At 43.7% G+C, this 144,179-nt stretch overlaps 1 protein-coding gene and 1 pseudogene across 1 annotated transcript; both read left to right on the plus strand.

Moving 5' to 3' along the window:
- The first annotated feature begins 28,421 nt into the window (after window positions 1-28,421).
- On the plus strand, window positions 28,422-112,489 carry LOC105715513 (SLAM family member 5-like). Its single transcript, XM_064370461.1, has 9 exons — window positions 28,422-28,466; window positions 29,986-30,061; window positions 30,259-30,350; window positions 63,729-63,795; window positions 80,056-80,448; window positions 82,255-82,551; window positions 84,098-84,244; window positions 84,440-84,531; window positions 112,379-112,489. The coding sequence occupies exons 1-9, from the start codon at window positions 28,422-28,424 to the stop codon at window positions 112,469-112,471; spliced, it is 1,302 nt and encodes a 433-aa protein (XP_064226531.1). The 3' UTR covers window positions 112,472-112,489.
- LOC105715546 (large ribosomal subunit protein uL13-like) lies at window positions 95,556-96,167 on the plus strand (annotated as a pseudogene).
- Window positions 112,490-144,179: the final 31,690 nt, after the last annotated feature.

The following is a 144,179-nucleotide window of genomic DNA, read 5'->3' on the forward strand; positions in this document are numbered from 1 at the left end:
GACTAAGGTTTCGGCCCATCACGGGAGGGCTTGGTACTCTGAAGGCGCTGGTCAGCGTGGAAGCGAGGCTGGTGGGCGCGTGTCCTCGGGAGGAAGGTCACAGGCATCCTCCCACAAGGGAGGTGTTTGCAGCCCGGGTCACGGAGTCTCGAGGTGTTCCTGAATGTGGGGAAACAGTCCCTCAACCTGACCGTCTGGGAGTCTGTGTCCAGAAGAGCCCTTGTTATTTGGAAGATACTCTCTTATTAATGGGGAGTATCTTGGTTTACTGCTTTATAGATCATTGTCAACATAATTTTGTCACCATAAATATATCACTGGGAGTCTGTTACTAAATAGTATAAGAATTCAGTTTTTAAACCTGAAGTACTGAGGATAAGACTGTAGACTTTGAGGTTCTTCCCATGACGGGTAAAGGGTTTGGTGGGAAATTAGGTTACATATCTGAAAAATTAAGTTCAAAAGATGTGGCCAAGGGAACTACCGAGGGGTCAGGAATCAGGAAGCTGATGTTTATCAGGATGGGGAGAGGGGCTGGAAGAAGGTCAGGCGCAAGATAACGGCAGCAAACGCTTACTGAACGTTACTAATGAGATGACAATTATTGTCTCCATTTTAAACATGTGAGGAAACTGAAGCTTAGAGAAGTTACATATCTTGATTAGGGTCAAACAGCTAATATTTGGCAACGCTGGGACCTGAACCTGGTTTTCCGGGTGCCAGTGTCCGGTCACTTTCCCTAATGCCAAATGGCCTCTCAGAAACCCAACACCTCTAAGTGCTTCCCTGCTTTCCTCAAACCCAGGAACTGCTCGTCTTTTGGGCAATTCTGAGCGCAGCCACTAAGTGGCGACATTGTCCAACTATGGCTCAGCTCTGTCTCTCCTGGGAAGAACGGGGGAGGGAGGGAGTAGGAGTTGCCCTGTTGTGTGTTGCGCTGTGTGTGAGGCTTTCTTTTATCTATTTAGATCCTCCCAGCAACCCTGCAGAGGAGGTATTAACCCATTTCTCAGATGAGGCCATTGAGGAGCTGCTGGATGACAGAGCTTAGCGGCAGAAGCAGGAATGGAATCAATGTCCTGCTGGATCCCACGTCCTGCCTTCAAGCATGCTGGGCTCCCAAAGCTAAACTCATTTTATGCCGTCAAATTTTAGTCTGGTAGGGAGGTAGAAGGGGGAACTCCCTTAAGCTTGGGTTTGGACGGCCTAGTGAAGAAGATGGGTGGGTGAGGAGTAACCGTGACTTTCCTTTTGTTACTGGAGGGAAGAATTAAGTTTTAAGGTGGAAGTTAAATACTGTTCAAAATTACTCTGGTGTTGGGACAACTGGATTTTGACACGCAGAAGAATGAAAATGGACCTTTGTCTCACACCATGTGCAAAAACCAACTCAAAATCAATTAAAGACTTAAATATAAGAAATGAAATAATAAAACTAGTAGAAGAAAACAAAAGCAAAAAGAAATAAATAGGATTATATGAAACTAAACGGCGTCTGCTCAGCCATGGAAACAATAGAGTGAATAAAGAAACAATCTACAGAATGGGAGAAAATATTTGCAAACCATGCATCTGATAAGGGATTACCCAAAATATATAAGGAACTCAAACAACCCAATAATAAGAAAACAAAGAATCCGATTAAAAAATAGGCAAAGGATCTGCGAATAGACATTTCTCAGAGGAAAACATATGAATGGCCAATGAATACATGAAAAAATACTCAAAGTCCCTAATCAGCAGGGAAATGCAAATCAACGCCAGTGAGATATCACCCCACAGCTATTAGAATGATAGTTATCAAAAAGATGAAAGATAGCAAGTGTTGGTGAGGATGTGGAAAAACAGAACCCGAGTACGCTCTTGGTGGGGATGTAAATTAGTACAGCCATTATGGAAAACAGCACGGAGGTTCCTCAGAAAATTAAAAACAGAACTACCATATGATCCAGCAATCCCACTTCTGGGTATATGTCCAAAGGAAATGAAATTAGCACGTTGATAAGATATCTGCACTTCCCTGTTTATTGCAGCACTATTCACAACAGCCAAGATAGGGAATCCACCTAAGGTGCGTCAGCTGATGAACGGATGTAGAAAACGTAGTCTATAAACACTGTGGAGTACTATTTAGCCACTAGAAAGAAGGAAGTTCTGTCATTTATCACAACGTGGATGAACTCGGAGGACATGATGTTAAGTGAAATAAGCCAGCATAGAAAGAAAAATACCTCATGACCTCACTTATTTATGAAATCTAAAAAGTCGAAGTCATAGAAGTCGACAGTAGAATGGTGATTACCAGAGGCAGGGGAATGGGAGCAGATGCTGGGCAAAGGGTACACAATTTCAGTTAGATCAGAAGAATAAGCCCAAGAGATCTACTATAAAACATGGTGACGATGGCTAATAGTAACACACTGTCTTCTTGGAAATTTACAAGAAAGTAGATTTTAAGTGTTCTCATCATACAAAAAAAGGTAAGTACGTGAGGTAATGTATGTTAATTAGTTAGATGTAGCCATCTACAATGTCCATGTATTTATAAACATGTTGTATACAATATTTATACATGAGTTTGTCAATTAAATAAAAAATAACATTTTAAAAATAGAAAAATAAATAACTCTTATGAAACCCTTAGAGTTTCTCCTGCTTTAGAAGAGACTGTGTTTTCTTCCTGATGAAATGGCTGTCTGGTGTTGAGGGGCCATGCTATGTGAAAAATGTGTCCTTCACGTTTAAACGTTAGATCCATCCACAGACAGTGTGTGCTGGAGCCAGCTGGAACCCACTTGTGAGCTGGTTTTGTGCATCTCCTCCCAAATCCATATTCACAATCAACATGTTGGTAGCTGGAAGTCAGCCAAAGTGGGGTATTTATACCACAGAAATTGGCAAATGCTTGAAACCAGGGCTCTTTGCTCCTTGAGAGCTGGCGTTTAAACAGATACCAGCATACCATGGGCACCCAGAAATGTGGGTGGGAACAGAGAGATGGACCAAGGGAGTCATGGATTTACAAATCCCAAATCATTTCACTCCAAGGCTTTAGGTATTTGAATGAAGTCAATTCTACTGGGGTAGAATTGCTACACAACTTTTTTTTTTTTTTTTTTTTTGAGACAGAGTCTCACTCCGTCACCAGGCACCAGGCTGGAGTGCAGTGGCGCGACCTCGGCTCACTGCAACCTCTGCCTCCCGGGTTCAAGCAATTCTCCTGCCTCAGCCTCCTGAGTAGCTGGGACTACAGGCATGCGCCACCACGCGCAGCTAATTTTTTTTGTATTTTTAGTAGAGACGGGGTTTCACCATGTTGGCCAGGATGGTCTCGATCTCTTGACCTCGTGATCCCCCCAATTCAGCTGCCCAAAGTGCTGGGATTACAGGCGTGAGCCACCGTGCCTGGCCTGCTGTACAATTTAAATTGTTACTTTTCTTTCTCATTTTTCTTCGCTGATGGTAAAAAACTGCATTTCAGAAGTTCAACCTGCACCTGAGGCACCTCCCCTGAAAAGCAAGATGGCTGATGCTGGAGTGTGTCCTGAGCTGGAGCCCTGCTGGCTGCTAACGAGGTGGGCACTCATGGAACAACAGCACACAGCTGACTGCTCAGGGCTGCCTGAGGACGTTTATAGGAGAGGAGCTCTCCTTTATTTTTCGACAGAACATGTGGCTTGGGCTCTTGTAGGCCGAGGTGTCTGTCAGAACGGGAGGAGCTGGCTGAGGTTGTGCTCTCTGTGAAGCCACCTTGGGGCTCAGTGACAGCAGCAGATGGTGACTGGATAGGAAGTGAAATCTCCTCCAGTGCCAGAGGCTCAGGTGTGCTCAGTAAATACGTGCTGCATGACAAGCAGTTCAGACTGCCTCCTGGAGCTTAGATGGAAGCTGCTTGTCTTGCTCCTGTGTGTTCCTGACACCCCCAGGATATTCACAGGCAGGGTTGGGACTGGGGTGGGCAGCACGACCCCCTCTCTTGGGTGCCTGCCCTGCACCAGCGTGAGCCTCAGGGTTATGGGCTGAATTGTGTCCCCGCAGAATTCAACTGGGGATGGAAGTCCTAAGCACAGTACCTCCAAATGTGACTGTATTTGAGATGGGACCTTTAAAGATGTGATGAAGGTAAACTGAGGTTCTAATCCAATACACCTGCTGTCCTTATAAAAACAAGAGCTTGGGTGTTGGGCAGGTGCACGTGAAGACCAGGCTAAGACACAAGGAGGAGATGGAGGCCTCCGAAGAAACCCAGTCTGCCGGCACTTTCCCCTTGTTCTTCTAGACTCCAGAACTGTGAGAAAATTAGCATATGTCGTGAAGCTTCCCAGTGTATGTTCTTTGCCATGGCAGCCTGAGCTGAGCTGACTAATATACTGAGAGTGAGGGCCTCCCCACCTCACCTGTTCACGGGGCCTGGTCCTGCATCAGCACGGGGAGGGCAGAGCCAGGGCACCTGGTTACATCACAGATGATTGACAACTTGCTATGAGCTCTGGGAGAGCCCAGAGCCCCTAATTCATCTGGGGCAGGTCGGGGCCAGCTACCCAGGGCCATGTGATCTGCATGTGAAAGGGGCAGCAGACATTTGATAGGGGATGGCAGGGAAGAGTCTTAGGGACTGGGTGCAGGTAGGCAGGCTGAAGGCTGATGGAGGAGCCTTCTGTGGCCCATAAAAGATGGGCTGACCCCCATAAATGGGGAGTTGTTTCCCCAGTGAATAGCTCCTGCTGGGCTCTCCCTCCCCTCTGTGCCACATTAGGAAGGGTGTAAAGGTGTGGGCTCATTCTGGGGGCTGCAAGTGGAATCTCCCAAGACCACATGCATCCCTAGGTGGGTGGGGAACCTAAGTCCTGAGTCTCTAGTGGGTTGAAGGTTGTGTTGGATGACGTGGTCTGTCTTCTCTTGCCGTATAAGACAGATGCTGGGAAATGAGGAACCAGGAACTGAAAGTTAACTCTCATGATAAAGGAAGGCTTCTATCTTGTGATAAAGAAAGGCGCTGTCTGCTATGGTTGGGTGTGAATGTCACCAACACACTGAGGCAGGGCAGCAGCCCTGGGTGGGAGCTGGGCCCCAGCATAGGCCTGAGCCTTGTCTCCCAGGCTGTGAAAACAGCTGACGTTGCTCAGGCCAGCACCTGTGCAGGGCTGGACTGGGCATGAGGTAGCACAGGTCTGTTTGTGACTCACAAGGTGCAGAAGGAGGTGGCTGCAGTGGGTCCCGGGCCGCCTTGGGGCCCAGAGGCTCTGGAGATGCAGTCACAGGCCTTGGTTCTTCTGCCTGGGGGTGGTGTGAGGGAGGTGAGATGCTGCCTGGGACAGGACTGGCCTCTTTCTCCCTTGGTTTAGCTTCTCAAGGTCTGAAGCCATCATAGCATGGGAGACCCACTTCACTGAGAGAGGACTTGGATTTGGAAAGACCTCCCGGGTTTGGGAGGCCAGGGACCTGGTCCTAGGCCTGGCTCTGCCAGTTACTGACTTTCTGCACCTTGGGTTTACCAGTTCATCTCTTTGCAACCTCAGTTTCCTCATCTGTCAAATGAGAAGGTGATCATAATGATGCCTCATGCCCCTCACAGGTGATGTGCCGCCATGTGTCCATGGGTCAGATCCTTCCCATTCTTACCCCATGGAGCTTGGCCCAGGGCAGGCTCCTGTCTCATTGCCATGGGCACAGGGGCCCAGTTAAGTGACCTGGGAACAGGACCTTCCATCATCTACCTTTGAGATCCCCTCCCCATCAGAATAGTTAGTTTCAGGCTACCCAGACTCACAAAGTGGAGAAAGTCTCCAATTGTCTCATGCAAAACAGTGACGCTTTCTCTTTTGATATTATATCAAATAAATAAAATATACTAGTAGATTATATTACAAATATTTTTTAAACCTTACAAACAAAAGTAAATAAATAAAACTACAATGAAATGTGATCCATCCATGGGTTCCTCTGTGGCTCTCCTGAGATCATGCACATATGCAACGTTTTTTCTCTGCTCAGTCAGTACTGTGTCACCCGATGGAGTGTTCCCATCGCCCCTGCTGCTCAGCCTCACATCGATCTCTTGTGGTGGTCCGTGTGTGTAAGGTGCAGCTCTGAGCCCCGGCCACAGAGGACGGTCACCACCTCTTTAAAAATGAGTTCTGTTTCAAGATCCTGGAGCCCTTCTCTGAAGAGGCCAGAGTTGTCCTGGCTCTTCTGGTCAACCTCTGGCTGTGAGCTTGGAAATGTGGTGTTAGGATTGGAGAATGGACACAGAGAGCATGGGGTCGGGGAGGAAAGAGCCTGCCCAAATGGCCTCAGTGTGACCCCACGGCTGGAGCCCATGACAGACGCAGGCCCTGGGTGTGCTCCTAAGGGGGGACATTCTTCAGTGTTTGTTAATGATGAACAGTTCCTGCCTTTGGGTCACTTCCCCACTAATTTCCATGTCTTCTGAACTCTTGTGCTGCGTTACCAACCATTGGTGGTCGTGAAGGCCCCTCACACTCAGCCCCCTCAGACTAACCCTCCCCTTTCTCCCTAGAATTGCTAAAGGCCCCACACCCTCCCATCTTGAGAACTGAATGTCCTTCTTGCCTTTACCCTCATAACCAATCCACTGCCCGTTGATCCTGGAGCAGCAACGTCTCTTTCTCTATCCTGTCACCTCTGCCTCCATCACTGCCCTCACTCAGTCCCTCATCTCTTGCCTGAATTGTTACAGCATCTTCTCTCTGGCCTTATGGCTCAAGTATCTCCCAAAAAGTCAGGCTGCACTTATCAAGTCACCTAAAGCATCCTCTGATCCTGCCTAACCCCTGTTCAAACAAAGTCAGCAATTTCCGGTTATCCAGAGAATGTGTTTTAGATGCTTCAGCCTGGCATTTGGTATAATTTACAGCCTGGCTACTCAGAGTGTGGTCCTCAGATCAATGACATCGGCATCATTCAGGACCTTGTAATAAATGCAGAATCTTAGCTCCCCTTCAGACTTAGGAAATCAGAATGTACTTTTTTGGAAAATTGCCAAGTGAATTATATACACGTTCAAGTTTGATAAGTGCTGCCTTACAGTTTGATTTCTTCTTTTTTATTTTTAATTTAATTTAATTTTAAAATTTTTATTATACTTTAAGTTCCAGGGTACATGTGCAGAATGTGCAGATTTGTTACATAGGTATACACGTGCCTTGGTGGTTTGCTGCATCCATCCCCCTGTCATCTACATTAGGTATTTCTCCTAATGCTATCCCTTCCCAATTGCCCTGTACCCTGCTATCCCTCCCCTAGCCCCCCAACCCCTAACAGTCCCCAGTGTGTGATGTTCCCCTTCCTGTGTCCGTGTGTTCTCATTGTTCAGCACCCACTTATGAGTAAGAACATGGAGGCTTAGAAGTCCAAGGTCAATGCGTTGCATGGAGTGAGAGCCTTCTTGCTGGTGGGGATCCTGTATCACGTCCTGAGGTGGCGCAGGCTATCACATGGCGATTCTCGCTGCAGCAGCATCACTTGGCGAAGGACTTGCTATGAGAGTAAAGGCAGGAAGGACATCCGGCTATGAAGCTGGGAGGATGCGGGGGCTTGCGATACCCCAGGAAGGAAGGAGAACCTTAGTCTAAGGGGCCTGGGTGAGCGCGCTAGTGTACTTGCTCAAGTCTCTCCTCCTCTTGTAAAGCCATCAGTTCCACTCCCAGGATCATCCATTAACCCATTAACCTGTCATAAAAGAAAAACTTTAGACAAATTACATTTAACAGAATTTAACTGAGCAAAGAACCGTTGAGAATTAGGTAGCCTCCAGAAGCAGAATAAGTTCAGAGCAATCCCTGAGCTGCCAGATGGTTGATTAATATTTATGGACCAAAAAAGGAAAGTGACAGACAGAGACTGGAAGTAAGGTACAGAAACAACTTGATTGGTTAAGCTGTAACCTATCCTGTTCAAATAAGCGAACTCCCTCCACAACTGCTCCCAGACTTCTTATCCATTAAGTTGTGGAGCGAACTCCCTCCACAACTGCTCCCAAATTTCATATCATTAAGTTGTAAACCTCACATCAATTTGCTCAAAGGTCAGTTCATCCAAAACCAATTTGTTGAAAGACAGTTTACCAGAGAATCCATTTCACGAATGAGCAAATCACTGAATGACCAATTTGCTGAATTTATAAAATGTTTATTTCTATCAATTATTGATAAAGTTTGGAATGATTTGAATCAGATATGTTATAAGGACCGTTGGGAAGAAAAGGTTCTGGCTTCAGATTTCTTTCCTGAAAGTCATTCGCTCCTCCTCTCCCCATCATTCTACTCCTCTCTCTGCCTCTCAATCCCCCACTTTCAGGAATTAGCAACTCTAGCTTCTTATAAACTGACCCAACTTGTCTTTCTTTCTCTTAGCAGGGAGTCGGGTAGAGAAAAATTAGACATTGCTTAAGGCAGTCTTAGGAAGAAACAATGAAAATCTGTTAACTAAAATGACACAGAAATCTTTAAAATCAGTTTAAACCATCGTATACAATATGAATTGCTTTAAGCCCTATTCATAGTTAAAAGAAAGAAGTTTCTGATAAATGGATGGCTTTGATAATTTTGATGACTTGATCATTCACTCAGTTGGCACCTGGCACATTGGCTCACTTGTGTCCCATAGCGCCTCTAAAACAGGCATGTCAGACAAAAGTCCTTGCTCCATAACTGTCAGGGATATCTGACTTTTAAGCAGAGGTATGGATTCTATTTTTGTGGTAACAACTTGCAATAGTTCATTAGCAATACTGCAGTAAATGCTCGCTATGGTATGCTTCCAGTCTAAACCACCCAGTCTCCCTGGCATCAGTGGCAGGGGAAAATGGCCTACTGGAGCTGCAGCGATGGCAGCCACTCCTTCCTTCTGGGAATTCGGTCTTCTTAGGCAGTCTTCAGCCTGCTGCACTGGCCAGCAGGGATTCCAAGCCAGTGGGTTTTAGTTTGTGGGGTGCTGTGGGAGCGAGACTGCTTGGCTGCCTAACATTAGTCCCCTTCCAAGGGAAGTGAATGGATCTCCTGCCTCCCCAGAGTTCCCAGAGCTGGAGTACACAAACACTCCCGTGTCTCAGTGCCGGCTTGAGTCGCCACCCACCGAGCAGCCACCGTGAATCAGCACAGCTCTGTGCTTGGGACCCAAGGCCCTAGTAGAGTGGGCACATGAGGATCCCCTTGCAAGGATCCATGGGAAAAGCTTGGTTTTCCGGGAGGTGTAGTACAATCCCTCACCGCCTCTCTTGGCTGGGGTAGGGAGCTCCTCTTTCCCCTTGCAGCTCCCAGGTTGGCCGTCACTCCACCCTGATTTTCCTCACTCTTTGTGGGTCATGCCAACTACCCAGTCAGTCCCAATGAAAGAACCTTCGTACCTCGATTGAAGATGCAGGATTCACTCACCATTTTCATCATTCTCAGTGGGAGCCACAGAACAGAGCTGTTTCTATTTGGCCATTTTGGCTGGTCTCAGGGTCTTATATTTTCCTAATCAATGAGCTGCCTTTTAACACAATAAAATTCAGAAGGCTGAGAATTCAACCTACTTTGAAATCCAGCAACCCATAGGACCATAATATCTAATTTTTGACTATAGGAAATAAGAAATTATTTTATGATAAGCATAGAAAGTCCTTGGTTTTTAAAACATTTCTTAAACTGAAAAATTTTAACCTTGAATTTGTCTTCAGCAGAATGGAATACTGTATAAATCTCATATTCACTATGCCTCCTCCCCGCTAATTTTTAATAACAGTAACCACTTCAATCTGGAAGCATCTTATCTTTAACAGGTATTTTGTTCCAAGTGACTACAGGTGAGAATTTAAGTACATTTACAATTGAGTGCCGTAAACTACCACAGTCTCATAGTACAAGAGTAACGTTTGTAACTGCCTCAGATTCCTTTTATTACAAAATATAACTTTTAAATAAGTTAAATAAAAATATAAGATCCACCCAGGTCAGAAAGAATTTCATATTACATTTTTCTTTACAGTCTATTGCCCGCAACTAATTTTATATCGCTTTGCGTTAATCAAAGGTTTTGTTAGGACAACCACATTGTCCTTAGCTACTCTACAAACAAAAAGGTGTACTAAAGGATACATTTTATATATTTTTTGTTGTAGAAAACTAGCCTGTTACATGGCAAGAATGATGCCATCTTGAAGCAAAACCATTGGGATGACTGACGTTTGACTCCTGCATCTGCAGCAAGGTCTTTAAACACTGTCCACAGCAGAGATAACCCCTCATAAATAAACAGTGCCTACAGACCCTCATGAAGATGTCTATCTAACCAAAAAGCTTGCCATAGAAAGTATATTAGTGCGAGGAAGGTGCAGGAATTCATCGTCTTGCAGCTGCCTGAGACATCACTTCTGTTTGTAACTCCCTATTCAATGTTTTTTTTTTCCTTTCGTTTTTTTGTTGTTTTTTCTTTAAGAAAGCAGATTTGTCAGCCTCTTTCTTAAACCTCTGAGCTCTCTGGGCCTTTGGGGGTAGGTTTACCATGACTGCTCACCACAGAATATTTGGTAGGGCTGAAAAAACAAACTCAAGCCAGAGATCCCAGAAATGCCTTCCACAGCCACACTGCAGAATTGGGCTGTGGGGAGAGCTGCTGCCTGTGCCAAAGACTGGAAACTGCAAGGTCAGGAGCCGCTGGTCACGACCATGCCATTACTCCTTGCATTCCATGCCCCAAAAGACATACCTAGCACCTTGCCTCAACCCCCATGTTACTCAGTTTTAATGAAAATCTTGTGTACGGGAAATGACTCAGTTGAAATACATCTGGAAAATGCAGTTTCGAGCTTTTCATCCTCTGCAGCACAGGAAGGCACCTGGTATGTTTTGAGTCTGTGTACTTGCTCAAATCTCAAGTCAAATTGTAGTCTCCAATGTTGGTGGTGGGGCCTGTGACAGGCAATTGAATCCTGGGAGAAGATATTACCTTTACTGCTGTTCTGGGTATTGTGAGTGAGTTATTGCGAGATCTGATTTTTTGAAAGTGTGTAGGACCTCTCCGCTCTCCCTCTTCCTTTTGCTCTGGCCATGTGGTGTGTGCCTGCTTCCCCTTCACCTTCTGTGTTGACTGTAAGTTTCCTGAGGTCTCCCCAGCCATACTTCCTGCAGAGCCTGTGAAACTGTGACCTAATTAAACCTCTCTGCCTTATTAATTACCCAGTCTCAGGTATTTCTTTGTAGGATTGTGAGAATGGACTAATACAGCATCCTAGATCACGAGCGTAATGGGTGTTGGATGAGCCCGTTCAGGACATCTGCCAATTTGTCCTCAGAAGTATACTTGAGCTTGGGTTGACCCCTCTCCAGAGTTTTACACAACGAAGTCCACCATTATTCTGTAAATGTCCATCTTTACTGTCTCATTGTCATCCACTTCCTTTCCCTCCCATACTAACCATTCTCACCTGCACCCACACCTGCTGTCTGGGCTCTGTTCTGCCATGGTTTTCAGGAAAAAAACCCTGTGGATTTTAGAAGGTGCTCAGTCATTGACTTTGCTGCAAATCTGGGTCTATCTCAAGGAGACATCATATCTCGTTGGCCACACACTATCTTCCCCTCTTAGCCGTCACTTTCATATTTGCCTCCTTCCACAACCTGAGTTCTGCCTGATAAGGGACTACCCTCCGGTCTGCGATGCTATCTGGGCTTGGTGATTTAGTCCACCTTCACTAATTAGTTCTCTAAGTGAGCAGCCTGGCCAGACTTTTCAGCTCCTCCAGGCTTCCCCTTGGAACTCTGGTGAGTGAGTTTATTAGTCTGTCCTCACACTGCTACGAAGAAATACCCGAGACTGGGTAATCTATAACGGAAATAGGTTTAATTGACTCAGAGCTCCACGTTGCTGAGAAGGCCTCAGGAAACTTACAATCATGGCAGAAATCAAAGGAGAACCAGGCACCTTCTTCACAGGGTGGCAGAATGGAGTGAGTGCAAGCAGGGAAAATGCCAGATGCTTATAAAACCATCAGATCTCATGAGACTCACTTACCATTACAAGAAAAACATTGAGGAAACTGCCTCTATGATTCAGTTACCTCCACCTGTTCATGTCCTTGATACATGGGGAGTATGGGGATTACAATTTGAGACAGGTTTTGGATAGAGACAGAACAAAACCGTATCAGTGAAACTTTTCTACCTCAGTGAGCACGGGAGGACCAGAGATGGAGGGAAAAAGAACTGAAAAAGTGATAACAAAAATGTGTATTTCAGTAATTTTTCTTAAGCCCAAGTAAATCAGTTGAAATGACTCCAACATTTCCCATGAAATAAAGCACACATTTATTACCAGGTAGTATACATGATAATTGCTTCTGCTTCTACTACCTATGAGAGAAGAATAATCCATCGTTTTTTGTGCCAAGTGCACAAACAGAAAGGAAACATGGACACTGCAATATAGTGTGATAAGAGGGAGTGAAGAACAGTAAAAAAGCATCTCCCATGGACTTTCTCTTTAAGTGTAATATATTTGGTTTATATATCTGGGTGCTCTAGTATTGGGTGTATATATTTACAATTGTTATGTGCTCTTTTTTGAATCCTTTATTATTATATAATGATCCTATTTGCCTTTTTTTTTTTTTTTAAGACAGAATTGATTTCTGTGTTCCAGGTAGGATCTCAGTTCATTGAAACCTCTGCCTCCTGGGTTCAATCAGTTCTCATCCCTCACCCTCCAGAGTAGCTGGAATTACAGACATGTGCCACCACTTCTTGCTAATTTTTATATTTTTAATAGAGATGCGGTTTTTCCATGTTGGCCAGGTGGTCTCCAACTCCTGGCCTCAAGTTTTCTGTCTGCCTTGACCTCCCAAAGTGCTGGAATTATAGGTGTGAATCACCACAGCACCTGGCCCATCTCTTTATTTTCAGTCTGCGTGTGTCTTTACAGCTGAAGTATTTTTCTTGTAGGCAACAGATCATTGGGTCTCTTTTAAAAAAAATACCCATTCAGCCACTCTATGTCTTTTGATTGGAGGTTTGGTTTATTTTCATTCAATGTCATTATTTCATAAGTAAGGGTGTACTTCTGCCTTTCTGTTATTTGTTTTCTGGTCTTTTTTTTCTCCCTTCTCTCTTTCAGTAAAGGTGATTTTCTCTAGTGATATATTTTAATTTTTTTGCTTTTTTTTGTGTAGCATAGTATGTTTTTAGATTTAAGGTACTATGAGGCCTGCAAATACTATTTTATAACCCATTATTTTAAACTGGTGACAACAACACTAATTACATAAACAAAAAAGCAAAAAGAAAAGTAATAAATTTTAACTTCATCTCTTTGCTTTTTAACTTTCTGCTGTTTCTATCTTATTGTAATGTCTATGTCTTGAAAAGTTATAGTTATTTTTTATCAGTTCATCTTTTTGTCTTTTAACTTAAAATATGTGTAGTTTACATACCACAATTACAGTGTTATATTGTGTTTTTCTACGTACTTAATACCACGCGTGAGTTTTGTACCTGTAGATAATTTTTCATTGCTCACTAATGTCCTTTTCTTTCAGATTGAAAAACTCCCTTTAGCATTTCTTGTAAGACAGGTCTGGTGTTGATGAAATCCCTCAGCTTTTATTCCTCTGGGAAAATCTTTATATCTTCTTCATGTTTGAAGGAGTTCTTTGAAGGACTTCTTTTTTGTGTAAAACCTGCTTGGTGTTCTTTAACCTTCTTGTACTTGAATATTGACATCTTTTACTAGGTTTGAAAAAGTCTCTGTTATTACCCCTTTGAATAAACTTTCTACCCCATCTCTGTCTTTACCTCCTCTTTAAGGCCAATAACTCTTAGATTTGCCCTTTTGAGGCTATTTTCTAGATCCAGGTATGCTTCATTCTTTTTTATTCTTTTTTATTCTTTTGTCTCCTGTGACTGTGCATTTTTAAATTGTCATTGAGTACATTAATTCTTTTGTTTAATCAATTCTGCTGTTAAGAGTCTTTGACACATTCTCAATATGCCAATTGCATTTTTCAACTCTAGAATTTATGCTTGATTCTTTATGGTTATTTCAATCTCTTTGTTAAATTTATCTCATAGGAATCTGAATTCCTTCTATGTTATCTTGAGTTTCTTTCAGTTTCCTCAAAATAACTATTTTGAATTCTCTGTCAGGTCACATATCTGTCTCTCTGGGATTTGCCCTTGGTGCATTATTTAGTTCATTTGGTGAGGTCATGATTTCCTGAATCGTCTTGATGCTTGTGGATGTTCGTCAGTGTTTGGGCATTGTAGAGTTAGGTATTTATTGTGTTCTCCACAGTCTGGGCTGCTTTATACCCATTCTTCTTAGGAAGGATTTCCAGGTATTCAAAAAGACATGGATTTTGCAATATAAAATTTTGGTTACTGCAATTGTATCTACATTAGAGGGTACCCCAAGCTTAGTAACCCTGTAGTTTGTAAAAGTACTGCCTTGGTGATACTGGACAACATCTGGAAGAATTCTCCAGATTACCGGGCAGAGACTCTTTGCCACCATGCCTGGCTATTTTTTTTTTTTTTTTAAAGAGATGAGGTTTTGCCATGTTTCCCAGGCCGGTCTCAAATTTTTGGGCTCAAGCAACTCTCCCACCTTGGCCTCCCAGAGTTTTGGGATTATAGGCATGAGGCACCACACCTGGCTTGAGCTTGTCTTGGATAAGAAGTGGCCGGAAGTTTGGGAGACTGTAATGAGGAGGTGTAAAGTGTGGTAATAGTCAGATATATCCTCAAAGGGCCTGCTATTGAATATTTTGTGGAGAAATTGTGACCTGGATACAAGAGAAAAGTACATAAGTCTTGAAAACCTGTCTATCCTAAACTATGTGAATATGATTAAATGATTGTCAACCTCTAGAGTGGTTCAGGGGAGGCAGAGTGAGAGAGAGGTTTCAGTTAAGGTTAACTTTTATGATATTTACAAAGAAACCATTCCATTCTTGTGAATTGTGTGTATTTTTCCTTCAATTACATTCTATTTGGTTGTAAGTAAAGTATTATATATTTTGATATATTGTTCTTTAATTCTGCACATTTAATTAAATTCTTCTATATAAATGTTATATACTACAATACTATTAATGTTTATATTAAGTTGGAATTAGTACAATCTAGATGGTTATTAATTGTCAATTGAATCACCATGACAACCTTGTAGAAAATAACGGCAAAATATTTCAAAGAAGACAAGGAGATTAAATGGTAACATGGAAAATAATTGTTGAACACAAAGAAGGTAGCAATGGAGAAATAAAGAAACAAAAAACACATAAAATATACAGATAATATATAGGAAAATGGTGGATGTAAATCTTATCGATAGTTACATAAAAGGTAAATGAATTAAACATTCCAATAAAGACCGATAGATTGTTAGAACAGATAAAATGAAAAGATGCATTTATATGATGCCTACTGAAATACAGATAGATGGAAATGAGAGGATGGAAAAAGATATGCCATTAAGCAATAACCAAGACAGCTGGAGTGACTTTAATAATATTATTCAAAAAAGAACATGATTAAAAATGGTTATTAGAGGCAAATCAGTATATTGTATAATAATAATAATATCAGGCCAGGTGTGGTGGCTCATGCCTATAATCTCAGCACTTTGAGAGGCTGAGGCAGGCAGATCATGAGGCCAGGAGTTCAAGACCAGCCTGGCAAACATAGTGAAACCCTGTCTCTACTGAAAATACAAAAATTAGCCAGGCATGGTGGTATGTGCCTGTAGTCTCAGCTACCTGGGAGGCTGAGGCAGGAGAATTGCTTGAATCCAGAAGGTGGAGGTTGCAGTGAGCACTGAGGCAGGCAGATCATGAGGCCAGGAGTTCAAGTTCAGCCTGGCAAACATAGTGAAACCCTATCTCTACTGAAAATACAAAAATTAGCCAGGCATGGTGGTACGTGCCTGTAGTCTCAGCTACCTGGGAGGCTAAGGCAGGAGAATTGCTTGAATCCGGAAGGTGGAGGTTGCAGTGAGCCAAGATCATGCCACTGCATTCAACAGAGTGAGACGTCGTCTCAAATAATAATGATAGTAATAATAATGGGGTCAATCCATCAAGAAGATATAATAATTATAGACATATATGCAGCTAGCAACAGAGACCTAAAGTATGAAGCAAAAATGGATATAATGGAAATTACAAATAGACAATTCGACAATATTAGTTGGAGACTTTAATATTAAAATTTCTATAATGGAAAGAAAATCTAGATAGTTGTTCATCAAGTAAATAGAAGACAATAGAACACTAAAAACTAATTAGACCTGACACACACGTATTGAACGTCTTCTAACTATTGAGCAGATTACAAATTCTTCTCAAGTGTTTATGAAACATACTTTGGAAAAGACAATATATTAGGTCATAAAGCAAGCTTCGATTAACTTAATAAGCATGAAGTTACACAGAGTATGTTTTCTGAAGCCAAAAGAATGAAATTAGAAATCTACAGCAGCAGCAGACTTGGAAAAATCACAAATCTGGGAAAGACAGAAACGCACTCTTCAACAACCAAAGTATTCAAGACTATATCACAATGGAATTAGAAAATACCTCAAGATAAAAATTCTAAAAACACAACACACCAAAACTTAATGTGATATGTTGAAAGCATTAAATAGAGGCAAATTTATAGCTTTAAATACCCATGTTAAAATAGAAAGATCTCAAATCAGTAACATAACTTGGAGACTTAAGAAACTAGAAAAAGAACAGAAAATCCAATCCAAAGTAAATAGAAGAAAAAAATAAGAAAGATCAAGTATTCAATTGTATGATTAGACCATGTTTTGTTTATCCGTTTATTGGTTGATAAAACTTTCCGTTGTTTTCTCTTCTTGACTGTTATAAATAATCCCGTGTGTTTCTATGAACGTGTTAACAATTTTGTTGGTTGTTTAACTTGGTGTGGAATTTCTGGGTTACATGGTACCTCTATTATTATCATTTTGAGGAACTTCCAAACTGTTTTCCAATGTGGCTGAACCATTTTACATTCCCTCCAGCAATAAATGATGATTTATTATTATTATTTTTTTGAGAAAATAAGAGTCTTGCTCTGTTGCCAGGCTGGAGTGCAGCGGCTTCATCTTGGCTCACTGCAACCTCCACCTCCCAGGTTCGAGAGATTCTCCTGCCTCAGCCTCTTGAATAGCAGGGATTACAGGTGTCTGCCACCATGCCCAGCTAATTTTTGCATTTTTAGTAGAGACGGGGTTTCACCATGTTGGCCAGGATGGTTTAGATCTCCTGACCTTGTGATCTGCCTGCCTAGGCCTCTCAAAGTGATGAGATTACAGGCGTGAGACACCATGTCTATGGTCCATTTAAAAAAAAATTATAATCATCCTAGTGGGAATGAAGTGGTGTCTTATTTCAGATTTGATTTTTTTTCTCTAATGATTCACGCTGAAGCATATATTTTTATCATTTTATTGGCCATTTATATAAGTCCTTTGATGTCTACTCAAATCTTTGGTCGTTAAACAAATTAAATTCTTTGTCTTTTTACTGTCGAGGTATAAATGTTCTTTATATTTTCTTTCATGTGTATGGTAAAATGGGCAAATATTTTGTCCCATTATCTGGGTCATCATTCACTTTCTTGATGATGTTCTTCGATGTGCAAAAGTTTTTAATTTTGTTGAAGTTCAACTTACCTTTTTTTTTCATTAATTATTTGTGTTTTAAGTGTCTTACTTCACAGATCATTGTCTAATAAATGAATATTTTTACCTACCTTAAAGAGCTCTTAGTTTTAGCTCTTATAACTAAGTCTTTCATGCATTTTGAGTTAATTTTTGTTTATGATATGCGCTAAAGATTTGACTTCATTCTTTTGCATATATATATTCAATTTTCCCAACACTATTCTTTGACACTATTCAATGCTATTCTTTTCTCCATTAAATTGTCTTAGCATCCTTGTTGAAAATCAATTGTTTATTGATGTGTGGGTGTATTATCAAACTTTCTATTTTATTCCAGGTATCTATCATTATGTCAGTACTACATTGTCTGGATCACTTCAGTGTTGTAGTAAGTTTTGAAACTGTGAAGTGTGAGTCTTTCATATTTGTTTCTAGTTTTTAGAACTTTTGGCTATTCCTATGGCACTACCATAATAATTTCAGGACTAGTTCGTCAATTCCAAAATCCAGCTGGACTTTGGTGGGGATTGCATTGAGTTTGTAGATGAGTTTGAAAAATATTGTCATCTTAACAATCTTAAATTTTGTCATTCATAAATATAGCGTGTTTTTTTCATTTAAGTCCTCTTTAATTTATTTCTACAATATTCTGCATTTTTTGGTTCACTTGTTTTGCACTTCTCTTGTTAGTTTATTCCTGAGAACTTTTCCATTTTGATTCTATTGTAATGGAATTGTTTCTTAATTCATCTTTTGATTGCTCATTGTGAGTATATAAACTATACCGGTTTTCTTACATGTTTATCTTGTGTTTTGTAACCATGTTGAACTTGTTTATGAGCTCTAATAGTTTCTTGTAAATTCTTTTGAATTTTCTATATATGAGATCATGTCATTTTAAAGAGATAGTTTTAATTCTTCCTTTCAAATATGGGCACCTTCTAACTGTTTTTCTTACTTAATCGTTCTGGCTAGAACCTACAGTACAATTTTGAATACAAATGTTACAAACACACACCCGTGTCTTGTTTTGAATTTAGGGGGAAAGCTTTCCATGATTAATCTTTATGTATGATGTTAGCTGCGCATTTTATATAAATGTCCTTTATCAGATTGAAGAAATTCTTCTCACTTCCTACTTACTCAGTTGTTTTTCATCATGAAAAGGTGTTGAATTTTGTCAAATACTTCTTTGCCTTTACTGCAGTAATCATATATTCTCCCCTCCCTTTTATCTATTCATATCTTCTATTAAATTGATTGATTTTTGCATGTGGAATCATTCTGTATGCTTGGTAAAATCCCACTTGGTTGTGCTGCATAATCCTTTTTATATGTTGGTGAATTCAGTTTTCTAATATTTTGTTGAGAATTTTTGCATGTATAATCATAAGAGATATTAGCCTATCATTTACTCTTTATATCTTTGGTTTTGGTATCAGTGTAATTCTAACTTTATAGAATGAGTTGCAAATATCACTTTCTACCCTATTTTCTGGAAGAATTTGTGAAGAACTGGCCTTGTGTTTTGATTACTAATTCATTCTCTTAATTGTTATAGGTTTATCTAAATTTTCTATTTCTTCTTGAGTCAGTTTTCATAGTTCGTGTCTTTCTAAAAATTTTCCTAACTAGTTTATCTAATTCTCATCATACAATTGTTCTTAGTATCTCTTCAAAATATTTTTTATTTCTAGAGAACATAATACCTTTATTTATAGATTCCTTATTGGTTTAATATCCATTTAATTTCAATCGTATACAAAACTTTAATTCTACACAGCTGTGTTCCCCTATCTTTGTACTGCTGTTCTCATCTAAATCATATCTTTTACCTTGTGTACCCATTAACATACACACTTTTGTGTTAGGTAAGCTTACTTTAGGTGAGTTAGGAGAAAAAGCTATTATAAATAAATAAAAACTTCCTATTGTTGTTTATATTTATCTACTTAATTACCTGTGCTGGTGCTCTTTATTTGTTCATATAGATTTTTATTCACTCTCTGGTGCCTTTCATTTCAGACAGAATGACCCCCTTTGCATTTGTTATATTGCAGGTCTGCTAGTGACAAAAATTCTCTGTTTTTGTTTCTCTGGGCATGTCTTAATTTCTCCTTGATTTATAAAGGATAGTTTTATAGGACAACAAATTCTTACTTGTAAGATTTTTTTCTGAACATTTTGCACGTATCATCACAGAGCCTGTTGGCATTCATGGAATTAGCTGTTAATCTTATTGGGGATCCCTTGAATAAACAGCATCACTTTTCTACTTAAACATTGAAGATTCTCTGCTTGACTTTGACTTTTGCTCGTCTCATTGTGATATGCCTAGTTTTGGATGTTTGTGAGTTAATCCTACTTGAAGTTCATTGAATTTTTTGGTCGAGTATTTTAGTGTTTCTTTTTAAAATAAAATTCGAGAATAAGGAGATGGAGTTGAGGATGTCCCACTCATATCCTCCCAAAGCAACAATAATTTGGCAGCCTTCCATAGACAAAAGTACAATTTTGAGTGCATTGGAATCCAGGCCAGATGGAGCAAAACCTTAGGAGAGCCCAAGACTGAAGAGGGTGTTTTGAGAGGGTGTGTTTTACACCCTGGTAGCAGGCTCACTGTACAAGTTCCTGGATACAGATCTGGAAACAACACCATCCCCCAGTAAATCTGGATACAGTTATGATTGGCTTTGGTCCTGTCACTAGAACTATCTGTCAAGGGACCTGAGAGGAGTCCCACCCATGCTTTGGATAACAGTCCTGTTGACCTTGGTCTTTGAAGCAGTTCTATAACTTGGCTTCAGCCCCTTCTGTCTTCACCCCCCTGTGAATATTGATTTCATTCTAAAACACAGTTCATGCTTGTCTAGTTTTGGGCCAAGAGCATTCCTGCCCACCCAGAGACCTACTGGAAGATATGTTTGTCTACGGCCCTGTTGGTACATCTTCCAACCTTAGTCTGATTGCAGATTCTGAAGCAGCCCTGTGACCCAGCTTTATCCCTGCTCATCCATTGTCCAGTGGCAGTCTGGCCCAACCAGGAACCTGGTAGAAGGCATGCCTGTCTAGTCCTCCAGAGGTCAGCTTGCAAATTGTGAACTTGTAAGCAGCCCTTAGACTGTGGCTGAGAGTGTTGGAGGGCTGCTTTCACCCTCCATCACTCTGTCGCAGTGTAAGGCTAATCCTGTCAGTCCAACGACCCATTCAGTTATCCAGTAGGAGCCCTCTGTAGCCCTGTGGCCAAGATCCTAGAGGAAGTCCAATCTACCCAAAGATCAGACAGAATCCATACCCACTTGAGCCCCTGGTAATAGTCCCACCAAATATGGACCGTATTTGGACCTAGTTGAAGCCACATAACTTGCCTTTAACCCCACAGAGTTTAGACCCCAGAAGCAATCCTATAAGCCTGGGGACCCAAGGGGAGAAGGTCCTTGTCTTCCAAAACCAGTTTGTAAAGAATGGAAGATGTGTTTGCTTCTTCCAGTGCACCAACACAAATGCCAGGGACATGGACGATAGTATATCAGACTACCCAGAAGTCTCTACTTATCTCCTATCTGGCACTTGGTGATACACACATTCTGCTGTTGCCTTCCTCTAATTCACCAAAACATTACCAGCATTGGGCAGTTGTGTGTAATTAACTTACTGAAATTCCTGTGGTTGCGGTTTTTGCCCACGTACGTGTTGATGCCTTAGCACAGACTGGCTGGGATGTCAAAACTGAGGTTAGAGGTCTGGATTTTCAAAACGTCCCTGGTGTTTCCAGCATGGAATGTTCATTTGCTGCCCTTCTCCAGGGTTCCTGGCTTCCAGCCACAGGGCTGGTTTCCTCTCTGGAGGCTTGTCTTTTGCATTCTCCTTCCTTACAAATAGTGTTCATCACCAAGCACTTCTCAAAGAAGTTGATTCTGGAGAGCTGTAGACATGGGGCGAGGTGCATACGAGGCTTCATTCCCATTGTCCTGAGGGTGACCAGCAGATGAGCTGCCCAGATTTAGATTCCACATCAGAAGGAGTGTCTAACTCTAGAACTCATGGACTGCCTTTTGCAGTAACTTCCTCATTACCACAGAGTAGTGAGAATCAAGCCAATCTTGAATATCGCCTCTCGTGGACCTGCAGAGCAGTTCTGGGTGAGAGCAGAGTGCGCTCGAGTTGACGTGCTTGGGGCCACATCGTGGGATGGGAGAGTGGCTGTGATGGTGGTGATGAGTCATGAGCTTATGGTCAGGAGTCCAGACCCTGCCCCTTGATTAGCTGTGTGACCTTTCACAGGTCACATAATCCCTCTGGGGTTTGGGTTTCACCGTCATTAAGTGGGTTTAATACCCAGAAACCTGACTACCTTGAGATGGTCATGGGGTCAGGCCTGCAGCTCCAGCCTTGGGGTATTCTGTTTGGGCAGCCACCAGGGAAGACTACTTGAGGGGAAGGAGATGGTGCCTTGGGGTTAAGAAGTGGTGCCTTTCAAAACATTTCCCCAAGTGTTCTTCCTTGATTATGAAAGTACAGCATGAGCAGGTCATATTTTGAGGAAAGAGAAACAAGACCTTTAGGATTTTAAGACACTTCCTGTGGGGTACCTTCCTTTGGGGAGTATGAGTGTAGGGATGTCACTGTATAGATGTTGGGTGCAGTGTGGGAGCTCATTGTTGGGGAGGGCAGGTGGCCCCAGGTTCTGGGTCTGTGAGGTGGCTGCCCTGGGAAGATGTCGAGATTCACTTGGGGTGGTTGGCAAAATATTACAGAAAATATTAAAGATATATTATAGAAAGTTATTGATTAGTCTCAAACCTTTTGGAAGACCAAAAGGTTTTACTGGGTCAGGCCCAAGGGGGCCAGTCCATTAAGTTAGGGAGAGATAGAGATGATCAAAGGCCTTACCCCACACCCATGTCTCCACTCTGTTTATTAATGTTAATTTTGTGCTGGGTGGCCTCTCCAGGGAAGATCAAGTTAGTAGCATTTACTCTGAGCCCTGAAACCTAAAGCTTTTGTCAGCCGTAAAACCATTCTCTTAACCATGCTAACCATTCACAAGTGTGTTAACTTAGACCCCTGTTATAAATAAAACCTTGACTGTCTCACCCCAGTCTCTCTCTCATCCCCTCCTCCTTGGGGCAGTCTTGAGCCCTGTGAATGGCTTTAACTTGGATAGGGTAGGTCACTTTGGTTGACAATCACCCTCATTTAGTGTGGATTTGTAAACAGGGAGCCTGGTTCAGAGAAGGTGCAACTGCCAATCACAGTAGTGTCCTAGCACTCACTGCAATTAGGAAGGTGGAAATTTGTCTGGCTTCTGTCCAAGTGGCAAGATCCATCAGGAGCAGCCTCTACTTAGTGGGTATCACTGGTCTCCATTCCCCAACCAGCACATTACTCCAGGACAGGCTAGACTGCACTCCTCCTGGTTGAGACTCAAAGAACCCTGAAACATCAGCATCCTGTGGGTACATAAAGGAAGGGGGTGGAGCTAGGAGAAGGAGAGCGTGCACTTCTACCTTTTCTGCTACTGACAAGTGGTCACCATGTCTGGGGACCTGCTGGGATGTGGCCTTTGTGCCCTGACTTGTTTAGAGGGCTCTGGCAGCACAGCCTCATCTGGCTCTCCTCAGCAACCTTTTGTGGGCTGGTTCAGGTGTCTGTGCTGTGCCCCAGGATACTCTGTGGGTGAGCATAGGCCTCCTCTTTAACTGGGTGTCAGAAGAGTGTGAGATGTGGGAGGAGGAACTGTGGAGGAGCTGGAGGTGATAGGAGGAGGCTGGTGGCTGCACACTTGCTGCCTCTTCTGGATGACGCTAGGCAGAACTGGACAGGGCACTGGCCCACTGACATGGTTTGGATGTTTGCCCCCTCAAAATCTCATGTGGAAATGTGATTCCCATTGTTGATGGAGGAACTGGTGAAAGGTGATTGGATCATGGGGACAGGTTCCTCACAAATGGTTTAGCATCATTCCCTTGGTGCTAGGTGGTTTCTTGCTCAGTTAGTTCAAGGGAGAGCTGAGCTGATTGTTTAAAAGTGTGTGGCACCTCCCCCTATCTCTTGCTCTGGCCATATGACACATTGGCTCCTGTTTGCCTTCCATGATGACAGTGAGATTCCTGAGGCTCCCATGAGGAGCACAATTAAATACCTTTTCTTTATAAATTACCTAGCCTTAGGTATTTCTTTATAGCAATGCAGAATGGGACTGATGTGGATCCCAAAGGCCTGTAGCCCTGGTGCTAAGGGGTGCTGATACTGGGGTGGGGCCAAGTCCCTTGAGGGAGCTGATGGGAGAGAGTGAAGCCTTGGCCCAGAGGAGGGGCCTGGTGAACTGAGTTAGTGAATAACTGGAAACAGAGATATTTGAAACACTTCCACATCAAGGGTTGGCGTGAGTTATTCTGTTTCCATTGAGAGCCAGGGATGAGTATAAGGACAGCAGCAAGGTACTGGCTGGAAATGGTGAGAAATTTACACATTAGAGAGGACACTGGGCACCATGCAACTTAGTAGTAAACCCAGATGGATCTGAGCTGCTTAAAGGAGGAGATGGTTCTTCCTTCAAGATTAAGGGTATTCTGTGGCAGTTTCCCTGTCAGAGTCACCACCTGTGGGGGTCTGCCTGAAGACCCTGACTTAATGTCAGATGAATAAAGTACACTGATACACAGATATTATGCTTTGCCAGTTCAGCTGAGGGTCCATGGCCACTTATAGACTCCCTGGAGAGTGCTGTAAACAGTTGCAACTGCTGGCCCTCACTAGCCAGTGAGACTTCCATTTATTTAGTAAAGTTTAATTGACAAAGGCTTGAGTCAACACCACTAGAGATTAAAGATTAAAGGACAGGCTCCAATGACCAAAGCAAACACCATTAGTGGGTAATATCCCTGGTCGACCTCTTCCTGAGAGGACCATCCAACTCAAAGATTAGTTTTAAGACCGCACGAGTAAACAAGTTATTCAGATAAGCTCCCTCACATACCCTAGCTATTGCTTTTCTTATTAACTAAATGTAAAGGAGATAAGGCTGCCTTCAGCTGAAACTTCTAATAAAACTATGCAAACTTCTTGGCCTTTCAAGAAGGTTTGTGACTATATTTTATAACTTTCTCTACTACTTTTGCCACCACGCTGAGTGAATTCCCACATCTCCCCAGGTCTAGATTGGTCCCATCCTGGTCCCCAGGAAGGACAGAGGTCTCTGGGTTCATTGTGGCAGTACCTGGTGGACAAGGAAGGGGTCAAGAGAAGGAAGAGCTGAGGCAGCTGTGCCCATTGGTCAGGGCTCTGTGGGAGACAGTGACTGAGGGAGACTGACCAGGGGCCTCATGGGTACTGCATAGAAAAGTGCTCTCTTGGTGGCAGGGACACAGTGCCACCAAACAGTCTATCTGCTCCCCCACAATTTCAGCCCCTGGCAGTTAGCAGGGTCTCCTGACTAGTTCTGTCTAGAAAATATGAAGAGATTATATTACTTCTGGATGGTGCAGTGACCACCCCACGGGTTCCTCTCTTGTCTCCTCCCTTCCTTACCATGAGGTCTGAGCAGGCTGTGAGGATATGGAGCTCCTACAAGGTGTGGATCCCTGACCCACAAGTGACATGACCCTTCCCTCATTATTCTTTGTGGGACATGTAATGTAAGTAATACACTAACTCTGCTTGTTCTAAGTCCCTGATTTTTGTAATTGTTGCCACAGGACAACCTGTCTAATTCACTTCTCATCCTATCCTGCCCTATACTAGCCTGAATAGTTTCCTTCCTAGAAGGAAAGCAACCTTCATCTTTGCCTTAGTTATGTATTGTTGTGTGAGCTGTTAACCTAGAACTCAGTTCCTTAACACAACATGGGGCATTGCTTCACGGTTTATAAAGGTCAGGATCCACATGAGGTACAGCTGGGTCCTATCACTCAGGTTCACAGAGACTGGAATGAAGGTGTTAGCTGAGGCTGCCCCCAGCTCCCTGCCATGTGGGCCTCTCCACAGAGCAGCTCACAACGTGGTAGCTGGCTTCATCAGCCTGAAGAGGAGTCAGTGATGGAGACAGAGGGTGTGAGCCAGACAGAAGGGACACTCCATCACTTTTGCTGCATTTGCAAGTAATCAGTGCCGCCCATACTCCAGGGGCAGATATTACACAGGGCTGTGCACACAATGGGGAGGCATCCTTGGGAGCCACGTTAGAAGCTGCCTCCTGCAGTTATGCACTTAGCATACGTCAGAAAATGTGCTAGGTGCTTTTGATCTAGGATCTCATTTGATCCTTACTGTCACTATGGGGCAGGTAAGAAATCTGAAGATCAGGGGGTTCAGGAACCTGTTCAAGATCACACTCCACTAGAACCAGGACTTGATTCCAGAATTGCTTCAAATCCACTATACTAGGCAGCCCTTGCAGAATCAAGGGAGGATTTGGATGGATTTCGGTCACTGTGAACCAAAGTTCTGTGTTTCTCTCATTTGTTCCTGATGAGGAAATACTCACATTTCCTGTCTCCATGCCCTAGGTGTCTGCAGCACTGAAACCTACACTTCTGAAGCACATGACTCTGCCTTGGAGGATTCTAGAAAACCCAATCATCTGAAGGGGATCCAAGGACGTTCTGTCTTGTTTAATGTGACTGAGAAACTCAGAATAGATGTAGGAGCCAAGCCAGTGGAGGTTGCATGGGGTTTGGGCACTCCGTCGACTCATACACTGATGCTGGAAGTCCACAGAAGGGCCGACTCTCCAACCTGGTTGAGCCTCCAGGACAAGTTCAAGCAGAGGGTCTGTGTGCCCAGCATGTGGTCTCTGAGGATTGAGAACCTGGCCCCTAAAGACAGTGGGCAGTATGTGGCAGTGATCTACTTAACTGAGGGACAACTATCTGGCCAGGTTTTCTACCTCACTGTCTGTGGTGAGTGACACCCCTCCCCCATCCTCTGGTTTCCCTGAGTTTTTTGTCTCTAGAGAGTCACCTAGGCCTCACGCAGGATTCCATTCAGACACCAGCTTTCAGACTCAAATTTCTCCACCAAAAATAAGGCACATGAGGTCCCCAGAGATAGACAGCAGAGCTGAGAGTCACACCAGAGAATAAAGCTCTTTCAGTGTTTTGGGAGAGGAAATGGACATTTGACGAAATAGCAGTTTTTTTTTTTTTAAATAACATTGACTATCCCATATATGATTAATGTGACTTTATTTGTATAGTAGTTCTTTTTTAATCACTGATGTAAATTCCCAAAAATTATTGGCTGAAAGCAAGACAAATTTATTATCTCACTGTGCTGTAGGCCAGAGGTCTGACACAGTCTCTATGAGCTAAAATGAAGATGGTGGCAGGGCTGTGTTCTTTTCGAGGGCTCCAGGGAAGAGCCTGTTCTTTTTCCTTTTTCACCTGCTAGTGGCTGCCGGCATCCCGTGGCTCCTGGCCATCATCCTGTATCTTCTAACAGAACACTGATGTTATTGTTCTACTAGGAGTGTCAGAATAATCTCCCTATTTTAGGTCAGCTGATTAGCAACCTTAATTCTATCTGTGACCTTAATTCCCCCTGCCCCACAGCCTCACCTATTCCCAGGTTACCAGGACTGGGTCCTAGACATTTTAGAGGCCACTGTTCTGCCTACCACAGTTGGGAATCCCTGTGAATAGAGTCCTCCCAGTTCGCTCTCTTCTCACTCAGCCCCAGCCTGAGGTCAGCCTGTCACATAAGCCACCACAAATCCACATCTCACAGGCTTTATAGGTGTAGGGGAAAGTTTAAACAGCAATACATCTTAGGAAAGTCATTTACCAGCTTGTTCTTTCCCTAAAGCTCCTCTCTGCACAGGGAAATGTCCTGCCATGGAGAGCGTGGCTTATGCATCTTTAGGTCCCATGTGATTTCCCAGGCTGGCCTATGAGTCCGACTTTTTTTTTCTGTCTGCACCACAGGTTTAGTGGCACTTTCTAAGCACACTCAGAGTCATTGTTCCCAGTGCAGTCCCAGGCATGGCCTCAGCGGGAGACGTGGGGGAAGGACATTGGTCCAGTACAAGCCCATCTTCCCAAGACTTGTCTTCTTCTTGAATATATACCTCAATTTCCTGAATATACAGTGACCTAGGAATGGGGAGTCTAGCCTTTATTTTCTTTGGGAAGTTTTTAAGCTTGTTGAATCTAGGAAACCCAAATGAAGCTGAACACAGTGAATTCCCTACTTATTTCATTTGCTCAGTATTTAGCTTTGGCAAATTGTGTTTCATCTATAGAATACACCCACTTTCCTTATAGGGCACATGCTGTGGCTGCAATGAGAAAATAATGAGGAAGTGAGATGTGCAATGTTCTCCACGCATGTGAGATTCCCCTCTTTTGTCTCCTTCTGCCCCAGAGCCTGTGCGTCACCCTGAGATCCTGGCCAAGTCACTGTCTACCACACCAGGCCTGTGTAACATCACTCTGGAGTGTAGGGCTCCAGGGGCCACGCAGGACCTGAATGTGACTTGGGAGAGCAAGGGCCTCTTCAGAGAGCTGGAGCAGATAGACACACCAGGACCAGCCCCAATCCCTGGACACTGGCTGTCAGCCTGCCCCTGAGCCAGTGGAACAGCAGTCTCATCTGTGTGGTCAGCAATCAGATGGCTCAGAAACCTGCAATCTTAGACCCTAGGAAAGTCTGTGCCGCAAGTGAGTGGTGAGTGTAGCCTACAAGATAGGAGGGGCTGCCCGAGCTCAGGTAGCACTGGAATCTGAGTGTTCTGGGATCTCTTCTTCACCATGAGCATTATCGCCACCTTCTACCTGCTCACCACACACAGTAGTGTGGGTCACCACCACCTTACTTCTGCATTTAATCATCTCTCCTATCCATACTCTCCTTGACACACCCCCACCACGTCTCCGGCGATTCAGACAGCAGCCTTCCAGGAGCTCTCCCACCCCATCCATCCTCCACTGAACATCCAGAGTGGCTTTGGGAAAAGTGGGTAGAATTAGGTTGTTTTCTGTGTCATCCATGGGATCTGGCCTCCAGTTACTTCCCCATGGAATTCAGGGGATGCTCCTCTTCTCATGTTTCCGGCCTCACCTACGCACTTGACACCAAAGTGCTTTCTTGTATTTCCCAAAACATGTCCTGCTTCTTGTAAGCTTCTCAGCTTTTGAACATGCTGTTTCTTACTCCAACAGCCCTCCCTCACCTAGTGTCAACACTTCCCTTTTTATTCCTTTCCAAGCATTCCTTTCTTTCATGGACACTTTATGGGCACAAGACAGATGCAACCATACAGGGTCCCTCACTTACTAGCATTCTAAAATTGGTTAAAACACTGCCATTGCTGCCTGGAAGTTTTTAATCAAGGGAATTTAAATTTGCATTGCACAGTGCCCTGAAAATGATGTATCTGGTTCTGCCCTCAGGCCCCACCTCCTTAGGGAGCTGTCCATGGCCCCCAACACTGAGCAGTAATGATGTGTTTATGTAATTGTCTGCCCTGTAGACTGCAACATCTTGATGTTTTCCTTTAATCCCTGTGACAAGCACAGCTCATGGTAACACTTGCTCACAATCAGTGTTCACTGAATGAATGAATGACCTGTTACCCTGTGTGCAGCCTGGTCCTCTCCAACTCTTCCTCCAGGAGCTGCTGGGGTATCTGATGTGTCAGCATCACTTTAAACCACCTGTCACCTCCTCCTGTGAACCCCATCCTGGAGTGTTAAGCACTTAGCGTGACCACAAGGCCCTCTGGGCACAGACACCTGCCTCAGTCTGACTCCCTTTGCCACAGCTTCTGCCTGCCTTGTCCCACTTCTGCTGCAGTGGTGTGCCGGCAACTCCCAGCGCTGATGTCTTGACATAGCCATTTCTTTCCTGGAATGCCCCACCCTGAAGATCTGAGAAATACCTACTCCACCCTCAAGCCTCACTTTAGCCAGCACCTCCTCTGGGAGGCCCTCCCTGAAGACTTTGTACAAGGTAGAAACCCCTATTGCAGCTGTGATCTCTCGGCCTGGCAGTTGGTATTTTCTGTCCTCCTTCGTGTGTACTGGGCTTCTGTGGCAATTGTCTTGTTCATCTCAGCACCCCTGGCACCAAGCAGCAGCTCCTCACCGGTTGAATGAATGGAACTGCCATTCTCCTCCCTCTCCAGCTTCTACGCCAGGCTCCTTCCCACTTATCCTCCTGCTTTCTCCCTCTGTCTCTCCTTTGGCAATTGGTGTCTCAAATTATCTCCTCTCTCTCCCCATGTGACAGGAACAAGTTCACACAAACAGGACATAGCTGGACTGCTGCCAGGCATCCTAGTTGGTCCTGGGAACTGAGCTGTATGTTTTGAAGACATACCAGAAGAAGAGGAAGAGGAAGAGGAAAAAGAAGAAGAAGGAAGAGGAAGAGGAGGAGGAAATAAAAAGGGGTAAGTTGCATTTCTCCTGACATGCCCAGACACCTCCCCTCCCTCACTAGAACCTCAGCTTCCTTCTTCTGAATTTTGCTCCCAGGGAGTGGACTCTGCTGAGGGGATGATGGGTGTGGTCTTGGCCTTGGGGTTCATGGCAGTGGGGAGGGCTACATGTTTCTAAGACATAGATTCGAGCTTTGATTTTGTCTCAGGTGGAGGATTTCAGAAGAACCATGGGGTTGATGATGGTGGCATCCCCTTTGAGAAGCTCAGCCAGCAAGTGTCTCAGAAGGGCAAGGACAAGGTGAGTGCCGGGGCACTGGCCACCCAGGGAACTCCCAGGTCTCTCTGCCCAGCTTTGGGCTTCCAATTCCAGAACCTGTCATTTCTGGTCCAACTGCCTATTTATCTATATCTGGACAATCAACAGTATTGACTAAGAAAATTTACATCTGGGTGTGATGTAGTGCTGGGCACTTTAGAGGAATTCATAAGCAGTGCATGGCAGTGGGGACTGGTTCTGTGGGCCCCTGCAGATCTATTCTTTCCTTCAGCTGATCTAACAACCCTCTGCGTTGTATTTCAGAGCATTGGTGAACAATATCTGGAAAAAAAGGAATCTCTCACTACTATCTACAGTGAGGTCTGTTATCCAGACCAGACCATGGAGATCATTTGATTGGAGGAAGCAGGAGGCTCTGGGACTCCCAGGACACCTGCACTCTGAGCCTAAATCCTGCAGACCCCTGCCTTTCCCAGCTCTGGTTCAGTTCCAGTTTCCTCTTGTGTGTGTCACTCTGACCTCATAGCTACATTTCTAGAGAGTACACATGGCCTGGTTGTACTCTGTGACACTTCCCCAAGCTGCCCTTATACTTGGCCAAGGGCTGTTCTCCATCACTGAGATGGCTCCTGACCCCTGTCCTTCATAAGCCTTCCCAAGAGGAGCCTGTTTGATTGAGCAGGTGTCAAGTTCCCACCACATATGCCATGTCACTGGTGTGTGTACTTTTGAGGACACAAGCCCAGACATGGGGACTGTGCAGAGCTGTTGACTATGCTGCAGAGGAGGGTGGTAGGACCTGGCTTCTGGATGCTGAGTTGGAGGATATCATTGTTGGGTACCAGCCCCAACCCTGTTTGTGGATGCCCTGAGCCCTGGAGGTGGTGAGGGATTGAAGAAGGAAATAAAGACAAAGACAGAGAAAGAGTTCAAAGAGCGGGTCCAGGGGGCCAATGTAAGGTGCAAGGACCATGTTGGCCCCAAGTTCTGGTTTCTACAGGTTTTTATTAGGTGCACACACTCATTATTTGAGGAGTGGAAAGCAGAGGGGTGTTATCAGGGGAGGCCTTGAAACTATTGTGGGACAAGATAGCCATGGGGAGAAGCATGCGTCATTAGAATACAATGAAACAGGTGGTTCTTCTAAGAGAAGCTAATCTAGTACCCCAGGTTTTACCACTGATCGTTATCGACATGCAGCTGCATGGGTACAGCGGGTAGGGAGCCGCCAGATCTGACCACACACAATGCGTCAAGGGCCTTTTATCTTTCAATCTCTGTGGACATAGGGCAAGCGAGATTACCCATATTCTAAGAACATAGGCAGAGCAGGAGGCGCTCCACTATCTCTGTCCTCAAGGCCTTCCTGCCTTGCCAGCTGCCATCTTCAAAGACCCTCCCGGAGCTGGTGAGCAGAGGTTGCTGACCTTTCCCGGGTGCTTACACCAGAGCAGACCCTTGTGCAGACCCCATCTTGAAAAGGAGTTCACGGGACCAAGGCAGTGTTTTCCTGCCTTGCAACCACACCATGGATGTGCCATGGTTAATTGGGCGCTCTCAGATGGTCTAACTTTAAGTCTCCCATTACCACTTTTGCTCGTGCTTTTACAAGCTACAAGCTGTTCTCTTTTTGTGCTGTGCTTCTCATTTGCTATTGTTTATTTCAGAGTGTAAACTTCAGTGTACCACGAACTCTATAAGGTAATAAGCAAATCAAACTTATATTTGTTTAGACAGCATATGTCTGCCCCTTGTCATCTGGGCCCATATATCATTAGTTGATAGGAACCCACAAAGGAAAAGGCTGAGGCTTCCTTTGCAGATTTTGTGTAGGGCTCCTTTGGGGGTATCAGGCAGTGTGTGTGTGCATGCAGGTTGGGGATATTGTCTAGTGCACTTTATACAACTGAACCAAAGCCCCCTTTCCTAACACCTGTGCTAATCTGAACCTAGTTTTCAGCCTTAGTGAGTTTTATTGATGATCCTGTCTCTGTGTCATGTGTGTGTTTGCATCTTAGTTTTTAACAAAAAAATTAAAAATAGAAAATAGCTTATAGAAAAGGATATAAAGAAGGAAAAACATTTTATATAGCTGCATGATGTTTTCATTTTAAGCTGTTATTATAAAAGAATAAGCAATTAAAAGTTTATAAATAAAAAACTTGCAGTAAGCTAATGTTAATTTATTACTGAAGAAAGAAAAATACTTTAAAATAAATTGAGTGCAGCCTTAGTATACAATGTTTATAAAGCCTATAATAGTGTGCAGTAATGCTCTAGGACTTCACATGTGCTCATCACTCGCCCACTTCCCAGAGCAACTTCCAGTCCTGCAAGCTCCATTCATGGTAAGTGCTTTATACAGGTGTACCATATTTCATTTTTATACCGTATTTTTGTTGGACCTGTTCCATATGTAGACACATTTAGATACACAGATGTTTGCGATTGTGTTACAGTTGCCTATTGTATTCAGTACAGTAGCATGCCCTACAGGTTGGTAGCCCAGGAGCAATAGGCTATATCATACAACCTGGGTGCAATACAGCTAAAACAACAAATCTCTAAGGGGATGGAATATATAGTTAACTTCTATTCAAGTGAAAAATCATCATGAAACAATTTCTGGAAAGACATACATTACAAAATTGATTTATATGTGTGTACAAACCTCAAAAAACATCCAGAAGATATTGTGAAATGGATGTATCTTCTCCTTCAAGGGCTTAAGGACCAAGTCTTATTGCAGTGGACTCCTTCAAATTATTCATGAATAGAGAGTTTTTGTGCTAACAAATGTTTTAAAACTTGGCAGAAGATAGAAAGCTTTTATTTGTGATTTAGGAATCTTGACAGAGCACAAAAAGTTGAATAAAGTCCCATCCCATGGTCAAGGCTGCGTGAGCAGCTCTCACTTCTCTTCTTCTGCTGTGAGACCTTGATGGTCGTCTCAGGGGCTAGGGATGGTCGTCATCTGCTTTCAGAAGGTGATTGCGGCTAATACAACTCCCTGTCCTCCTCACATTTATTCAGTATAGATTTAATAACAGAAGTTCTAAGTCAACATGCTTGTGGATAATTAACATGGTTAAAGAATGGTTTTAGGAATGATAAAAGGTCTTGGTTGGGGAGGGGCCCAGAGTAAACACCATTAATGGGTAATCCCCTTTGACCTCCCCCTGAGAGGACCATCCAGCACAAAGTTTACATGAGTAAACAGAGTAGAGACAAAGGGATGGGGGTAAACAGACTTAACTGGGGAAGCTTTTATTGTCCCCATCTTTTACCCTATGACTTAAAGTTCTAACGTAATGAACTGGCTGCCTTCAGCGCATTCCATTACAACCTTTTGGCTTTCCAAATGGTTTAAGACTACAATCTTCTAACTTTCCATAATATTTCCCTAATATGTTGCCAGCCACCCCAAGTGGATACCAGCACTGCTGGAAACTTTTTCCAGATGACCTCAACTCCCAGATTCCCCAGGATCCCAAGGAGCAGAAGGCCTTCTGCCTGCATCATCCATAGTAATGGGAATAAGAGCAGAGTTCCAGTCCCTGTTGGGTCAGACAAGGAGCAGAGAGAGAGGCCGCTGAGTGACTGGGTCCTGGGACTACCACACTCCCTGCAGGGGGCTGGCTCAGTGCTAGGCACTCTGCTCCACCTGATACAGTTTGGGGCTGAGAATAAGCCTATGTGATCTTGCCAAAGAGAGTTTTCTAGACTGTAAGAATGTGTGTCAGAAGTGAATTCACACTGTAGTCCTGCCAACTCCTGCACTTATTACACCTCCACCAACTGGCTGTCTCTGTGTAACAAAGGTTCCATTTCATGTTTATAGGACTCTGACTATAGAGAGCTGTCCTCTAACGTCATGAGTAAAGTGCTCAGCCCTCTACCTTCCTCTGCTGATGCTGGCTTCCCTTTTGAGGTCACTCATTACAAACAGGATTTTATGTCCACTCAAAGGCACTTTAAGAGGGATTCAGAGTAGAGCAGGAATAAACATTAACCCTGACATACTGATTCTGTTTCTTTCTTTCTTTTTTTTTTTTTTTTTTTTTTTTTTTTGGAGAAGGAAAAGAAAGAGGGAGAGAGAATGGGAGTATTGCTTTCTTGCCCAGGCTAGAATGCAATTTAGTAATGGGTATTGAAAACCTCTTGTATACTGATAATTATACTTAATGATGTAGTCAGGAAGGAATAAGGGAAGAAGATGACAAACAAACAGCCAACCAATATTTCATTTAAACCTATGAAATGCTATGCGATTACTGAGGAGTGATTTACTTCCAATTATATAGTCACCTTTGGAATAGGTGTGAGGTGGTAATGTATGTTTTGTGTATTTGAAGTGGAGAGTTCTATAAATGTTTATTAAGTTTACTTGTTCCGGGTCTGAGTTCAAGTTCTGAATATCCTTGTTAATTTTCTATCTCGTTGATCTATAGAATCGTTAGCTCTTCTTGTTGCATTGATCCTTTTGCCATTATGTAATGTCATTCCTCGCCTCTTTTGATCTTTGTTGCTTTAAAGTCTACTTTATCAGAGGCGAGAATTGCATCTCCTGCTTTTTGTTTATTAGTTTATTTTTACTCTCTGTTTGATTGGTAAATCTTCCTCCTTCTCTCTGAGTCTTTGTGTATTGTTGCATGTAAGATGGGCCCGGATGCAGCATACCGATGGGTTTTGGCTTTTTATCCAATTAAAATATATGTAAGTTTAATACCGGCGTTTGATGCTAGCTGGCTGTTTTGCCCATTAGCTGATGTAAATTTTTTATTGTGTTAAAGTTCTTTGCTTTTTGACATATTTTTGGAAAGGCTGATATTGGTTGTTCCTTTATATGTATAGCGCTTCTTTCAGAAGCTCTTGTAAAGCAGGCCTGGTGGTGGTGAACTCTCTAAGTACTTGTTTGTTCGCAAAAGATTTAATTTTTCCTTCGCTCATAAAGCTTAGTTTGGCTGGATAGGAAATTCTGGGTTGAAAGTTCTTTTCTTTAAGGATATTAAATATTGGTCCCCACTCTTTTCTGGCTTGTAGGGTTTCTGCTGAGAGATCTGCTGTAAGTCTGATAGGTTTCCCTTTATGGGTAACCTGACCTTTCTCTCTGGCTGCCCTTAGTATTTTCTCCTTCATTTCAACCCTAATAAATCTGGCGATTATGTGCCTTGGGGTTGGTCTTCTTGAAGAATATCTTTGTGGTGTTCTCTGTATTACCTGGAGTTGAATATTACCCTGCCTTGCCAGGTTGGGAAAGTTTTCCTGAATGATATCCTGAAGAGTATTTTCCAACTTGGATTCATTCTCTTCATCACATTCAGGTACACCTATCAAACGTAAATTAGGTCTTTTCACATAGTCCCATATTTCCTGGAGACTTTGCTCATTCCTTTTCATCCTTTTTTCTGCATTCTTGTCTTCTCGTTTCATTTCACTGAGCTGGTCCTCGACTTCTGATATCCTTCCTTCTGCTTGATCAATTCGACTGTTTAAACTTGTGCATGCTTCGCGAAGTTCTCGTGTTGTGTTTTTCAGCTCCATCAATTCACTTATATTCTTCTCTAAATTGTCCATTCTCGTTAACATTTCGTCAAACCTTTTTTCAAGGTTCTTAGTTTCTTTGCATTGGGTTAGAACAAGTTCTTTTAATTCACAGAAGTTTCTTATCACCCACGTTTTGAAACCTGCTTCTGTTATTGGAACACACGTGTAATCTATTAAGCCTTGTTCCGTTACTGATGAGGAATTGCAATCCCCTGTAGAGGGAGAGGCATTCTGATTTTGAGTATTCTCTACCTTTTTACGCTGGTTTCTTCCCTTCATTATATATTTGTCCGTCTGTCGTCTTTATAATTACCGACTTTCTAACTGGGTCTCTGACGTCCAACTTGTTGATTCCCTGCGCCGAAATCTGAGCAATCCACCGAGCTGGCCAAAACAGCGGTGTTAAGATTGATGGTGCTTTTCTGCCCGGGTATCTCCGGACTCTGCACCAAGAACTGGCGTGCTAAGGCACCAGCAAAACCGCCACGCTGGCCACAAGAGTCGCCCTGGCAACCCGTGGAGCTCCTCCACTGGGAATCTCCTGGTCCGTGAGCAACTAATATTCGTCTGAAAGTGTGGCGTCCTCTCGTTCTTTGCGCTTTCACTGGGAGGTACGTGCCCGAGCTGCTAATCATCAGCCATCTTGGATCTCTCTCCCTGTTTCTTTCTTAAAAGCCCTGATTTCTTCCAGCCCTTCTCCGTAATTTCCTAGGTAACATGCCAACTTTTACTGTCTCTGTCTTCCTACGTGTTATTGTCCCAGGAGCTGGGAAGGTTAGATATCACATTTCCTGGGAATGGTGAGCAACACCTCACCCTACCCTCAATCTTCTGGGAAAAGGGTGTCCCCAGAACTAGAGCACTGTCCTTGCTAGAGAATTTATTGAGTTCAACACACTTCCCCTAAGGTCCGAGGTGGCAGTTTTCTGGTCCACGTGGTTGCTGATCATACACATGAGGCTGGCATTGTGCTAGCTCAGGGGCAGGCTCACAGCCAGGGTCCTGGGGTTGGGGGCTGGTCCTGGTGTCCCCCTCTGGCCTAACTCTCTATGGAGGATCTGGCTTTTCCAGGTCACATTCAGGTCCTCTGTGGCCCTTGGAGCCCTGCCCTCCTGGGCAAATTTTCAACAGTCTGGTGTGATGGACTATGACTTGGTCAGGACCTGCAGAAGGGACACAGGTTCTGGGGTAGAAAGGGACAGAGGAATTAATGCATTTGTGGAGCACGCTCCTCATCCATTATCTCAATACTTTCAGAGCACCTGCTGGGCAGGCAGGGCATTTTGCACCCAGAGAAACAGCCTTGGGGAAGTGAAACACTTTTCCCAAAGTCATACACTGAGAAAGTGCCACAGAACCCCAGATTTAGAGAAGAGATGACAGCCAACGTTTCTCAGCTTCTCCTACCACCCATACTACCTCCTCTTGTCCTGCACACATGCCATCTGATCCTTCACAACTGTCATAGCACTTGGAAGATAAATTCAAACCTCTAGGGAAAATACCTGCCACATACAGAATTTACAAAGGAGTTTCTGAAAACTGGTGTTAAGATCAGTAAGCTGTCACCTATACCACAGACATGAAAAGGTTAGGATTTGGAGATATGGTGAAAGGCAATCTTTTTTTTTTTTTTTTTGAGATGGAGTTTCGCTCTTTTTGCCCAGGCTGGAGTGCGATGGCACGATCTCGGCTCACCGCAACCTCCACCTTCTGGGTTCAAGCAATTCTCCTGCCTCGGCCTCCCGGGTAGCTGGGATTACAGGCATGTACTTCCACACCCAGCTATTTTTGTATTTTTAGTGGAGACGGAGTTTCTCCATGTTGGTCAGGTTGGTCTCAAACTCCCAGCCTCAGGTGACCCACCTGCCTGAGCCTCCCAAAGTTCTGGGATTACAAGCATGAGCCACCGCGCTCTCTCTCTTTTTGGAGAGAGCTATATGGCGAGTCCACTTCCCACCTCGTGGGTGCCCACCCTTTCCCTTGATGTTGGTGAGTGAGGGTTCAATGACACCACTCAGAGAGCTTGATACTTCTCCTCCTTCTTGGGATGTGCTGAATGAGTGTCTGATCCATACCTGAGAAAACCAAAGAGGAAGGTGCTGCTGAAACAGCCTATGATGCCAGAGTATTGGCTGCCAGTAGAGAAGAAATTGCATTGCCATTGATGAGCATATTTTTCATCATCAAAATGGAAGTACTTTAAAAAAAAACTTTGTTGACAGCTGGGAGGAGTAATAGAACCCCAACAGAGAGATTGTGTGGAAATGGACCAGCCATGTACCAGGAGTAAAAGAAATACAGAAACGCCCACGCAAGAGTATGTTACCTATGACAGAGTGGGTGACAGGTCCCTAGCATTAGAGAGAAGAGGCATCCAAAGAACCTATGAAAATGCTTCATGAGAGAAAGAATCATGCTAATCACTACTGAATCCAGAAGATCAACTGCTTGATGACCACAATGAAACAAGCCAAAGAAGGCTCCTCCTGACTCCTCAGCTCCATATCTTTTCTTCTCCTCTCTCCCTCCCCATCTCCATGGAATGAGTAAGGGATTTTCCCTGTATCAATTTATTAATAAAATACTGCTTTTGCCCATTTTGGAAGTCAAAGATGAACACTGAGCTCTGCATTCTCTGTGGGGTTTTAGCCTCTGCCTGGAGAAGTGTCTGCCTTCCCCAAATGTTTTGGAGGTTTGTGGGCAGTGAGAATTACAAAGACAGAAAGGACACTTTGGAAACTCCCAGACAAGAAGGCTCTTGAACTGATGCAGGAAGCCCCTCTTAATGCTCTGACAATATAATATGCTCAATAAAAATGTTGTCTGGGGTTGGGCATGGTGGCTCACCCCTGTAATCTCAGCACTTTGGGAGGCCGAGGTAGGCAGGTCACCTGAGGTCAGGAGTTCAAGACCAGCCTGGCCAACATGGTGGAACCCTGTTTCTACAAAACTACAAAAATTAGCTGGGCACTATGGTGGGTGCCTATAATCCCAGCTACTTAGAAGGCTAAGACGGAAGAATCACTTGAACCCGGGAGGCAGAGGTTGCAGTGACCCAAGATTGTGCCATTGCACTTCAGCCTGGGTGACAGTTTCAAAAAAAAAAAGTTTGTAACAAAACTCTAGTTACAGAAACAAGAGGGAACTCTGTGCTAAAGAGGTGAACAGAATTTGAAGTTCTGGTGGGCCATGGAACCAGATGTATGCCTTAGAGGGCCATGTTAAATATCCCTACAATGGGATGATACCTGGGCTGTGCTTGTGCTTGCAGGAAAGGTTCAGAAAGGCAAATGAGGAACTGGGGCGAAAATCTGATGGAACGGTTTCTGTCTTCTGGCCTGGGAAATCAGCTTAGGGGGCTGACACCCGCACTGGAATGTGCATGGGTGTGGGTGTGAATTCTTATCACAAGCTGGAACCATGAGTCCAGAAATTATCTTAAAAACAGGTGAAGCCTCAGTGCCCTAGCAGAGGAAACACTGAACCAACCCATGGAGAGATTTTGTCAACTCAAGGAACATATGTGGGCCCTTACAGAGAAAAATTACTGCAGAGTATGTGATCACAGTAAAAAAATCACCAGCATTTTAGGAAATGTACATCCCAGAGAGTCAGCAGAGGTCACACAAGGAAACCCACAATCTGGGAACCACAGTTAACAGAAAAACATGCAAGAAACCTTCAGAAAACCATGTTTGAAGTCTTCAGAGACATGAAGGAAGTAATCAAGCCTATAACACAAAACCAAAACATTCTGATGGAAGAACAGATAGGAGAGAAAGAGAAGGTTGTTGAGCAAAGAAATGGATTTTAAGATATTGGTAAATCTAAAACATTTGTGATGGTAAATCTACGTACATGATTGGATAATATTTCAGACACCTGCAGGCCTGCTCTCTAGGGAAGTGACTGTGTGTGAGTAAATCCAGAGAGTCATGGGGTTCGAGCCTGTGCCTGTCGGGAGTGGACCTATGTTGACTGAGGATCTTACTAAGGGCAACAGGGGGATCATGTGCCTCCAGGGCCTGAGGTAGGAGGTGCTCCAGCCCCAGTGGTGGAAGCAGGAGGCTTCATTAGCCCCAGACACCTACTATAGACATAAGCTGCCTGGTTTCCCCAACGATCTTTAATCTTTTCTTATACACATCATTTTCTTGGAAGCATCAACTGTGTTCTTTTTCTCCTCCAAATACATGAATGGGTCTAACTCTCTCAGATCCTCAACTGACACTGGCTTTGCCTGTGATAGGGGCATTTCTCCACCTAAACCTAATGTATAACAGCTTGTGCACACACCATAGATACAGATTGTATAGTAGCCAGAAATAGAAAAGACAGACCATTTGCAAAGGAATGATGACAAACTGATAGCCCAGCAGTAACTTATATTGTATGATATTCTCAATGATTTGTAGAAAATAATTGTCAGCTTTGAATTATATATCTCAGTAAACTGTCTTCAAAAATGAGGGCAAAACAAAGATATTTCCAGTCAAACTAAAACTGAGAACATTTACCACCAACAGACAATTACTAAAGTTCTATTCTGTGAAGAAGAAAAATGGTCTAGAAGGAAAAGTTGAAAACAAAAAGAATGGTGAGAATAGAAAGTGGTAATCAGGGAGGATCCTCGAGCACTGGTTGAATAAAAACAAGTTATAATTGTTGCAGCAAAAAATAGAGGAGAAATATTGGGTAACGCTAACATTTTTGATAAGAAGAAAATTAGAAGAGTCAAAGTGCTCTAAGTTCCTTTTCAGTTTCTGGAAGTGGGTGGAGATACTGATTTAGACTTTGAATTAGGTATGTGTGTTAATATATTGTCAAATCCTAAATGAAGAGAAATGCAGTGTATAACTTCTACAAAAGCAGAGGAGTAAATAAAGTAAAAGTTTAAACTTAACTACATAAAGGAAAGTAGAAAAGACAAATAGAAAAAACAGAAAAATAGAAAGGTGGAATAAGATGAGAGAAATAATGCCACATGCATCCGTAATCACAGTACTTCAAGTGGAAAAACATCTCACTGATTAGACAATGCACATGAACAGATCGAACGGAAAACTCAATCCAGCTATTTATTTAGGGAAATTTAGAGTTTACAAGAGACATTTTTGGGAAGAAAAGCAATCACACAACAATTCTAAATATATCAGCAATGCATAAAAATCCCTTCAACAACAAGCTCTCAGACTATGTAATGCAAAACACACAGAATTGCAAGAAGAAAAAGACAGATCTGTTTTCATAATCGGAGATCTTAGTACAAGTCTCTTAGTAATTGTAAAAGCACACAGACAATAATTAGGAAAGAGAGAAGATTTGAGCAATTGACTGATTTGATTTAACAGATAGATACCAAACCTAACACCAATAAATAGAGAATGCATGGTATTTTCAAGTACACATGGAAAATTTTTGAAACTTAACAACATACTAAATCAAAAGCAAATTTTAATAAATATTAAATATTATCATTATTTTCCAAATTCAATGTTGGTAGTACAGAATTCAATAGACAATAATGATATGACTATTTTTTAATGTCACAAAGCAATTTTTCTAAATAATAAAAAAGGTATGTGTATAAATGTGTGAGTTATAGCTAAAATAGTATTTAAAAATTGTATTAGAAGACAAAAAGGTCTACAAATCAATGAGCAAACTGTCTACTTCATCATATTAGAAAAAAATAAACTTGGAGAAAATAAAAGAAATCAAATATAGGAATAAAAGAAAAAAGTAATTTAAGTGAAATAAAGATACAAGCAGACATGGTCAACAAAACCAAATGCTGGCTTGTTAAGAAGACAAAACATTAGACAAAAACCTAGCAAGAATGACCACAAAGAAGAAAGAGAAGGTCTATAAACAATACAATTTAGAAACAAGAAAACAGAACACAGCAATACAGGCAGCAGAGATTACAAAAAAAAAAAAAAAAAGCTAATACTATCAATAACTTAGGCTAAAGTGTTAACCTGAACACTTTAGTGGATAATTTTCTAGAAAAATATAACCTACTAATACAATCCCAAGAAGAAATATAAACCACAAATTACTATTATGTTAAAAAAATTTCTACCCAAAAAAGAACAAGACCAAGGCGGACCCAAAAAGTTTTAGAAGTAAGTTAATTCAATTCATTTAACAGTTTTTTACTTGAACATCTATGAGGATAGAGGTAACTTACATCAAATGATTTCCCTTGTATTTTCCTGGTCACACAGGAAGATTACATTTTCCCCAGACTCTCCTGCAGTTTGGTGCACAAGGCTCTCTGTCCTGCAGCCTGGGGGATGGAACAACCCTGTCTCAAAAAAATAAAATGAAAGAAAGGAAAGAAAGGAAGGAAGGAAGGGAAGAAGGAAGGAAGGAGGGAGGGAGAGAGGAAGGAAGGGGATGGAAGGAGGGAGGGAGGGTGGAAGGAAGGAGGGAAGAAAAGGAAAGAAGGAAGAAAAAAGTAAGGAAGGGAGGAAGGGGGAAGGAAGGAAGGGAGGAAGGCAGGGAGGGAGGGAGGAAAGGAGGGAGTGAGGGAAGAAAGGAAGGAAGAGATCACTCAGGCTTTAGTGTAGAGAATGCTGCACAGGGGTTCCAAATTAGTTGACTATTGCTACTCTTGAAAGGTATGAGAGACAATGGGTTGAACTCGAGTAGTTGCAGCAGAGATGGAAGAAAGTGGATGTATTTAAGAGATTTTAAAATGGAGAAGTCTTGCTGATGACTTGGTGGTGGGGTTGAGGGAGAAGAAGATGTCAAGGATGACAGTGTGGAGGGAGCATCCTCCGCTGAGGCAGGAGATACTCAAGGAAGAACAGGCCAAGGTGTATTATCTTGGATATCTTGGATACAATCAGTGTGAGATGCTTTGCAGATATCAAAAAGGAGCTGTTAAGCAGAATGTTGGATTTAAGAATTAAGAACTCAAAGGTGTCTGGACCTAGAGCCTGAAGAAATCTGGGCTGGAGATACAAATTTGAAAGTTATTTGTATATGAATGAACAATTTAATAAATGGTGTTGAATTAGGGAAGAATTTATAACCGTATATCAGTTAGAACTTATGCCAACATATATTTCTTATCTATTGTTGAGCATCTGAATCCCTTAGAGAGGAATTTCCAAAGAACCCTGCTCAGGCTTCATCTCAATATCCGGTAAGAATTTATGGACCAGGCACAATGGCTCACATCTGTAATCCCAGCACGTCAGGAGGCTGAGGTGGGAGAATTGCTTGACTCCAAGAGTTCAAGATCAGCTTGAGCAAGGTAGCAAGACCTCAATTCTACAAAATTAAAAAAAACAAAAAAATTAGTGAAGCATGGTGGCACTTCCCTGTAGTCCCAGCTGCTTAGGAGGCTGAGATGGGAGGATTGCTTGAACTCAGGAGTTCGAGGCTGCAGGGAGCTAAGATTGTGCCACTGCACTCCAGCCTGGGTGATAGAGCAAGACCTGGTCCTAAAACAAATAAACAAGCCGGGTGCAGTGGCTCAAGCCTGTAATCCCAGCACTTTGGGAGGCTGAGGTGGGTGGATCACGAGGTCAAAAGATCGAGACCATCCTGGTCAACATGGTGAAACCCTGTCTCTACTAAAAATACAAAAAATTAGCTGAGCATGGTGGTGCGTGCCTGTAATCCCAGCTACTCAGGAGGCTGAGGCAGGAGAATTGCCTGAACCCAGGAGGCGGAGGTTGCGGTGAGCCGAGATCACGCCATTGCACTCCAGCCTGGGTAACAAGAGCGAAACTCCGTCTCAAAAAAACAAAAAACAAAAAACAAATAAACAAACAAAAAACAAAAGCAAGAAAGAAACAAAGAAAAATATAGAATTCCTGGGAGTGGGGCAAATGAATGTGTGTCTTGACTGCATCACTGATTAGAAACAACTAGAATATATATTTACATAAAAAAGAGAAGAATAAATATGGTGGAAGTAATTGGGTAATATTTTTATAGTCATGAGTGAAAAATAGTTTTTTTTTTTTTTTTTGAGACAGCGTTTCGCTCTTGTTACCCAGGCTGGAGTGCAATGGCGCGATCTCGGCTCACTGCAACCTCTGCCTCCTGGGTTCAGGCAATTCTCCTGCCTCAGCCTCCTGAGTAGCTGGGATTACAGGCACGCACCACCGTGCCTAGCTAATTTTTTGTATTTTTAGTAGAGGCGGGGTTTCACCATGTTGACCAGGATGATCTCGATCTCTTGACCTCGTGATCCACCCGCCTCGGCCTCCCAAAGTGCTGGGATTAAAGGCGTGAGCCACCGCGCCCGGCGAAAAATAGTTTTTTAAAGCTCATCTGCAAAGCCGGAAGTAATAAAGATGAGAGTTTGATCGATATAACCCACAGAAAAATTAGTTTCTTACCGGACAAGATTGTTAGAAAAAAAGTTAAAAGGAAAAAGCAAACAAATCAAAAATGCAAACGTTTGGCACATTCATGATGGCAGCTTACTTCTCTAACTGTTGAGGGACAGAGCTGTGTGCTCCAATTTCCCCACTCTTACTGAAAGTAGAGGCTATTAATGTGGTTGGATTACAGCATGGACTTTCCAGCTGCTGCAGTTTACTTGCGGGTTCTAAGAAAAACATTGGGTTTGGCCATTTTTCTCTTATTCTCGGTGCTCTGTATGCTGTGACCCATATACGCAGGTCCTGAACTCCAGGTTTGTTCTTCAGAAGAAGGGCCTCATAGACATTAAGTATATTGAATTGAATATGTTGGGATAGAATGAAAGAATGGCTAATTTTAAATTAACTAAAATTAAACATTCAGTTTTTTATTCATGGTAGTCACATTTTGAATATACAGTTGGCTGGTGGTTACCTTATTGGAAAGCACAAATATAGGATGTTTGTATCACGATTGAAAATACTGTTGAACAGTTCTGTGTTAGGTTATGTTACTGGGTGACTTTTTTTCTGTTTTTATTTTTTTCTTTAAAAATGTTTTGGTTTCTTTAGTTTGTGGTAGAAAACAATCTGAGAGTCAGAAAGATCTAAAAGTTGCTTGATCACGTTCTTTGCCCACTTTTCAATAGGGTTGTTTCTTTGTTTGTTTGTAAATTTGTTTAAGTTCCTTATAGATGCTGGATATTAGACCTTTGTCAGGTGCATCGTTTGCAAAATTTTTCTCCCATTCTGTAGGTTGTCTGTTTATTCTGTTATTAGTTTCTTTTGCTGTTCAGAAGCTCTTTAGTATAATTAGATCCCATTTGTCAATTTTTGTTTTGTTTCAATTGCTTTTGGTGTCTTTGTCATAAAATCTTTGTCCGTGCCTATGTCCTGAATGGTATTGCCTAGGTTGTCTTCTAGGGTTTTTATAGTTTTGGGTTTTACATTTAAGTCTTTGATTGATCCTGAATTAATTTTTGTATATGGTAAAAGGAGGGGGTCCTGTTTTGGTATTCTGCATTTGAGCTAGCCTGTTTTCCCAGCACCATTTACTGAATATGGAGTCCTTTCTCCATTGCTTGTTTTTGTCAGGGTTGTTGAAGATCAGATAGCTGTAGGTGTGCAGTCTTATTTCTGGGTTCTCTATTCTCTTCCAATGGTCTATTTGTCTGTTCTTGCACCAGTACCATGCTATTTTGGTTACTGTAGCCCTGTAGTGTATTTTGAAGTAGGGTAGCATGATGCCTCCAGCTTACTTCTTTTTGTTTAGGACTGCCTTAGCTATTCAAGGTCCTTTTTGCTTCTTTAAAATCAAAGTGAACAAAAAGGCTGCTTGAGGTTGGCTATATCCTCAGTTATAAAACTCACTCGAATTGTGGAGTCTCTCCCTCTCTGTTTTGAAAGTTAGGAATAATATAACATACCTTATATAGTGTTTATAGTGGGCATTTAAAAATGTTTACTAGGATTATTTCTTCAATGGACCAATAAATGCTGATGTCCCCAAGGCCAGTACTAATATAATTTGTAAAGATCTATTTATTTTAAAGGTTGAAGTAAAATTTTTTAAACATAAAAGGAGTAATATTTTAAAAAGTATTGGTAGCTATTTTTCTTTTTGGCTCTTCTGAATTTATTGAAAATACGTGGTCTTTACCTAGTAGGCTTGAGGCAGACATGTGCCTCGGGGAGGCTAGGATTTGACATAGAAGAAATGGAAGAAGAACAGAAATGTTCAGCTTCTGTCAGGAAAGATAGAAAAACAGGATGTTGCAGCAAGTCGAAGTGTGAGATGGAGAGTAAGATGAAGCGGAAGTTTTGCCCAGGATTTTGTCAGCACGTTGTCAGCAGCCGCCCCTATTTCTGAAACTGCCCCTATTTTTGTTAGGAACGGCCTCTTTCTGCTTCTGTGCCGCAGCTTACTGCTTACTAACTGGAAAACCTTCAGAGAAACTGCCTCGTTGTCTAAAACCTGCTGTGTTGTCTAAAGTTCTGAGTTACTTCCCCTTCCCCTTCACCTATAAAAACTGTGTACTTTTCTTAGCCAGGGTCCAGACTTTTGGGTGTGACCCATTCTGGGCCCATCGGCGTAATAAACTGTGTTCCTCCGATCCCTCGAGTGCCACTTGGGTTTCTTGTCAGGTAAAATTTTCCAGAACAAAGAAAGAAGAAGAACACGAAAGAATGAAGAAAGAAAGAAAGGAGAGAGAGAAAGAGGAAAGAAAGAAAGAGAGAGAAAGAAGGAGAGAGAGAGAGAGAAAGAGAGAGAAAGAAGGAGAGAGAGAGAGAGAAACATCTGTGTTGAGCCGAGTGCCTCCTGGTGCAATGAGGAATCTGAGGAAGAGGCAGCAGCAGTAGTAGAAGCCAGCTGAGGTGCACGCAGCCCTGCAAGGCTGAGTCCGTGTCTGAACTGGGGAGGGCAGGGTGGGAGGTTTGTGAAATTGACAGTAGTGTGGGCTGCCACTTTCCACAGATGATGAGCTGGGAAGCGTGGGTAAGTGCTCTCTCAGGTAAGTTGACTTGAACCTGATACTGCCCGCTGTCTTCAGGGGTCAGGTTCTCAATCCTCATGGATGACATGCTGGGCACATGGACCCTCTGCTTGAAAGTATCCTGAAGGCTGAACCAGGTTGGACAGTTGGTCCCCCTGGGGACTTGCAGCATGACGATGTAGTCTGACTCAGATTCAGCGCCACACAAGACCTCCAGCTCGGATCCTGGAGCCACGCCTGGCTTTTCGATCACATGAAACAAGACAGAACCTCCTTGGATTCCCTTCAAATGAACCTGGGATTCAACTTCACTCCAGAAGAGCTGCAGACTTCGAGGGCATTGGAAACAGTAGACAGGAGAGTGTTCTAATTGAGAACAAATGAGAGAACCGCAGAACTCTCCAATTGAAATGGAATCCACCACTTCTATCCCACTGATTTTAGGAAGGTAGCCGGTGTAATAAAATTGAGGTAGACCTGTGTTCAAATTTCCAATTTAAGCCCCAGTTTACACTTCTACAAAATGGGTCTGGCAAGACTTCCCTCACTGTGCTGCTGCACTGGTGAAATGCGATAAAGTCCCAAGCACCTAGTGCCGTGTCTGGAACATAGAAAGTGCTGGCTCTGGCAGGGCTCTGTGGCTCACCCCTGTAATCCCAGCACTTTGGGAGACTGAGGTGGGTGGATCACGAGGTCAGGAGTTTGAGACCAACCTGGCCAGCATCGTGAAACCTGTCTCTACTAAAAATGCCAAAAATTAGCCGGGCGTGGTGGAAGGTGCCTGTAATCTCAGCTACTCAAGAGGCTGAGGCAGGAGAATCACTTGAAGGCACTTGTAATCCCAGCTACTTGGGGGCAGGAGAACTGCTTGAACCAGAGAGGCAGAGGTTGCAGTGAGCCCAAATTGCACCCTGGACTCTAGCCTGGACAACAGAGTAAGGCTCCATCTCAAAAAAAAAAAAAAAAAAGAAGGGACGTGTTGGATCCATGGTTTCTCTTTCCTGGGAGCAGGTCCCTAAACAATCCCCGCCAGGGTACCATCCAGGCTCCCTCCCTTGCTCCTGCTGCAGGGTTGTGACCATGAACTGCATCAGGGCCTCGTCTCAGCTCTGACCAACTCCACGGCCACTACCCTAAGCCTCTGATCAGCCCCAGGGAGCTTGATGATGTCTCCATCCTCATTCTGTTTATCAGATCTCTGCTGGACCAGGGAAAGGCCCCACAGAGGCTACCTCCTCTCTCCATTCAAAGGTGTGGGATTTGCTTGGTTTACCACTGCCTGTTAAAGTAACCCACTTACTGAGTCAGGAAGTTCTTTTTTGTACCTGACCTGCCTCCTTCCTGCTTAATTTAAATTGAACAATGCCTTACCCTCACTGGGGATAGAGAATAGCTTATGCCATGGCTTCAAGGGCAGCACCCTGTCAAATAGGTTCTTCTTCTTAATTTTTTTCTTTTTCTTTCTTTTTTTTTTTTTTTTTTGAGACGGAGTTTCGCTCTTGTTACCCAGGCTGGAGTGCAATGGCTTGATCTCGGCTCACCGCAACCTCCGCCTCCTGGGTTGAGGCAATTCTCCTGCCTCAGCCTCCTGAGTAGCGGGGATTACAGGCACGCGCCACCATGCCCAGCTAATTTTTTGCATTTTTAGTAGAGACGGGGTTTCACCATGTTGACCAGGATGGTCTCGATCTTTTGACCTTGTGATCCACCCGCCTCGGCCTCCCAAAGTGCTGGGATTACATCTTCTTATTAATTAATGCACTCAACCAAGCCTCTACTGGGAGCAAGGCCCTGGGGACATGTCTGGGAGTCAGATGTGATCTATACCATGAGGAATCACGTTCACATTGGTCAAGAAAGACTCAATAGGAGCATCCTCATCACAAGGTTGAATCTCACAAAAGCTATATATAGAACAAATGATGCAAAGCAGTTCAAAGGAGGGAGAGGCTACTTTTCACTGGTAGAATCAGGAAAGGCTTCATGGAGGAGGTGTCATATGGGCTCCTTCTTCATGCTTAAGCATCTTTGTTCCTTCAGCTGTCTTAGAGGTAACTGAAAGAGTCACCTTAAGAACCCACATCACTGTGGTCAGTGCAGTGCCTTTTTCTACCTTTGGCCATGCAAGTCAGTGTTCTCTCAAATTCAAATTCCCTCTGCATCCCTTTCTGCCTTTATGCCGTTCCTTCTTCTTGTCCAGTACGGGAGGCAGTTCTTGTTTGGGAACGGTTTGGTTAGGAAAACTATGTACGTAAGAGGTTTTGGAGGAACCTGGAGAGAGAGAATAAGCCACGTGACTGGAGGCCAGTGACACCGGGCAGTCAGCCAGTAGACCTTCCATATGGACAAAATGACAGAAACATTGAAAATGTCTCAGTGTTCTCAATGTTCATTTACCCTGTCTTAAGACATAAATAAATAAATAAACAAACACACACACCAACTGCCAAGCCTTTTGTAAGAGTTTATTATACTCAGGATCCTGGTGCCAGTAATGTTTTGGGGACATAATGGAAAGCAGATCTTGATCTGATGGGAAGCAGCAGAGAGTAAGTGTATGTGTTTGCGTGTATGCACGTGTGTGTGTGTGTGTGTATGTACCAGATAAGAAAGCAGTGTAGACGTCTGTGTGGTGGAGAGTCCAGAGAGAGCAGAGATCTGAGAGGTGACCGTGAGAATGTAAGCTCTTAGGAATTCACACATTTGTAGGAAAGGCTCCGGACCTCTATAAAACACGGGATGCATCATGACATCTGTCTTATTTGAATCCCAAATGACAGGACACCCAAGGTGGGAGTTGGGTTACAAAAGGAATGTATTTATTGAATATTTACTACATCATGGGTTTACATGCATTGTTTCAGTGAATCCCCAATGTACATTAAATGGAAGCCTCAAAATAACCCTTTTGACTAATCATTACATTAACCTTATAGGTAATATACGCTATGGTTTGAATGTGTCCCTCGAAGTTCATGTGTTAGAAACTTAATTCCCACTGTAACAGTGTTGAGAGGTGGAGCCTAATGGGAGGTGTCAGGGCTTGAGTGCTTCATCATGAGTAAACGAGTGCCAATTATAAAAGAGCTTGAGACTGAGAATTCAATCTCTTGCTCTCTCTTGCATGTGCTTGCTTGTCCTTCTGCCTTCTGACATTGATGATGCAGCAAGAAGGTTCTCACCAGATGAGGCCCCTTGATCTTGGACTTCTTACCTTCCACAACTGTTTGCCAAATGCATTTTTATTCCTTATAAATTACCCAGTCTCAGTCTCTATTGTAGCAGCACAAAACAGACTAAGACAATATGGGATCCTGGATGTCCAGAGAGTTCCAAGTAGTCCTAGTTCTTGCCTATGGTAAGTGGCAAGGTGCTGATAACATCAGCCCAGCTACAGACAGATGCCAGGAGGGGAAGAAGATTATAGATTCTGAGAAACTCAAGACAAGATTGTGAGACCCTGGGGAGGGACAGTATGCCTGTTTCCTGATGTGGGAGGGAACTACAGCCCTTGATGGAGGGCAAGGTGTGTAGCTACAGCCCTTGATGGAGGGAAGGGTTGGAGTAGAAGCTCTGGGTTATGGCCTTTCCCTGGACCTCCTTTCATGGCTGAAAGAGAAGAGCCATCAGCCTAGACTGTGGGGTTTGCAGTCCCACAGCTGGGTTGTGGGAAGAGAAGCAGACAGCAGTCGATGTAGACTGACAGTTGATCTTTGATATCCACCCTTTATTTCTTCCCTCCTCCTCTATAACCTAACTATGTGTTCGTAAATTTTGTTAAATTAAAAAATAACTAAAACTTTAGAACATAGTATCAAGATTGTGAGTGGTTTCAATGGATCATTAGAGAAAAGCACCAAATTACAGAACAACTTTAGCCAAAAATTAAAAAAATCTTAGAATTCAACATACATGCTTAAATATGCAGTGTAGAAAATGGTAGCATAAGGAAATGTGAAAATCCTCTCCTCATTTCCAATGAATTATTATTATTGTTGTTATTTCTCTTGTCTTGTGGTGACAGGAGAAAACCTCACTTGGAAGACCCCACTTCCAAGTATATGTGTGTTTCACCTGACTCAGAGCTCTCCTGCTACTAATAGCTCTTTACTGGTGGGGCATGTTGTGAAAGCAACTACCGGCAATTGTTTAACTTTGTGGCTGCCTGAAGCCAGGAATAACTGTTGATGCAAACAACAGCCTAACCAAAAATCTTAAAAGAGAAAGCTCGGGAATGAGATGTCCATAGAAGGTCACGTGGGATTGTGAAGTTGGGTGCATTTCTAGGTCTGCACACCTGCCTAGGAAGAATCTGAGAAGACCTTAACCTCTCATCAGCTGGTGGCCTTGGGGCTCTACACAAGCAGAAAGTGAAGGGTAAGAAAGAGTAGTCAATAGTGCAGTAGCTTCAGTGAGTTCTTAGAAATCTTTTAGCTAATTGTTGAATTTCAGGGTGCTATGGGAATTCCCTGAACTTATAGGTTGTGTCAGAAGTAACAGAGGGCTTGTGTAGGCCTTGATAAAAGCCTTAAGGACACAAAGTTTGTAGCAGGCCCACTCTCACATTGTCATCAGAAGTGAATTGACTAGAATAACCCTGACTTAATAAAACACGTGGTTTGGGAGGAGGGAGAATAAGAGGGCAGGGAAAAGAAATTGTTGATTCCTGCATGGCAACAGGGTTATCCAAAAGTTGCTAATAGAATTTAGAAGTGATGGTTTCAGCTCCTGATTTGGAGGCTCACTGGATGCAAAAGGAAATGCAAAGTACCAAGAAAAAGACTAAATATACAATCCCCTGGTTATTTTTATCTGCAACAGCTCAAATGAAAGCAAAGTTGAATATTAGAGCGGATTCTGATATCAGGCGAAGCTTAGATTCTGAGTGGTCCAAGCTATAGTGACTGGCCTCAGGGCCACTCCCAACCGGAAAAGGCGTAACAAAAGTAAACACCTGGGGTAGATCCTAGTTCTGGGCCAGGCTTAAAGGTCTGAGCTACAGCCACTAGCCTCAGGGCCACTACCAAATAGAAAAGCTTGGCTTGAACAACAGACAAGAAAAAGATTAGAAAGAGAACAGGATAAAATGGGAGAGTTGTGGTGGGTGAAGGCGCTCTGGGAGAGTGGAACTCTCTAAGTGGTTACTAAGATGTGGGAAGCATAAAAAGAACTTTAATGAAGTCAGAATAAGAGTCTTAATATAGCACTTTTGGACATTGGGTGGAGCAATATGAGTCACTGCTAGTTCTCCAATATTGAAGAGCCTTAAAATGATCAGTTTATTCATCCTCCTTTGAGGAAATTTTAAAAGCCAGCGAGCAAAGATGACAATGAGAAGCCAGTCCTCGAAGCGCCTAAGGTGATTGATGGTCCCTTAATTTACTTATTATAAAGATTGGCAAAGGGACTGGGTTTTTTTTTGGCATAACACTGCATGGAAGCCCAGGAACATAGGCACGTGAGTGTGTGAAATGGTTAGAAAAGACAATGTCTCAAACTCCTTACTGTCAATGACAATTAGAATGAACAGACTTCATGTGAAGTGGTTGCAGCTCTTGGAGGAGGTAACAGGAAAGCCTTTCCTCGACGACTCCTGTTGTGGTCAATACGTAGTTGGTGCTCTAGGCTTGATAATGTTTAGATGTACCCTTTCTGTCGTGTAGCATTTTCAGAGGATTCTTGGAGCTCCCTCCTTCCCTATGCTGAGGATCTGTCACCTACCTTCTCACATGTAATGTACTCTCAGAGTGGACATTTGTTCTTTCTCTTTGGCCCCTGGTTCTTTGATGCAGCTTGGAGATGCGCTGCACAGGTGCCTGACTCACACCTGAGAAACTCAAAGAGGAGATGCTGCTGAAACAGCCTATGGCCGCAGAGTCAGCACTGCCAGTGGGGAAAGTGTGTCCCCATTGAGGAGAAAAATGCACATGCACCAAACTCTCTGAATGGTCTCATTGACGCTCCTCTCACCAGGCTTGAGGTGAGGGGCAGACACTGGGGGTTAGTGGGATTCATGGCATGGCTTTCTCCAGATGAATTCTCTTCCTCTTATTTTCAAATCTTAACTTTTTATGTTACCAATATAAATGAGAGCTTAAGAGTGTTACAACTAGTTTCCAGAAACTGCTTTGCAGATTTTGCAAGGGGGATTTATTTCCTAAGAGGTTTCATTGTACCTTCTAAATGCATTAGGGTTTGTGAAGGATCTGAGGATATGCGTAGAGAAAAAACAAATATGAATTCATCTGTGTGGTGTGGGCAAGTGTACAGATGATGGAGAGAGCTGAAAGGCTCGGCTACGTTTTCTTCCCTAAATCTTGGGTTTTCTCAGTATATGACTTGGAGTAAACTGTTTCAGTTTTTCAAGCCTCAGCTTCATTGGCTGCAAAATGCCCTGTCTGGCTAGAAGGATGCTTTGAAAGTATTGAAATCATAGACAAAGAATATGCTCTTCAAATGCAGTAATAAATCTGATGTGCCCTTCCTTCTTAGAACCTGGCTGAGTCACTGTCCCTCACAGCTGGCTGGTGCAACGTAACAGTGGAGGCCAATTCTCTAGGGACCACAGAGGATCTGAATGTGACCTGGGAGAGCAATGGCCTCTGCAAGAAGCTGGAACAGGGTGGAATACCAGGATCAGACACCAACCCCTGGACCTTGGCTATGAGCTTGCCTGAGCCTTAGCCAGTGCAATGCCAGCCTTCTGTGTGTGGTCAGAAACTTCAGGGATAAGAAAACTGTCACCTTAGATCTTGGAGGAGTCTGCTGGGCTTTACAAAGTGCAAGCAATGTGAGTGTGCTCAGCTCTGGGGATGCTTCTTTCCCAGGAGATCGAGGGTGCAGTGTGTTGTTGCTTATCACGTCCAGGAAATACTCAACCTTCTCAGCCCCTAGGACCATACCAGGGGAAAAAAATCCACAGACACCACTGTTGGTGCACATTCTAGGAAACTATGCTGAAGAAGATAAATCAGGATTTTTAGGAAAGAAGAGAACAGCTATACCAGGCACTTACCTCTGCTCTGCTCTGAACAGCACTTAAAGAATCACTGAGTGAATGAGGAGTCATATTCGTAAGAATTGACCTCCAGATGGAAACTAGTATTAGAGGAAAAAGACAGAGTCGGGCAGGTCTTGACTCGTTATATTAAAAGAGCTTTCTGTAGTTCAGGTCATCCCCCAAAAAGGATAGAAGCTTTGGGACACAGTGAGGCTTCTGTCACAGGTGAAGCATGTGCACAGGCCCTGACGCTGGTAGGGCGCTGGAAGTATAGGAGAGCGTAGGACTCCTGGTGAATTTCCTTCCAACAACACAGTCTTAGATTTTAAGAAATCGTTGTATTTGTCTGGTTCTCTAGAGAAACAAAACCAGTAGTACACACACACACACACACACACACACACACACACACACATTTTACATATTGGCTCATGTGATTGTGGAGGCTTAGTGAGTGCAAAATATGTTACAAGAGTCCATGAGGCTGGAGAATCAGGAAACACTTGTAGTTTGAGTCTAAATGCAGTGAGCTAGAAAACTAGGAAGAGGTGATGTTGCAGATAGAGTCTGAAGGCAATTTCCTAGAGAAGTTTTCTTGCTCAGGGTGGTCAGCCTTTTGTTCTATCAAAGGCTTCAGATGACTGAATGAAGCCTCCAAACATTACAGTCTGCTCTATTCAAAATCCACGGATTTAAATGCTAATCTTATCCCCAGACATCCACCCAGAAACATCCAGAATAATGTTTGACCATAAATCTGGGCACAATGATCCAGAAAATTTGATAGGACTTTATTTCATCTTTCTGTGATTTGTCAAGTGTTCCAAGTCACAAAGAAACCTTTCTAACTTCTGCTAATCTTTGAAACATATTTGTTGGCACAGGAACTAGCAATTATTTAAAAGTTTGATGCAGTCCACCAGTAACGATACTTATGTAAGCTTTACATTTTCTGTGTTGTTTTTTGAAGTAAATTAACTTTACTGATGTATATTTTTCCATAAATTTGTTATTTCATAATGACTCTTAACTTTAATAGATATTATATATTACATTCTCTTAGAGTTTTTGTTTTGTTTTTCTGTCTTAAATATGAGAGAATCTTGCTGAAAGGCTCAATGTTAAACTAGGTGAAGATTCTAACCTTGTGAGCTACACAATCCCATTCACCAGTCCAGTTTTTCTTGTTGGGTCTGTTTACCAGCGTAGTTTGGTGTTTCAGCTGGCAGTATGCACTGTATTAAGGGATGCTCTCTCCCTCTACACCCTCAGCTAGAACTTAAACATGAGGGAGATGAAGTGACTGTGTTTTTTTGTTTCTGGAAAGTAAATGTAAAGCCACCTACTTAGATCACAGGATAGGTATAGAGATTCCAGCTCACACACCAGGACAAGACTTAGTCTCATAGATGAACATGACCAAAGAAACAATATGTCGATCTGGGGGTGTGGGCGGAGTGTTAGTAAGAAATAGAGCATAAAGAAAGATAAATGACAGGGATAGAGGAAGGAGAATTCCAGGCTCCAGGCAGGTAAATCCTCCTGTGGGGTGGAAAAGTCACACTCTAGAAAGCCGATGGAATCAACACCACCTGCATCTTCTCACCTGCCCTGACTTGTAGCTCCACAAGCAGCCCATGGACGTCTTAGTTTCCCGCCTGGCCTGTCTTTGGGAAGATGACTGGTCAGGCTAAAAAGAACACCCTTCTTTCCAGTTGACAAGTACACTTCTTACTGTCAATTAATAAATAAGCAATGTGGTTTTCTCTATTAGTGTCTTATGGCACTTGTTAGCGAGATTTTGTTTCCCCAAATTATGTCAGTTCCAGAGGAAGAGAAACATAGAGGAGATAACAGCTTTTGGTGATCAGGCTCAGACTCTCAATCCTGGTGAATACATCACAGAAATGCCAACCTGTGGGCTCTCATCATTCATTCTGCCCTTCACTCAACCAACATTTGCTGTGCTATACACGGAGAACACACTAAGGACCACCTCAGAAGACGAACTTCACAGCCTCTCCTTGCCATGAACGTGACCATTTGAATTTTACAAATACTCCAACACACCGGAGTTTTTACTTTTCGATCCTGACCGTGTGTCAGAATTACCTTTTAACATTTAAAAAAATTGGCCAGGCGTAGTGGCTCACGCCTGTAATCCAAGCACTTTGGAGGCCAAGGCGGGCGGATCACCTGAGATCGGGAGTTCAAGATCTGCCTGACCAACATGGTGAAACCCCGTCTTAAAAAAAAAAAATTTTTAAAAATTACAGATGATACCTACTTTTGGGATAGGATCCAGGCATTTGTTTTCAAAAGCTCTGCACGTGGTCTGATAAACAGCCAAGGTTGTGACAAATTTACAAAAATTTCACATTTGGATCAGATAAACCACATTTTCCACTTTGCTGATACTGTTTAGAAAGATCTAGAGATGTTTAGGGGTGATTTCAGTAAAGACTTTGAACAGGTCGTTTCAACACAATAGAAAGTGAAAGCCAGAATAAATGCTTTCAGTGGTTTCCAAGATGATAATATTCCTGTTGTCTTACCTGTGACTTAATCTTTTTGAAGCACAACTCTGATCCTGTCATTTGCCTTGCCCAAAACTTTTAACAATGATCTTTTTTTCTAAGTGTTACAGAGAATATAATAATATGGAGAAAGTGACAGATCTCAGAAGGTAACCAGTTTGAACTGTTTCACAACTTTTAGATTTCCTTTATGCCAACAAAAACAGATGTGAATATATATTTATAGTATCTGGATAATACTATACATACTGTTCCATGTATAGTATGGAATATTTCACAGACAGCTTCCCATTTACATATGTAAAGATGTAATTTATCCTTATTATTAAACAGTACTCCATCACGTGGAGAGAGTATAATTGATCTAACCAGTAAAATGTAGTGGTGAAGAGCCAAAGTTCATCTTGCATCCCAGTTCTGCCACTTAATTAGCTATGAGTCCTGGATGAATTCATTGACTCATCACGGCTGCAGTTTCCTGAGAAAAACAAAGGCATCTAAGTGCTAGCATGTACTTACTCTTTCAGTCCTCATGGGCCTATGTTTTTTTTGTTGTTGTTCCTTTGTTTGTTTATTATTATACTTTAAGTTCTGGGATACATGTGCAGAATGTGCAGGTTTGTTACATAGGTATACATGTGCCATGGTGATTTGCTGCACCCATCAACTCGTCATCTACCTTAGGTATTTCTCCTAATGCTATTCCTCCCCTATCCCCCCACCCGCTAACAGGCCCTAGTGTGTGATGTTCCCCTCCTTGTGTCCACATGTTCTCATTGTTCAACTCCCACTTATAAGTGAGAACATGCGGTGTTTGGTTTTCTGTTCTTGTGTTAGTTTGCTGAGAATGATGGTTTCCAGCTTCATCCATGTCCCTGCAACCCAGACTAAATGCACCCTGCTTTACGTTCCTATAATAAGTGCTGTGAATGAACGTAGATCAAGGAGGAGGGAAAAAGGCACCAGGAGGAGGTTGCAGTTTTAAATAGAGTGGTCAGGGTAGACTCTACTAAAATAACATTTGCGCAAAAACCTGAAAGTCAGGAAATAAAACAAGCAGATACCTGGAGGAGGAGAATTCCAGGTAGAAGCAACGGCCTTGAGGCAGGAACATGCCTTGTCTGTTGAAAGAATAGCAGAGTAGAATAAGGGCAGAGGAGAATGTGGGGGATCTGGTTAGATAATGCAGGGCCTTGCAGATAAAATGGGAGCCATGGTAGGAGTCATGTAGGTTACAGCTATGGGCTAAGGAATAAGTAATAGGATATAATCTATATGGAGGTTATAGCCATGGGCTAAGGAGTAAGTAATACAATATAATCTACGTATTTCAAAGAATTACTCTGATTGCTATTTTAAGAATAAACTTAAGGTGTTAAAAACAGAAGCAAGACTGTGAGGCTACGCCAATCATGCAAGAGAGTGATGATGCCTATGTGACCCAGCAGTTCAGTTCTATTCCCAGGTATATATAAGAGAAATGAAAACTAATCAAACATATATCTATGTAAAATATACATGTACATGAATATTCATAGCAGAGTTATCTATAATAGCCTAAAATTAGATACAACACAAATTCCACCAACTAATCAATTAATAAACAAGTTGTTGGCTGGATGCGGTGGCTCATGCCTGTAATCCCATCACTTTGGAAGGCCATTGTGAGAATTTCACTTGAGCCCAGGAGTTTGACACCAGACTGGGTAACCGAGTGAGACCTCATCTCTATAATAAAAATAAAATAAAACTTAACAAACAAATTGTTGTACATTTATACAATGGAATATTATTTAGCCACAAAAATAATGACATACTGATACATGCTACAACATGAATAAATCTCAAGAATATTAGGATAAGTGAGAGAAGCCAGACACGAAAGGTCACATATTGTATGATTCTGTTTATGTGAAGTGTCCATAAAAGGCAAATCCATAGACACAAAAAGCAGATTAATGGTTGCCAGGTGGTTTAGGAGAATAGAAATGACTACTAATGGGTATGGGATTCTTTTTGGGGCGCTGAAAATGTTCTAAATTAAAAAGCGGCAATGATTGTACAACCTTGCAAATATGCTGAAAAGGACTGAATTGTACCCTTTATAATAATGAATTTTATGGTATGCGAATTAGATTTCAATTTATAAAAGAGATAAAGAGAGGAGAGGAGGGATTTGGAACCAGAAAATATAATTATTTTGAAAAATATTTGCTACAAGATGGTGCAAAAAATGGGACAGTACTGGAAGGAGTGTGAGCCTGTAGATTTATTTTATGTTTTGTTGCTATCCTGTGGCATTTCCATAGTAATTTTAGGACTAGTTTGTCAATTCCTGCAAAAAATCCAGCTGGACTTTGGTAGGAATTGCATGGAGTTGGTAGAATAATTTGGGAAATATTGCCATCTTAGCAATATTAAATCTTCTCATTCTTAAGTATGGTATGTTTTTCCATGTATTTCAGTCCTCTTTAACTTATTTCAACAATATTTTGCATTTTTTGGTGCACTGTCTTGCACTTCTCTTATTAATTTATTCTTAAGCACTTTTTCTTTCTAATCCTATTGTAATAAAATTGTTTCTTACTTTATTTTTTGATTGCTCATTGCTAGCATACAAAACTATAAGTATTTTTTGCATATTGATCTTCCATTTTGCAACCATGCTGAACTTGTTTGTTAGCTCTAATAGTTTCTTGCGAATTCCTTTGAATTTTCTGTGTGAGATGATGTCATTTTAAATAGAAATAGTTTTAATTTTCCTTTTAAATCTGGGCAACTTCTGCCTTTTTTTTTTTTACTTAATTGGTCTGGCGAGAAACCACAGTACAATGTGGAATGCAGATGTTGCAAGCAGACACCCTTGTCTTGTTACTAAATTTAGGGGGAAAGCTTTCTACTATTCACGATGACATATGATGTTAGTTGCCTGTTTTTTACAAATGTCCTTTATCAGGTCGAGGAAATTCTCCTCAGTTCCTGCATATTCAGTGGTTTTTCTTCAGGAAAAAGTGTTGGATTTTGTCAAATACTACTTTGCTCTACTGAAGTGATCATCTATTTCAACCCCTCTTTATTATCTGTTAATATCTTTTATTATATTAATTGATTTTTCTATATTGAACTATCCTGTGTTCTTGGGATAAATCCCACTTGGTTGTGTTGTATAATTTTTTATGTGGTGGTGGATGTAGTTTGGCAGTATTTTGTTGAGGATTTTTGCATGTACAGTCATAAGGGATATTGACCTGTAGCTTACTTTTGATATCTTTGTTTGATTTTGGTGTCAGTGTAATTTTAGCTTTATAGAATGAGTTGCCAGGGGCCGGGCGCGGTGGCTCACACCTGTAATCCCAGCACTTTGGGAGGCCGAGGTGGGTGGATTCCCACCTCGAGGTCAAGAGGTCGAGACCATCCTGGTCAACATGGTGAAACCCCATCTCTACTAATACAAAAAATTAGCTGGGCATGGTGGCGCGTGCCTGTAATCCCAGTTACTCAGGAGGCTGAGGCAGGAGAATTGCTTGAACCCAGGAGGCAGAGGTTGCGTTGAACCGAGATCGCGCCATTGCACTCCAGCCTGGGTAACAAGAGCGAAACTCTGCCTCAAAAAAAAAAAGAATGAGTTGCCAATATCAACTTTTATTCTATTTTCTAGAAGAATTTGTGAGGGATCCATCTTAGCTTTTAATTAGACATTTGGTTTAGTACCACAGTGAAGCCATTCTGTTTTTACTTCGTTGGAGTGTTTTGATTACTAATTAATTCTCTTAATTATTACAGATTTATCTAAACTTTCTATTTCTTCTTGAGTCAGTTTTTATAGTTTATGTCTTTCTAGAAATTTTTCTACTTATTTATTTAATCTTTTTATTTTTTTGAGATACAGTCTTGCTCTGTGGCCCAGGTTGGAGTGCAGTGGCTCAATCTCGGCTCACTGCAATGTCTGCCTCCCAGGTTCAAGTGATTCTCCTGCCTCAGCTTCCTGAGTAGCTAGGATTACAGGTGTGTGTCAGCACCCCCGGCTAATTTTTGTATCTTTAGTAGAGACAGGGTTTTGCCTTATTGGCCAGGTTGGTCTCAAACACCTGATCTCAGGTTATCCATCTTCCTCGGCCTCCCAAAGTGCTGGGATTACACCTGTGAGCCATTGTACCTAGCCTAGAAATTTTTCTACTAACTAGTTATCTAATTTTTATCATACCATTGTTTTTAGTACCTCTTCATAATATTATTTATTTTGGGGGAATATCATTAATACCTTTATTTATACATTCCTTATTTGTTTAATATCCATTTAATTTCAATTAATACAAAACATTGATTCTACACAGTTGTGTTTCTCCTTGTACTGTTATTGTCATATAAATTACATCTTTTACCTTGTGTATTCATTAACACTTACAATTTTTGTGTCAGGTAAGCTTATTTTAGGTAATCTAAGGGGAAAAATTTACTATAAATAAATAAAAACATTAATATTGTTGTTTATATTTATCTGTTTAATTAGCATTACTTGTGCTCTTTATTTGTTCATATAGATTTCATTGACTCTCTAGTGCCTTTCGCTTCAGACTGAATGACTCCCTTTGTATTTGTAACACTGCAGATCTGCTATGTGTGAAGGATAGTTTCGCAGGACAACAAATTCTTAGCTGCAAGATTTTTTTCCGAATACTTTGCACATGTCATTGCAGAGCCTGCTGGCATTCATAGAATTCACTGTTGATCTCATTGGGGATCCCTCGAATATGCAGTATTACTTTTCTATTTCAGCTTTGAAGATTCTCTGTTTGACTTTGGCTTTGGTCCTCTGATTTTGACATTGGGATATTTTTCAGATAATTGTACTTGGAGTTCACTGAACTCTTTGATTGTGTGATTTAGTGTTTCTCTTTAAAATGAAATTTGAGAGCAAGAATATGGAGTTGGGGATATCCCACTCATCTCCTTTCAAAGAAACAAGCATTTGGCAGCCTTTCACAGATAAAAAGTACAGTTGTGCGTGTACTGGAATTCAGGTCAGAGGTAGCTAACATTAGGAGAGCCCAAGAATGAAGAGGACTGTTTTAAATACTTATTATATTGGGTAATGACAGAAGAAAGCCACTGTACTACAAGGGGCGTAGCCCAGACTTGCTGTAAGAGGGTGATTTCTGCACCAGACCATAGGCTGACACTGGTGACCAGGGACACCTGGGGCTGAGCTGTACACCCAGGGAAGCAGGTAAGTGTCAGGGAAAGGTGTGTGTGAGAACACCAAGCTGGCTGTGCCCACGGGGAGGGGGACTTCCTAATACATTGTCAGGAACATCACAGAGTGAGGTTGTACCTTTGCTTCTTTTGCAATTACTTATTGAGTGTGCATGGTACTGTAGGGGCTGGGAGGGGATAAAAGAGCTGAATGGCTTTCTCTAGAATGGTGGCCTGTCTCCCCAGTAGTAAGTTGCTGACCCTGCCCCTGAAGTGAAAAAGAGTGTGAAGGGCTACTTGCTCAAGCTTGTTCTCTTTTCTTACCTCTTCCCCTCTGTGGTTTCCTCTGCAGCTGAACAGGCCCCAGGCAGCCTGCCATGAGATCGTGCTCCAAGGACCGGTCGTTCTGCTGGACCCACGGGCTCCTGGTATTCATCAGCCTGCTCCTCAGTGAGTGATGGGGTACATGGGAATGGAGGCCAATTGGGTCATCTGGGCTAGCTGTGCCATGACCACTAAGTGAGCTGTTTAGGTTCAAATGTCTTTGGGCAGCAAAAAGAGAAAAACACTCTGTTGTGATTACAAATGCAGCATATTTGGTTGGAGTCCTGAGGGGGAAGGAATGAAAAGTCCTTTTGGTGGTGAGGAGGCTGGGAAACCTGAGCCAGGGCTGTCTTGGCTGCACTGAAAGAACCGTCACCCACTGCCTGCTCCTAGGGCGGATCTCCAAGCAAATCGTCACAAAGGAGAAAGCCCTTAGGAGTCTCAGTCTTAAAATTGTGTTTGTAATTTGCATTCGTGTTCACTTTAAAAGTTAAAAAGAACGGATCTTTGTGTAAAATGTGTCTGTAGCAGGTGCCCTTCACATCCCTGTGAGTTTCCTTTTCCTACACTCAGAAATGCTGCTCAGACCCTCAGATGAAACCATGTTTATCATGGTACTGTTCTAGGAAAAATCTTGGAAACAAACACAAGGTGCCCATTAATTCAGGAACAACTGGACAAGCTGAAGAGTATCTGTACCACGGCACATTATGGAAACTTTCAAAAACAAATGTTCTAGTTATCTGGAAGGAATGTTCAACTTCCGTGAAGTAAGATGCATAGATTCCCATTAGCAAGATTCAGGAAACTGAATCCAATAGAATCTTCATTTTATAAAAGGAAACACAGCCACCAAAATTTAAGTGTTTTTACACCCACCTGTTTCTAAGACTATGCTAAAAATGCGGAAGAATCAGTAGATTGTCAACATGAGCTACAGGAGGGCATAAAATTGTGGAGAAAAATACGAAACAGGAAAAAGTACAGAACACAGAATGCTAAGCAAAAAACAACCTGAGAAAAGGATTATCCTGATCTAGGTTGTGTATCAGGCTTTAATCTAGGCTGCATTTAGGAATGCGGAAGCTCCACACACAGTGAAGTGAATTTCTCTGGTCTCTGGATTGTCCCTCTTCCAGTTGATCTTTGATTCAGGGGAAGGAATGCGCGGTGAAGCAATGATGATAAAATGGGGATGAGGAATTTGTCCTCATCATTCTTAACCTCTTGCCCCCTTCCTGAACATGTGTTTCAATGGGAAAATGTGGAAGGGAAATAGGGAGCCTGAGGGTGGCTCAGTTCACATCTAATTTCCCAGGGACACAGGCAGCTGCAGATGAGGGTGGTCTTTGACTTTTGGGGTCCCGCTGAACATTACAATAACAGGATTTACTAAGTGCCCAACCCATGTTGCAAGCACGGATCTGGCGGAGAAAGGGTCTCTGCATTAGGGGCTCCAGACAGAGACACGAGACAATGGAGATGGCACCAAGAAGTGCAGTTTGGGCGTCACATATGGATCGCTGGTTTGTGAGTGTGGGGATGGGGCTATGTCAGACAAATGAGGAATATTTTACGTTGCTTAGAGAGCTTAAAATTTTATACAATTTAAATGAATGTTTAGCGCCATCTTGTAAATGACCACCCACCACTTGACTTGCTTTTCTTTCTTCAAGATTAGCATCTCTGTAGATCAGAGAGCTCCTGCTGCATTTCTTCTTTCTCTCAGTCTTCCTTCTTCTTCCTTCTGTGCTCACCATCCACCTTCTGGGGCAGATCCTCCCTGGAAGCCTGAGGGCTGAGCCTCCTCTTATCCAGGAAATGAGGTCTGTTTGGGCTGGCTGTTTAACCCTCTGCTAGCCACAAGTCCCTGCTTTGCTCAGCCACTGAAAGTGTCTGCTTCCTCTGCTCAGGATAAGATAGTTGAAGTGGAGACCCCGGCAGCTGCTCAGGTCCTGGTGGGCTCAGACAATAGTGCAGGTGAGCTCTGGGGAAAGCAGGTGAGGATGGAAGAGCACATGGGCAGCGTCCTGCAGGGGAGGACCTGGGCTGGGAGAGGAAAGTGGGCTCCAGGTTTTCCTCTGCCCTCCGTTACCCGGGACAATTCTTTCCTCTAGAGCCACCCCTCCTCTGTAAAAGCAGGGGTTAGGCAGATGATTTCCAAGGCCCCTTCCAGCTGTGTGGTTTTGAGATTTAGTGACTCCTGAGGCTTTGTTAAGGTTTCTGCTCTGTCTCTTCCATCCTGTCCTGTCTTATCCTGTGGCATGAATGGCACTGACAGCTGGAGAGCCTGTTTTGGGATCCTTCAGAGAGAAGACCCCAGGCTTTCCCTGTGGCCGCTTCCTCAACCCTCAAGTGAGGAAAGTGTTAATCACATCCAGTAGTACCAGATATTAAATGCATTTAATACAGAGATCTTCTAGATAGGCTTTGTGTGGGTGACAAGGCAGTTCTATTCTTGCAAGGGGGCTGAATCTGAGAAACGACAGAAGTGGGTAAGAGTGGGAATTTTATAGGTTGGGGAAATTTTTTCAGGGGTGGTGTTGTTGCAGAGTCAGATCAGTTACAGTGGTGGGGGGTAGGGGCAAGGAATTTACATTACCATAATTCAGTTACAATGGCGGGTGGGGTAAGATGGAAGAGTAGTTAAGATGGCAGGACGGGGTTAGGAGTATTCACATTATCATAAGAACAGTGAAGATGGCAGGTGGGGTGAGAGGCTTGTCGGAGGGAAGCTCTGCTGGGTGATTAGGGATAATGGTGAACACAGGTGGGGGTGGGGGACAATCAGCCCAGGCAGGCAGGACTTTGGACTTGCACATGCAGACCTCATATTCCTGTCTTTTTATATATAGAGAGAAAAAATTAGAGAAGAGGGGGTGATGACAGCTTTCGGGGGGTGGGGGCGAAGTTTCTCAAGGCTACTTTGTACGTGACAGGGGACTGTGCGGACACTTAAAAATTTTTTTTGAGCAGAGGAGACAGGGTAGAAACGGGAATAGGACAGGCAGGCAAATAAGGAAGGTCTGGACAATATGTTTTGCCTTACAAGTGTTTCAGCTGCTGGGGGACTTTGAGGCAGTGTGATATTGTGGGGCTGTCCAGAGCAGCATTTGCCGATTTGTGATAGTCCGGATGCGGTTTTGTATGAATTGGGAGACTAAGCGGAAGATACAGGGTCCGAATAGGAGAATAAGAAAGGTGGGTATTAAAGGAGTAAGGATTGGAAGGAGCCATGACATCCAGTTAGAAAATGGCCAGGCAGGTTCAGCATAGGGTTCGGCATAGGGTTATTTGCCTGGTTGGCAAACTTCTGGGCCCCGTCTGAGTTTTTTGATATTACTATACACTAGACCACAAGTAAAAACAAAATTATTCATTTAGAAATATACAGAATCCTCCTTTTTTCTGCAGTAAGTCGATGCCATGATGGTTTTGAAGGACCACTGCAGCCAGAGAGTCAATCTGAGCCTGAAGGGCAGACACGGTATTATATATATCTGTAATGCTGGCAGAGAAATCAGTAGACAGACTGTGGAATGCTATGATGGAGGTGGCGATCCCCGCTATGCCAGTTCCAAGGCCTACGGTGGAGGCTGCAAGCCCTATTTCTACGAATAATGGAATTAGTTGTGTCGAAAACTGTGCACTTTGAATGAAGAGACCTTCCAAACAGGCTTTGTGTGAGCAACACGGCTGTTTATTCACCTGCGTGCAGGTGGGCTAAGGCCGAAAAGGGCATTGGCAAAGGGCAGTGGGATAGGAGTTGGTTTTATAGGTTTGGGTAGTTTTTTGGGGGGTGGGGCTGTTGCAGAGTAAGTTTAGTTATAGTGGTGATGGGTAGGGGCAAGGGAGTATCCATGACCACAAGTTCAGTTACAATGGCAGGGTTGGGTGAGAGGTATTTACATGATCATAAGAACAGTTAAGATGGCAGGGTTGAGTGAGAGGTATTTATATAATCATAAGAACTGTTAAGATGGCAGTGTTGGGTGAGAGGTATTTACATTATCATAAGAACTGTTAAGATGGCAGGGTTGGGTGAGGGGCTTGTGGGAAGCTCCGCTGGGCAATCAGAACGCAGGCAGGGGGTGGGAGACTTCAGCCGAGGCAAGCAGGACTTCAGACGTTCAGGCTCCAGGCTTGCATATGGGGACCTGACAAGTTGTATCGCTCTTTTTCGTTGGGTAGGTGTCATGAGGGGGACAGGCAGTTGTTTATTACCGTTGGCAAATTGGATTTTAGGAGTAAGTAAGACTTAGGTACAGGTGCCTGTCCAGTCAGTAGGCAAACGCATATAGGTAGAAGGGCCACAGAAGAAGAAAAGGCCTGGGGCGAGGCAGAATTGAAAATGCAGGGTGAAGAGGTGAGGGGGAGTGTTGAAAGGGGAATCAGATGCCCAAATTCCTAAAGATCCAGTGAGGACGGCAGCTGTTAGGGGTTGAGGGGGAGATTGGTGCGGCAGCTGGGTAGTGGACGTGGTTTGATTTTCATAATGTATAAGGAAGTGTGTGGTGTCAACAAATAGCCTCTACTCACATTTGTTGGGTATAAGTAAGCATGATGCAGCACTAGGAGGAGAATCTGAGGCACAAGGAGAGGGTAACCAAGGATGAAGTGAGACACAGGGAAGGTGTTTGCCTAAGCAGTAATGACTGTTAATGTTTTAGAGATTATTAGTAGTGAGGGGTTTGTCAGAAAAGCGGAGTAAGTACGCCCCCATAGGCATGTTAACATGTGTGTCGGGGCTTTGGAGATGAAGGTGAAAGTGCATTTAGAGAGTGGAAGGTTCCAGTGGTTCATCGATGGGAAATGCATAGAGGGGCAGGAGTGGAAGATAGTTGTTTGTGTAGTGAGGGGTCCTAGTATGGGCAGAGTGGAGTTGATATGAGGTGAGAGTTGCTGTAAATAGGTGCGGAGAAGCAAAGCAGCTTGTTGGTGTAGACACATCTGAAGAGGTCCTGCTGAGTCTGTTTAAAAAGTAAAGAAGCTCTGTAGGAGGATAGAGGCGGGGACTGTCAGGAGGTACGCAGACGTACAGAGACAGGAGAGGTAGGCCAATCACCCAGCAAGGCAGGAATAGCGATGTAAGAGGAGGAAGGAAGGGAGATACAGAGCCAGCAGTTTTTTTGCCGACGATGGGTTGGCCTCATTGAGGAGGGAATGAGTTAGATTGACAGTATGTAAAAGGTAATCAGGAAGGGGTAGAGAGTGACAGAACAGGACTGAGAATAAGAGTGAGTAGGAAAGTAAAAAAGAGAACTTTATTAGGGTGAAAGAATTGGAGTGTTCCTTGCCACACATTGTCATCTATCCACTCTAGAAAGGAATTGAGGGTGGCGTCCTGAGGGTAGAACCAGAATTGTCAGCTAGGAGGGCTTGCAGGAAGAGTGAGAACCTACAGTGCAAACAAGTGCAGGGCATTTAGGGTCTAGGATTGGTCTTCAGGGATTCGTGTGAGCTTAAGGGAAGTAGGGGTGAGTACTTGCGACTTCCAAGAGGAGGTGGATGAGCTAGGCTGGTCGTCTGGTGGGCACAGTTTAATCCTGGAGCAGTGAACTCAGTGGGGAGGGTCTTGCAGGCGGATAGCAGTTGGGGTACTGTAGACAAGCAGGTAAGGACCTCTCCACTGAGGCTGTAGAGCTGGATGGGTTAAGTCCTTGACCAGTACTGATCGTCCAGCTAAGATGTCCTTGTACGGCTAGGTGTCTGGAGTGGCTAAGAGGAGATTAGCAGCTTGGCGAACTTCCTGCCTAATTTGTTGGAGAACTGGAAGATAGTCTCCAAGAGGGCTGGGGTGTGGAAGAAGGTTGGGCCCGAGTAGAAAGGTGCGGCCATACAAAAGTTCAAAGGGGCTATACCCAGTGGGTTCCAGGGGAGTGGCACGAATTCAGAGAAGAGTGATAGGCAGAAGAGACACCCAGTCCTTTTTTAGTTGAAGGGTGAGTTTAGTAAGATGTGTTTTTAGAAGGCCGTTAGCTTTTTCTACTTTCCCTGATGACTGAGGGTGGTAAGGGGCATGGAGATTCCATTGAATGCTGGGGGCCTGCGAGACAGCTTGGGTGATTTGGCTAATGAAAGCAGGGCCGTTATCTGACTGTATGGAAGTAGGCAGGCCAACCTGGGAGATGATATCATTTCATAGACAAGAAATAACAGCAGTAGCCTTTTCTGTTCCAGTAGGTAAGGCTTCAATCCACCCTGTGAAGATATCCACCCATACAAGAAGATATTTAAATTTTTTGACACAGGGCATATGAGTAAAGTCAATTTGCCAGTCTCGCATGGGAGTAAATCCTCGAATTTGATGGGTAGGAAAAGAGGGTCTTAAAAATCCTTGGGGGTTGGTAGAGTGACAGATGGAGCACTGAGATTGATTGTTTTAAGGATGGACTTCCATGAGGGGAAAGAGATGAGAGGCTCTCAGAGACAGGCTGAAGGCTTATATCCTTCATGACAGTAGTTATGAAAGGAAGAGAGGATAGAATGAGCTTTCGAGGAAGGAAGAAGGGATTTTCCATGATCTAAAAACCAATTACCTTGAGTGGGAAGTGACTGATACTTTAATGACTCTGAGGTTGAATAAAGAGGATTGATTGAGGAAAAAGAAAAATACTGTCCACTAGGTGGGGACAGCGGTGCGTTGGCTGCTTTCCTGGCTGTCTCGTCTGCTAATGCGTTTCCTTGAGCAATGGTATCTGAAGTTTTTCGGTGCCCGTTACGGTGGACGACCCCAGCCTTAGCTGGGAGAAGGGCAGCTTTAAGGAGGGCCTTTATGAAAAGCATTGATAATGGAAGATCCTTGTGTAGTGAGAAAACCTCTTTCTGCCCAAATGACAGCATGGTGATGGAGGATGTGGAAAGCATATTTGGAATCAGTATAGATATTTATTCTGAGCCCTTTGGCCAGGGTAAGAGCGCATGGGAGTGCTATTAATTCAGCCTGTTGAGAAGTAGTAGATGAAGAGAGAGTGGCAGCTTTAATGATAGAAGTATGGGGAACAACAGCATAGCCAGCCTTTCCTGAAGAGGACTGGATAGGTTTGGAAGAGCTGCCACCGATAAACCATGTGTGATCAGAGTCTGGAATAGGGGGAAGAGAGATGTGGGGAGAAGGGGAAACGGCAACATCTATTAGGGAGATGCAGTTATGTGGGCCAGGAGTAGTGTTCATGTCTGGTATTAGGTGAGAGGCTGGATTAAAATTGGGGCCATGTGTGAAGTCACAGTGGGAGTTTCAATAAAGAGCAAATAGAGTTGAATCGGACGTGGGACAGATAACAGATGTGGAAGATGAGAAGAGGATATTAAAGCCTGGAGATGGTGAGAAGTGTATAAAGTAGGTGAAGCGTAGCCTGTGATTTTGAAAGCTTACAGAAGAACTAGAGCGGCTGCCGCGGTGGCCCGCAAACACTGGGGCCAGCCCAGTTGTCTAGAGAGAAAAGCAACAGGACACGGACCTGGCTCTTGCGTAAGAACTCCAACCGCACAGCCCTGGATTTTAGCAGTGTATAAAGAAAAGGGTTGAGACAAGCTGGGGAGAGCTAGGATGGGAGCAGTTTTTAGAGCTGTCTTTAAGGAGCGAAAGGAGGAGTGAGGAAAGGATTTAGGATTAATAGGGTCGGATAAGTTTCCTTTAGTGAGTTTACATAATGGCTTAGTTAGAATAGCAAAACCTGGTATCCAGAGGCGAAAGTAGCAGACCACACCCAGGAAGGAGAGAAGCTGTTGTCTGGTAGAGGGGGCTGGGGTGTCAGAGCTTAGCTGGACCTGATTGCTGGGGAGAGCGTGGGTGAGGAGGATGCCCAGATAGGTGACAGACGTGGAAGAAATTTGGGCCTTAGAAGGGGACACTTGATATCCTTTTAAAAACAGGTGCTGAAGAAGCAGGATGGTGTCTTGCTGAGAAGTTTCATGAGAGGGGCTGCACAGCAAAAGGTCGTCTGCATATTGAATACGGTGGGAAGACAAGGGGCAGAAAGAGAGTGAGTCAAGAGCGAGGGCCTGACTGAAGTAGTGTGGGCTGTCCCTGAAACCCTGAGGCAGGATGGTCCAGTTGAGTTGTGACTGGTGGGTATTAGGGTCCAGGTAAAGGCAAAGAGAGGATGAGAGGAAGGGTGTAGGGGGATAGTGAAAAAGGCATCTTTGAGATTAAGGACAGAATAGTGGGTTGTGGACGGAGGAAATGAGGACAGAAGAGTACATGGGTTTTGCACCACAGGGTGTATAGGGAGGACAATTTGATTGATAAGGCGGAGGTCCTGAAACAGCCGGTAAGACTTGTCTGGCTTTTGGACAGGCAAGATAGGAGCATTGTTAGGAGAACTGGTGGGTTTTAAGAGGCCATGCTAAACAGGTGGGTGATAACAGTTTTAGCCCTTGCAAAGCTTGTTGAGGAATGGGGTACTGCCTTTGGGCGGGGTAGGGATGATTGGGTTTTAGTGGAATAATAATGGGCTTATGTTCAGTGGCCAGTGACAGAGTAGACATATCCCAGACCCTTAGGTTGAGATTTGGGGATATGAGAGGGGGTTGTGGGGAAGGCTTAGAACTTGGCAAAAGGGTGGCTATGAGATGGGGCTGGCGTCCAGGAATAATCAAGGAAGAAGACAATTTGGTTTAGATATCTCAGCCTAATAAAGGGACCGGGCAGGTAGGAATGACAAAGAAGGAGTGGGAAAAGGAGCGTGGCCCTAACTGACACCAAAGCTGGGGCGTTTGGAGTGCTAGAAGCTTGGCCTTCAATTCCCGCAACAGTAATAGGTGGAGAAACTGGCCCTCGAAAAGAGGGTAAAGTGGATTGGGTAGCCCCCATGTCGACGAGGCAGGGGACAGACTTACTATCCATGGCAAGAGTTACTCGTAGCTCTGCATCTGTGATGTTCCAGGGGGCACCGGGAGCGTCCAGGTGGCATTAATCTTCAGTGGCCAGGCCAAGGAGATCTGGGAAGGAGCCGGCTTGGACTCCAGGTGCTGCTGGGGCATTAGTAGTGTGGGTTGGGCAGTCTGACCTCCAGTGGGGCCCCTTGCAAAAAGGACATGGCTTGTGAGGGGCAGGAGGCTGCCGACAGTCATTTGCCCAGTGGCCAGCGTTCAGGCACTTGTAGCAGCGTGGAATCCCGGGCTGCGGGCATTCCTTGGCCCGATGGCCAGGTTTCTGGTAGTTGAAGCAAGGTCCTGGAGGGGAGCGTCGGTAACTTGCCTGACAGTTGTGGCTTAGCTGATGGAGTGGGGGTTCCTTCTACTGCAGATGCCAACATTTGCAGCTCTGAAATGCACTACCGCTTGGTTGCCTCCTGTCTGTTGTTAAATACCTTGAAGGCAAGGTTGACTAATTCCTGTTGTGGGGTTTGAGGGCCTGTATTTAACTTTTGGAGCTTTTTTCTAATATTAGGGGCAGACAGTGTAATAAAGTACATATTTAGGATGAGAAAGCCTCTGAATCTAGCGCGGTGAAGCACCTAAGGGTGTTAGCCAGGTGCACCGTGAATTGGGTGGGGTTTTCCTCCTTGCCCTGGCTGGTTTCTTTAAGCTTGTCATAATTGACAGATTTGTAAACTGCCTGTTTAATCCTTTAACTAAGCAAGAGATCACATAGTCACACCTGGCAAGATCAGGAGTGCCCACCTGGTATTGCCATTGGGGTTCCTCCTTAGGTACTGCCCTGACGCCCTCTTGAAGGGCTGGCATCTGTGGGTGTCAGCATAAGACTGAGCCAGAGAAAAAACTCGATCTCATTTATCTGGTGAAAGAGTGGAAGTCATTTAAGTCATTCCAGGTTAAATTATAGGATTGAGTTAGATATTGGAACTTTTGGATATATTTAGTGAGTCCGATGAAAAGGATCCTAAGCACTGATTTATTTGGGACAGATAAGATAAAGAAAAAGAAACATGAGCCCTGATTATGTTCTTGGCTCCAGCCACCTCTCGAAGGGGAAACTGCTGAGTGGGGGAGGGGGAGCTAGTTTTTAGACTGAATTGCCCCCCAGAGTGGATCTGGGGGAGAAGTGACAGAGGAGGTATGGGGTGGGGGGAAGGGGCAATGGGGAGGGCAGGATTCAGCTCAGCTTGTTGGGGAACAGCCTGAGGAGGAAGGGAAAGGTCAGAAGGGTCTATGGAGAGGGCAGACTCTGAACTGGTGGCAGGGACAGGGGGTGCAGGTGGGAGAGGAAGAAGGAAAATTTGAGAGGGATTACATTGGGAACAGAGGCTGGGAATGGATCAAAGTGTAAAAAAATGCCTGGATGTAGGGCATGTCAGACCATTTGCCCATGTTGTGACAAAAATTGTCTAAATCTTGTAAAATAGAGAGGTCAAAGTTTCCATTTTTTGGTCAATTGGAGCCATTGTCTAACTTGTATTGTGGCCACGTAGTGTTACAGAAGAAGATGAGATGTTTGGGTTTTAGGCCAGGAGACAGTTGAAGAGGCTTGAGGTTCTTTAGACACAGGCCAGCGGAGAGGAGGGAGGGATAGAGGACGGACGATTGCCTATGGTTCTGGAAAGGCAGCAGAGACAAGGAAAATGACACGCAACCCAGCCGCTCAACAGGCATCCCTAGTTGAGCCTGGGTTGAACCTCCTCAGCGAGCGGCCAAAGACACAGCGTCCTCTACATTGACCTGCCACCAATATCGGCCATGAGCCTGGTGGGCGAGTGACTAGGGCGAACGTCTCCACGATAGTCAAACCCCTGGGGGAACTGGGTCTCTGGATCTGTGACCTATGTACGATTTTTTCTGGTCCTGAACCACACGGAAGAACCTGGTTTACCTGAGTTTCCTCGTCTTTGTGGTGGAAAAAGGATGAAACTGAAAGGGGGAGGAAGTGGAAAGGAAAAGACAAAAGAATGGGAAAGCGAGAAAGAGAGACTGCTTATCAAAATAGCCGGTGGTGTGGGTCTGTGGGCTGGTCTGATGACCCCAGGTCAGCAGGTAGGTCTCCTTATGAAAGTTGGAACAGGAGACTAATCTCCCATGGGAGTTCTCCTGTCCCCGGTTTCCGGTACCAAATGTTATTCGCATCCAATAGTATCGAATATTAAATGCATTTAATAAAAAGATCTTCCAAACAGACTTTGTGTAGGCGACAAGGCCATTTTATTTCTCCCTTGGGTGCAAGTGGGCCTAACCCAAGAACGGACAGGAGAAGGGGGCAAGAGTGGGAATTGGCTTTATACGTTGGGGAAATATTTTTGGGGGGCAGAAGTGTTACAGAGTAAGATCAGTTACAGTGGTGGGGGTGGGGCAAGGAGTTTACATTATCAAAAGTTCAGTCACAAGGGCAGATGAGGTAAGGCAGAAGAGTAGTTAAGATGGTGGGGTGGGATGAGGAGCATTCGCATTATAAGAACCGTTAAGATGGCAGGATGGGGTTAGGAGTATTCACCTTAGCATAAGAACAGTTGAGATGGCAGGGCGGGGTGAGAGGCTTGTCTGAGGGAAGTTCCCCTGGGTAATTAGGGATAATAACCAACGATCAGCCGAGGCAGGCAGGACTTCAGACTTTCTGGGTCCCGGCTTACACATGGAGACCTGACAGAAAGGACTCGTCTTCATGCCTCCTTCACTTGATCCTCTGCTTTCTCTGCCCCTGCTCCTGTGAGGGGTTTGGAAGACACTCTCCTCAGGCCACCTGCTGAAGGACATTATTTTAGTCTCTCCTCACACTGCTATAAAGAACTACCTCAAGCTGAGTAATTTATAGAGAAAAGAGGTTAAATTGACTTCCAGTTCCCCATGCTGTACAGGATGCATAGCTTGGGAGGCCTCAGGAAACTTACAGTCTTGGTGGAAGCCAGCATGACTTACGTGGCAGGAGAAGGTGCAGAAGAGAGCAGGGGAGGTGGGCCACACTTTTAAACAACCAGATCCTGGGAGAACTCACTCAGTATCACGGGACAGCAAGGGGAAATCCACCTCCGTGATCCAATCACCTCCCACCAGACCCTCTGCCAACTTTGGCGATTACATTTTGACATGTGATTTTGCAGCTGACACAAATTCAAACCACACCAGCATCCTTTCCCTCCCCACAGTGTGTGGAAACATGGTCTCCACAGAGCACTCAGGAAGGTCTGCTGCTGCTGTAGCTTTTAGAAGTCACTAATAAAAGCCTCAGCCAGAACTTTTCAGTTCCTATCGAATCGGCGTTAAACACTAGCTTATTTCTCCACATTATTTATCAATGAAAATGCCTTAGGAAGGTCCCTCTGTGGAGTCTGAAATGTCTTCTCTCTAGCTAGTCCAACTGTCTTACTTCCCCCAGTCAGAAAGAGCCCTACATTCAATAGAGCACTCATGTTTTGTGTCCATTGTTGTGACAAAAATTGTATATTAAAACATGCAATTAACTCTGAATAGGATGGTGGACTGAGGATTTAAGGAATACTTCTATTTCACTCATGAATTAATGAGGAACCTCGTAGGATGTTATAATCAGTTCAAAGGGAGAGTCAAAGACACCTATGTTGGCCAGCAGGAATGCTGAATGAATTGACTAATGGATGCCCTGTGATCACAGGGCTTATGATATTGTCGGGTACATAGATGACTGGAGGATATAAATTATTTAGAGTGCTTTCCTGGGGGAGGAGACACAACTTGAACTTTTACTTGAAGCGTCCTGTATAATTTTCAAGGTAACATAAAACACTATTGTATTATAAAACAAGCTACTAAAGAAAGGGGAAATGAATAGACCAAATGCAGTGAATAATATGATATTTTTTAGCTCACACTTGGGATAACAAGAGATCGTTTTTGATCCATCTTTTTTTATTTTTTGTAGAGTGAGGGTCTGGCTATTTTTTCCAAGCTGGTTCTGAACTCTTGGCCTTAAGCCATCCTCCTGCCTGGGCCTCCCAAAATGTTGGGATTACAGGTGGTGTGAGCCATTGCAAACAGCCCTTCCCTCCATCTTTACCACTTTTCTGGTTGCACAGATGCTTTAGGCTCCTTGGTAAGATGGGAGTTGATGATGACTGTATGGTGACCAAGAGCAATAAACTTCCATTTAAATGCAGGGCTCTGGTAACCAAGAAGGTATTGGCTGGTCCTTGACACCTGCAGCCGCTTATGGGCTTGAACCCAGAGATGTTTGACAGTCTGGAACTGGCAATCTCCCCAGGAGGGTATCCCTGAGAAGAGTGGCTGCTGGTGAAAAAAAAAGATACCAGCCTGGAAGCTGGGAACATCTGTTTCTGATTCCAGGTGGGCTTGGGCAATTAATCCCCATCATGATAAAGAGAGCAGCTAATATTAATAGGACAATTACTGAATACTATGCTGAAACATTTTCTCTAAACCCAAACAAGTTCAATGAGGTAAGCATTCTCATTGTTTTCATATCTCATATAAGAGAGCTGAAGCCAGAGAGGTTAAATAACTTTTTAAGTTCACACGGGCAGAGAATAAAGGACCTGGACTTGAATTTTGCAGACTCTTAAGTCCAATCTTCTCACCACTCTGTGACACCAGTCAACTATGTCACCTGACTCCAAAATAAGATTCAAGTGGATCTAAGAGTTAACATAACATTTAAACCATAAGTGAACTTGAATAAAACAAGAGATAATTAAAAACCTACTTTTGAATTGCGGGCTATCTTTTAAAGCAAGATACAAAAAGAATAAGCCATGAAATGGAAACATCTGAATTTACGCAAACCACATTTTGGCATTGTGAATATCCATAGGTAAAATTAAAAAACAAACTAAAAAAATCATATTAGATCTACCCTCATGGCTTTTTTCTCTACTATATAAACATCCATTTGTGCAAAGGCACAAATATAAGGATAGTCATTGCAAAATGATTTGCAGTGCCCAGCAACAACTTAAATGAGACATAACTTAAATATCGGAAGCAGAGTGGCTTTAGATGCCCACAAAGAAAAGTATGCAGACAGGAGATGGGACACATCCCTGTGTACAGATCCCAAGTGAGCTCCAACAAACGTTGCTGTGAGAAATGGCAAAAAGCAGGACAGTCGCATAGCATGTGTTGTGTATGTGGAGATGCACATGTGTGTGTGTAAGTGCATAGACTATCTCTGCGTAGTAACACAAGACACTGATAATAGTGCCTGCCTCTAGGAACCAGAACCAGGCCACGGGAGTCAGAGATAGGAGAAAGACCTCATTTTCAATCTCCTTAATTTCCCCCTCCTTAGCAAAACAAAACAAAACAAAACAAAGCAAAACTATATGAATGTATAATCTGATTAAAATCAAAACAATTTAGAAATCTCTTGGTGTTGCTGAAATGCGATCTCATCAGCCTTTGCATCGGGATAACAATCTGTACCTTCAACCTTGAAGGGTTGTCCTGAGAATCATCAGCCACTCAGCATGTGAAGGAGCTGCTGAGTCATAAGGACTGGGAATCAAGTTCATGGAGGATGGGCAACTTCTTTGCCAAATAGAGAAAGCAATGGGAGAAATCCAGCTACAGAAACTGTGGCAATTCTAAAGCAGATGTCCCCCGATTATAATAACAATCATAACTAAACACTACTGTTGAGTGCTCTTTAAAAAATATATTATCTCTTTTAATTCTTGTAGCAGCCCAGGAGTAAATGTAATGATTATCTCTATTGCTCCTATGTGGGAACTCAAGGCTTAGATAGTTCAGCACCTTGCTAAAGATCACTCATCCAGGAAATAGGATGGATCTGGAAGGTGAACCCAGGTTGTAATTTGCTGGCCAAGGGCCCTGCCTTGGCTCTCCAGGAATCCCTGAAATGGTCAACATGGAATCCTTGGGTGCCACCTGTCTTAGTTCACCTGTGTTGCTATAGAAGATCACCTCAGGCTGGGAAATTAACAAAGAGAAGAAGTTCATTTGGCTCATGCTTCTGCAGGCTGTACAAGAAGAGTGGCATCAGTGTCTGCCTCTGGTGAGGCCTCAGGGAGCTGAGGCTTGTGGTAGAAGGTGAAGGGGGCAGAGGAAGTTGCCAGACTCTTAACAATCAGTTCTCACAGGAACTAACAGAGAAAGAACTCACTCATTACCACAAAGACAGCATCAAGCCATTCAGGAGGGATCCACCCCCAGGACCTGGACACCTCCCATCAGAGCCCAACTCTAACACTAGGGATCAAATTTCAGCATGAGATTGAGAGGAGACCTGCGGGGATGTGGCCTCTGGCCTGGCTTGTTTAGGAGCCTCTGGCAGCACAGCCTCTTGCAGCTCTCCTCAGCAACCTTGTGTGGGCCTGGTCAGATGTCTGCTGCACCCCACGATTCTCTGGGAGAGCACAGGCCTCCCCCTGGACTGGGCATCAGAGGAGTGTGCAGTGTGGGGGGAGGGACCGTAGAAGAGCTGGGGGTAACAGGAAGAGGCTGCTGGCTGCACACATACTGCCTCTCCTAGCTGGTCCAAGGCAGAACCCGACAGGGGACTGGCCCACTGATACGGTTTGGGTGTTTGTCCCCTCCAAATGTCATGTGGAAATGTGATTCTTCCTGATGAAGGGGAAGCTGGGGGGAGGTGATTGGATCATTGGGGCAGATCCTTCATAAATGGTTTAGCACCATTCCCTGGGTGCTACTGTAGCAGGAGCGGCTGTGGAAACAGATCTCCCGAACACCAAATACAGGAGGAAAGAGTTTATTCGGCCGGGAGCCTGAGTATAATTTGTCTGAAGCTCACCTCCTCTAACAAAGGAAGGTTCTGCTTTTACATAGGCTTATACTTTAGATATTACACGTGGAAGAATATTAGGTTTATAGCTTTAGAAATCACATATGAAAAGGTCTCTGTTTACAGTTTCAGGAATCACATATGAAAGGGTTCTGGTTTACAGTTTTAGGACTCACATGTGAAAAGGTTTCTGGTTTGATCTTGTTTTACATAAAAATAGTGCCTTCTGGAGCGTTTCCCCAAGACCCAGCCTGCCACCTACAGGAAGGTGAAACCGGAGGCGCCAGTCGGTCAGCCTTTTCTTCTATCGAAATGCAGTGTGATAGTTAAAGGGGAAGTTGATCTCAGATGCCTGGGTCTCCCTCTTCACTAGGTGGGTCCTTGCTCAGTTAGTTGAGATGATATCTGGTTAAGTGCGTGGCACCTCCCCCACTCTTTTGCTCTTGCTCTGACCTGAGATTTGGAGGGGACAAACATCCATCTCCTATCAGTGAGACGGTACCCTGTCCAGTTCTGCCTAGGGCCATAGAGGAGAGGTAGCAAGTGTCGAGAGGCAGAAGGTGCTGGCTCCCTTTACCTTCCACCGTGACTCTGAGTTGCCTGGGACCCCCCACCAGAAGCACATGTTGGCTCTGCACTTCCTGTACAGCCTGCAGAACCCAGCACATTTTAAATAGCTTTTCTTTATAAATTACCTAGCCTTAGGTATTTCTTTACAGCAATGCAAAAATGGACTGATAAACCCATTAACGGGCTGATGTGGATCCTGAAGGCCTGTGGCCCTGGTGCTAAGAGGTGCTGAGCCTGGGGTGGGCCTAGTCCCTTGAGCGAGCTGAAGGGAGGGGTGAGACCTGGCCTAGAGGAGGGGCCTGGTGAACTGAGGTAGTGAATAACCACAAACAAATATTAGAAACACTCTCATACCTCAGGATTGGCCTGAGCTATTCTCTGCTTCCAGCGAGAGCCAGAGTTAGGTATAAGGACAGCAGGAGGGTGCAGGCTGGAAATAAGGAGAACTTTATTCATTAGGGAGAGCACTGGGTGTCCTGCCACTCAGCGGCAAACCCAGGTGGACCTGAGCTGCTGAAGAAAGGAGATAGTTCTTTCTTCAAAGGACAAGGGTGTCCTGTGGCAGTTTCCCCCAGTCCAGACTGGTCCCACCCCGGTCCCCAGAAAGAGAGATCTCTGAGTTCACTGGGGCTGTGCCTGTTGAACAAGGAAGGGCTCAGGAGGAGGCAGAGCTGAGGTGGCTGTGCCCACTGGTCAGGGCTCTGTGGGAGACAGTGACTGAGGGAGAATGACCAGGTGCCCCAGGGGCACCGCATAGGGAAGTGCTCTCCTGGTAGCAGAAACACAGTGCCAGCAAACAGCCCATCTGGTCGGTGGCAAGTGTCAAAGTCCCCTACACTTTCAGTCCCTCCCAGTGAGCAGGGTCTCCTGACTAGTTCTGTCTAGAAAATACGGGCAGAGATTACGTCACTTCCGGGCTGTGCAGTGAAAGCCCCACGGGTGCTTCTCTTGACTCCTCCCTTCCCTACCATGGGGGCTGAGGAGGCTGTGAGGAGGCTGTGGGTTCCATATGGGGCTCCTACAAGGTGTGGAGCCCCCACCCATGTGTCAATGACCTCCCTGTATCTTATGGGACATGTAGTTTCATAATATACAAACTCCCGTTATTCTAAGTCCCTCAATTTGGTTGTTTGTTGCCGCAGGATGACCTGTCTAATTCACTTCCCGTCCTATCCTGTCCTGTTCTATCCCAATTCATTCCCTTCCTAGAAGGTAAGGCAAAGAAAAACAATCTTCATCGTTGCTTTAGTTATGTATTGTTGTGCGAGCTGTTACTCTACAACTTAGTGTGTTAACGCAACATGGGATCTGGTCTCACAGTTTATGGAGATCAGCATCCGGGTGTGGTTCAGCTGGGTGCTGTCACTCAGGTTCGCAGAGACTGGAATGAAAGAGTTGGCTGAGGCTGCCCCCAGCTCCCTGCCATGTGGGCCTCTCCACAGAGCAGCTCACAACGTGGTAGCTGGCTTCATCAGCCTGAGCAGGAGAGAGTGATGGAGACAGAGGGTGTGAGCCAGACAGAAGGGACACTCCATCACTTTTGCTGCATTTGCAAGTAATCAGTGCCGCCCATACTCCAGGGGCAGACATTACACAGGTCTGTGCACACAGTGGGGAGGCATCCTTGCGAGCCATGTTAGAAGCTGCCTCCTGCAGTTATGCACTTAGCATATGTCAGAAAATGTGCTAGGTGCTTTTGATCTAGGATCTCATTTGATCCTTACTGTCATTATGGGGCAGGTAAGAAAACTGAAGATCTAGATGATTGTTTTGCCAATCCCTGGGAACGAAAAGAAAAGAAAAGAAAAGAAAAGTGAAGATCGGGGTGTTCAGGAACCTGTCAAGATTACACTCCACTAGAACCAGAACTGATCCAGAATTGCCTCAAATTTATTATACTTGGAAGCCCTCCTAGAATCAAGAAAGGATTTGGGATGGATTTCTGTGACTCTGAACCAAAGGCCTGTGTTTCTCTCATTTGTTCTTGATGAGAAGATCCTGATGTTTCTGTCTCCATGCCCTAGGTGTGTGCAGCACTGCAGCCAACACTTCTGGAGCACATGGCTCTGCCGTGAAGGATTCTGGGAACCACATTCATCTGAAGAGCATCCGAGGAGGTTCTGTCTTGTTTAATGTGGCTGAGAAGCCCAGGGCAGATGTAGGAGCCGAAATGCAGGAGGTTTCATGGGGTTTGGGGACTCTGTCAAATTACACGCAGATGCTGCAAGTCCATAGGGGAGCCGACTCTCCAATCTGGTTGAGCCTCCAGGACAAGTTCAAGCAGAGGGTCCATGTGCCCAGCATGTGGTCTCTGAGGATTGAGAACCTAGCCCCTGAAGACAGTGGGCAGTACGTGGCCATGATCCGCTCAACTCGGGGAAAAGTGCTTGCCCAGGTTTTCTACCTGACTGTCTATGGTGAGTGACACCCCTCCCCCCTCTTCTGGCTTCCCTGCCTTTTTTTTTTTTTTTTTTTTTTTTTTTTTGAGACAGAGTTTCGCTCTTGTTACCCAGGCTGGAGTGCAATGGCGCGAGCTCGGCTCACCGCAACCTCTGCCTCCTGGGTTCAGGAAATTCTCCTGCCTCAGCCTCCTGAGCAGCTGGGACTACAGGCACGCGCCACCACGCCCAGCTAATTTTTTGTATTTTTAGTAGAGACGGGGTTTCACCATGTTGACCAGGATGGTCTCGATCTCTTGACCTCGTGATCCACCCACCTCGGCCTCCCAAAGTGCTGTCCCTGCCTTTTTTGTCTCTAGAGAGTCACTTAGGCCCCATGCAGGGTTGCATTCAAACACTAGCCTTCAGACTTGATTTTCTCCACCAAAAATAAGGCACATGAGGTTCCCAGAATTGACAGGAGAGCTGAGATTCACACTAGAGAATGAAGCTCTTTCAGTGTTTTGGGAGAGGAAATGGAAATTCAGCTAAATAGCCATTTTTCCAGTAACATTAATCATATGTCAGATGATTTGTACAGCAGTATTTTATTTCTGATGTAACAAATTTCCAAAAATTATTGGCTGAAAGCAAGACAAATTTATTATCTCATCGTGCTGTAGGCCAGAGGTCTGACACAGTCTCTGTGAGCTAAAATGAAGATGGTGGCCGGGCTGTGTTCTTTCCGGGGGCTCCAGGGAAGAGCCTGTTCTTTTGCCTTCTTCACCTGCTAGTGGCTGCCGGCATCCCGTGGCTCCTGGCCATCATCCTGTATCTTCTAACAGAACACTGGTGTTAGTGTTCTACTAGGAGTGTCGGGATAATCTCCCTATTTTAGGTCAGCTGATTAGCAACCTTAATTCTATCTGTGACCTTAATTCCCCTTGCCTCACAGCCTCACCTATTCCCAGGTTACCAGGACTGGGTCCTAGACATTTTAGAGGCCACTGTTCTGCCTACCACAGTTGGGAATCCCTGTGAATGGAGTCCTTCCAGTTTGCTCTCCTCTCACTCAGCCCCAGGCCAGCCTCAGTCACTCAAGCCACCAGAAATCCACATATCACAGGCTTTATAGGTGTAGGAGAAAGTTTACACCGCAACACATCTTAGGAAAGTCATTTACCAGCTCGTTCTTTCCCTAAAGTTCCTCTCTGCGCAGGGAAATGTCCTGCCATGGAGAGCGTGGCTTTTGCATCTTTAGGTCCCATGTGATTTGTCAGGCTGGCCTATGAGTCCGACTCTTCTGTCTGCACCACAGGCTCAGTGCACTCTCTAAGCACACTCAGAGTCGTTGTTCCCAGGCCCTATCACTGCATCTCTCACAGACGTGTCTGCTTTTCTGATCAGGGGCCTTTCTCTGTCCTTCCAGAGCCGGCCTAATGTCCTGCCCCATAAAGGCCATGCAGTCCCAGGCGTGGCCTCAGCTGGAGACGTGGGAGAAGAACACTGGGCCAGCACAAGCCCATCTTCCCGAGACTTCTTCCCCTTCCTGAAAAGACCTCAGTTTTTGGAAAATACTGTGCTTTGGGAAGGGGGACTTTAGTCTTTATTTTCTTTAGGACAGTTTTAAGACCCGTTGAATCTAGAGAACCAACATGGAGCTGAACTCTGTGGCTTCCCTTCTTGTTTCATTTGCTCTGTATTTAGCTTTGGGCAAATAGTGTTTTATCTGTAGAATACACACACTTGCATGTCGTGGCTGCAATGAGAAAGTAATGAGGAAGTGAGATGTGCAATGTTCTCCACGCATGTGAGATTCCCCTCTTTTGTGTCCTTCTGCCCCAGAGCCTGTGCCTCACCCTGAGATCCTGGCCAAGTCACTGTCTACCACACCGGGCCTGTGTAACATCACTCTGGAGTGTAGGGCTCCAGGGGCCACGCAGGACCTGAATGTGACTTGGGAGAGCAAGGGCCTCTTCAGAGAGCTGGAACAGAGAGACACACCAGGACCAAATGCCAAGCTTCGGACCCTGGCTTTGAGCCTGCCCCTGAGCCAGTGGATCGGCAATCTCACCTGTGTGGTCAGCAACCAGGTGGATCAGAAAGCTGCAACCTTAGACCTTGGGAAAGTCTGTGCCCAAGGTGAGTGGTGAGTGTAGCCTGCAAGATAGGAGCGGCTGCCCGAGCTCAGGTGGCACCGGGGTCTAACAGTTCTGGGATCTCTTCCCACCATGAGCATCGGCACCACCTTCCACCTGCTCACCCCACACAGCACTGTGGGAGTCACCTCCACCTTATTACCCTCCTCGCGACACCCCCACAGCAGCCTTCCAGGAGCTCTCCCACCCCATCCATATTCCACTGAACATCCAGAGTAGGCTTTGGGAAAAGAGGGTCAGGTTGGGTGGTTTCTGTGTTATATGTGGGATCTGGCCTCCAGTTACTCCCCCATGGAATCCAGGGCTCAGATGCTCCTCTGCCCAGGTGTCTAGCCTCACCTATGCACTTCACACCAAACTGCTTGCTTATATTTTCCAACGTATGTCCCGTTCCCTGTAAGCTTCTCAGCTTCTGAACATGATATTTCTTACTCCATGAGTCCTCCCACTCCTAGTGTCCAGCTTTTCCCTTTTTATTTTTTTTCTAAGCATTCCTTTCGGCCATGGCCATTTCATGGGCATGAGACAGGTGCAGCCACACAGGGCCCCTCACGTAGCAGCATTCTACAGTTGGTTAAAATACTGCCGTTGCTGCCTGGAAGTTTTTAGTTTTTAATCAAGGGAATTTAAATTTGCCTTACAGAGTGCCCTGAAAATGATGTATCTGTTTCTGCGATCAGGCCCACTTCCTGAGGGAGCTGTCCATGGCACCCAACACTGAGCAGTAATAATGTGATTATATCACTGTCTGCCCTGTAGACTGCAACACCTTGGTGTTTCCTTTGAATCCCTGTGCCAAGCACAGCTCCTGGCAACATATGCCCATGATCAGTGTTCCCTAAATGAATGAATGACCTGATATGCTCTGTGCAGCCTGGTCCTCTCCAAATCTTCCTCCAAGCTGCTGGGTGCATCTGATGTGCCAGCATCACTTCAAACCACTCTGACCCCCATCCAAAAGTGTTAAGCATTATCCTGACCACAGGCCCTCTGGGCACAGACTCCTGCCTCCCGCTGACTTTCCTTTCCACAGCTCCTCCCTGCACTGTCCATCTCATGCTGCAGTGGGGTGCCTGCAACTCCCAGAGCTGGTGTCTTGACACAGCCATTTCGGGACCTTGGAGCTCTTCCTTCCAGGAATGCCCCACCCTGAATATCTGAGAAATTCCTACTCTAGCCTCAAGCCTCAGTTTAGCCATCACCTCCTCTGGGAGGCCCTCCCTGAAGACCTTGTACAAGGTGGAAACCTCTATTGCAGCTGCGATCCCTCTCTGGCAACTGGTATTTTCCGTCTTCCCTCCTGTGTGCTGGGCTGCTGAGGACACTGTCTTGTGCATCTCAGCATCCCTGGCACCAAGTAGCAGCTCCTAACTGGTTGAATGAATGGACCTGCCATGCTCCTCCCTCTGCAGCTTCAGCACCAGGCCCTTTCTACTGCTCCCCCTGCTTTCTCCCACTGTCTCTCCTTCGGCAATTGGTGTTTCATATTATCTCCTGTCTTAACATTTTCCACTCTCCCCATGTGACAGGAACAGGTACACACAAACAGGACATGGTTAGACTGCTGCCAGGCATCCTAGCAGCTGCTGTGGGTGTCCCGTTGGTCCTGGGAACTGGGTTTTTCCTTTTGAAGACATGTCAGAAGAAGAAGAAGACAATGATGGAAATAAAAAAGGGCAAGTTGCATTTCTTCTGACATGCCCAGACACCTCCCCTCCCTCACTAGAACCTCAGCTTCCTTCTTCTGAATTTTGCTCCCAGGGAGTGGACTCTGCTAAGGGGATGATGGGCGTGGTCTTGGCCTTGAGGTTCATGGCAGTGGGGAGGGCTACAGGTTTGTAAGACACAGATTCAAGCTTTGATTTTGTCAGGTGGAGGATTGCAGAAGAACCATGGGGTTGATGATGGTGGTATCCCCTTTGAGACGCTCAGCCAGCAAGTGTCTCAGAAGGGCAAGGACAAGGTGAGTGCCGGGGCACTGGCCACCCGGGGAACTCCCAGGTCTCTCTGCCCAGCCTTGGGCTTCCAATTCCAGGACCTGTCATTTCTGGTCCAACTGCCTATTTATCTATATCTGGACAATCAACAGTATTGACTAAGAAAATTTACATCTGGGTGTGATGTAGTGCTGGGCACTTTAGAGGAATTCATAAGCAGTGCATGGCAGTGGGGACTGGCTCTGTGGGCCCCTGCAGATCTATTCTTTCCTTCAGCTGATCCAACGACTCTCTGCGTTGTATTTCAGAGCATCGGTGAACAATATCTGGAACAAAAGGAATCTCTCACTACTATCTACAGTGAGGTCTGTTATCCAGACCAGACCATGGAGATCATTTGATTGGAGGAAGCAGGAGGCTCTGGCACTCCCAGGACACCTGCACTCTGAGCCTAAATCCTGCAGACCCCTGCCTTTCTCAGCTCTGGTTCAGTTCCAGCTTCGCCTTGTGTGTGTCACTCTGACCTCACAGCTACATTTGTAGAGGGTACACGTGGCCTGGTTGTACTCCGTGACACTTCCCCAAGCTGCCCTTACACTCGGGCAAGGACTATTCTCCGTCATTGAGATGGCTCCTGACCCCTGTCCTTCATAAGCCTTCCCAAGAGGAGCCTGTCTGATTGAGCAGGTAGCAAATTCCCACCACCTCTGCCATGTCACTGGTGTGAGTACTTCTGAGGACACAAGCCCAGACATGGGGACTGTGCAGACGTACTGACTGTGCTGCAGAGGAGGGTGGTGGGACCTGGCTTCTGGATCCTGAGTTGGAGGACAGCATGGGTGGATAGAAACCAATAAAGGAAAATGCCAAGGCAAATTTGTGTAGGGGTGTCTTGGGGGTATCAGGCAGCGTGTGTGCATGCATGTTGGGGGGATTGTCTAGTGCACATTATCCAACTGAACCAAAGCCCCCTTTCTTATCACCTGTGCTATTCTGAACCTGATTTTCAGCCTCAGCCTGTGGATTCAAACTCAACTTTTTGTACAGTGGAAACAGAAATGTGTGTCATCTCAAAACCTCCTCGACCCCGGTGTCTCAGGGAATGACATTAAGAGGCCACAGTTGGGGGATGTCTTAGGAAAACAGCCTCAGCTCTTCTCATCTTCTAAGCATAGCACACTTGGTTGTAAGAATAGATGCATGGTATCGTTCCACAGCCCCTTGGTGAGGGCTACTTGGGCTCTGATTGGCGAAGCTATTGAGAAGATCTGACTCAGCCCTCTGGAGCTTCTTCTTCTGACCTTCAGTGCCCCGCAGCCATGCTGGTCCCAAACCCTTGGTCAACCACTGTTTGGCTCACTTGCATCCCTCTGCCTGAAATGAAAGTTCCTCTGTGTGTCCCTCACCCTCACCTCTGCCTGTTGAAATCCTAGTGTGCTGCTTAAAGCTCTTCCAAGATGCTTGTTCTGTGAGCTTTATGAGTCTTAAAAGTTTAAAAATGATGTCTCCCATATCTGACTTTTCTGAATACCTTGGACACGATGTACGGTCCCTGCTACAGTTTGCCTTGGGTTGGTCATGGGTCCTCCTACGGTACTAACCTGGGCTCTCTCAGGAGGGTGTGGGGCTGAGGGGGGAAAGGATCAAGAAGGCGGGCACCTCTTGATGCCAAGGGCCTGGGCCACCTTTCTGCCATCTCCTATCCCTCTGCTGAGCAGACGGAGATGCAGCACAGGAGCTGCTGACAGACTCTCTGGCGTGGCTCCACCTGGAAACGAGGTGGACACAATGACCTTCCTCGACTATACATGGCCTAAGGTCCTAGCTGGAGACTTCCTACTCCCTTATCAGCCTCTTACTGTGAACCTGGCTGTGCTTCCACCATGGTACGTGAGGGTTTCTTCCCTCCTGAGGAGTCCTCACCTTCTCGCAACCTCTGCCTCCTGTTTGGATCTCAGCTTTTATGCAGAGATGGGCTAACTCTAGCACCACAAGGTGCTGGGGCACGTCTGGTGGCCTAGATCCTTGGGTCTCTTGGTTTCACTCATGCCAACCCCAGAAAACAAAGTTCTGAAAAGGGCCCCTGTTAGGGGATTGAGCACTACATAATAATCCCAAGTACTTGCTGGATGGTGGATGCGTGAGAGAAGACAGGGTATTCACGGTAGGGCTTCGTTCCTGCCCTCTTCCCATGGTGGGTGCACAGAAAGCGGAGGGTGGGCCAGTCTCCTCACTGGCTTCCCAGGTGACTGGCCGTGACTGGGTATCGGCGTCCATTAGCCCTGGGGCAGCGTAAGATGTGATCACCAGCCTGCCTTCTTGCAGCACAGATGAAAACAAAACAGAGGAGAAACAAGGCTTTTGAGGCTGTTTTGAAGCAGTTTTTGTCCCAGGCACTTTGCTAATATTATTATTTCTTAATTCTTATCAGAACCCACTAGTGCTGGTTTCAGTCACCAGCATTCAAAAGTAGATGGTGGCAAACCTTGTACTTTCTGTGCAACTTTTCCATGTACATAAAACAGCTCTAAAATAAAGTATATTAAATAATAAGTTTAAAAAACATTGAGAAGGCTCCCTGCAGGAATCGGATGGCACCAACGGATGAAGCTGACACCACCCAACAGCACGGTCTGGGCAGGCTGGCTGAGGTCCAGACCGTGGAGATGGAGCACAGCTTTAAATCCAACACTGGATGATCCAAAGCCCCTTTCTTTTTCCTTCATGAAATAGTGACTGAAGACCCTTGCCATGGGTTGGATGTTTCATGTTGGAACTTAATCCACAATGCAAAAGCATCAAGAGTGGGCTTAGGGAAATAATGAGTTTCCATGAATGGGATTAGTACTCTTATACAATGGTTTGAGGACAGTGTCACGCTCTTCTACTCCTTCAACCATGTGAGATCACAGTGTTCTTCCTTTCACCATATGAGGACGTGGTGTTCCCCCCTTCTGCCATGTGAGGACACAGTGTTCTTCATTCCACCATGTGAGGGCACGATTGTTCCCTCTTCTGCCATGTGAGAACACAGTGCTCCTCCTTCCGCCATGTGAGGACATGGTATTCCTCCTTCTACCATATGAGGACATAGTGTTCCTGCCTTAAATCATGTGAGGACACAGTATTGCCCCTTCCACCATGTGAGGACACAGTGTTTCTGGCTTCCATAATGTGAAGACATGGTGTTCCCACCTTCCATCATGTAAGGGCACTGTGTTCCCACCTTCCATCATGTAAGGGCACTGCGTTCCCACCTTCCGTCATGTAAGGGCACTGTGTTCCCACCTTCCGTCATGTAAGGGCACTGTGTTCCCACCTTCCATCATGCGAGGACTTGGTGTTCTCCCCTTTCTCCACTGAGTGCATTGTGTTTCCCCCTCTGCCATGTGATGATGTCACAATAAGATGCCATCTACGGAGCTGAAGGTGAGCTGAAGAGACACTGAGTCAGCCTTACCAGATGCTGAACATGGTGGTGCCTTGATATTAGACTTCTCAGCCCCCGGAGTATGAGGAATAAATTTCTATTATCTACAAATCACCCAGTGATTTACACATCTAAGGTATTTTGTTATAGTAACCAAATAGACTAAGACGCCCTTGGAATTTTGGAATATGGAAGTATCCTCCTCTTGTCAATGCCCCAAAGATCCTGGCCTCCTGACTCATGAGCCTCAACTCAGGCTGAGCTCCTTGGTGCTGGAACAACTAATGAATCAAAGAGAAATTACCCCTTAAGTGGCAGTAGAGCCCTGATTGCGCAGAAGACAGGGAATAAGGGACATTGCACTCAAATGTAGATGAGACATTCAGAGTGGTCTTTATCCAAATTTCCCCCATCCATGGTCCATGTCAGAGATATCATCATCCACATCCTCAATTAACCTTCTGCTGATGAACGTTTTCTTCATAATGTCATTCAGTAGGCTTTACATGAGTCTCTCACTTAGAGTTTCTACAATTCCGTAAGGCATAAACCCCCATTGTACACATGGAGAGACTAAAATCCAGGGAAGTGCTTCATGCAATTTCTCTTCAGTGTCAGTCATGATTTGCATCCAAATAAACCATAATTTTGCTCATTTTTCACTCCTTCTTATTCACTCCAGATGCCCAACGAGCCAGTATGTTCCATTGGGTTATCTGTCATAAAGTGTCTTGTATTCCACCTCCCTCTCATTATTTCATTTTTATTTTTCACCTTCACCTTCGTCATTTTTACACTCCACCAGCAATGTGAGAGGACATCTCCACATCCTCCCCAAGTCTTGTTATTGTTCCTTTCTTTGGTTATTGCCTTCTGAGTGTGTGTGAAGTGGTAACTCACTGTGCTTTTGATATTCATTTCCCAAATGACTAATATCGTTGAACAAGATGAGGCTTCAATCAATATAACCACAGAAAAATTGGTTTTTTACTGGACAAGATTCTTAGGAAAACAGTCAAAAGGATAAAGGAAACAAATCAAAAATGCAAACGTTTGGCACATTCATGATGGCAGCTTACTTCTCTAACTGTTGAGGGACAGAGCTGTGTGCTCCAATTCCCCCACTCTTACTGAAAGTAGAGGCTATTAATGTGGTTGGATTACAGCATGGACTTTCCAGCTGCTGCAGTTCACTTGTGGGTTCTAAGAAAAACATTGGGTTTGGCCATTGCTCTCTTATTCTCGTTGCTCTGTATCCTGTGTCCCATATACGCAGGTCCTGAACTCCAGGTTTGTTCTTCAGAAGAAGGGCCTCATAGACATTAAGTATATTGAATTGAATATGTTGGGATAGAATGAAAGAATGGCTAATTTTAAATTAATTAAAAGTAAACATCCAGTTTCTTATTTATGTCAGTCACACGCTAAATATACAGTTGGCTGGTGCTTACCTTATTGGGAAGCACAAATACAGAACATTTCTATCACGACTGAAAATGCTATTGAACAGTTCTGTGTTAGGTTATGGCACTGGGTGACTTTTTTTCTTTTCTTTTTTTCCATTAAAAGAACACACTCAATCTGAGTCAGAAAAATCTGGAGTTGTTTTGTTAGCTAGGCATTTAAGAGCTGCTTGACCATGTTTTTTGCCCACTTTTTAATAGGGTCGTTTGTTTGTAAATTTGTTTAAGTTCCTTATAGATGCTGGATATTAGACCTTTGTCAGGTGCATCGTTTGCAAAATTTTTCTTCCATTCTGTAGGTTGTCTGTTTATCCTGTTAGTAGTTTCTTTTGCTGTGCAGAAGCTCTTTAGCATAATTAGATCCCATTTGTCAATTTTTGCTTTTGTTGCAATTGTTTTTGGTGTCTTCGTCATAAAATCTTTGCCCATGCCTATGTCCTGAATGGTATTGCCTAAGTTGTCTTCTAGGGTTTTTGCACTTTTGCTTTTATGTTTAAGTCTTTAATCCATCTTGACTTAATTTTTGTATATAATATAAGGAAGGGGTCCTGTTTCAATATTCTGCATTTGAGCTAGCCTGTTTTCCCAGCACCATTTATTGAATATGGAGTCCCTTCTCCATTGCTTGTTTTCTCAGGTTTGTTTGAAGATCAGACAGTTGTAGGTGTGCAGTCTTATACCATGCTATTTTGGTTACTATAGCCTTGTAGCATAGTTTGAAGAAGGGAAGCATGATGTCTCCAGCTTAGTTCTTTTTGCTTAGCATTGCCTTAGCTATTAAGGGTCTTTTTTACTTCTTTAAAATAAAAGTTAACAAAAAAGCTGTTTGACTTTGACTATATCCTCAGTTGTAAAAGCAACTCGAATTATGGAGTCTCTTTCTCTCCGTTTTGAAAGTTAGAAATAATATAATATACTTTATATAGTGGTCAAAAAGAAAGAAAGAGAAGAAAGAAAGAGAGAGAGAGAGAGAGAGAGAAACATCTGTGTTGAGCCGAGTGCATCCTGGTGCAATGAGGAATCTGAGGAAGAGGCAGCAGCAGTAGTAGAAGCCAGCTGAGGTGCACGCAGCCCTGCAAGGCTGAGTCCGTGTCTGAACTGGGGAGGGCAGGGTGGGAGGTTTGTGAAATTGACAGTAGTGTGGGCTGCCACTTTCCACAGATGATGAGCTGGGAAGCGTGGGTAAGTGCTGTCTCAGGTAAGATGACTTGAACCTGATACTGCCCACTGTCTTCAGGGGTCAGGTTCTCAATCCTCATGGATGACATGCTGGGCACATGGACCCTCTGCTTGAAAGTATCCTGAAGGCTGAACCAGGTTGGACAGTTGGTCCCCCTGGGGACTTGCAGCATGACGATGTAGTCTGACTCAGGTTCAGCGCCACACAAGACCTCCAGCTCGGATCCTGGAGCCACGCCTGGCTTTTCGATCACATGAAACAAGACAGAACCTCCTTGGATTCACTTCAAATGAACCTGGGATTCAGAATCCTTCACTGCAGCAGAGCTCCAGTTCCAGGGCAACGGAAACAGTAAACAGGAGCGCTTGCTCATTGAGAACAAATGAGAGAACGACAGAACTTTCCAATTTAAATGGAATCCACGACTTCTATCTTATTGATTTCAGGAAGGTAGTCAGTGTAATAAAATTGAGGTAGACGTGTTTAAATTTCTAATTTAAGTCCCAGTTTGCTCTTCTACAAAAAGTGTCTGGTAACACGTGCCTCACAGTGCTGCTCTTCTGGTGAAACGTGATAAAGTCCCAAGCACTTAGTGCCGTGTCTGGATCATAGAAAGTGCTGGATCCGGCCAGGCTTGGTGGCTCATGCCTATAATCCCAGCCCTTTGGGAGGCCTAGGCAGGTGGATGACAAAGTAAGGGGCAGGAGAATGGCTGGAACCCAGGAGGCAGAAATTGCAGTGAGTTGAGATTGCACCACTGCGCCGCAGCCTGGGCGACAGAAAGAGACTCCAAAAACAAACAACAAACAAACAACAAACAAAAACAAGAAATGTGCTGGATCCATGGTTTCTCTTTCCTGGGAGCAGGGCCCTAATTATTTCAGCCAGGGTACCATCCAGGCTCCCTCCCTTGCTCCTGCTGCAGGGTTGTGACCATGAACTGCATCAGGGCCTCGTCTCAGCTCTGACCAACTCCACGGCCACTACCCTAAGCCTCTGATCAGCCCCAGGGAGCTTGATGATGTCTCCATCCTCATTCTGTTTATCAGATCAGTGCTGGACCAGGGGAAGGCCCCACAGAGGCTACATCCTCTCTCCATTCAAAGGTGTGGGATTTGCTTGGTTTACCACTGCCTATTAGTGTAACCCACTTACTGAGTCAGGAAGTTCTTTCTTGTACTTGACCTGCCTCCTTCCTACTTAATTTAAATTGAACAATTCCTTATCCTCACTGGGGGCAGAGAATAACTTATGCCATGGCTTCAAGAGCAGCACCCTGTCAAATGGGTTCTTCTTATTAATTAATGCACTCAACCAAGCCTCTACTGGGAGCAAGGCCCTGGGGACAGGTCCGGGAGTCAGATGTGAGCCATACCATGGGGAATCACGTTCACACTGGTCAGGAAAGACTCAATAGGAGCATCCTCATCACAAGGTTGAATCTCACAAAAGCTATATATAGAACAAATGATGCAAAGCAGTTCAAAGGAGAGAGAGGCTACTTTTCACTGGTGGAATCAGGAAAGGCTTCATGGAGGAGGTGTCATATGGGCTCCTTCTTCATGCTTAAGCATCTTTGTTCCTTCAGCCGTCCTAGAGGTAACTGAAGGAGTCACCTTAAGAACCCACATCACTGTGGTCAGTGCAGTGCCTTTTTCTACCTTTGGCCATGCAAGTCAGTGTTCTCTCAAATTCAAATTCCCTCTGCATCCCTTTCTGCCTTTATGCCATTCCTTTTTCTCGTCCAGTCCGGGAGGCAGTTCTTGTTTGGGAACGGTTTGGTTAGGAAAACTATGTACGTAAGAGGTTTTGGAGGAACCTGGAGAGAGAGAATAAGCCACGTGACTGGAGGCCAGTGACACCGGGCAGTCAGCCAGTAGACCTTCCATACGGACAAAATGACAGAAACATTGAAAAAGTCTCAATGTTCTCAATGTTCATTTACCCTGTCTTAAGACATAAATAAATAAATAAATAAACAAACACACACACCAACTGCCAAGCCTTTTGTAAGAGTTTATTATACTCAGGATCCTGGTGCCAGTAATGTTTTGGGGACATAATGGAAAGCAGATTTTGATCTGATGGGAAGCAGCAGAGAGTAAGTGTATGTGCTTGCATGTATGCACGTGTGTGTGTGCATGTGTATGTACCAGATAAGAAAGCAGTGTAGAGGTCTGTGTGGTGGAGACTCCAGAGAGAGCAGAGATCTGAGAGGTGACGGTGAGAATGTAAGCTCTTAGGAATTCACACATTTGTAGGAAAGGCTCTGGACCTCTATAAAACACGGGATGCATCATGACATCTGTCATATTTGAATCCCAAATGACAGGACACCCAAGGTGGGAGTTGGGTTATAAAAGAAATGTATTTACTGAATATTTACTACATCATGGGTTTACATGCATTGTTTCAGTGAATCCCCAATGTACATTAAATTGAAGCCTCAAAATAACCCTATTGACTAATCATTACATTAACCTTATAGGTAATATACGCTATGGTTTGAATGTGTCCCTCGAATTTCATGTGTTAGAAACTTAATTCCCACTGTAACAGTGTTGAGAGGTGGAGCCTAATGGGAGGTGTCAGGGCTTGAGTGCTTCATCATGAGTAAACGAGTGCCAATTATAAAAGAGCTTGAGACTGAGAATTCAATCTCTTGCTCTCTCTTGCATGTGCTCGCTTGTCCTTCTGCCTTCTGACATTGATGATGCAGCAAGAAGGTTCTCACCAGATGAAGCCCCTTGATCTTGGACTTCCCACCCTCCACCGTTTGCCAAATACATGTTTATTTCTTATAAATTACCCAGTCTCAGGTATTCTAATGTAGCAGCACAAAACAGACTAAGACAATATAGGACCCTGGATGTCCAGAGGGTTCCAAGTTACCCAAGTTTACGCTTATGGTAAGTGGCAAGGTGCTGATAGCATCAGCCCAGCTATGGACAGATGCCAGAAGGGAAAGAAGACTATGGATTCTGAGAAACTCAAGACAAGATTGTGAGACCCTGGGGAGGGACAGCATGCCTGTTTCCTGATGTGAGAGGAAACTGCAGCCCTAGGTGGAGGACAAGATGTCTAGGTAAGATACGGTTGCAGTAGAATCTCTGGGTTATGGCCTTTCCCTGGACTTCCTTACATGGCTGAAAGAGAAGCGTGACCTGCCTTGCCTGTGGGGTTTGCAGTCCCACAGCTGCGTTGTAGGGAGGGAAGCAGACAGCAGTAGATGTAGACTGACAGTTGATCTTTGATAGCCATCCTTTCTTTCTTCCCTCCTCCTCTATAACCCAACTACGTGTTGGTAAATGTTTTTAACTTACAAAATAACTAAAACTTTAGAAAATAATATCAGGATGGTGAGTGGTTTCAATAGATCATTGGAGAAAAGTGCAAAGTTACAGAACCATAGCCAAAAATTAAAAAAACTTAAAATTCAACATGTATGTTTAAATATGCAGTATAGAGAATGGTGGCGTAAGGAAATGTGAAAATCCTCTTCTTTAAGAAAATAAGAGGCCCTACTAATTTTGTAGAAAACCTTTTCAAAACTTTGACAATCACCCACTGTCTTGCAGCAACCTGAAGAACAGAGTACTCTGTGATGTTCTAACTTTCCCTGGGCACAGCATCAGTCTCCAGCTGCATAGCAGCCTTAGAAGTAACAGCCTGCCTTCATGATAAAAGCAGCAGTAGAGCATCCACCCGAGGAGGCAGAATGAGGCTGGAGCTCTCTCAAGGTGTGATTCCCAATGAATTACTATTTCACTTGTCTTGTGGTGACAGGAGAGGACCCCACTTGGAAGATCCCACTTTTTTTTTTCTCCAGTGTTAGAGAGTTTATTCAAGTGAAAAGCTAGAAATAGTCATCCAGGAGACAAAGGCTCTAGTGAAATGAGATGAGTGCTTCATAGGTAAAAGTTAAGTTCTTATTTCTACAGTCAAAAAACAGCGTGATTTAACAAGATTACAACATTTAATATACAAGGCCGGGTTTAAGATTTACAAAAAATGAATCGGTTGCAGTGTATTTTTTCTACTATTTTTATAACTGTTTTTTCTTTCCTTTTTAACCTAAGAGTGTATTTAACATTTCATCTTTTTTTTTTTAAATTGTATTTTAAGTTCTGGGGTACATGAGCTGATCTTGCAGGATTGTTGCATAGGTACACACATGCCATGGTGGTTTGCTGTCTTTATCACCCCGTTACCTACATCAGGCATTTCTCCCACTGTTATCCATCCACAACCTCCCCGCCCTACGCTGTTCCTTCCCTAGTCCCCCACCCCCCGGCATACCCAACGTGTGATGTTTCCCTCCCTATGCCCATGTGTTCTCCTTGTTCAACACCCACCTATAGTGAGAACATGCGGTGTTTGGTTTTCTGTTCTTGCGTCAGTTTGCTGAGAATGATGGTTTCCAGATTCATCCACGTCCCTACAAAGGACACGAACGAATTGCTTTTTATGGCTGCATAGTATTCCATGGTGTATATGTGCCACATTTTCTTTGTCTAGTCTATCATTAATGGGCATTTGGGTTGGTTCCAGGTCTTTGCTATATATATACATATATATAAATATAAATATAAATATATCACGGTGAATATACATGTACTTATGTCTTTATAATAGAACAACTTATAATTCTCCGGGTATATACTCAGTAATGGGATTGCTGGGTAAAATGGAATTTCTATTTCTAGGTCCTTGAGGAATCACCACACTGTCTTCCACAATGGTTCAACTAATTTACACTCCCACCAACAGTGCAAAAGTGTTCCTATTTCTCCACATCCTCTCCAGCATCTGTTGTCTCCAGATTTTTTAATGATTGCCATTCTAACTGGCATCAGATAGCATCTCAATGTGGTTTTGATTTGCATTTGTCTAATGACCAGTGATGATGAGCATTTTTCATATGTTTGTTGGCCTCATAAATGTGGAAGACCCCGCTTTCCCGGGCGGCTCCCGAAGATGGTGGAGGTGCAGGTCCTGGTGCCTGATGGTCGAGGCCATCTCCTGGGCTGCCTGGCAGCCATCGTGGCTAAGCAGGTACTGCTGGGCCGGAAGGTGGTGGTCGTTCGCTGTGAGGGCATCAACATTTCTGGCAATTTCTACAGAAACAAGTTGAAGTACCTGGCTTTCGTCCGCAAGCGGATGAACACCAACCCTCTCCGAGGCCCCTACCACCTCCGGGCCCCCAGTCGCATCTTCTGGTGGACGGTGTGAGGCATGCTGCCCCACAAAACCAAGCGAGGCCAGGCCGCCTTGGACCGCCTTGAGGTGTTTGACGGCCTCCCACCGCCCTACGACAAGAAAAAGCGGACGGTGGTTCCTGCGGCCCTCAAGGTTGTGCGTCTGAAGCCTACAAGGAAGTTTGCCTGTCTGGGGCGCCTGGCTCGCGAGGTTGGCTGGAAGTACCAGGCAGTGACAGCCACCCTGGAGGAGAAGAGGAAGGAGAAAGCCAAGATCCACTACCAGAAAAAGAAACAGCTCATGAGGCTACGGAAACGAGCCAAGAAGAACGTGGAGAAGAAAATTGACAAATACGCAGAGGTCCTCAAGACCTATGGACTCCTGGTCTGAGCCCGATAAAGACTGTTAATTCCTCATGCTCGGCCTGGCCTGCCTTCCTCCACCGTCGCCCTGGAATGTGCGGACCCAGGGGCAGCAGCAGTCCGGGTGCCACAGGCAACCTGGGACATAGGAAGCTCGGAGCAAGGAAAGGGTCTAGTCACTGCCTGCCGAGGTTACTTGAAAGCACTCAGAATTGTGCAGGTGTCATTTATCTATGACCAATAGGAACGGCAACCAGTCACTATTAGCAAAAGGATCCGGAAGACTAATTGGAGAGGCCTTAGTTGTGAGTGGGGCATCTGTCTAATTTTCACCTGGTCATACACTATACTCTGCAGCTGTTAGAATGTGCACGTGCTTGGGAACAGCATGAGCTTGCTGTTGTACAAAGGGTATTTAAAAAGCATAGACTGGGAAGATGGGCAACTCGGGGGTTACAGGCAATGCCCGTGCTCCTTACCTGTGTTTTGTGATCAGAGTCAAATAAATTACTTTTAAAGAAAAAAATATGTGGAAGACCCCACTTTTAAGTACCTGTGTGTTCCACCTGACTCAGAGCTCTCCTGACACTAATAGCCCTTTACTTGTGGGGCACATTGTGAAAGTAACCACAGGCAATTGTTTAACTTCTTGGCTGCCTGAAGCCAGGAATAACTGTTGACTCAAATAGACTAACCAAAAATCTTAAAAGAAAAAGCTAGGGAGTGAGATGTTCATAGAAGGTCACATGCAATTGTGAAGTTGGGTGCATTTCTAGGTCTGCACACCCGTCTAGGAAAAGTCTGAGAGGACCTTAACCTCTCATCAGCTGGTGGCCTTGGGGCTCTACACAAGTAGAAAGTGAAGGCTAAGAAAGAGTAGTCAACAGTGCAGTAGCTTCAGTGAGTTCTTAGAAACCTTTTAGCAAATTATCAAACCTCAGGTTGGTTTGGGAATTCCCTGAACTTGCAGTTTGTGTCAGAAGTAAGAGAGAGCTTATATGGACATCAACAAAGCCTTGAGTATGTAAATTTGTAGCAGGTCCACTCTCGCAGTTGGCATCAGAAGTGAATTGACTAGAATTGAGGAAGGAGACCCAGGCATCTGGGATTGCCTCCCCCTCTGTCATCCACCGTGCATCTCAACAGAAGAGAGAACAGGCCAGCTGGGACCTCCTGAATCTCCTTCCTGAAAATAACATGCTTGGTCTTGGGGAAACTCTCCGGAAGACACTGTTTTTACTTAAAACAAGATCAAACATGGAACCTTTTCACATGTGAGTCCTAAAACTGTAAACCAGAACCCTTTCATATGTGATTCCTGAAACTGTAAACAGAAACCCATTTCCTATGTGATTTCTAAAGCTGTAAACCTAGGACTCTTCCATGTTTAATATCTAAAGTATAAGCCTATACAAAGGCAGAACCTTCCTTTGTTAGACGAGCTGAATTTGGACAGATCATTTCCTCAGCTCCCGGCAGTAATAAACTCTTTCCTTCTGTATTCGGTGTTTGGGAGATCCCTTTCCCGTGGCTGCTCCTGCTACAGAATGACCCTGACTCAGTAAAACATGTGGTGTGGGAGGAGGAAGAATGAGAGGGCGGGGAAAATAAATCATTGATTTCTGCATGGCAACAGTGTTATCTGTGATAGCAGACTGCACCTGTGCAGATAAAAGTTACTAATAGAATTTATAAGTGATGGATTCAGCTCATGATTTGGAGGCTCACTGAAGCAAAAGGAAATGCACAGGACCAAGAAAAAGGCTAAATATACAATCCTCTGGTTATTTTCATCTGTAATACCTCAAATGAAAGCAAAGTCAAAGGTTAGCGTGGATTCCGATATCAGGTGAAGCTTAGATTCTGAGTGATCCAAGTCACTGGTCTCAGGGTCACTCCCAATGGGAAAAGGTGTAACAAAAGTAAAGTAGGACACCTGAGGTAGATCCTAGCTCTGGGCCAGGCTTAAAGGTCTGAGCCACAGCCCCTAGCCCCAGGGACACTACTAAATAGAAGAGTTATGCCTGAACAACAGACAATAAAGAGACTTACAATGATTCTAAAGAGAATAGGAAAAAATGGGAGAGTTGTGGTGGGTGAAGACACCCCATCTAAGAGGGCGGAGATCTCTTAGTGATTATTAAGATGTGGGAAGAATAAAAAGAGCTTCAGCGGGCTCAAAATAAGGGTCTTAATGCAGCACCTTTGGACATTGGGTGCAGCAATGTGAGTCACTGGCAGCTGTCCAATATTGACGAGTCCTCAAATAATCTGTTTACTCACCTTCCTGTGTGGAAATTTTAAAAGCCAGAGAGGGCAAAGATGACAATGAGAAACCAGACTTCCAAGTGCCTAAGGTGACTGATGTTCCCTTAATTTACTTATTATAGAGATTGACAAAAGGGCCTGAGTTTCTTGGCACAACAGTGGGTGGAGACCCATGAACATAGGCACATAGTGTGTAAAATAGGGAGTGGAGAAAACAATGTCTCAGACGCCTTACTGTCAATGAAAATCAGCATGTTTAATAAGACCTCATGTGAAGTGGTTGCAGCTCTTGGAGGAGGTAACAGGAAAGCCTTTCCTCGACGACTCCTGTTGTGGTCAATACGTAGTTGGTGCTCTAGGCTTGATAATGTTTAGGTGTACCCTTTCTGTCGTGTAGCATTTTCAGAGGATTCTTGGAGCTCCCTCCTTCCCTATGCTGAGGATCTGTCACCTACCTTCTCACAGATAATGCACTCTCAGGGGGGACATTTGTTCTTTCTCTTTGGTCCCTGATTCCTTGATGCAGCTTGGAGATGCACTGCACAGGTGCCTGACTCACACCTGAGAAACTCAAAGAGGAGATGCTGCTGAAACAGCCTATGGCCGCAGAGTTAGCACTGCCAGTGGGGAAAGTGTGTTCCCATTGAGGAGCCAAATGTACATGCACGTCTCTGAATGGTCTCATCGTCGCCCCTCTCACCAGGCTTGAGGTGAGGGGCAGACAGCGTGGGTTAGTGGGATTCATGGCATAGCTTTCTCCAAATAAGTTCTCTTCCTCTTATTTTCAAACCTTAATTTTTTATGTTACCAGTATAATGAGAGCTTAAGAGTGTTACGACTAGTTTCCAGAAACAGCTCTGCAAATTTTGCAAGTGGAAGTTATTTCCCAAGAGGTTTCATTGTATCTTCTAAGTGCTTTAGCGTTTGTGAAGGATCTCAGGATATGCGTAGATGACAAACAAATATGAATTCAGCTGTGTGATGTGGGCAAGTGTACAGATGATGGAGAGAGCTGAAAGGCTCGGCTGTTTTTCTCCCTAGATCTTGGGTTTCTCAGTATATGATTTAGAGCATAACTGGAGGCTGTGGGCTTGCTTCCTGTACAGACCTCTCTGCTAAAGTGGAATCCATTACTTTCCTGGCTTTGTTCTTTAGCACAGGGAACGAATGTTTGGGAAAGCAGCATAGATTGCATTGTGAATTAGATCTTAATTTGTAAAAGAGATATAGAGAAGAGAGGTGGGGGTTGAAGCCAGAAAACATAGATAGTTATCTTTAAAAAAAATTTCTATAAAGTAGACCAAAAAATGGGACCGTACTGGAGGGAGTGTGAGTCTGCAGAATTATTTTATGTTCTGTTTCTATCCTGTCTCATTTCCATGGTAATTTCAGGATGAGTTTATCAATTCCTGCAAAAATATCCAGCTGGACTTCGGTAGGAATTGCATGGAGTTGGTAGAATAACTTGGAAAATATTGGCATCTTAGCAATATGAAATCTTCTCATTCAAAAGGATGGTATGCTTTTCCATTTATTTCAGCCCTCTTTAACTTACTTTAGCAATATTTTGCATTTTGGGGTGCACCTGTCTTGCACGTTTCTTATTAATTTTCTTAAGCACTTTTTCCTTTAATCCTGTTACAATAAAATTGTTTTACTTTATCTTTTGATTGCTCATTGCTAGCATATAAAACCATAAACATTTTTGCATATTGATCTTTCATTTTGCAACCATGCTGAACTTGTTAGCCTTAATAGTTTCTTGTGAATGCCTTTGAATTTTCTATGCATGTGATGATGTCATTTTAAATAGAGATAGTTTTAATTCTTTGTTTTAAATCTGGGCAACTTCTGTTTTTCTTACTTAATCGTTCTGGGTAGAACCCAGAGAACAATGTGGAATGCAAATGTTGAAAGCAGACACCCTTGTCTTGTTACAGAAATTAGGGGAAAACTTTCTATGGTTCACTATTACATATGAGGTTAGTTACCTTTTTTTTTTTTTTGAGACAGAGTTTTGCTCTTGTTACCCAGGCTGGAGTGCAATGGTGCAATCTCTGCTCACTGCAAACTCCGCCTCCTGGGGTTCAAGCAATTCTGCTTCCTCAGCCTCCAGAGTAGCTGGGACTACAGGCTCGCGCCACCATGCCCAGCTAATTTTTGTATTTTTAGTAGAGATGGGGTTTCACCATGTTGACCAGGATGGTCTCGATCTCTTGACCTCGTGATCCACCCACCTCGGCCTCCCAAAGTGCCGGTATTATAGGCGTGAGCCACCACACCCGGCCAAGTTACATATTTTTTAAATAAATATCCTTTATCAGGTTGAGGAAATTGTTCTCAATTCCTGCTTATTCAGTGTTTTTTCATCATGAAAAGGCATTGGATTTTGTCAAATGCTATTTTGTTCTACTGAAGTGATCATCTATTTCAACCCCCTTTTATATCTATTAATATCTTTTATTATATTGATTGATTTTTGTATATTGAGCCATCCTGTGTTCTTGGGATAAATCCCACTTGGTTGTATTGTGCAAGTTTTTTATATGTTGGTGGATTTCATTTTGCTAGTATTTTCTTGAGAAGTTTATAAGAAATATTGACCTGTGGTTTACTTTTGATATCTTTGTCTGATTTTGGTGTCAGTGTAATTTATTCTTTATAGAAGGAGTTGCAAATATCAATTTCTATTCTATTTTCTGGAAGAATTTTGAAGGATTCGTCTTAGGCTTTTTATTAGACGTTTGGTATAGCATCACAGTGAAGCCGTTCTGTTTTTACTTTATGGGGGTGTTTTGATGACTAATTCATTATCTGAATTGTTAAAGCTTTATCTTAATGTTCTACTTCTTCTTGAGTCAGTTTTTATAGCATGCGCCTTTCTAGAAATTTTTCTTTTTTAATTTATTATTATTTATTATTATTATTATTTTGAGATGGAGTCTTGCTCTTTGACCCAGACTGGAGTGCAGTGGCTCAATCTCAGCTCACTGCAACCTCTGCCTCCCAGGTTCAAGCCATTCTCCTGCCTCAGACTTCTGAGTAGCTGGAATTAAGGCATGTGCCACCACGCCTGGCTAGTTTTTGTATTTTTAGTAGTGACAGGATTTTGCCTTGTTGGCCAGGTTGGTCTCAAACTGTTGATATCAGGTGATCTGCCCGCCTCGGCCTCCCAAAGTGCTGGAATTACAGGCATGAGCCACCACATCCGGCCTAGAAATACTACTAACTAGTTTATCTAATTTTTACCATATCATTGTTCTTAGTACCCCTTCATAATATTATTTACTTCTGGGGAATATAATTTATACTTTCATTTACACATTCCTTATTTGTTTAGTATCCATTTAATTTCAATGGTATACAAAATATTCATTCTACATAGCTGTGTTCCTCTATCCTTGTACTGTTATTGTCATATAAATTACATCTTTTACCTCGTGTATTCATGAACACTTATAATTTTTGTGTTAGGTAAGCATATTTTAGGTGACCTAAGGGGCAAAGCTATTATAAATAAATAAAAACACTAATATTGTTGCTTATATTTATCTGGTTAATTAGCCTTACTTGTGCTCTTAATTTGTTCATATAGATTTCCTTGACTCTCTAGTGCCTTTTGCTTTGGACTGAATGACTCCCTTTGTATTAGTTACATTGCAGGTCGCTATTTGTGAAGGATAGTTTTGTAGGGCAACAAATTCTTAGTTGTAAGATTTTTTTCTGAATACTTTGCACATGTCACTGCAGAGCCTGCTGGCATTCAGATAATTCACTGTTGATCTCATTAGGGATCCCTTGAACATGCAGTCTGACATTTTTATTTTAGCTTTGAAGATTCTCTGTTTGACTTTGGCTTCGGTTATCTCATTTTGATAAGCCTATGCTTCATTATCTTTCAGATAACCCTACTTGGAGGTCACTGAACTCTTTGATTGTTTAATTTAGTGTTTCTCTTTAAAATGAATTTGAGAGCAAGGATATTGAGTTGGGGATATCTCACTCATATCCTTCTAAAGAAACAAGCATTCGGGAACCTTTTATAGAAAAAAGCACAGTTGTGAGTGCACTGGAATTCAGGTCAGAGGTAGCAAACCTTAGGAGAGCCCAAGAATGAAGAGGGCTGTTTTGAATACTTATTATACGTGTAAGGACAAAAGAAAGAGACTGAACTCAGAAGGGGCATAGCCCAGACTTGCTCTAAGAGGGTGACTTCTGCACCAGACCATAGGCTGACACTGGTGACCAGGGACACCTGGGGCTGAGCTGTACACCCAGGGAAGCAGGTAAGTGTCGGGGAAGGGTGTGTGTGAGGACAGCAAGCTGGTTGTGCATGCAGGGAGGGTGCCTTTCGAATATGCTGTCAGAAACATCACAGAGTGTACTTTTATTTCTTTTGCAATTATGTATTGAGTGTGTACGACATTGTAGGGACTGAAAGGAGATGAAAGAGCTTGAATGGCTTTCCCTAGAATGGTGGCCTGTCTCCCCAGTAGTCACTTGCTGTTTCTGCCTTGAAGTGAAAAAGAGCGTGAAGGGCTCCTATGCCCAAATTGTCACCTTTTCTTACCTCTTCCCCTCTGTGGTTTCCTCTGCAGCTGAACAGGCCCCAGGCAGCCTGCCATGAGATCGTGCTCCAAGGACCGGTTGTTCTGCTGGACCCACGGGCTCCTGGTATTCATCAGCCTGCTCCTCAGTGAGTGATGGGGTCCCTGGGAATGGAGGCCAATTGGGTCATCTGGGCTAGCTGTGCCATGACCACTAAGTGAGCTGTTTAGGTTCAAATGTCTTTGGGCAGCAAAAAGAGAAAAACACTCTGTTGTGATTACAAATGCAGCATATTTGGTTGGAGTCCTGAGGTGGAAGGAATGGAAAGTCCTTTTGGTGGTGAGGAGGCTGGGAAACCTGAGCCAGGGCTGTCTTGGCTGCATTGAGGGGCCCTTAACCATTGCCTGGGCTTAAGGCTGAGCTCCAGCCAAATCATCACAACGGAGAGGGCCCTTGAAAGTCTCAGTCTTAAAATTGTGTTTGTAATTTGCATTCGTGTTCACTTTAAAAGTTAAAAAGAACATATCTTTGGGTAAAATGTGTCTATAGCAGGCGCCCTTCACATCCCTGGGAGTTGCCTTTTCCTACACTCAGAAATGCTGCTCGGACCCTCAGATGAAACCATGTTTATCACACCACTGCTCTAGAAAAAACCCTGGAAAGAAACAGGAGGGGCCTATCAATTCAGGAACACGTGAACAAGTGGAAGAGTATCTGCACCATGGCGTACTATGGAGGCTTACAAAAACAAATGCTCTAGTTGTCCAGAAGGAATGTTCAACTTCCATGAAGTAAGGTGCATAGATTTCCATCAGCAAGATTCAGGAAACTAAACCCAATAGAATCTTCACTTTATAAAAGGAAACGCGGCCACCAAAACTTAAGTGTTTATGCATCTACATGTTTCTAAGACTGTGCTAAAAATGTGGAAGGAATCAGTCATTTGTCAACTAGGGGAGGGATAGGGGAGGGCATAAAATTGTGGAAGAAAATATGAAAGGGGAAAAAGTACAGAATGCTAAGCAAAGAAAAAGAAGCTGAGAAAAGGATTATCCTGATCTAGGCTGTGTATCAGGCTTTAATCTAGGCTGTATTTAGGAATGCGGAAGCTCCACACACAGTGAAGTGAATTTCTTTCTCTGGTCTCTGGATTGTCCCTCTTCCAGTTGATCTTTGATTCAGGGGAAGGAATGCGCGGTGAAGCAATGATGATAAAATGGGGATGAGGAATTTGTCCTCATCATTCTTAACCTCTTGCCCCCTTCCTGAACATGTGTTTCAATGGGAAAATGTGGAAGGGAAATAGGGAGCCTGAGGGTGGCTCAGTTCACATCTAATTTCCCAGGGACACAGGCAGCTGCAGATGAGGGTGGTCTTTGACTTTTGGGGTCCCGCTGAACATTACAATAACAGGATTTACTAAGTGCCCAACCCATGTTGCAAGCACGGATCTGGCGGAGAAAGGGTCTCTGCATTAGGGGCTCCAGACAGAGACACGAGACAATGGAGATGGCACCAAGAAGTGCAGTTTGGGTGTCACATATGGATCGCTGGTTTGTGAGTGTGGGGATGGGGCTATGTCAGACAAATGAGGAATATTTTACGTTGCTTAGAGAGCTTAAAATTTTATACAATTTAAATGAATGTTTAGCGCCATATTATAAATGACCACCCACTACCTGGCTTGTTTTTCTTTCTCTAGATCAGAGAGCTCCTGCTGTCTTCCTTCTTGCTCTCAGTCTTTTTTCTTCTTCCTTCTGTGCTCACCAACCACCTTCTGGGGCAGATCCTCCCTGGAAGCCCGAGGGCTGAGCCTCCTCTCTCCCTGGGTCCATTATCCAGGAAGTGACATCTGTTTGTGTTTGGGCTGGCTGTTTAACCCTCTGCTAGCCAGCAGTCCGTGCTCTGCTCAGCCACTGAAAGTGTCTGCTTCTGCTGCTCAGGAGAAGGCATTTGTGATTGAGACCCTGGCAGCTGCTCAAGTCCTAGTGGGCTCAGACAATAGTGCTGCTGAGCTCTGGGGAAGGAGGTGAGGATGGAAGAGCACATGGGCAGCGTCCTGCAGTGGGGAGAATCTGAGCTGCGAGAGGAAAGTGGGCTCCAGGTTTTCCTCTGCCCTGTGTTACCCAGGACAATTCTTTCCTCTAGAGACACCCTCCTCTGTAAAGCAGGGGTTAGGCAGATGATTTCTGACTCCCTCCCAGCTGTGTGGTTCTTTTAGTGACTCCCGCGGCTTTGTTAAGGTTTCTGCTCCGTCTCTTCCATCCAGTCCTGTTCTATCTTGTGGCCTGACAGGCACTCATAGCTGGTAAGCCTGTTTTGGGATCCTTCAGAGAGAAGACCACAGGCTTTCTCTGTGGTCACTTCCTCAGCCCTCAAGTGAGGTAAGAACTCACCTTCATGCCTCCTTCACTTGATCCTCTGCTTTCTCTGCCTCTGCTCCTGTGAGGGGTTTGGAAGACACTGTCTTCAGGCCACCTGCTGAAGGACATTATTTTAGTCTGTCCTCACACTGCTATAAAGAACTACCTCAGGCTGAGTAACTTATAGACAAAAGAGGGGATAAACATCTGACTCCTGTCAGTGAGATGGTACCCTGTCCAATTCTGTCTAGGGCCATAGAGGAGAGGTAGCAAGTGTCGAGAGGCAGAAGGTGCTGGCTCCCTTTACCTTCCACCGTGACTCTGAGTTGCCTGGGACCCCCCACCAGAAGCACATGTTGGCTCTGCACTTCCTGTACAGCCTGCAGAACCCAGCACATTTTAAATAGCTTTTCTTTATAAATTACCTAGCCTTAGGTATTTCTTTATAGCAATGCAAAAATGGACTGATAAACCCATTAACCGGCTGATGTGGATCCTGAAGGCCTGTGGCCCTGGTGCTAAGAGGTGCTGAGCCTGGGGTGGGCCTAGTCCCTTGAGCAAGCTGAAGGGAGGGGTGAGACCTGGCCTAGAGGAGGGGCCCGGTGAACTGAGGTAGTGAATAACCACAAACAAATATTAGAAACACTGTCATACCTCAGGATTGGCCTAAGCTATTCTCTGCTTCCAGCGAGAGCCAGAGTTAGGTATAAGGACAGCAGGAGGGTGCAGGCTGGAAATAAGGAGAACTTTATTCATTAGGGAGAGCACTGGGTGTCCTGCCACTCAGCGGCAAACCCAGGTGGACCTGAGCTGCTGAAGAAAGGAGATGGTTCTTTCTTCAAAGGACAAGGGTGTCCTGTGGCAGTTTCCCCCAGTCCAGACTGGTCCCACCCCGGTCCCCAGAAAGAGAGATCTCTGAGTTCACTGGGGCTGTGCCTGTTGAACAAGGAAGGGCTCAGGAGGAGGCAGAGCTGAGGTGGCTGTGCCCACTGGTCAGGGCTCTGTGGGAGACAGTGACTGAGGGAGAATGACCAGGTGCCCCAGGGGCACTGCATAGGGAAGTGCTCTCCTGGTAGCAGAAACACAGTGCCAGCAAACAGCCCATCTGGTCGGTGGCAAGTGTCAAAGTCCCCTACACTTTCAGTCCCTCCCAGTGAGCAGGGTCTCCTGACTAGTTTTGTCTAGAAAATACGGGCAGAGATTACGTCACTTCTGGGCTGTGCAGTGAAAGCCCCACGGGTGCTTCTCTTGACTCCTCCCTTCCCTACCATGGGGGCTGAGGAGGCTGTGAGGAGGCTGTGGGTTCCATATGGGGCTCCTACAAGGTGTGGAGCCCCCACCCATGTGTCAATGACCTCACTGTATCTTATGGGACATGTAGTTTCATAATATACAAACTCCCGTTATTCTAAGTCCCTCAATTTGGTTGTTTGTTGCCACAGGATGACCTGTCTAATTCACTTCCCGTCCTATCCTGTCCTGTTCTATCCCAATTCATTCCCTTCCTAGAAGGTAAGGCAAAGAAAAACAATCTTCATCGTTGCTTTAGTTATGTATTGTGCAAGCTGTTACTCTACACCTTAGTGTGTTAACGCAACATGGGATCTGGTCTCAGTTTATGGAGATGAGCATCCGGGTGTGGTTCAGCTGGGTGCTGTCACTCAGGTTCGCAGAGACTGGAATGAAGGTGTTGGCTGAGGCTGCCCCCAGCTCCCTGCCATGTGGGCCTCTCCACAGAGCAGCTCACAACGTGGTAGCTGGCTTCATCAGCCTGAGCAGGAGAGAGTGACGGAGACAGAGGGTGTGAGCCAGACAGAAGGGACACTCCATCACTTTTGCTACATTTGCAAGTAATCAGTGCCGCCCATACTCCAGGGGCAGACATTACACAGGGCTGTGCACACAGTGGGGAGGCATCCTTGGGAGCCACGTTAGAAGCTGCCTCCTGCAGTTATGCACTTAGCATATGTCAGAAAATGTGCTAGGTGCTTTTGATCTAGGATCTCATTTGATCCTTACTGTCATTATGGGGCAGGTAAGAAAACTGAAGATCTAGATGATTGTTTTGCCAATCCCTGGGAACGAAAAGAAAAGAAAAGAAAAGAAAAGTGAAGATCGGGGTGTTCAGGAACCTGTTCAAGATTACACTCCACTAGAACCAGAACTGATCCAGAATTGCCTCAAATTTATTATACTTGGAAGCCCTCCTAGAATCAAGAAAGGATTTGGGATGGATTTCTGTGACTCTGAACCAAAGGCCTGTGTTTCTCTCATTTGTTCTTGATGAGAAGATCCTGATGTTTCTGTCTCCATGCCCTAGGTGTGTGCAGCACTGCAGCCAACACTTCTGGAGCACATGGCTCTGCCGTGAAGGATTCTGGGAACCACATTCATCTGAAGAGCATCCGAGGAGGTTCTGTCTTGTTTAATGTGGCTGAGAAGCCCAGGGCAGATGTAGGAGCCGAAATGCAGGCGGTTTCATGGGGTTTGGGGACTCTGTCAAATCACACGCAGATGCTGCAAGTCCATAGGGGAGCCGACTCTCCAATCTGGTTGAGCCTCCAGGACAAGTTCAAGCAGAGGGTCCATGTGCCCAGCATGTGGTCTCTGAGGATTGAGAACCTAGCCCCTGAAGACAGTGGGCAGTACGTGGCCATGATCCGCTCAACTCGGGGAAAAGTGCTTGCCCAGGTTTTCTACCTGACTGTCTATGGTGAGTGACACCCCTCCCCCCTCTTCTGGCTTCCCTGCCCTTTTTTTTTTTTTTTGAGACAGAGTTTCGCTCTTGTTACCCAGGCTGGAGTGCAATGGCGCGAGCTCGGCTCACCGCAACCTCTGCCTCCTGGGTTCAGGAAATTCTCCTGCCTCAGCCTCCTGAGTAGCTGGGACTACGGGCACGAGCCACCACGCCGAGCTAATTTTTTGTATTTTTAGTAGAGACGGGGTTTCACCATGTTGACCAGGATGGTCTCGATCTCTTGACCTCATGATCCACCCGCCTCGGCCTCCCAAAGTGCTGTCCCTGCCTTTTTTGTCTCTAGAGAGTCACTTAGGCCCCATGCAGGGTTGCATTCAAACACTAGCCTTCAGACTTGATTTTCTCCACCAAAAATAAGGCACATGAGGTCCCCAGAATTGACAGGAGAGCTGAGATTCACACCAGAGAATGAAGCTCTTTCAGTGTTTTGGGAGAGGAAACGGAAATTCAGCTAAATAGCCATTTTTCCAGTAACATTAATCATATGTCGGATGATTTGTACAGCAGTGTTTTATTTCTGATGTAACAAATTTCCAAAAATTATTGGCTGAAAGCAAGACAAATTTATTATCTCACTGTGCTGTAGGCCAGAGGTCTGACACAGTCTCTGTGAGCTAAAATGAAGATGGTGGCAGGGCTGTGTTCTTTCCGGGGGCTCCAGGGAAGAGCCTGTTCTTTTGCCTTCTTCACCTGCTAGTGGCTGCCGTCATCCCGTGGCTCCTGGTCATCATCCTGTATCTTCCAGCAGAACACTGATGTTAGTGTTCTACTAGGAGTGTCGGGATAATCTCCCTATTTTAGGTCAGCTGATTAGCAACCTTAATTCTATCTGTGACCTTAATTCCCTTTGCCTCACAGCCTCACCTATTCCCAGGTTACCAGGACTGGGTCCTAGACATTTTAGAGGCCACTGTTCTGCCTACCACAGTTGGGAATCCCTGTGAATGGAGTCCTTCCAGTTTGCTCTCCTCTCCCTCAGCCCCAGGCCAGCCTCAGTCACTCAAGCCACCAGAAATCCACATATCACAGGCTTTATAGGTGTAGGAGAAAGTTTACACCGCAACACATCTTAGGAAAGTCATTTACCAGCTCGTTCTTTCCCTAAAGTTCCTCTCTGCACAGGGAAATGTCCTGCCATGGAGAGCGTGGCTTTTGCATCTTTAGGTCCCATGTGATTTGTCAGGCTGGCCTATGAGTCCGACTCTTCTGTCTGCACCACAGGCTCAGTGCACTCTCTAAGCACACTCAGAGTCGTTGTTCCCAGGCCCTATCACTGCATCTCTCACAGACGTGTCTGCTTTTCTGATCAGGGGCCTTTCTCTGTCCTTCCAGAGCTGGCCTAATGTCCTGCCCCATAAAGGCCGTGCAGTCCCAGGCGTGGCCTCAGCTGGAGACGTGGGAGAAGAACACTGGGCCAGCACAAGCCCATCTTCCCGAGACTTCTTCCCCTTCCTGAAAAGACCTCAGTTTTCGGAAAATACTGTGCTTTGGGAAGGGGGACTTTAGTCTTTATTTTCTTTAGGACGGTTTTAAGACCCGTTGAATCTAGAGAACCAACATGGAGCTGAACTCTGTGGCTTCCCTTCTTGTTTCATTTGCTCTGTATTTAGCTTTGGGCAAATAGTGTTTTATCTGTAGAATACACACACTTGCATGTCGTGGCTGCAATGAGAAAATAATGAGGAAGTGAGATGTGCAATGTTCTCCACGCATGTGAGATTCCCCTCTTTTGTCTCCTTCTGCCCCAGAGCCTGTGCCTCACCCTGAGATCCTGGCCAAGTCACTGTCTACCACACCGGGCCTGTGTAACATCACTCTGGAGTGTAGGGCTCCAGGCGCCACGCAGGACCTGAATGTGACTTGGGAGAGCAAGGGCCTCTTCAGAGAGCTGGAACAGAGAGACACACCAGGACCAAACGCCAAGCTTCGGACCCTGGCTTTGAGCCTGCCCCTGAGCCAGTGGATCGGCAATCTCACCTGTGTGGTCAGCAACCAGGTGGATCAGAAAGCTGCAACCTTAGACCTTGGGAAAGTCTGTGCCCAAGGTGAGTGGTGAGTGTAGCCTGCAAGATAGGAGGGGCTGCCTGAGCTCAGGTGGCACCGGGGTCTAACAGTTCTGGGATCTCTTCCCACCATGAGCATCAGTACCACCTTCCACCTGCTCACCCCACACAGCACTGTGGGAGTCACCTCCACCTTATTACCCTCCTCGCGACACCCCCACAGCAGCCTTCCAGGAGCTCTCCCACCCCATCCATATTCCACTGAACATCCAGAGTGGCTTTGGGAAAAGAGGGTCAGGTTGGGTGGTTTCTGTGTTATATGTGGGATCTGGCCTCCAGTTACTCCCCCATGGAATTCAGGGCTCAGATGCTCCTCTGCCCACGTTTCTGGCCTCACGCATGCACTTCACATCAAACTGCTTGCTTATATTTCCCAAAATATATCCTGCTTCTTGTAAACTTCTCAGCTTCTGAACATGATATTTTATTCCATCAGCCCTCCTACACCTCGTGGCCAAGACTTCCCTTTTTATTTTTTTCCAGGCATTCCTTTCGGCCATGGCCATTTTATAGGCATGAGACAGGTGCAGCCACACAGGGTCCCTCACGTAGCAGCATTCTATAGTTGTTTAAAATACTGCCATTGCTGCCTGGAAGTTTTTAATCAAGGGAATTTAAATTTGCATTACACAGTGCCCTGAAAATGATGTATCTGTTTCTGCAGTCAGGCCTGGCTCCTGAGGGAGCTGTCCATGGCACCCAACACTGAGCAGTAATAATGTGATTATGTCACTGTCTGCCCTGTAGACTGCAACACCTTGATGTTTTCCTTTGAATCCCTGTGCCAAGCACAGCTCCTGGTAACACCTGCTCACAATCAGTGTTCACTGAATGAATGAGTGACCTAATACCCTGTGTACAGCCTGGTCCTCTCCAACTCTTCCTCCAGGTGCTGCTGGGATATCTGATGTGTCAACATGTCTTTAAATCACCCTGACTCCCATCCAGAAATGTTAAGCACTTAGTGTGACCACAAGGCCCTCCGGGCACAGACTCCTTCCTTCCTCTGACTCTCCTTGTCACGGTTCCTCCCTGCCCTGTCCATCTAATGCTGCAGTGGGGTGCCGGCAACTCCCAGAGCTGGTGTCTTGATGCAGCCATTTCCCGACCTTGGTGCTTCTATTTCCTGGAATGCCCCATCCTTAATATCTGAAAATCTCATAGTCCCCCTTCAAGTCTCAGTTTAGCCAGCATCTCCTCTGGAGGCCTGCCCTGAAGACCTTATACAAGGTGGAAACCTCTATTGCAGCTCTGATCCCTCTGTCTGGCAGCTGGTATTTTCTGTCTTCCCTCCTGTGTGCTGGGTTGCTACGGACATTGTCCTGTGCATCTTAGCATCCCTGGCACTAAGTAGCAGCTCCTAACTGGTTGAATGAATGGACCTGCCATGCTCCTCCCTCTGCAGCTTCTGCACCAGGCTCCTTCCCACTTGTCCACCTGCTCTCCCTGCTTATCTTTCCTGTGGCAATTGGTGTCTCAAATTATCTCCTGTCTTAACATTTTCCACTCTCCCCATGTGACAGGAACAGGTTCACACAAACAGGATGTGACTAGACTGCTGCCAGGCATCCTAGGGGCTGCTGTGGGTATGCTGTTGGTCCTGGGAACTGGGCTATATGTTTTGAAGTCATGTCAGAAGAAGAAGAAGATGGTGATGGAAATAAAAAGGGGTAAGTCGCATTTCTCCTGACATGCCCAGACACCTCCCATCCCTCACTAGAACCTCAGCTTCCTTTTTCTGAATTTTGCTCCCAGGGAGTGGACTCTGCTGAGGGGATGATGGGCATGGTCTTGGCCTTGGGGTCCACAGTAGTGGGAAGGGCTACAGGTTTGTAAGACACAGATTCGAGCTTTGATTTTGTCAGGTGGAGGATTGCAGAAGAACCATGGGGTTGATGATGGTGGCATCCCCTTTGAGACGCTCAGGCAGCAAGTGTCTCAGAAGGGCAAGGACAAGGTGAGTGCCGGGGCACTGGCCACCCAGGGAACTCCCAGGTCTCTCTGCCCAGCTTTGGGCTTCCAATTCCAGGACCTGCCATTTCTGGTCCAACTGCCTATTTATCTATATCTGGACAATCAACAGTATTGACTAAGAAAATTTACATCTGGGTGTGATGTAGTGCTGGGCACTTTAGAGGAATTCATAAGCAGTGCATGGCAGTGGGGACTGGCTCTGTGGGCCCCTGCAGATTCATTCTATCCTTCAGCTGATCCAGCAGCCCTCTGTGTTGTATTTCAGAGCATCGGTGAACAATATCTGAAAAAAAAGGAATCTCTCATTACTACCTACAGTGACGTCTGTTATCCAGACCAGACCATGGAGATCATTTGATTGGAGGAAGCAGGAGGATCTGGCACTCCCAGGACACTTGCATTCTGAGCCTAAATCCTGCAGACCCCTGCCTTTCCCAGCTCTGGTTCAGTTCCAGCTTTGCCTTGTGTGTTGAATTGCCATAGGCTGCAGTAAATGTACTCCCTTGGAGAGGCATCACTGCCAACATTTCTGAAAGGCTATGTCACTACCAGTGGGACCACAACAACAATACTTGCAATCCAGCCTGGACTTCCTTTGACCAAACCAACCAATCTATCTTTGCCAAAATCAGATGAAATGTCAACTCCAACTTTGCCTTGCATCAAAAGCCTTGTTATCCTGCCCAATATGCCTGGAACGGCATATACTGGGAGACTACTGTGCTGGTAGCTGGTCTCCATGTAGTTCCCCTTTGTTTGGAGGCTTAAAATGGCTCCTCTAATGCCACTCTGGGTTCTCCCACCGGACAATTGTCAACACATACTCCAAATTAATAACACTACCCCCAATGAAACACAGTCTCTTTCCTACTTTAATAATACCTTATACACTATAATTATAGTAAAATCATTGCTGTCCCCTGGGGGCCCTCTGGGTATGCAGATCCCATGGGTGGTGATACCTGCCCCCACATTGGACAGGGACATGCACTTAGGGTGGCCATTAATTTTATCCACTGTCCGGGATAATATTTCCCTCCCCAGTAATCTAGATGCTTGCAAACCTCACTGGTTATGAATGTGCCAGACTCTCTTGTGGTGGGACCCTATCGCAGTATTCTTTCCCTGCCACTGGTGCAATCCTGTTTCAGCAACAAATTAAAATATTAAGCTTATATGTAGTAAAAGCTCTTAATGATAGTAGCACTAAACTTGTGTTGTCATTGGATGAATTTGCTTAGCTGCATACTGTTGCATTGCAAAATTGAATGGAATTACATATGCTTACCGCAGCCGAAGGAGGGTTTTGCACCTTACTGTATACTGAATATTGTGTGTATATCCCTGACAATTCTCAAAATATTACTCTCCTTGCCCAAGACATGCAAAAACAAGTAAAACAGTCAGAATCTAACCATCAGCACCCCATCATGGACTGACTGTCCAACTGGCATTGGCATTGGCCATGGTAGGTGTGGATTTTATTAATTATGCTTTTAATTTTCCTATGCTTATCCTGTATGTGTAACCTATATCAACTATGTCTTCCCTGTGTATCTGTAAGGTATTTTCCTTATAATTGAGTATCAAATTGAGGCCAAATGTGGAAAAAAAGTTAAATATTAAATTTAAACTCAATTGAACATGGACACAAACAAAATAACTTCTAATCTTACAACCTTAGGCAGTCTAGTCTACAGACATGAAGGAAGTTTGTTTTGGAAAAAAAAATATTAAAGAATAATTTATAGGAAAAAGAATCATATACGGTAAATTCTTATCCTAAAACTGATTTTTTAAAAAAGAATGTTTACAAGTCAGAAAGTTGAAGTATGTCAAAAATTGTCTGTAAAAGTCATAAAAATTTTGTAAAAGAAAATTTATGCAAGAAATGTACAATTTAATTGTAAATTAAATTCTGTGTATAAACATATTGGCTAAAGTTGAAGGGGTAGCATCTAGTTTTTCTGTAAAATAAGCATTAAAATAAAAGCACAATGGATTTCTCTTAAAGCACTAACCTGCTCTTTAACAAAAATTATAAGGTTTAAAAAGGGTCTGTAAAAATCTTACCTTATGGTCAAATATTAAAATTGAGTAAATGTGACTACAAGGTTTTATTAAAAATTAAGTTTAACATTAATAGCACACTAATATAAAGGTAAAATTTGACTTATTTGGTATAAAATCAAACAGGAAGCATTGTCAAATATAAAATAATGTTTGGCTTTCTTTGAGCTATATTTGTATAAATATGTTATTGGTATGTGTTCCAAAGTTACGGAAAACTTCTATAATTCGACTATATCTTAGTGTACATTATCAGTAATAATTATTATGTTAAAATTATTGTGTGATACAGAGGTAACAAATACCCTTGTCAATTGTGTCTGTATCTCTGGCTACCCTAAAACGTTTTGTCATCCAGAAACAATTGTCTTGTTTTGGTCCTCCTTAAAAGGTGGTTTTATAATCAGCTATAAAGCTCTAACAGGTGCTGTTAAATGCAGCTTTCTAATAATTTTAAAGATTGTAACATCAAAATAAAGGAAAAACATTCAGAACTTTTAAAAAGCTAAAATGTTAATTAATATCAAGAGGGACAGAAGTTAACTGCATAAACTAAACTAATAGGAAACTGGAGTAATCTTTTTAACGTTTATTTAAAATATTGCTAATCTTTTGTTGTGCTTTTCAAAGTCAAAGAAACTTTTCTTTTAAGCTATTGACAGGTTTTAACAATTTAGTATACTCCCATAAACAAAATTTAAAGCATATTTGTTTCTCTCTAATTTTCTTCAAAATTTAAAAACTATCTGTAAGTATTGCTAAGTTATGGCAATATAGTTACCTGCATAAATGCAGTAAAAATTCTGTTTTATTTTGTAATAGAACACATTTTTAAAAAACTGGTTATTTTTACCAAGGCTTTAATTCAAATAGTACGTTTTCCTTTAAAAAAATCAAACTTAACTTATAAAACCAATAAAGCCCTTGGAAAACTGGCCTCATATTTTGTGCACGCAGTTCCTGTGCAGGGTTTCTAATCTGTGGTAAGTAAGGAAGGTCCCTTTCCTACAGGCCAAGAACCCCAAGGTACCTTAAAATCTAAAATAATAATAATAATAATAATAATTCACCCGACTCATAAGTATTTAATGGTATAAACCCATGGATGGGCTTGGCTTTAGAAAACTCTTATCTCAAATTCTTTCTATGAAACAAAGTTCCATCAAAGCCAATTTCAAAGGCCTATGTAAAAAACAATTATTCTTGCTGCACTGTGTGTAAATAATTAAGCCACATATAATAAAGCAAATCAGTCCTACAATGATTTGTCTTTTAATAAAAATGGAAAACTGGAAAGGAAAAATTATGCTTCAAAAACTATAGCACACCTATTGTTAAATTCTAGTATTGCCTAATGTTTTTCAGTTTTTATTATTTTCTACTGTTTATATTAAAATCTAATTTTTCTGGCTACAAATTTCCGAAATAAACTGTGCTTTCTTAAATCCCTATAAACTAAAAACTAAATGTTTCAGCAGGTGCTACCTCTAAGCCCCCCATCCATTACAGGAGGAAATCTGTTCACTGCTGGCACTGACAACTAATAACTGAGGGTGCCCAGAATCATTCACCCCACATCTAGCGTGTCTACGAAACCCAGGATAATTAAAATGGTATTTGTTACAGGAATCAACTCATAAATACATCACATTCAAGTCAAAGCCTGGAAAGCTGAGAAAGCAACCCCTATCAGCCAGAACAAATATCCTAAAAATCAATGTAAAAAAGTAGGAAATCTTAAGCTAAAAATCATAAAAAAATAAGTAACTAAGTAAAAACTACATAACTTACTCAGTCTCACCCCTACCTCACCAAATACTTTTTATCATTCCTACCTCTCCTTTTAAGCCAAATAGTAAAACTGTTTAATGGAAATTATTTACTATACCACCCTTGTGGAAATTACTTTACTCATTCTACTATTTGCAGTAAAACTATATACTGTGACATCCTCAGGGTGAAATATCAAACAAAAAAATCTCAATTACTATAGCAGTTTCCTTAATTATTATCCTTATAGCAGGAATAACGATTACTACCAAAAAATAATGCATACGTCTTTCCAAACATGTACCTCTGCCTCTCATTAGGTAAAAAATATTGTTTTTATTTCAACCAATTGGGCCTAGTAAAAAACACTTCTAAAAAACTTTTTTAAAAAGCTACTCATGCCTGTAGTCCCAGCTACTTGGGAGGCTGAGGCAGGAGAATTGCTTGAACCTAAGAGGTGGAGGTTGCAGTGAGCCAAGATCGCACCTGTTTGGCGGTGGCGGGGGAAAGGGCTCCTACTTCTAACCAACATTGGCCAGAAGCCCCTCTCAGGTTTTATTTAAAGCAAACCTGTCTTTAACTGTCAGGCCACATTTCCTGTTTCTTTCCTCTTTCTTTAACTTTTACAAAAGGCTGTTTACTTGTAAAGGTATTGAATGTGTGTCTTTTCTTTTCCCCTTGCACATTTCCCACACAGAACACATGCCTGATGGGAAAAAAACAATGCATGACCCCACTGAGATTCCTATTTTAACAAAGAGTTCAAGAGTCTTATTTTATTCAAACTAAAATAACATGAGTGAATTTGTAATTGCAAACATACATAAATAGTCTGGAGGAAAGGAGCTCAGCTGTGAGTGTAACTAACATGGGACTCTCACTTAAGGTTTGGGGACTAGGTGAGGCTCTCTGTGATAGGATGCTTAAGCTGACCTCTAGAAGTGTGAGTAAAATTAATAAAAGAAAGAGGGTAAAGAGCTTTTTAAGAATAGGAAACATGAGCAAAGGCCCTGTGGTGGAAGGAAATGCATGTTTTGGAAACTGAAAAGCTGCCATTATGACTGCAATGAGGCAGTTTCGCAGAGGACAGGAAGAAGTGCAACTGTGCTGGTAGGCAGGGCGACCCTGAAGAGAACGGCAGTGCATGGTAAGGGCGCGACCTGGAGTCACTGAGAAATGAGGACATGGTAATGTGTGCTTTCTGAAAAGATCACCCTGAAGCTGGGTGCAGTGCCTCACACCAGTAATCCCACCACTTTAGGAGGCCAAGGCAGGAGTGTCACTTCAGCCCAGGAATTTGAGACTAGCCTGAGCAATGTGGTAGGATGTTGTCCCATAAAAAAATTAAAAAAAAAATAAGCTGGGCATGTTGACACTCACCTGTACTCCCAGCTACTAGGGGGGCTGAGGTGTGAGTATCCCTGAGTTCAGGAGATTGAGGTTGTGGTGAGGTATGATTATGCCACTGTGCACCAGCCAGGGAGATGGAGCAACCCTATCTCAAAAGAAAAAAACTAAAAATAAAAAAGAAAGAAAAAGATCACTCTGGCTTCAGTGTAGAGAATGCTGTACAGGAGTTCCAGGAATATGTGGGAAACCCAAATTAGTTGGTTATTGTTACTCATGAAAAGGTATGAGAGACAACGGGTTGAACTGAAGTAGTTGCAGTAGAGATGGAAGTGGATGTATTTAAGAGATTTTAAAATGGAGAAATCTTGCTGATGGCTTAGTGATGGGTTTGAAGGAGAAGAAAGTATCAAGAATGACAGTGTGGAGGTAGACTCCTCCACTGAGGTGGAGGATACTCAGGGAACACCAGGCATAGGTGTATTATCTTGGATACATTCAGCGTGAGATGCTTTTCAGATATCAAAAAGCAGTAGTTAAGCAAAACATTAGGCTTAAAAATTTAGAGCTCAAAGGTGTCTAGACCTAGAGCTTAAAATAAATCCAGACTAGGGCCAGGCACGGTGGCTCACGCCTGTAATCCCAGCACTTTGGGAAGCCAAGGCGGGTGGATCACGAGGTCAAGAGATCGAGACCATCCTGGTCAACATGGTGAAACCCTGTCTCTACTAAAAATACAAAAATTAGCTGGGCGTGGTGGCGTGTGCCTGTAATCCCAGCTACTCAGGAGGCTGAGGCAGGAGAATTGCCTGAACCCAGGAGGCGGAGGTTGCGGTGAGCCGAGATCGCACCATTGTACTCCAGCCTGGGTAACAAGAGCGAAACTCCGTCTCAAAAATAAATAAATAAATAAATAAATAAATAAATAAATAAGTCCAGACTGGAGATATGTTTGAAAATTATTGGATTATGGATGAACAATTCAATAAATAGTGTCAGGTTAAGGAACTAAACATTTAGGGAAAAATTTATAACCCTATATCAGTTAGAACTTATGCTAACATATATTTCTAATCTATAGTTGAGCATCTAAATCCCTTAGAGAGGAATTTCCAAACACCCCTGCTCAGGCTTCATCTCTATTGCTCCAGTAAGAATTTCTGGGCCAAGTATGGTGGCTCACTTCTGTAATCCCAGCACTTCTGCAGGCCAAGATGGGAGAATTGCTTGAGTCTAGGAGTTCAAGATCAGCCTGAGCAAGATAACAGTACCCTGATTCTATAAAAATATTTTGAAAATTAGCTGAGCATGGTGGCACATACCTGTAGTCCTAGCTACTAGGGAGGCTGAGGTGGGAGGATCTCTTGAGCTCATAAGTTCAAGGCTGCAATGAGCCAAGATCATGCCACTGCACTCCAGTCTTGGTGACAGAGCAAGACAAAAATAAATAAATAAATAAAAAAGAAAGGAAGGAAAAAAAGAATTTCTGGAAATGGAGAACATCAATGATTAGAAACTATTAGAATAAATATTTATATAAAAAAGAAAAATAAAAGAATAAATATGGTTAAAATGATAGGTTAATGTTTATATAATTATGAGTGGCAAATAGTTTTCTAAGCTCATCTTCAAAGCCAGAAATAATAAAGATGAGGGTTCAATAGATATGACCACAGAAAAATTATAACTTCTTACTGGCAAAGATTGCTATGAAAACAGTTAAAAGGAACAAGAAAACATGTAAAAGTTTGGCACATTAATGGTAGCAGCTTAGAGGTAAAGATGTGCACTTCAATTCCCCCTCTCTTTCTCAAAGCAGAGGCTATTGGTTTGGATTGCAACATATGCTTTCTAGCTGCTGCAGGTTACTTGTGGTTTCCAAGGAAGGCATATGGGTTTGGCCATTGTTCATTTCTTATTCCTGTAGCTCTGTATCCTGTTTCCCATGTAGGAAGGTCCTGAGCTCCAGGTTTGTTCTTAAGAAGAGAAATGGGGTCTCATAGACCATTAAATATATTGAAATATTTAAATACAAGTGACTGGTGGCTACCTTATTGAGCAGTACAAATATAGAACATTTATATTACTTTCCAAGTTCCACTGAACAGATCTATGTTACATTATGTTAGTGGGTGGCCTTTTTATTTTTAAACAATATTTTGGTATTTTTAGTTTATGGTAGAAAACACCCAACCTGAGAGTCAGAAAGATCTGTTTTGTGTTGTTGGCTTTGCATTTAAAAGTTGCTTTTTCACATCCTTTGCCCACTTCTTAATGGGGCTTTTTGTTTGTTTTTTAACGTTTAAGTTCCTTATAGATATTGGATATTAGACCTTTGTCAGATGCATAGTTTGCAAAATTTTTCTCCCTTTCTGTAGGCTCTCTGTTTAGAGATTCTGTAGATTCTGCTGTGCAGAAGCTCTTTAGTTTAATTAAATCCCATTTGCCAATTTTTGCTTTTGTTTCAACTGCTTTTGGCATCTTTGTCATGAAAGCTTTGCCCATGCCTATGTCCTGAATGGTATTGCCTAGGTTGTCTTCTAGGGTTTTTATACTTTTGAGTTTTATATTTAAGTCTTTCATCCATCTTCAGTTAATTTTTGTCTATGGTATAAAGAATGGGTCCAGTTTCAATCTTCTGTATATGGGCTAACCTGTTTTCCCAGCACCATTTATTTAATAGGGAGTCTTTTCTTCACTGCCTGTTTTTTTCAGGTTTGTTGAAGATCAGACTGCTGTAGGTGTCTAGCTTTATGTCTGATTTTTTTATTCTCTTCCATTGGTCTATGTGTCTGTTCTTGTACCAGTACCAGTACCATGCTCCAGTATTATGCTGTTTTGTCTACATAGCCTTGTAGTATAGTTGGAAGTCGGGTAGCATGATGCCTTCAACTTTGTTCTTTTTGCTTAGGATAGCCTTGGCTATTCAGGCTCTTTTTTGGTTCTTTAAATTTTTTTTTAAGCTGCTTGACTTTGAGCATATCCTCTGTTATAAAACTAACTTGATTGGAGAGTCTCTCCATTTTTTTTGAAAATTGGAAATAATATAACAAACTTTATATAGTGTTCATAGTGGGCATTTAAAAATTGTCACTATGATTGTTTCTTTAATGAACCAACAAATGTGGAAGTCCCAAAGACAAGTCTCAATATAATATTTAAAGATCAATGCTGTTTCAAATTTTTAAGTGGTAACTTCTCTTTTCAAACATCAAGGAGGAAGTGAAGGCTAAGAGAGAGTAGTCAACAGTGTGGCTGAGTGAAAAAGTCAAAATGCACAGAACTCCTCAGCAATGCCTAAGACTTTTTGGTTCCAGGTGTGTGTAACAGAGGATTTTTACGTTGCCTAAAGAGAGGTCTTGATGCTTCTCTTGGCTTCTGGGAAGCAATCTTTTACTGCTTGGAACATCATGCCTGATAGGAGTGTCTATTGGCCAGAAGCTTGTGGTCACTGGTGTGGCTGGCCATACCAGAAAGACCAAAAAGTGTGATTTAAGCTAAGGATTTCAATCCTGCAGTATCAGTTGACCTCTGGAGTAGCTGGAGACTGATATCTGTCACCTGAACAATCAATCATCATGCCTACATGATGGTGCTGCAATAAAAATCTCAGCATTAAGGCCTAGGCGAGCTTCCCTGGCTGGAAAAACTCTGAGAGTATCGTCATACATCAGCGTTTGGAAAGGAGTGGTATCCTGACTCCATGAGGAGGGAACAACTGGAAACTCTGCATTTGGTCCTTTTTGTGGACTCTACCTTGTGAATCTCTTGTTTTGTCTGATTTATATCCGTATGTTTTGCCTGTAATCACCCATAAACTTGAGTGCAGTAGCTTCAGTGAGCTCTTTGAAAACTTTTAGCAAATTTTTGAACTTCAGGGTGGTTTTGGAATTTCCTGAACTTGCAGTTGGTGTCGTAAGAGAGAGCTTGTGTAGACCTTGACAAAAGTTCTAACAACACAAAGTTTGTAGCAGGTCCACTCTCACAGTTGGAATCAGAAGTGGATTCACTAAAATGATCCTGCCTCAATATGCGTGACTTGGGAGGAGGAAGAATGAGAGGCAGGGGATAATAAACCTTTGTTTCCTACAAGGCAACAGGGTTATCAGTAGTATGGAACTGTACCTGTGCTATGATTATTTACTGGACATAAAAGTTGCTAACAGAATTAAAAATGACGGATTCAGCTCTTGAGTTGGAGGCTCACTGGATGCATAAGAAAATGCAGAGTACCAACAAGATGGCTAAATATATAATCCCTTGGTTATTTTCATTTGAAATTACTCAAATGAAAGTAAAGAAGAATATTAGAGTGCATTCTGATATTGGGCAAAGCTGAGATTCTGAGTGGTCCAAGCTATAGTCACTGGCCTCAGGGCCGTTTCTAATGGGAAAAGTGTTAACGAAAGTAAAGCACCTGGGGTAGATCCTCAGTCTGGGCCAGGCTTAAAGGTCTGAGCTACAGCCACCAGCCTCAGGGCCACTACCAAATAGGAGAGTTATGTTTGAACAAAGATAATGGGAGACTCAGAGTGATTTGAAAGAGAATGGGGGTCATGCACAGTGGCTCATGCCTGTAATTCCAGCACTTTGGGAGGCCTAGGTGGGTGGATCACTTGAGTTCAGGAGTTTGAGACCAGCCTGACCAACATGGTGAAACCCTATCTCTACTAAAAATACAAAATCTAGCCAGGTGTGGTGATGTGTACCTTTAATCCCAGGTACTCAGGAGGCTGAGGCAGGAGAATCACTTAAACCCAAGAGGCAGAGGTTGCAGTGAGCTGACATGGTGCCACTGCACTCCAGCCTGGTTAATAGAGCAAGACTCCATCTCAAAAACAAAAGAAAAAAAAAAAGAAGAAAGAAAGAAAAGAGAATGGGGAAAAATTGGAGAGTTGTGGTGGGTGGAGTTCCTCTCTCTAGCAAGATGGAAATTCTTAAGTGTTTATTAAGAAGTGGGAAGAATAAAGAGAACTTTAACGGAGTCAAAATAAGGGTCTTAATGTGGTGTCTTCAGACATTAGGAGGAGCAGTGTGAGTCACTACAAGTTCTCCAACATTGAAGGGTGTTAAGCTAATCTGTTTATTCACCCTACTGTGTGAAAATTTTAAAAGCCAGAGGGCAAAGATGACAATGAGAAACTAGTTCACCAAATGCCTAAGGTGACTGATGTTCCCTCAATTTACTCATGATAAGAATTGACAAAAGGGCGTGGTCTCTTGGCACAACACTGGGTGGGGACCCACGAACATAGGCACATTAGTGTGTAAAATAGGCAGTGGAGAATACGACGTCTGGGTCTTCTTACCATGGATGAAAATTAGAATGCTTGAACAGACTTCATGTAAAGTGGTTGCAACTCTTGGAGGAGGTAACAAGAAAGCTTTCCCTTGACTAGTTCTATCATGATCAACAAGCAGTTGGTGCTCTAGGCTTGATAAAATTTAGGTTTACCCCTTCTATCATGTAGCATTTTCAGAGGTTTCTTGGAGCTCTCTCCTTCTCTGTGCTGAACATCTGTCTCTTATCTTCTCATATGTAATGTACTCTCAGGGTGGACATTTGTTCTTTCTCTTTGGCCCCCGGTTCTTTGATGCAGCTTGGAGATGCACTGCACAGGTGCCTGACTCACACCTGAGAAACTCAAAGAGGAGATGCTGCTGAAACAGCCTATGGCCGCAGAGTCAGCACTGCCAGTGGGGAAAGTGTGTCCCCACTGAGGAGTCAAATGCACATGCACCAAACTCTCTGAACATTCTCATTGACACTCCTCTCACCAGGCTTGAGGTGAGGGGCAGACACCGGAGGTGGAAGGGGATTCATGGCATAGCTTTCACCAAATGAATTCTCTTCCTCTTATTTTCAAATCTTAACTTTTTATGCCACCAGGATAAATGAGAGTTTAAGAGTCTTAAAACTAGTTTCCAGAAACTGCTTTGCAGAGTTTGCACGTGGAACTTATTCCCCAAGAGGGTTCACTGTACCCTCCAAGTTCTTTAGGGTTTATGAAGGATTTGAGGATAAGTGTGAAGAACAAACTAATGTAAATTCAGCTGTGTGGTGTGGGCGAAGTGCACAGACGATGGACAGAGCTGAGTGGTTTTGCTGTTTCCCCCCCTAAATCTGGGGTTTCTGCAGCATTTGACTTTGTGTAACTGTTTCACTTTTTCAAGCTTCAGTTTCTTTGGCTGAAAAATGCCCTGTCAACCTGACAGGGTGCTCTGAACTATTGAGATCATAGACAAAGGATGTACTCTTTAAATGCAATAATAATTCTTCTGTTCCCTTTTTTCCCAGACCCTGACTGAGTCATCAAACATCAGAGCAGGCTGCTGCAATATCGCCATGGAGGGCAAGGCCGTAGGGACCACAAAGGATTTGAATATGACCTGGGAGAGCAAGGGCCTCCCAAAGAAGCTGGAGCAGAGTGGGATTCCAGGATTAGCTACCAACCCCTGGACTCTGGCTGTGAGCCTGCCTAAGTCTGAGGCAGCTCAATGCCAGCCTTATCTGTGTGGTCAGAAACTTCAGGGACCAGAAAACTGTCACCTTCAATTTTGGAGGAGTCTGTTGGGATTAACAAAGTGCCAAAAAAGTGAGTTTGCCCAGCTCTGAGGATATTTCTTTTCCAGGAGATTAGGGGTGCAGTGTGTTGGTGTTCATTATCTCCAGAAAATATCCAACCTTTCCATTCCTCAGGACCATAAGAGGTGGAGAGATCCAGAGACACCTTGGCACACGTGCCAAAAAACTGCAGAAGGAGAGAAATCAGGTATTTGTCTCTGCTCTGCTCTGAATAGCAGTTGAAGAGCAGAGCAGTTGAAGAGCATTGCATAAATGAGAAGTCATCTTTGTAAGGATTGATCTCCAGATGAAAACTAATATCAGATGAAGAAGATAGAAGGGGGCAAGTTTTGACTCATTATATTAAAAGAGGTTTCTATAGTTTGAATCATCCAAAAAAGGAATAGAAGCTTTGGGACGCAGTGAAATTTCTGTTGCTGGTGAAGAATATGCACAAGCACAGTCACTTGGTAAAGGTGTTAGAAGTGCAGGAGGAAGTAGGACTCCTGGTGAATTTCCTTCCAGTGACCCATTCCTAGATTTTAAGAAATCCTTGTATTTGTAGTCAGGTTTTCTAGAGAAACAGAACCAATAGTACACACACACACACACACACACACACACATTTTAAGTATTGGCTCATATAATTGTGGAGGTTTGGTGAGTTCAAAATATGTTGCGGGAGGCCATGAGGCTGAAGAGTCAGGAAATACTTGATGTTTGAGTGTAGAGGCAGTGAGCTAGAATGCCAGAAGAGGTGGTGCTGCTGATGAATCTGAAGGCAATCTCCTAGAGAAGTTTTCTTGCTCAGGGTGGTCAACCTTTTGTTCTATCAAGGGCTTCAGATGACTGAATGAGGTCTCCCAACATTACCAAGGACAATCTTCTCTATTCAAAGTCCACTGATTTAAATGTTAATCTCATCCCCAGACATCTACACTGAAACATTCAAAGCAATGTATGACCATAAATCTGGGTACAATGACCCAGAAAATTTGATGAGACTTTATTTCATCTTTCTGTGGTTTGTCAATTTTCCTAGACACAATAAACCTTTCTATCTTCCACCAAGCTTTAAAACATATTTGTTAGCACAGAAACTAGCAATTATTTAAAGGTTTAAAGCAATTCACAAGTAATAGGATACTTCTCTAAGGAAGGCTGCAAGAGCTCTCTGATGTACAGAGATGCTAACCCTGAAAAGAGAAAAACAAGGCAGGCTGTATGTGGTAGTAATAAAGGTGGAGTTAAAAATTTATTTAAATAATATAAAATTAAAAACTTTTACACATAATGTATCCAGTCTGTTCTTACTCTGCTATAAAGAAATACCCAAAACTGGGTAATTTATAAGGAAAAGTAGTTTAATTTAATCACAGTTCCACATGGCTTGGAAAGCCTCAGGAAACTTACAAACATGGCAGAAGGTGATGGGGAAGGAAAGTACCTTCTTCACAAGGCAGCAGGAAGAAGAAATGCTGAGCAAAGGGGAAAAAGCCCCTAATAGAGCCATCAGATCTTGTGAAAACTCATTCACTATCACAAGAACAGCATGGGCATAACTGCCGTCATGGTTCCTCCCAGGACATGTGGAGATTATGGGAACGACAATTCAAAATGACATTTGGGTGGGATCATAGCCAAACCATAATATTCTGCCCCTGGCTACACATTTCAAAATGCAATCATGTCTTTCCAATAGTCCTGCAAAATCTTAGCTCATTCCAGCATTAACCCAAAAGTCCAAGTCCAAAGTTTCATCTGAGACAAGGCAAGTCCCTTGTGCCTGTCAGCCTGTAAAGTCAAAAGAGAGGTAGTTACTTCCTAAATATAATGTGGGCACAGGAACATTGTATTTAATTTAAAGGCAAATAATTTAAAGGTAATTTAATTTTAATGTAAACGTAAATACACCCATTTCAAATTGGAGAAATTTACCAAACAAAGGGTCTACAAGCCCCATGGAAGTCCAAAATCCAGTAGGGCAGTCATTAAACCTTAAAGTTCAAACATGATCTCCTTTAACTCTATGTCTCACAGCCAGGCAACACTGATGCAAGAGGTGGGCTCCCACTGCCTTGGGTAGCTCCATTGCTGTAGCTTTGCAGGGTACAGCCCCACTCCCACTTCCTTTCACAGCTGGCATGAAGTGTCTATGGCTTCTCTAGGCACACAGCTCAAGTTGTTGTTGGATCTACCATTTTGGGGTCTGTAGGATGGTGGCCCTCTTCTCATAGCTCCACTAGGCACAGCTCCAGTGGGGACTCTGTGTGAAGTCTCCAACCCCACATTTTCCTTTTGTACTGCCCTAGCAGAGGTTCTCCATGAGGTCTGCAACCCTGCAGCAGACTTCTGCCTGAACATCCAGGCGTTTTCACACATCCTCTGAAATCCAGGTGGAGGGCCCCAAACCCCAATTCTTGTCTTCCGTACACTCGCAGGTACAACACCACGTTGCACTTCTGAAACAAGGATCCGAGTTGTATCTTGTACCCTCTGAAACAAGGGTCCGTGCTGGACCTTGGCCCTTTTTAGCCACAGCTGGAGTGGCTGGTATGCAGGGCACCATATCCCAAGGCTGCACAGAGCAGGGATGCCCTGGGTGCTGCCCAGTAAACTTTTTCTCTACTGGGCCTTTGTGCCTGTGACAGGAGGGTCTGCCTTAAAGGCCTCTGACAGGCTCTGGAGGCATTTTCCTCATTGTTCTGGTGATTAATATTCAGCTCTTTATTACTTATGCAAATTTCTGTAGTTGGCTTGATTTTCTCCTTAGAAAAATGAGTTTTTCTTTTCTATCATATCATCAGGCTGCAAATTTTTCAAAATTTTATGCTATGCTTCTTCTTAAAGGCCTTGCCACATAAAAATTTCTTCTGAGAGACGCCACAAATTATCCCCCCCAAGTTCAAAGTTTCAAAGATCTCTGGGGAGGGGCAAAATGCCACAAGCCTCTTTGCTAAAGCATTGCAAGAGTGACCTTTACTCCAGTTCCCAAGAAATGCCTCATCTCCATCTGAGACCACTCAATCTGGACTTCACTGTCCATGTCACTATCAGCATTTCGGTTAAAGCCATTTGACAAATCTCTAGGAAGTTTCAAACTTTCCCACATTTTTGTCTTCTTCTGAGCCCCCCAAACTGTTCCAACCTCTGCCTGTTATCCAGTACCAAACTCACTTCCACATTTTTGAGTATCCTCAGAGCAACTTGACTGTATTAGTCTTTTCTCACACTGCTGTGAAGTACCTTAGGCTGAGTAACTCATAAAGAAAAGAGATTTAGTTGACTAACAGTTTCGTATAGCTGGGAAAGCCTCAGGAAACGTACAATCATGACCAAAGGTGATGGGGAAGAAAGGCAGCTACTTCACAAGGCAGCAGAAAGGGGAAGTGCTGAGCAAAGGGGAAAAAAGCCCCTCCTAGAACTATCAGAGCTTGGGAGAACTCACTCACTGTCATAAGAATCACCCCATGACTCCATTGCCTCCCACTCCGGGTCCCTTTCATGACACATTACAATGATGGGAACTACAATTCAAGATGACATATGGGTGGAACACAGCCAAACCGTATCAATAACATAAAATTGTATCCATTTTTCTGACATGACCTTCCTATCATCACACTGGAAAACAAACAGTCATTTCCTCTTAACCCATGTATAACACCCAAGCTCCCTTTCCTCGTGCTGTCTCTACTTTCCCTGTGTCTCTGTCTAGAGCTCATAGAACTCATGACGGCAGCAACTTTCTTCTCCAGCTCCCTGCAGCAGATTCAGGGACACTCCAGGCTCTATTACCTTCCCTACTATTGGAGCAAAGCTGGCCTCTCCTCCCTAGTAAATGTGCCCTTAATGAAGCCAGGACTGCCCTGGCTCAAGATTCCCAACCTCCTCACCACTAAAAGACCATTTCCAACCAAATATGCTGCATTCGTAAATCATAAGAGTGCTCTTTTCTTTTTGTTCTCCAAAGGCATCAGAATCTGAATAGCACACTTGTTCCAAGACCAAACTGAGGGTCAGGCTGCTTAGTCTCACACTCCAATAATGAGATGCAGATAAACTGGGAAAGGAGGGAGTTTATTTCTGTAACTGGGTACAGGTAGAAGGTCTGGAAATTATTCCCAGACCAACTCAAAATTACAAAGTTTTCCAGAGCTTATATACCTTCTAAGCTATATATCTACATGTAAATGTGCATTCATTTAAAGACATAAGTGATTGACTTCTTCTAATCTATAACTAAGGTCTGAGTCCTGAAGATCTTCCTCTGGAGTCTCAGTAAATTTCTTAATCTAAATGGAAGCAGGTGCTGGAGTCATTACCCTTATCTTGTCTCCTGCTAAAATATGGAGCTTTGAGGAGTTTCTTCACACCCCCAATAAGCTTGTTTGTAGAGGTCTGGGGAGTTTCTTCAGACACCAGTGAAACTTGTTTAATCCTAACCGAGTCCTGTTAAGAATTCCCTCATTATCTTGTCATGCTTCAGAGCCCAGGAAAGGACCAGGCAAAACTCTTGGTGGCCTTTCGTTACATTCCAGCCTTTGTATAAGGGCACTGACTCTTTCAGCTTTTAATAATTAACTCAACCAGTTGGTACTGAAACAGTTGTCACGGAGGCCTGCATTAGTGAGACCTGGCCTGCCACACTCCCCGCTGTCAATTTGTGCATGATTTCTATCATTCTTGTGTATTTATTTATCATAAGAATCATAGGGAGATAGGGCATCATAATCTTTCTGGCTACTTTCTGCTGAGAGCAGCATTGGAGTGGAAAATGTCAGTTTGTTGTAGTCTCAAATACATGTTACATTGTTAACTCTTAGCGAATTTTACTTTCAGTGAAAACCTCGGTAAGTCTGGGATTTTAATTATGTAACAGGTGTGGGCCCTAGGACCTAGACAGAAGTGCAGATAAGGTTTGACTTTTCCTAGCATCTAACGCCATGTGTCCCAGGCCTCACTTAGCTTTAAAGCAAACAAGTTGTACATTAAGAGTCATAGTTGCATTTTATGAAGCATTTAGGAAGCCTAATTACCTTTAAATTGTACAATGTTTTGTATAAATTCCCTTTCATAAATTCTTTCAGGACTTTCAGCCCTCTTCTAAACATCCCTCTTTCTAAAACAACCAGTCATTTTATTCTAGGACTCAATTTACCATACAAGATTCTCTTTTATGTAAAGCCATTTTTCTTTAAGCTTTTTATAAAAAATACCTCTTTTTTATAACTTTCTTTCTATCTCTTTTATTTTCTGGTTCCCTTTACCTTGTTTTATATATAACCTTTAAATAAGCTTTGAATTCAACAAAAAAGGTATTTACCCTTAAAAAGGACACAATTTTTAGAAAGAATGTTTTCCTACAATATGTTTTTATTGGAAAATACCCAAATAATAAAATATCTATTGTTTAATTTCATACAACTTTAGATTTTAGATTATGACAAGTTTGTCTATAAATATCCCATTACATTTACCTAATAATTTATTGTAATTGTTTACCTAGACTATTCAGGAAAACTGTGATAGTTGTTATTTAATGTTATAAAACTGCCATTGCAAAACTATTACTGAGACAGTGAAAAAGATTTCATCTTGCTTCTGACCTCCAAGCTATTCTTGTTCATTAATGTAGTTTATAGTTTAACTTTGAAACAAAGATGATAACAAAACAAACCTCCTTCACATCTGTGAACTAGGCTGCCTAAAGCCACAAGATTAGAAGTTACAGTATTTTACTAAATAATTCAAGACATAGCTATCTTCAATAAACTAATATTGATGTTTTATTTATTAAAAATTACACAAGCAAAGATCATTCCTTTTTAGACTGAGTTTATAGTTTTGTATCCTCTATGCTAAATTTTGACACCTTATATTATCTGTCAGGGATAAGCGTGAAATTGCTTGATCAATAAATGCAAAGAAAAATGAATCCTGGCAATTCTTCAGACATTTCTAATGTTTACTAATAATTTTAAGGCTTGCTTATTTATTAAAGATTTTACTTAAGTCACATAAACATGAAAAAAGCATTTGAATAGTCTCCTTTTTTTCTGTTAAAACATTTAAGAACTTTTAATTTTTCTTAAGCCAATTAATTAGAGCTTTTTAATATATTTTCAGTAGTAAAACATTGTGTACACAAGACATAAATACATGGACATATTAAGCATGTCAATAATAGTACAACTTACAGATTCATAAAATCTCCTTTTTTCCTATCTTAGACTTGATAACCTGGTTTATTACCCTGGCAGTTGTCAGCTAAGTAGCCCTAAAACTGCATATTGAAGGAAAAAAAACATCTCTTAGGTGAAAAATCACATAGCAAAATTCTGGGTTTTCAAAAAAGGGAGAATTATTATAAGGCTAGAACATGTGATGCTTTTACAGTCCACTTAAAAAAAAATTCCCAAAGACGTTTCTAAGTGTCTAAACTACACTTTTAAAGATCCAGGAGGACGCTGTTGCAATAGCTATTAATGAAGAAAACAGAATTCAGTCAACTGAGAAGAAAAAAAGTTCTGCTCAAAAAAGGACAAGGTCCTAGGAGAGGAGGAAAAAAAGCATAAAGGTTTTTTAAATACAAGCACACAGACGCACACACATTTTGAGTGACAGCTTTTAATTAAGCTGACTCTTAACCATTGAGCTCCTGGAAACATCTTTTTTCTTCCCAGAGGGCTCCCAGCAGGAATAGACCCAATATCTTCCATTTTTAAGCTTACGTGGTATCAAAAAGGACAAGAGAGATGCGCAGAGTGAAGACAGATTTCGAACAAACACAAGGTTGGATGCACTCAGGCAGAGCAGACTCAAAACAAACTTAAAACCTGATTTTAACCAAAATGCAAGGTGGGCGTGTGAGTGAGCCCTATTTCTTCCCTAGTGGTACCAGACAAATGGCTTAACGAGTCCAGATAGAAAAACAATAGGCTCCCAGCATACAATCCAGTTAAGTCAACCTTTGAGCACTCCTGATCTCCGTTCTCTAGTAGTGAAAGGGACGTGCAATTTCGTGCACAAGGTGGCCCTCATGAGGGTACCCAGAAAAATCTTACCTGGCACTGCTGGGATGCTCCTGAAGACTGTCTCATCACAAGCTGCTAGCTGCTGAATACAGCACTGCCTCACCAAATTTGTTCCCAGACCAAACCAAGGGTCCATCTGCTTAATCTTGAGGCTTAGTAATGAGATGAAGATGAATTGGGAAAGGATGGTGTTTGTTTCTGTAACTGGGTACAAAGAGAAGGCCTGGAAATTATCCCCAGACAAGCTCAAAATTACAACGTTTTCTAGAGGCTATATACCTTCTCAGCTATATGTCTATATGAAAGTTGCATTTATCTAAAGACATAAGTGATTAACTTCTTCTAATCTGTTACTAAGATCTGAGTCCTGAAGACCTTTCTCTGGTGATTCAGTAAATTTACTTAATCAAAATGGGTCCAGGTGCTGGAGTGATTACTCTTATTTTGTCTTCTGCTAAATCAAGGAAGTTTGGGGAGTTTCTTCAGACCCACAATAAACTTGTTTGTGGAGACCTGGAAGTTTCTTCAGACCCTCAGTGAAACTTGTTTAATTCTAAACAGGTCCTGTTAAGAATTATTTTATTATTTCATCATGCTTCAAGGCCCAGGAAAGGCCTGGGCAAAACACTTCATGGGCTTCTGTTACATTTCAGCCTTTGTATAAGGGCACTGACTCTTTCAGCTTTAAATATTTAACTTAACCACTCAGTCAGTGCTGAAACAGGTGTTATGGAGGCCTGCATTAGTGACACCTGGCCTGCCACACACCTGGTAGTCAGCGCCCAACTAGCCCAGCCCCACCCAGTTGACCTCCCCTCCCAGAGACCCCACCACTCACTGAAGAGGAGACTGATAAATCTCTAGCACTGGGAGGTCCAGCAGAGGGGTCAGTTCTCAGAGCAAGGCCCTGAGGCAGGCTGCCTGCCACCTGTTCACCTGCAGAGGAAACAGCAGAGGAGGACAGGTAAGAAAAAAAGAAAACCTTGAACATGAGTCCTTACACACTCTTCCCGGGTGAAACTAGCAGTCGTTGACCAAAAAAGCCAGACTCTGTAGAATATTTGAAACACTTTATTCTAAGCCAAATGTGAAGACCATGACCCATGACACGGCCTCAGGCAGCCCTGAAAACAACGTCCGAGGTGTTTGGATTATAGCTTGATTTTATACATTTTAGGGGAACAGAAGTTACAGGCAGACATCAATCAATACATGTGAGGTAGACATTGGTTTGGTCCAGAAAGGTGGGACAACTCAAAGCGAGAGCTTACAGGTCATAGGTGGGTTCAAAGATTTTCTGATTGACAATTGGTTGAAAGAATTAAATTATTATCTGATAACTGAAAACAATAAGGGAGTAGATACTTTTTAAGAAAAGAAGTTGTGGAGACCAAGGTTCTTATTATGTTGAGCAAGTCTCATAGGTGGCTACCCTTAGAGGCGAGAGATGGCAAATGTTCCCATTCAGAACTTTAAAAGGTGATAGACTCGGCTGATTTCATCAGGACCAGCAAAACACCCAGAAAGGGAAGGGGATTCTCTACATAATTTAAATTTTCCTCACAAGGGACACATTTGCAGGGCCGTTTCAAAATACACAAAAGAAATGAAAATGTATTTTGGGGTAAAATATTTTTATTTCTTTCAAGCCCTACTGTCATTTTCTGATGTTTTTATTGCTACAGAGAGTTTGCTTTGTCATTCTTAAGATCTCTGTTTTTTTTTTTTTTTGAGACGGAGTTTCGCTCTTGTTACCCAGGCTGGAGTGCAATGGCGCGATCTCGGCTCACCGCAACCTCCGCCTCCTGGGTTCAGGCAATTCTCCTGCCTCAGCCTCCTGCATAGCTGGAATTACAGGCATGCGCCACCATGCCCAGCTAATTTTTTGTATTAGCAGAGACGGGGTTTCACCATGTTGACCAGGATGGTCTCGATCTCTTGACCTCGTGATCCACCAGCCTCGGCCTCCCAAAGTGCTGGGATTACAGGCTTGAGCCACCGCGCCCGGCCAAGATCTCTGTTTTAATGTTGATCCCTGTTGGTTGTGCCTGAATTCTCAAGGGAAAGAAATACAGCAAAGCGTATCTAACCCCTGCTTCCCGTCATGGCCTAACCTACATTTTTAGGGTTCTTTTCCTTTTTTGGAATCCTCTTGGCTGAAAGGGGGGTGTCTACTCGCTCCTTTGGGGGCTCAGAATTTTAATTTGGCTTACACAGGTTAATTCTTGTTTGACTTCTATCTAGTAAGTTAGTTCTGTGGTGACAGCCCATCACTTTAAAGAAAGCTCTTTCTGTCTATCCCAGCACCTACATACACACTCAGTAGGTAACTATAGAGTAAATGTGGAAATAATCTCACTCTCTGACGTTCCCGACACTGCACTGAACAGCCCCCTCTTTCCGGGCAGCCAGGTGGTATTCTCCAACCTTCCCCCCATTTGCCAGCTTTCCCTGTGATATAGTCCAGCTGTTTCCCCACCCAAAATATCATCTTGAACTCTAATCCCCATAAATCCTATACTATTTATGTATCAAGGGAGAAACCAGGTGGAGGTGATTGAATCATTGGGGTGGGGTGGTTTCCCCTTTGCTGTTCTCTTGATATTGAACGAGTTCTCACGAGATCCGATGGTCTTATAACTGTTTGATGAGCTCCTCCTTTAATCCTCCTCCACCTTGTGAAGAGGGTGCCTCACTTCCCCTTTGTCTGCTGCCATAGTTTTAAGTTTCCTGAGGCTTCCCCAGCCTTGTGGAACTGTGAGTCAGTTAAACCTTTTTCCTTTATAAATCAGTCTCAGGAAGTTCTTTATAGCAGTGTGAAAATGGACTAATATACCTGGGTTCACAACTCTGCCCAAAGCAGCTCTGGTCACCAATGTCAGCCTATGGTCAGGCACAAAAGTTACATTCATATGGCAAGGCTGGGCTAGGCCTATTTATTTATTTATTTATTGTTTTCTTTTGTCTCTATGTTACCGTAAGGGATTCCATATCCAGATCCCAAGAGAGGGTTCTTGGACATCACATGAGAAAGAGTTTGAGGCAAATCCAGAGAGTGAAATGAAAGCATGTTCATTAAAGTAGAAGAATATAGAATGGCAGAGCAGCCACAGGTGCTGACGGTTGCCCATTTTTATAGTTATTTATTACATGCTAAGCAAGGGTAGATTATTTATGCCTCCCATTTTTAGACCATATAAGATAACCTCCTGATGTTGCCATGGCATTGGTGGGGTGTAGCAGTGAGGAAGAACAGAGACCACTCTTATCACGATCTTGGTTTTGGTGTGTTTTATCTGGCTTCTTTACTGCAGTCTGTTTTGTCAGCAAGGTCTTTATGACTTGTATCTTGTGCTGACCTCCAGTGTCATCCTATGATTTAGAATGCCTAACCTACTGGGAATGCAGCCCAGCAGGTCTCAGCTGTATTTTACCCAGCCCCTATTCAAGATGGCGTTGCTCTTGTTCAGATGCTTCTGACACCTGCCCCAATTAATGAGTTGAATTTCTTTTCTGGTTTTCCATAAACTTCAACAGTCAGTTGTCTAAATCACAAGCTGTGGGCCAAGGAACAAAGCTTTTTGTGGGAAAGTTAACTCCCCATATACCCAGGGCAAATATTGGTATTTAACTTCTGCAGGGAACCAGTAACCAAAGTCCTATAGCCTGCAGGTGTAGCTCCACTCCCATACACTCAACGTACTCAGGGCACTACTTATGAACCCATTTTAGGGATATGAGGCTTGAGATACAGATGGATTATGCAATGTGTAAAAAGTCACACAGCTAATTAAGGGGCAGGATCTGGCTTGGAACAACAAGCTCAAGACTCACCCCCCAGTCTCACAGCTGCTAGCCCGTCTTACTGTGTGGCTTCATGTAGGTCACCTGGAGTCCAGTCTGTGGTCTCCCCCAAACTGCTCTGCAACATCTTAGACAAGGTAACACTGGATTCATTTCCCTCTTGTCCTACCTACTGATAGGTAAAGATCCTCCAAAGGCTATTTGTGCCTCACGGCCACAAACTTTTTCTACTGGAGCAAACAGTGAACAGCTCATCCGTTGGTCACCTTCAAGTGTTATGTGATCCATTCCAACACATGTCACTGCACCTCTCCTGAGACGTCTCTTTTATGGGGAACTGTTTGCAATGGAAATCATTTCGTGGGAGTAGGGAGGAGAAGCATGGAGAGAGGGAACTGGTGACGTAGCATAGTCTGGAGACAGGAAGAGTCAGACAATACACACTCCAAGCTGGCAAAACGCCGGGAACTGACAAAAAACATCCAGAAGACTGATCTGTTTTCCAGCACCCCTTCCATTCTGTACTGAGGCATGTCAGCCGAAAAGGAGGAGGCTGAGGCACAACGTATCATTGAAAGCCTTTACCTAAGACAAAGTGAGGACAGCGGCCTGAAAGACTCAGACCCAAGTAACCCTGGACGTGTGCCCTGTTCAGCCTTTGTTACAAGCAGCTTTTTAAAGGCAAAAGGGTCGACAGGGATGGGCTGATCCAAAGTTACTTGTCGGAAATTCTCCTTGGTTTACAGAAGTAACGTTGTTCAGTGATTGCTCATGCACCGTTTACCTATAAGGTATGAGTTATAGTGTCTGCTGTGGCATTGTTAGGTTAATTTATAGCTACTTGTACCAATAACAAGCAGTTTCAAGAGATGAATACACAGCTTAAGGTGGGGAGTGGGACGTGAATGGCATCTTATTTTAATGTTTCTCCGTGCCTGATAACGTAAAAGGACTTGCATTCCTCAGATAAGAGTGTTTTTCCTTTCTCAGGCATATCAAATGCACTTTCACACATACCAACCACATGTCCTGTGTAAGAGTTTACTTCCATAACTTCCTGGTGCTGTTACAGGTAGTTAGAGAGGCATGAGCAGGGCAGGAGAGGGCTCTTGCCCCACCAGCCAGGAGTGTCAGGTGATGGCTCCACAATGATCACACTGCCTTTCTAAAAATAATATTTCAGCAGCCAGGGAGAGAAAATCTCCTGATGGTCCATACCTGTTAACATTAGAAGTGTTCATTGAATGCAGGCCCCAGGGAGAAGCAACTTTCTGGGCATGCTTGTTAAGAGACAAAAATGAGGGAAGGATAATATTCCATGTCCAGTGCACCAAAAATAGGAAGAAAGCTTCAGATGTGCATGCATATAACTCCCTAAACACACTGCGTGTGCTCAGTTCCAAAGGTAAGGAGAGCGCCGCCCGTGCAGCAAGCCCACCCTAGGGGAACAGTCATGGGAAACAGCCGAGTCTATAAAGTCCCAGGATCGATGTTAAAGGCCCCTTTTGCACTCCCTTTCTCCCTCTTGGACCTTCAGGTGCCCACCCGGGTCTCTTCCAAGTGAATTTTCCTTTCTTTCCTGTTCTAAAGCCTTTTTCAATAAACTTCCACTCTGACTCTGAAACTAGCCTCAGTCCCTTTTCCTGCTTTATGCCCCTCAGTCCAATTCTTTCTTCTGAGGAGACAGGGACTGAAGTTGCTACCACTGCTAACTCCGGGTAACTGGGGTCTCTGCCACCACGAGCAGTTCTTGCTGGTAATGTTTTGGGGAATTAAAGGAAGACAGATCTGGATCTGCAGCAGCAGAGTGTGTGTGCAGCAGCGGGGAAGTGCCACACAGGAGAGAAATGTTGATCCGGATACGACAGAGTCTAGGAAGAATAAGAGGTCTGCAGGACTTAGTGACCCTGAGAACCTAAATCCCTGGAATTCAGAGAAATTCTGGGAAAGGCTCTGGATGTCTCTGTGATATGGGATGGGTGGTCACGTCTATTTTATTTGAAACCCAAACCATAAGAAGTGCCAGATGAGTACTAGGTTACACAAAGAATGTAATTACTGAATATTTGCTATATCCTGTGGCTTTATATGAATTATTTAAATTAATCCACAATATTCATTAAATCAATTCTCAAAATAACCCTGTTGTCTAAGCCTTAGATGCACCTTCTAGGTGATACAGCATCCTGGATGTCCAGAGAGATTAACTCACTCAAGTACACACCTATGGTAAGTGGCAGGGTGCTCACAGCTGTCAATAAAACCATCCTCACAGCGTTAATAAGAATGATGTTAATCAGGTGTACTCTGTCCCACTTCCTTGTAACTGAAAGTGACGTAGCTCTAGATAATGAACATTTGCATCCTCATTATCCCTATAGATAGAATCACTGTTGTGAGAATCATAAGGGGCTTTCCTTTGAGAATTGCTTAAGATGTTTTCCAGATCCTGAATTCCAGCTCACGCAAACCAGTTTTATGACTCCCTCGTAGACAGTAAATCAGCATGAGAATGCAGTTTCTTCTGTCTCCCCATACCATGATTTCATCTTGCATTCTTAGAGCAATCAATGATCCCCTTGCCTGGGTCCTTTTCAATCCCCTTAAAATTCCTACCCCCAAATTCCTCAGGGAGGTGTATTTGAGGTTTGCTCCTCTCCTCATTTGGGAGCCTTACAATTAAAACTTTCTGGCTGTACCTTCAGTGTCCTGTATTGACTTGCCGCGCCTGGGGCAACAGAACTGTTACAGCACAGCCATGGACAGGCCCCGGGAGGAAAGGAGGAATTTAAGACAGAATTGGAAGATACCTTAAGAAAAGAAAGAATGGCTCTTTTTTGATGTGAGGAGGGAATTGCAGCCTAAGAGGATAACTGCTAGCTCTGTAGGTGGATAAAAGTCTGGAGTAGAAGCCCGGAGTTAGGGTCCTTTCCATGACCAAAGTGCCTTAGGTGAAAAAGAGCCACCTGCCTAGCCTTGTGGCCTTTGTAGTAGAGAGTTGGGAGCCCCAGGCTGTGCTGGGGACAGGAGCTGCAGCCGTAGGAGCTGACCGATAGATAACAGGATGGTTTCTGAATATCCGTTCTTCTCTGTCTCCTCCTCTAGACCCAACTGCTTATTTCCTGGTAAATAAATACTAATACTAATACTGATATTTAAATTGAAATATGTTAGAACAAAATTTCAGAAAATAACAGAATAATTGGTGGTTGCAATGGATCATTAAGGGAAGAGTATACAAATACTAACTTTAGCTTTAATATAAAAAGTTTATAATTCAACATGTATATAGAAATGATGGAGTAAACAGCTCCAAACATTTATCTTCTGAGTGATTTTCCTACCTAAGATCTTAGTTAGTCAAAACAAAAACTACTCCTTCAGGCAGCCTCTATCCAGTTAGAATCTTGTAAATAAGGTCTCCTGGAAGGAATGAGCTGGAACCGGGATGCTGCTTTAGAAGGTCTGTGGTATTCTCCACCTGTAATCTATTGCTCCAGAAATGTGCAGGTGCGTCTCCCTTCTGCCTACCTGAGATTCCTCCACTAGGCAGCACCTGGACAGGTTACGACAGTGTAAATAAGCTGTGCTCTGATCCCTTGAGTTCAGTTTGGGAGAGAGAATTGAGAATTTGGGTGCCTCTTTCCCAAGACCAAGAGCATACCATATCAGGGAAAGGCTGGAGTGAGGTCAGACAAAAATGCAATGCAATTCTAGAGCAATCTACTATTTTGAATGTAGCTTTTTCTTGATTGGGCCATCACTTTAGTTGCCTGAGATCTTTGTTTTCCAATAAAGTTGGTTCCCAATAATAAAAAAAAAAATCCCCTCTTCCGTAAAGCAATGAGGAAACTTGCTAACTTTGTAGAGAACTTTGTAGAGAACCTTTCCAGAATTCTGAAAATTATTCAACAACTTGCAGCAATTCAAGAAAAACTTCTAATCTTTTTCAGTTTTCTAATAAGAACCAAGAGCTTTGTGTTTTATAACTTTCTTCCATCCCACATGCCACTCTCCAGTTCCATTTTAGCCTTGAAATATATCAGTGTGCATTCATGTTGAAAAACAGCAGTCTAGTAGCCACTCGAGAGCAGAAAAGAGTTGAAGCTTGTTTACATGTTCATTCCCAAAGAAACATCATTATTTGACTTCTCAGTTGTTCCCAGAAAGATCCTACTTGAAATGTCAGTATTTGATGTATCTTGAAGCTCTCCCAGTGCAAAAAGCCCTTTAATTAGAAGACATTTGTTCAAAGCAACTATTAGTAATTGTTTAACTTTGTGACTGTGTACAGCAGTGGGTAACAGTAAATGCAAACAATAGAGTAGCCAAAAAGTTTAATAGGAAAAGCTCTGAATGAGATGTTCACTGGGGCTTTGAAAGCTCTGACGTATTTCTCAGAATCTAGAAAACCACACACATTCCTGGGCTGTGTGCATTGCAAGTACTGTGCTGATGCTTAATAAAGGCCTGAGAAAGCCCTACACTCTCACCCTGGCTGACCCTGGGGCTCTGTGCAGGCAGGGGGTGCAGACTAAGGAAGATTTGTCAACTACTCAGCTGAGTATTGAAAATATGCCCCAACATGCACTTGGTGTGTCTCAGCAATGACTAGTGTCAATGAAAAGAGTCAAACTCTGTAAAATAGGAGATTCATTCCGAGCCAGATAGGAGCGACCATGGCCTGTGACACAGCCCTCAGGAGCCCCTGAGAACCTTTGCCCAATGTGGTCAGGGAGCAGCTCGGTTTTATACATTTTAGGGAGACATGACACATCAATCAAATACTTTAAAGCTATACATTGGTGGCGTCCAGAAGGGTGGCACAAATTAAAGCAGGGGCTTCTAGGTTGTAGGTAGATTTAACAATTTTCTGATTGGCAATTGGTTGAAAGAGTTATTGTCAATAGAAAGGAATGTCTGGGTTATGATAAGAGGTTGTGGAGGTCAAAGTTTTATCATGCAGATGAAGCTTCCAGGAAACAGTCTTCAGAGGGAATAGATTATAAATATTTCTTGTCAGACAAAAGGTCTGTGTTGATATTAAATGCTGGTGACATTTTCCTGAATTTCAAAACAGGAAAGCCTAATTAGGCATGTGTGACCCCTACTATTTTCTCTCATGGCCTGAACCAGTCTTTGAGGTCAACTTTGGAGTGCCCTGGCCTAGAGATGGAAGTCCATTCAGACGGTTTGGGGTCAGGAGTTTTGAATTTTATTTTTGGTTTACACTGGGATAATAATTGGTTGCAGGTGTGTGTAGCAAAGGGTTTAACCTTGCCTAAAGTGAGGTCTGGCTTTGCACGTGGCTGGGACATAACCTTTCATTCCTTGGAATGTCATGCCTGATATGAGTTTTTTTGATTCACTGGACTGCTTAACCATATGATATGGGTTGGATACTAGCCACACCAGATAGTGTTAGGGAAGCTGGCCATGCCAAAGATACCAACAATGAGATTTAGGGTGGGAGTTTTGGTTCACATGGTATTAGGTGAGCTCCAGAATGACTGGAGACTGAGCTTTACCACATAGGCAATTACTCATGCCTACATGATGGGGCCCAAACAGTAACTCTGATCAGGGAGATTCAGGTTGGTGTTGATGAAAAAAGCCAGACTCTGTAAAATATTTAAAATGGCTTATTCTGAGGCAAATATGAGTGATCATGGCCCAGGGCTCAGCCTCAAGAATCCTGAGAACATGTGTCTGGGGGGTTGGGTTACGGCTCTGCTCTATATATTTTAGGGAGACAAAAGTCACAGACAAAGACATAAGTCGATACATGTAAGGTGTATATTGGTTCAGCCCAGAAAGATGGGACATCTAGAAGCAGGGGAGCTTACAGGTCATAGGTGGATTTTCTGATTGGCAATTAGAAAAGTTAAGCCTTGACTAAAGAATTAAAATCAGCAGGAAGAAATGCTTGAGTTAAGATAAGGGAGGGTTGTGGAAGCCAAGGTTCTTGTTATATAGATGAAGCCTCTGAATATCAGGCTTCAGAGAAAGTGAATGGTAAATGCCTCTTTTTGAATCTTAAAAGGTGTCAGACTTTTAGATTAGCTTCTCCTGGACCAGGAAAAGACCTAGAAAGAAAAGGGCATTCTCTACAGAACGCAAATCATCCCCCTAAAAGAGGAATTTGCAGGGCCATCTTCAAAATATGTCAAAGAAATATATATTGAGGGAAAAGACTTGGATTTTCTTCAGGGCCTGCTAACTGTCATGTCAGGCTATACCAGAGTCGGGTTGGAATTTGGTATCTTGTTGCTTCAAAAGTCGGTTTGTCAGTTTTAATGTGACTCCTGGTCATTTGCGTCAAAACACTACAGGGAGAATGTATAGTGAGGCGTGTCCAACCTCCCTTCCCCTCAGGGCCTGACTTTGTTTTTCAAGTTTCTTTGGAATCCTCTTGGTCAAGTGGGGATGGGAAGGGTCCATTCAGTCAGTTGGGGAGCATAGAATATTATTTCTGATTTACAGTGGCAAATGGCACATAATGCCATCCAACATGCCACACACTACAGACACCACTGAGCTGATTCGTTTTTACCTGCTTCCAATAAAAGTGGCACCCTCCCAAAGGGAGGCACCTTCTCATCTTGGAACCATCAAACAAGTCATTTATTAAGCAAGTAGATTGCTTTTCTTTCCTTGAGACAGCGTCTCACTTTGTCACTCAGGCTGGAGTAAAGTGTTTCAATCTCAGCTCACTGCAACCTCTCTCTCCTGGACTCAAACTCAAACGGTCCTTCAATCTCAGCCTCCTGAGTAGCTGGGACTATAGGTATGAACTACTAAGTTCAGCTAACTTTTGTATTTTTGTGTAGAGATGGGATTTTACCAAATTTCCCAGGCTGGTCTCGAACTCTTGGGCTCAACAATTTGCTCTCCTTAGCAGACATTAGAGGTGTGAGCCACCACGCCTGGATTTTAATCAGATCTTCATTGAATGATAGAGGAGTTCATATGGCATTTTTCCACGTGATCCAAGTGGTCATAGGTTCCAGCAGCTCCTCATGTGTTTCCAAATGTGGCTTCTATGGAAAAGAACCTACCTGCACACGAGTATGCTTGATGTTCCAGTAGGTAGTCAGGCCGACAGGAGAGAGCAGGAGAGGACACCCCTAACCAGGAATGTTAGGTGACCATCAGGTGATGGTGAGGCCGCTGTTACATTGACTCACTAAAATAATAATTGGTCACAGCTGGCACCGGAGAAAGGCCGTCTCCCAATAGCTAGGAAAAACCTATAATTGGTGATAAGCAGCTTCCCAGTAAGTTCACGGGGGTTGGGTGAGTGGGCTCAAGCCTGTGCAGTAAAAGGCAAAATGATTTCAGCTGGTATATGACCTTATAGGAACACTCAGACTGGAAGGGAAAAACAGCTCAAGTGAGCATGTGTACAGCTCCAATAAACACACTGCACATGCGGCCCCTCCCAAGTGCTGGCAGGCTACTGAGCATGTAGAGGGCCCCCTGAAAAAAGAAGACTCAGGGGAGAAGGAACACAAGACCCCAGAAGCATGCCAACGTATAAAACTCCAAGTCAGTCTGGATGCGGTGGCTCACGCCTGTAATCCCTTTGGGAGGCCGAGGCAGGTGGATCACGAGGTCAGGAGATTGAGACCATCCTGGCTAACATGGTGAAAACCTGTCTCTACTGAAAATACAAAAAATTAGCCGGGCGTGGTGGTATGTGCCTGTAGTCCCAGGTACTTGGGAGGCTGAGGCAGGAGAATCCTTTGAACCTGGGAGGCGGAGATTGCAGTGAGCCAAGATAGCACCACTGCACTCCAGCCTGGGTGACAGAGCAAGACTTGGTCTCAAAAAAAAAACCCTCTAAGTCAGTGGTCAAACTGGGTGCTTGGATCTCAAACCACCTGCTTGGCCCCTTCCAAATGTGCTTTACTTCCTTTCATTCTGCTCTAAAGTTTCGAATAAACTTAACCTCCTGCTCTAAAACCTGCCTTCGTCACTCACTCTGCTTTATGCCCCGCAGTGAGATTCTTTCTTTTGAGGAGGCAGAAATTCAGGTTGTTGCAGACCTGTTTGGATTTGCCACTGCTAAGAAGGAGAACTCAATCTCCAGTGCCTTTCTCCTCCCCAGAGGAGAGTTAAACTCTATTCTACCCAGAGGGTTAGAGTTAAAATTGCCAACCCTCTAATCACACACATGGTTCCTCAAGCAACCAGTCACTACCCTGCAGCTCTACAGGGACGTGCCAAGAGTCAACGCATTAGTATACACTCAGCTATGGTCAAAAGGGGCTCATGTGAATAATAAGGACATTCCTATTCCTCAGGAAATTCTGAAGGGTTTGGAAGCTCCTGGCAAATTATAAACCTGGGGTTGATCCAACTGTCCATCTCTGCACAGCCCTCATGCTGCCTGCCACAATCATCCACCTCTCAGGTGACACCATTACACAGTCACACAGTCTAGTCTCAACCAAACTTTAACACTACTCTGCAATGTTATGTGCATGACAGCTATTGAACGATAATACAAATTAATAATAGTGCTTTTGAATGCTTCCTATGTGCCATGACTCTTCTAATCATTCTGCAGGTTTTAACTCATTTAATCCCATAAACACTCTAGGAAATAGGTATCATTATCCTCATTTAGAAAATAGAAACTAGAGACATAAGAACACTAAGTCAGCTGTTCAAGTTCACACAGCTGGGAAATATCAAAACCAGGATTTAAATCCAGGTAGTTTGAATCCAGAGTCCGCATTTTCGTCATTCTGCCGACTCCCTCTCACATTCTCCCACGCTTCTCCCTATACTCATCAAAACTTGAAACCGCCTTTGGAAAAATCGTGTCACTAGGAAAATCATAACAGTAAGGTGAACTAATATCCCCTCTACTCCCTGCAGAACTTGCCTCTCCCTTAACTACTTCTCAACTCTTAGGCTGAGATAACTTTTGAGACGTTTTGGCTATAGTCAGGGGTTTCCAATCTTTTGGCTTCCCTGGGCCACATTGGAAGAATTATCTTGGGCCCCACACAAAATAACACTAACAATAGCTGATGAGCTAAAAGTACATACTCACAATGTTTTAAGAAAGTGTGCAAAATTGTGTTGGGCTGCATTCAATACATCTTAGGGGCCAAGGGTTGGACAAGCTTGGAATAATAGGCCTTGCCCAAAACTCAACTGCTTTTGTAAAGCTAATGGGAGTTCATGAGGCTGAGGGAAGGAGAGGACCCTGAGCCCTGGTAAGGTGCAGACATAAATGATTCCAGAGGTTATAAGATGTGCAGCTTTCCCAATTACTCCTGCAAATAACACCACTATGGTAGATTGACCTTTTGAGATATCTTTCCGGGTTGTTTTTTGCATGTTTGACACCCATGGCTCCACCTAAACCCAATGGCTAGCCTGGACCATTATAAATAACAGTGATCTGAAGGGTGGTTGACAGGATTAAATGAGATCACCTAAGCAAACAAATATGTGTA

This window comes from Aotus nancymaae, unplaced genomic scaffold (genome assembly GCF_030222135.1).
Source record: "Aotus nancymaae isolate 86718 unplaced genomic scaffold, 86718_ANA_hifiasm-v0.15.2.pri h1tg000108l, whole genome shotgun sequence".
In the NCBI taxonomy this organism is placed as follows: domain Eukaryota; kingdom Metazoa; phylum Chordata; class Mammalia; order Primates; family Aotidae; genus Aotus; species Aotus nancymaae.

Bases quoted from the DNA above. Each gene is read 5' to 3' on its own strand.
- LOC105715513 (XM_064370461.1), top strand. From the start codon at position 28,422: ATGAGCATTATCGCCACCTTCTACCTGCTCACCACACACAGTAGT. The intron at 80,449-82,254 runs GTGAGTGACACC...CTTCTGCCCCAG, and splicing joins TTTCTACCTGACTGTCTATG to AGCCTGTGCCTCACCCTGAG. The intron at 84,245-84,439 runs GCAAGTTGCATT...TGATTTTGTCAG, and splicing joins AATGATGGAAATAAAAAAGG to GTGGAGGATTGCAGAAGAAC.